Source organism: Sciurus carolinensis, chromosome 18, assembly GCF_902686445.1.
Source record: "Sciurus carolinensis chromosome 18, mSciCar1.2, whole genome shotgun sequence".
Lineage (NCBI taxonomy): Eukaryota > Metazoa > Chordata > Mammalia > Rodentia > Sciuridae > Sciurus > Sciurus carolinensis.
In genome coordinates, this window is record NC_062230.1 from 33,400,864 (window position 1) to 33,545,042 (window position 144,179).

Genomic DNA, 144,179 nt, shown 5'->3' on the forward strand with positions numbered 1-144,179 from the left:
TCCCTATGAAAGAAAACCCTTTCAGCTCTTATTCTGAGCTCCTTGCAAATCTTGTTGTGGCCTTTTCCCTGTTACAGTGAGTATTTTTGAATAAGTTCTCTTCTTACCTGAGGCTAGATTGGTTTTTATGTGACAGAAAACATGGGATTTTATTTTATCAATCCTTCCATTTTCGTATATGTTTGGAAATTTCCATAATGAAAAGTTTTAACGTAATACACGTTGACATTTGAGGAAAGTCACTACAAGAACAGAAAAACAATCAAATTGCTCAGATAAGCAAAATTCTAACAGAAGGAAGGCAAGAGAAAAATGAGCCAACAAAAAGGGTAATAAACACAAAAAGTACAAAACGGTATGGCTCAAATGAGTCTCAATGCACATTCCAGTAACCTCCATAAACAGACGCTCTCGGAATCCATCAGATTGGACTGAAATGAATGAACTGTGAAGCAGACCAGAAGATCACGCTCTGATTCTTCCAACTCTGATATAACTGTTATGTTCTGGAATTTCTGAGGGTCTGAAGGTACTGTCCACAATCTGGTTCTGCTTGGGCCATGGGCTAGGTTGCTGAGAGGCCAAAATGAACACCTGGAGATGGCATGTGAGGTTGTGAGAAATATTCATTGAAAAACATGGCAAGGTCCAGATAGCACCGACTTCCCTCATATGCCAGGAAGTCCAGAGGTGACAGGTTAGACAAATGGCTCCTTTGTCCTCATGGTGAATGCCAGAAAACAGTGCTTCCATCACTGATGGCACCCTGTCCAGTGATGTACAGCTGGACAAGTGTACTTATCCTGTACACAGTGCCCTCAAATCCCTAGTGACCACAGGGGTAGGAGTTTCATAAGCTAGGCTACAGAAGTGACATCATTAATTTGCTTTGTTCCCTGCGTGAGCAGCATTCCAAGGAGCAGCTGTCCTGCTCTGCATGCAAGAAAGCAGCTTTCTGCAGATAACACTAACTTGCCTTCATTCCCAGCACATACTGGAGAGCCAGTCAGTGTCTTTCAAGATAATATTTATCTGGAAATTCCACATCCAGGCTTGCTCTGATCGTTCCCTAGACTTGGCTAGGTTCTTGGGAACAGAGATGGGCATGCTGTTTTACTGTCTTCTTTTTCTCCAGGGATGCCTTACTGAACTAAAAGACTTGGAGATCTAAATTCTCTCATTTTAGTTGAGGACACACATTCAGAAAGGTAAAGCCACCAGCACCAGCAACGTAGCTAGACCCTGTCTCAAAATAAAATATAAAAAGGGCTGGGCATGGGGCTCAGTGGTAAACTGCCCCTGGGTTAGATCCCTGGTAAAAAAAAGAAAAAGGTAATGTCACCTATTTATGGATACATATTAAATGAGTACTAAGAAAACTGGAAACCAGATTTCCCAATCCAAACTTCAACGCCCTGCCATTCCCTTTTGAGTCCCAATTTGTCAACAGCAGGATTTCAGTTTAGCAGGTTGATATTCCATTTGGTCACTCACGTGCAAGCAAAAAAAGTTGATGTCATAGAATAGTAGAACAGTAGTCACTAGAGCTGAAGACAGGAGCAGGGAGGAGGGACAGAGAGAGGTTAGACAGAGTACCAAAATCCTCTGTGGCACAGCAGGGTGACTATTCTCCACCATTCAGCATACATTTTATAAAGAACTAGAAGAGAGGAGTGCAAAGGTTACCATCACAAAGAACTGAAAAATGGTTAAGGAGATGGAAATGTTAATTATCCTGATTTGATCTTTGCACATTGTATGCATGCATCAAATTATCATGCTGAATCCCATAAAGATGCCAATTTTAATTAAAAAAACAAGACAAAACAAAAAGCATCAGTCATGAGAAGACCCACGATTTCTGTCTCCCCTTAAAGACAATTAAATCCAGTGTTGGGAAAGGCTTACTCCATGCTCTGCTAGTGGGTATGTGGGAGGTGGAGCCTTGAGGGCAACGTGTCAGGACCCTACAGACACAAATGCACTATAAACAGAAATACATCAAAGTGCTAAGAGTGATTACCTCCTCTGCAAGGAGGGTGAGTTGGTGGTAAAAAGAGATTTTGGATTTATTAGTGTCTTGTTTATACTTTTCTACTGGGAATATGTTCATATGGTTTTAAAGGATATTTTTATCTCCATGGATATCCCCGAGTGACACAACATCTGGCAAACACCTTGCCACAGTGAATTAGCAGTTAGGAAACAAGGTATTTCTAATCCCTTAGTCACTATTTTCTATTTCTGTGTTTATTGTTATTATTCTGCTTTTGACCATTTCCAATAAGAACTTGCTTCATCCTTGGTATTTCCTATTGTCTCCCTCAAGGGAGAGTGGCTTACCTCTAGACCTGGCCAAAGGGGGCCCCACAGAGGTGCCGAACATTTTTCCGGTGTTCTTTCACTGTAAACTTCTTTATCCTGGTGGACAGTTGATGTCTAAATGTCTGGAATAGTTTTGATCTACAATGTCCCCCAAAGGCTCGAATGTTGAAGGCCCGGTCTCCCCGCTACGTGCTACTGGAAAGTGGTGGAGCCTTTAAGCGATGTGGTCTAAGGGAAAGAAGTAAGGTCACTGGGGATGTGCCTTTGAAGAAGGGGCTCAAGCAATGGTTGGGGAGCAAGAGAGAAAGGAGCTACCAATTAAGAAATCCTCCAGGGAATGTGCTTAGGTAAATGTTCTGGACCCCACTAAAGGCTTTATTCCCTCAGGTCCTTTGCTTTCTTACTCCCCAGACACGGGTTGAGCCCCCTGCGGTCTTTGCATTTCTCACTGGCCCCTTGTAGTCACCTACCTTCTCTTGTGGACCTGAGAGTAATAAAATGCTTATTTCTCCTGTTGCTGTCCTGCCTCCTGTGCCTCACCTGCCAGGTACACCTGAACTGAGCCCTACAGAGCTTGCCTAGAGAGCAGCTCTCAGACAGGTCTGACACCACTGCAATCAGACATGTTGGTCAAGCACAGAGCTGCAGGCACTGAGCCCATTCCTTGGATAGCTGAAGTCTGCTCTGCAGTAGCTACAGGAGCTGCAGGCATCAAAAGGTGTCTCACCCACCTTACACTGAGGACAAAAATGACAAGGTTTGCTTCTCTAGTTTGTCTGGTGTACCTACCTGGGCTTTCCATGCGGAGACCCAAGGCAGCAAGGACAGTGTGCATTCTGTTGTGTCCATCTAGCCCCCCCAGGAAGAGCATGGTAGACAGAGCACGTAACCCAGAACCAAGGAGCTAGATTTGAATTTGGGCCCCACTTACTCTTTGGGTCTCTGTAACCTTGGGCAACACTAATAAACTCCTTGGGTCTATTTCCCCATCTTTAAAATGGGCACAGTATAAAGTATCAGAATGACAAGATTGTTGTGAATCATCCCTCCTCCTCCATTTTCCACGCCCGAATCTCAAGGATTCCTGGTGACTGCGTCAGTCCAGCACGGTCTTTCCTCCACATATTCAATGTGGGCTTGTCAACTTCATCCTGTCTCTTAAGGGAGGCGTAAAGTTTTCCACTGCACTGCAAGCCCAGGTAGCGCCCTGCAGGGTTAGTTCTCTACCACACTCATCTGGCCGCCAGGACTTTGTCTTTAGGCTGGCTCTCCTAGTGTTGCTGGCATGTAACAGTTGAGGTTTTGTCCCTGCCCCTGCAGAAGGCAAGAAACATCAATGCCGCTGAGTCACTCACGTTCAGATGTCTGCTTCCTCATCAGCCTTGCTCGCCCATCCTGAAAGCCTGGCAGCGCTCTGCTGGAGCCCGCATACTTGACTTTCCAGATGGCCTGCTGCGGGGGATGTAGCTTCACTCCGGTGATGGGTGCCAGTCTTGTTCCGATGTCAAGTCTTTGGACGTTACTTATAGAGTGAACACCTATTCTCCAGCTACCTGGGGTAACAACGCGTTCAGGGCGAGCTCCTTGTTCTGGCTACAGGATGCCCTTTGCTGCTCTGAGCTCAAAATGGATCTCTCATTGAGCAGCTCGCCCAGCCAGATGCAGTTCAGAATATGGCTCTCTTTACTGTAATGTTTTGTAAAGACACAGGCAACTGAAAAAAATAACGTTTATTACTGAAGATGTGCAGGCATTCACAAAATGCCAAGGAAACCATAATCTGTTCAGTTTTTGTTTGTTCATTTGTTTAAAATATTAGGGATTGAACCCACAGGCCCTCCACCACCAAGACACATCCCCAGCCATTTCTGAGATGGGGTCTTGCTAATTTGCCCAAGCTGGTCTGGAACTTGCAATTCTCCTGCCTCAGCCTCCTGCCCTGTTCGATTATTGAATCTTACAACTTTCGACTATTTACCAGGAAAGAATGCCTCTCTTTCAAATAATCTTTTATTTTTCTGTTTTCTCAACATCCCTGTTATTAGCTGTCCACAAGGTTTGTCTCCTGAATTCCACTTCTCAAGCCTGTTCCCATGCTTCATTTCTTGGGTGCTCGTACTTCATGTTGGTATGCCCTTAGGGAGAAGTATGACAAGTCCTGTCCAGTAGAGTCCTTGGTGTCACGTCCTCCAAGTAGTGATAGTAGCATTTTGGGAATCAGAAAATTAAAGCCTTAAGTCTATGGTAGACAACTCCACAACTGAAAGTGTGGTCGGACAATAGTTTTTATAAGAGATATTGTATGATTGTGTACACAGCACACAATGTTTAACAAATTATATATATAATTATATATGTTATATAATTATATATATATATATAAAAGTATACAAATAAACTTAGGGAAAACCTCCAGACTATTTCCCCAAATGACTAATATAGTCAATAAAATAAAATAGGAGGGGCAGAAATTCATAGCCCTTAGAATTCAAACAAAATGGGAAGATATTTATTTTTATAAACCTTGGTGCAGATATGCGCTCCAGAGATTATCCGGCCTCAATAAAGAGCCAATTTTTCCTGTCGCTAAATTGGCCCCAAATGAGTCATCAAACGATGATTGTCAATAGAGAAAATGGTGGCCACTTCTATCCCAGGGCTTCTGATAAAAGCAGCAGCTCCAGTCTCCAAAGGAATTGTTCATAACACACCCTAGAAACATGGGTCCACCATAGTGTACGTTGGAGAACACATGCATCAAAAGAACATACTGAATGCAAATCAAAAATTAATGAAGCTACAAGCCACTTACAATATCTTGAAGAGAACTGTCCCCATACAAAAAGGGTGCACAATCTGAAATGTCCCTGTAAAATGGCAAAATAGTGTTAAGAGTAACATTGTAAACCATCAACTTGAATCTGAAAAAAAACAAAAACAAAACAAAACAAAAAACACGTACTACACAACATAAAAATTTTGAAGATTTTTCTTTTAGGTAAGATTTTCAGAAAACCCAGGGATAGATTTTATATCACAAAATGGTCCATATCGCCCAAAAATGTCTTTTGACTGGATAGTAAAATAATATTTGTCGGAAGCCAAAAACTGAGATAAAGTACAGGCCATTGGGAGTGGTAAAGCTTTAATTTCTCCAATTTTCTTCCAAATCAACTTGTTAGTTGAGTTCTCATGGCACAGGAAGAGGTGGTAGCTTTCCACAGGAGCACACCTAGGGTTGATCTTGCTGATGTTCCAAGTCAGGGCGATGCCCATAGGTTTCAGCACACGCTTCACTTTGAGCTCTGGCTTCTGGGGAGGGAGTGTGTCCCCGATTTTGTCCACCAGTTCAGGGAGTAGTGGTGGTGGTTCTGGGAGAGGTGGCAGGTGCTCAAAGGAATCAAAATCCTAAAAGCACATTTGTAAAAAAGTTTAGCAAGCCAGTTTGGTGGGCACTGACTATTTTAAAGTGGTCAACTGAAGCTGTGCAATTATATATTTCCCATTCTTCAATCCTTTTATCAAAATAACAGAACATTTCAAGAATATGTGAGGCTGGATCCGGTCTTTTTAAACATGAGGCTCTTTTGCAGTTAAGATGTCTACACTCTGGAATATCACTAATCCAGAATGGGGTAGGTCTCAGACATTCTGGATAAATATCATATCTTATTTCCAAATTGTTTTCAAACACTGGACTGATTGACATGAAAGTGTCAGTATATGAGAATACCAATTTTCCTCCACCCTCTTCAACAATAGCTATGACAAAACAATTCTTTCTTAATTTGTTGAATGAAAAAAGTATTTTAATTTCTGTAGTTGCTGGAAAATTTAACTGATTTTAATTGAGTAAATAAATAGACTCACAATAGTACATTTTAAAAGCTCACTGAAGTGTTATCTATGTTGAAATGTGAGTCACATGTTTCTTCAAGAGTAAAACAGGTACTTCCCACTCAATCTGGAAGGAATATCCCTGACAGAGCATTTTATATTAGTACCTCGGTTGTATTTCCTGCCACTGGAGTTATGTCTTTTGAACTTAAAACAGTTTTCAAAGGTGACTCCCGGATGGATGCTGGAATTCCTGTGAACAACACAAAGTTTAAAAAAGAAAACATTAGCTCAGTTGGTGTCAAGTCTGCCTAACATGTGAGGCCCAAGGTTCAAGCCTATCAATACTCTCCCCACAGGCACAGTAAAATTCAGAACTGGGGGAGTAGATCAGAGGGAGAGCGTTTGCCTAGCATGTGTGAGGACCGGAGTCTGATCCTCAGCATTACAAGAAAAAAGTAAGTTTACCTGCAATAATTAATTCCATGGCTTTTAAACAGTTTACGTTTTAGGTGGTAAATATGAATTAAAATTATAATACTGTGAAATATGAAAAAAGCTCTTTTGATAAAAGTTCAAGATTCAAAGGCACAAAATACAATTTTCCATTAAGGTAACAACTATTTCCACTTTTTTTTGTGAGGCAGGGTCTTGCTATGTGTGTTGCTCAGGCTGAATGTGAATGTGGGACCCAAGGGCTCCTCCTACCATCAGCCTCCAGAACAGCTGGGATTACTCTCAAACCCAGCTTCAACACTTCCCTCTTAAGATAAACCCATTAGTCACTATGTGACTAGAAAGCAGATACACTTCCACACGGGAGAGGGATAACTGTTAAAGTGATATCTAGACAGATTTCTTTGTTAGACAAGGATGTTTGCAAATACAGAGCTACTTGTAAACACTAAATATGCAAGACACACAAAGCCTGGGAATCCAAATTAAAAGATCTCAGAGGCTAGGTAGGATTAAAGAAATCTCTACCAAAGAGGTCTGTGTTTACCTGAAAGGAATTAGATAAACTGTGGACTAGAGAAAGGGAAAGGAGAGGAAGAGAGGGGGAAGATAGAGGAGATGTGGGTGGAAGGAAGAGAAAGAGGATATAGTAGGTGTGAGAATGGATTGAAAACAACTAGGTAGAGTATCCAAGGGGATGAGGAAGAAAAGGGGTTCTTGCTGAAAGTATTAGAGCTGTGTAATTGAAACCTCAAGAGTTTTAACATATCTAATAAGCAGCAAAAGCACTTAGGTCTATTGTGTGTCCACTGATACAACTGTTTAATATACTTAATGAATCCTCTAAATTAAATTAGTATTTTCTTTTAATTTAAAGAATAAAATTGTATGATACATTTCAAAGTTCATTTATTAGTCACTTCATTTTTATTGGTATTAAAAAACCTATTAGGGACAGGTAATGGCTTCATGATTTTAATTCTAAATGAGTCTGTACAGATTTTTACAGTGACTTAATTAATCAGAACTAGATTTGTGAAATCCTAGTCTGCAGGTTAATCAACATGTAAGAGGTAAAACCACCTCCTTTAAATTTTCAAGGAAACAATTTAACAAAAAAAGAAAATTCTAAGAAACATAATTTCCCATACACAACATCATTTCTTTTATGGAAATGAGGTCCTTAGCAAATTAAAAGAGGCCAAGAGAAACTCCACTTTGTGGGAATAAGGGGCAAACAGGATTTTTATCCCTGCCCAGCTGAAGCCCTATGTGATCCCAATGTTAATGTCTCTAAATACTCTCCGCCTTTTGTGATGGTATCTTCAGGACTTTGTATTCTCAAAGCCGCAGTAGCCAGAAGCCAGTTTCAAGCTTCTTCATTAAACTGCCAGGTGAAAACTGGCCTCTGGTTTCAACAGTGTGCCTGTCAGATCCTTTGCTACATTATATGCACATGTGGATGCACACATCCGTTCATGTTAGTACTTTACTATAAAAATTATTTGTAGGGATAGGGTTGTGGCTCAACGGCAGAGTGTTCGAGTGGCACATGTGAGGTACTGGGTTTGATCCTCAGCACCACATAAACATAAATAAATAAAATAAATGTACTAGGTCAATCTAGAACTAAAAAAACTATTTAAAAAATTAAAAAATAAAGTTGAAGATGCCTTCACATTTAAAAAGAATTATTTTTAAAGCTTCTACTTTTGAAATGACTGATTCAGAAATACAGCTTACAAACAGTAAAATGTATCCATTTTAAGTACAATCCTTTGAGTTTTCACAAATGTATATGCACTTATGAAACCATCACCAAAATTTAAGATACAGAATATTGTTATCGCCCAAAGGTTCTTAAGCATCTCTTCTTTTTTCCATGATCATATAAAAAAAAATTTCTTCATACATGTATGTAGGGCAATAATGTCTGTCTCATTCTACTGTATTTTCCATCCCTACCATCCCACTCCTCCCCGCTGCATAATCCAGAGTTCCTTCATTCTTCCCACCTCAGACTATGGATCAGCATCTGCTTAACAGAGAAAACATTCAAACTTTAGTTTTTTGGGATTGCTTTATTTTGCTTATCATGATATTCTCTAGTTCCATCCATTTACTTGCAAATACCATCCCTTCTTAATCCCTCTTACCTCTAGTCCCATGAAACCACTGGGGTTTGTGTCACTAAAGATTCGGTTAGGGTCAGTCATGGGGGTATACAACTGTAACCCCAACTTTTCAGGAGGCTGAGGCAGGAAGATCACAAGCAAGTTTAAGTCCAGCCTTGGTAACTGAGACCCTGTCTCTAAATAAAATAAAAAAGGCTAAGGCTAGGGATGCAGCCCAGTGGTAGAAGACTTGCCTAGCATGGGTGAGGTCTGGGTTCAACCCCCACCACCAATTAAAAAAAAAAAACAATTAAGGTTGCCTTTTCTAGAATTTCACATAAATTGAATCACCATAGCATGTAGGACTCTTTTACCCAGTCTGGTATTTCTGAAATGTATGCACTGATTCTATATATCAGTATTTTGTTGTTTTTCTGGTTGAGTGTTCAATTGTATGGCTATGTACTCTTATTTGTGCATTCATTTGTTGATGGACATTTAGGCTGATTCTAGTTCTGGACTATATGAATAAAGCTGCTGTGATCACTTGCGTAAGCGTGTGGATGTAGGTTTTTGTTTCTCTCGGGCAAATATGTGTAAGAATGGACCCACAGTGTCATAAAAGAGTGTAGTTGGTATTTTAAGAAACTGCCTAACTACTTCTTCGTTTCATTATTTCACATTCTTACTTGCAAAGTGTAAGAGTCCAAAGCTGTTGCACATCCTCACCAACTTCAGGTGTTCAACTGTTTTCCTTTTGTTATTCCACAGGATGTGTGGTGGTACCTCGCTATGGTCTTCATTTGCTTAAGGAGAATGATGTCTCCTCGTGCTCACTTGCCACCCCTTTATCTTTACTGAAGTATCATATTTGCTTTCCCCCCACCATCTCATAGTGAAAGTTTAGATTGTCCATTTTAGACGTTTATTTTTTCTAATATGAACATTTAATCCTAATTAATTTCCGCTGTAAGCACTGACTCTTTTAGCTGTATTGCATACATTGTAATACGCCATCTTTAAATTTTCATTCAGTTCAGAATATTTTCTAATTTTCCTTTAAGGTTTCTTCTTTTAATCATAGGTTATTGAGAAGTCTGTTTAGTTTCCAAATAATCAGGGATTTTCCAGCTACATTTCCGTTATAGATCACTCATTTAATTCTGTTATATCAAAGAATACATTCTGTATGATCATAATTCTTTTACATACGCTAAGGCTTGTTTTATGGTCCAGAATCTGATCTGTTATTGCATGTTCATGCACTTAACAGAATGAGTATTTGATCATAAATTCTAGACCAGCCTGGGTGACAGAGGTAGCTCTGTGACTGAGCACTGACCTAACATGTGTGAGGCCCTGGGTTCCTGCTATCTAGTACCCCTCCACACATACACAGAATGTGTACTTCTGGTTTGAGTTAAATGTTCTATAAATGTCAGGTATGTTATACTGGTTGACACCTTAGCTTTCTCTAAAGTCTTACTGATCACTTTCTTTCTACATATTAATTACTGAGAAGAGATGTTGAAATCTCTAATTAAAATAGTTTATTTTTCTATTTATCCTTTTGCTCCTGTCAGTTTTTGCATAAGGGACTTGGCAGTTCTGCTGTGAAGTACATACAGGACTTTGTAATGATCAAACAGCCTTCTTTACCAGGGCAATAGTCCTTACCTACTTGCCCAGTAACACAACCACCCCAGTTTTCTTATGAGTAGCATTTGCATGATTTCGTGTTTTATCTTCTTCCATCCTTTACATTTTAAACTATCCATACATTTATATTCAAAGTGCATCTTTCACAAATATCACAAAGAGATGAGTCTTGTTTTGTTAGTTTGGCAGTGTTTGTTTTCTCGTGGAGTGTGTAGACACTTATTATCAACACAGTTGAATTCAAATCTATCATTCTGCCTTCTGTTGTAGATCAATCTTGTATATTCTTTGTATGCTTCTTTGTGGCTTCTCTTATTTTAAGAATTCTATTTCCACAGTTGTTTTATTTCCTCTAATTACTACTCTAGGCATTACCATATGTATCTTAAATCATACTCTATCTTCAAGTAACACCATTCCACTCTCACAGGATGCCAGGCCTTCAAACAGCACACCTGCATGCATCCCTCTGGTCATCTTTTGCACTGTTATCATACATTAACTTCCACATATATTAAAAACTTCACAAGACGATGTTTTATTTCTTAGTATAGATCCTCTTTTCATCTCGTATCATTTTCCTTTTACTTGAATTTTATTTGATAAAATAAACGTATTTTGCTCATCTAAAAAACTTAATTTTCCTTCAATTTTTGAAAGATATTCAAGTAGAATTTCAGGGAGACAGTGATTTTCCTCCCATCCTTTTAAAGAAGCCATTTGATTGTCTTTTGGCTTGCATGGCTCTAGCCAAGAAATCTGTGAACTCTTTGTTCTTCTATGTTGTATTTTCACTTTTTTCATGTGTTTAGGAACTTGAGTATAGAAGAGGCTGGTGTGGTTTTCTTTTCTTTTTTTCTTTCTTTCTTTCTTTTTTTTTTTTTTTTGTGGTGCTGGGGATTAAATCCAGGGCCTTGGGCTTTCAGAGACAAGGACTCTACCAACTGAGATATATCCCCAGTCCAGTACGGTTTTCTTGATGTTTATCTTCCTTGGACTTTATAGAAGTTCCTGGACAGGTGACTCATGCTTATTAAATCTGAAAGGGACCATATCACTAATTCCCAGGACCAGGTGACTCTATTTCACTTTTTCTCTTAAGTTGGAGAAAAAGCGCACTATTGTCACTCTCGCTTTACATGTTCAAAACATGCATGAAGTAAGCCTCTACATTCATTTCCTGCTGTGTTGTATCCTTTCAGTCACTACTGTTATGTGCCATGAGGAGAAAAGATTCATAATAGCCCCAAACTACCCAGATGGCTTTCAAAGGGTGAATGGATAAATAAGTTATGATACATCCGTGGCATGGGCTGTTACTTGGACATAAAAAGGAACACAGCAACATGAACAACCTCAAGAGAATAATGCAAAGTCAAAGTCAATCTCAGAAGGACATATATTCTACCATATTTATGTAACATTTGTGAAAAGACAATTACAGTCATGAAGTGGTTGCCAGGGGTTAGGGACTATGCACAAAAGGAAGATGTGGCTATAAAAAGTGCCATGAGGGCTGGGGATATAGCTCAGTTGGTAGAGTGCCCTGGGTTGAATCCCCAGCACCACAAAAAAATAAAACAAAGATGGCATGAAGAAGCCTTGTGGTGACAATTATACAAATCCACACATGTGATAAACTGTATAAAACTACAAATATATGCACATTAACACATGAAAACAAACTTCATAAATTTCAAAAATGCATTTTGAGTTGTAACCCTTCCCACTTTCTTAAGAAAAACAAAACAAAAAACCTTTACCTGTGTTGCAGTTGGACAGGCCTTCTTTGGTCAAATCAATAACAAAATCAAGTTTCTTCTTCTCTACGCTCTGAAAAGTTATTGTAAAAAAATGAAATTTTGCTTCAACAGCAGAAAATGATTTTAAAAGACGAAACACAAAATTTTAAATTAACTTTTTTTTTTCCGGCTAGGGATGGAACCCAAGCCCTTAAGCATGTTAGCAAGTATTCTACCACCGAGGTACACCCCCAAGATCTAAATTAACATTCACAGGCTAGAAACTGAGCACTCTACGTTTCTTATAGTCTAATTTAACTCTACTATAAAAGAGAAGTCCCTAAAAAATACTGCATCGTTTCTGAGAATATGCTTAAGAATCCAAATGAACTGGTAAATGGGTATGGTCATGAAATATGTTTATCACTAGCTGTCTGTCATTCAGAGTGTACGCTGGACTGGACCCTGACTATGTGAACTAGTTGGATATTAATTTGTGTGCATGTCCATCTTTCTGTCTCTTTCTTTCTCTCTGTCTCACACACATGCATACACAGACAAATGGAGGTATTGTGGGGGAGGGTCCACTGAAGATACCACCCCATTTCCCATGAACTAGCAAAAGACTCAATGACAAAACTAAGGTGTCTAGTGCACAGCAACATTAAAGATCCCAAAACAAAGCATAATTTAAATAAACAATCATAAACAATGATTATTACCCACCCTGACTTCTGCTATAGCATTAGGTGAATTGTTGAAATTTCTTGATGTAATTTTTCTAATATCTGAAATAAAATTATTAAAATGAATGCATTTGATAAGTTTATTGAACTATTAAACATTTATGGTCTTAATTCATTAACATATGAAATAATGGGGGTGCTAATTAACTGTTAATTATGTAACCATAAAAAGTTACATAAAATTTACTGACTTTACCTATTCCCCAAACTGATGATCTAGTGTTAAAAGAATCTTTTCTTTCTGTAAATTTACAACTTTATTAGCTCTGGAAATTATTTCAGCATTTGAAAAAGTAAGCTTGAATATGTAACTCTTTATTGTTTAATACTAGGGATTGAACCCAGGGCCTTACACACAAGTTATTTGAGCACTCTACCACTCTACATCACCAGCCCTTTACAAATTTTAATTTTGTCCACGTTGACCTGGAATTTGCCATCTTCCTGTCTCAGCCTCCCAAGGAGCTGTGATACAGGCATGTGCCACCACACCCAGCAGCAACTATTTTTGAATCCATAATATTGTTGAAATAGATTGCCTGAGATGGATGAGGAGCATTCTTTCTGGAACCAGTTGGAAGCCTCAATTAAATACTTAGCATCTTTTGTAGCTCTTTGATATACAAATTGTGGAGAAAATTAAGTAGCTTCATAAATGGAGGTCAAGTTTTTTGAGATTAACTACTCTAATAAAGTGAAACACGAAGCAAAAACAAGGAATTTTGGGTAGGAAATTATGGGTTGAAAAAGATGGCTATGTTTAGAGAAATTTATCAAGGAAGCCTAAGGTTTTTTACAAAGTATAATAAGACACAAACTCTAAAGAAAAAGAAGTATTACAAAACAAAAAGAAGTTAAAAAATGAAGGTGATAAACTTGAAATGTAGAATAAACTATAAGATAACCTAATAGGTGAAAAGACAGGAAAGAAAACACCAGCAGCAGCAACAGCAACTCAGGCAAACAATGAACAAAATGATATACACGAAAGTAATTTTGTAACTTGTAAGATAAATTAGAAAAACAGTAAAGAAACAAAAGGCTACAATTTGATAAAACATAAGATTAAAAAGAAATATCAATTACATTAGGAATCATATTTAGGTATTATTAATCATACAGATATCAGGACATTTTCAGCAAAGACACAGGTTTTATTTTAGAAAAAGGTTAGTATTCAATTTTTTAAACAAATATTTAAACTTTCTAATTTGATAGATCATATTCTAATCAAGTTGAGATACCTGTTGGATTTGATGTAACTGGAGTTGTCAAATTAGGACTTTCCACAGAAATCAACATAACATCATCATTGTTACTAAAATGATAAAAAAATTAAAAACAAAAATAAAACTAAACATGCATTACCAGACTTAAACGTGCAATTAGTGGTTAGAATTCCTTTATTATTTCATAACATGTTTTAACTGAACCATTGGCAGGGGGGATAAAAGTCAAATACTTAAGGAACCCCAGGATTCCCAATTCATTTATAGGACCAAAAGTACATTGAACTCCAATACAATAGACCCATAAAACTTAGTAGGGATGTAAGCAACTCAGTGAGACCCTGTCTCTAAATAAATACAAAAAAAGGCTGGGAATGTGGCTCAGTGGTTAAATGCCCCTGGGTTCAATCCCCAGTACAAAAAGAGAAAACAAAAAACAAAAAATAGCAGGGATCTATTCCAAATGACTCCAAATGGCTCTGGGGCTGTGGCTCAGTGGTGGAGCACTTGCCTAGCACATGTGAAGCACTGGGTTTGATTCTCAGCACCACATATACATAAATGAATAGAATAAAGGTCTATTGACATCTGAAAAAAATAAAACTTCTTTAAAAAAAGATTCCATATATTACATAAAGATACTATATACATAAATATATAATTATCACTCCAGTACATATACTTTCATAAAAATGAAACACATAACTGAAAGAAACCCATTAAGCCTCATAAAGACACTTCTGACTCTTGAAGATGCAGGACTATAATAAATAAAGTTATTTTAAAAGTAAGAGCAGCTACTCTATATTGTAGTCATAATTTACCAAAAATGTTCTAAACTCAGGCAAGGATGGTGACTGATGATGTTTATGGTTCTGAGCCAGAACATCTTATGCTGACCTTTTGACCCTAACTCTACTTTCATGAGTTCGACATTTTAAACCACAATTTTCTTAAGAAAACTTTGAGGCAAACTGCATTAAGCTAATTAAGATGCTGGAGGGATTTTGCAGCATGATTATACAATTCTCTTGTACATGTCTTATATTTTTAGCATTTGTATTTAGGTCTAGGATTCATTTTAAGTTAATTTTTATATATGGTGTGAAGAGTTGAGGTTTATTTTTTCCCCTCAAGTTATTCCAGCCATATCTGTAGACAGGAAAATCTTTTCCCTATTCGATTACCTTGGCACCTTTCTAGTAAACCAGTAGCTGGAACTGGCATATATCCTCGCCTGTCAGTTGAGCTGCATACTTACCCTTAGACCAATGCCGCTGCCTTCACTGCTGCAGCTTTACAGCAGGTCCTGAACTCAGGTACCGAACTCTGCCAGCTTTGTTCTTTTATAACACTGTTACTCATCTGGGTTTTTGCAGTTTCATGTAAGTTTTTTTTTTTTTTTTTTTGGTTTGCTTTAGTATATTGGACATCTTTCTAATACAAACTATGAGAAAGCAATTCCAATTTAATGGAAGAGATGCCAAGAGATTCAAGATTAATGTTATCCACTATTAGCATGTAAACCTGAGGGAAAGATCAGTGAGTTTCATGTAAGTTTTTTACCAGTTTGTTACTTTGTAGAATGAAGCCTGCTGGGAGTTTGGGATTGCACTCCATGAACAGAACAACTTGGGTGGGGTGTCATATTAATAATGAATTCTCTTGATAATGATTCAGAAGTGTGGCATATCCTCCCACCATTTATTTACAATATTCAGAACTATTTTGGAGCTGGGGATACAGGTCCCAGGGCATAAGGCCCTGGGTTCAATCCACAAAAAAAAAAAAAAAAAAAAAAAAATTTGTAGTCTCTCTTCTATCTATCATTTATTTTTGCAGTGCCAGGAATCAGCCCAGGACCTCACACAAGCTAGGTAAGCACTCTTCCAGCAAGCTGCATTCCCAGCACACTTTGTAGTCTTAAGTTAGGTTTTATACATATTTCGGTTTACCCCAAGTGCACTACATTCTGTGATGGTATTGTAACTTCCAATTGTTAACTGCACACAAAAATACTTCAGAGAAATACATACATAGAAATCAAAAAATACTTCTACTTCCGCATATTTACTATTTCTGGAAGTTTACATTACTTTACATAGACCTAAATTCCTCTCCAGTACTATTTTCCTCCTGCCTGAAGAACTTCCTTTAAAATTCCCTGTAATCCAGGTATGCTCATTATCTATTTTCCCACTTTTTTTTAGTTAAAAAATGTTTTTCCCCTGTACTTTTAAAGATTATTTTCACAGATATAAAATTTAAAATGGAAAATTCACTTTATCTTTTGAGATTTTTAAGATACTTTCCATTTCAATAGTTTGCGTAGCTTACATCAACAAGTCAGTTAATACTCTAAATTTTTGTTCCTTTCTATGTGATGTCTTTTATCCCTGGTTGCATTTAAAGTTTTTCCTTTACAGACTTCTAGCAATCTGAAATGTGGGACAGGATGTCACTGCATGGTTTTATGTTTCTTCTGCTTGGAGTCTGTTAGCTTTTTTTTTGTTTTGTTTTTATGGGTTTAAAGTTTCCATCAGACACTGTATCTCAGAATATCTTTCCTGCTCCTGCCTTAACGATACTCCAAAAACATGTATACAGGTGCCAGATTCTATTTACCTCTGATGCTCTGTTTTTGCTTTTTCTGTCTTTTCCCTCTTCATGCTTTAGTTTGAACAGTTTCCATTCCTACTTCATTGATTTTTAAAACAAAGACTACTTTTCGAGTTACTGTCTTTTTCATTTCTGTAAGTTCAGCTTGTGTTTTTATATCTTCCATTTCTTACATCTCCACGTTTTCCTCTATACTGTTGAACATGGAGAGAAAACTAATAGCTCTTTTATGGCACTGTCTGCTGAATCCATCAAATATATTGTTTCCAAGTCTATCACTCAGTTTTCTCCTTGTTAATAGGTCACATTTTTGCAGCTTTGCATTCCGGGCAATATTTTAATTAGATGTGTGCTGTTGGGTGAGGCACTTTGTTTCATTCCTTCAGTGTTGGATTTTCTTCTAGCATGCAATTAAACTTCTTGGGATTATTTTGAATCTTCTGAAATTTGCCTTTGGTTTTTTTAGTATGAGGTCCTTTGCAGTCTTTAGTCTAGGGATGACTATAACCATCTGTGGACTTTATTTGTTGCTCCTTAGAGTCTCTTCATTTTAGTCAGTGGGAAATCAAAATACTTTCAGAATTGTTCGTTCTTCTTTCCAATGCTTCTTTCTTCTGTCTCATGTTATTTCTTCCTTTATGCATGGAACCGTATTTAGGCAATGATTCAAGAAATCACCTTCACAGATCTTCAGAGCTCCACTGTGCACTTTCTTCTTCACAAATTCTAGCCAACTCAAGACTCTCCAATCTCAAGTAGTCTAAACTCAGAAGGACTACTAAACTCTGATTCTTCCTCCCTGCTCTTTGACCTGGAAAACGCCTCCAGGCAATAAGCCTGTGATAGGGTTCATTTCATTGTTTCCCTCATCTCAAGGAAAAGAAACTTCAGATCCTCATTGAACAGAGTCCTGACATAATTCTTTTTTTCTCTTTTAGACTGCTTTTCAAGTTATTTAATGGCTACAGGAACCAATCTTTTACCATGTTTCATGGGCAGAAACAGAACTTTTCTACATATTTATTTCATCTGTGAAATGAACTGTTTTTATGCAATTTCAAAATGTGGATTTAACAATTTTTATATCAAATTTATCAATGAGAGATTCTAACAATTGCTATTATTTCTAAGAAACAAAATCAATGTTCTTATCTAAATTTCAAGTAGTTCTCAGAGGTTCATTATACTATAGTCAAAATCCCTTATCCATCTCAAAATTCTTCATTAAATTTTTCTTTAATTGCTAATACTATCATGCTATTTAGGAGTGTAAGAAACTATGTGCAGAGAGTTTAAGACACTGTGTGTAGGAGCTAAGTATTCAGTGACACCCATGAAGATCAGGGCATCCTGGTGAGCTTCCAGATGCAATCCATGAAAGACTAAGTCTCAGGAACCACAGTGAATGAGAAGTAGGAAAAGACTCACCAAGATTGCAACAAGTCTCAAGTAGACGAGGTGATTAGACCATATTCTATTTGACAAGCAGAGGAAAGGATGAATGGGTCTACACCAAAATGTTATCATTTAGAGCCTTAACAAATTCAGGAATTATCAAGTATGCCAACAGATAGAATCAAATGACTGGACACTGACGGAAAAAGAAAAGAAACAGATACATAGGTGATTCAATACTAGAGTTATAAAACAAGGGCATTAAAATAACTATGATTAATAGTTTTAAAATACGGAGGGAAGCCAGGTATGGTGCTATATGCTTATAATCCCAGCTACTCAGAGGTTATGGCAGGAAGATTATAAATTCAAGGGCAGCCTAAACAACTTAGTAAAATCCTGTCTCAAGCTGGGGAGATAGCTCAGTTGGTAGAGTGCTTGCCTTTCAAGCATAAGGCCCTGGGTTCAATCCCCAGCACCAACAAAATAAAAAAAAATAAAAAAATAAAATAAATAAAATTTAAAAAAATCCTGTCTCAAAATAAAATAAAAATGTGGGGATATAGGTCAGTGGTAGAGAGCTTACCTAGCATGCAAAAAGCCCTAGGTCCAATCCCCAGTGACATATACCCACGCACTAAAAATATGAAGGAAAAAATGGTGAAGTAATTAAAACAGATACAGCATTCATCAAAAAAAGTAGAATCCATGAACAGAGGGATACACTGAAATTAAGTGCAGTTAGTTTAATACAGACATTATTAAGGAAGGAAAGAGACTTAGGGACTGGAAAGGTATTTGTACTAAATATATCAGAAAATAAACTTGAAAAAAGATAGGTAACTCAAGATGAAATGAAGCAAGTCTTACACTTCATGAAGGATATCCAAGTGACTAACAAATATGAGACTGCGTGCTTAGTTTCGTTATTAGAAGGAAAAACAAAAAACCATTTTGAGGTGTCATTTACTATTATATCTAAAATCAGAGACAGATTATACTGAGTGTGATGGGCTGACAGATCTGGCTTGAGAATGTTACAGGCCAGACTCTAAGGGAAATGACTAAACAGACTCCATTTTGCTGAGATTCCATATTATGCAGGAAATAAGCTTCTCCCATAGGAACACCCCACCTCTGTACCCATCATCACTTACTTAGTGTGACATGTTTAACAATACAGAATGACAATTCCTATGTAAAGAAAGATTGCTCTCTTTTGATTCCTATTGCTCCTAAACAATGTACCATGTGAACACTGATTGTGTGGATGTTAGCAACCATTCTTTGTACCTAGGTAAGGGTCATTTTGACACACTTCTCCCTCTGTCGATCATCTCATGATGTTAGTTTGTAATTTCGAATCATAGCAACAGACATTATGATTGATGTGATTTTTGGTATAAGAACCCCTACAACCCTGTGGTCGGGGCTGTTCTCCCAATAGCCATTTTTTAGGGCATTGTGTGAGACAGTCAGCTGGCCAGCTTAATAAAGACTCTCAAATTTGGACTTCTCAGTGGTGATTGGTCTTTTCTTAAGTTGTGCCCCATAACAAGGAGGGTTGGCAAGGATATGCAATAACAAAAATCTCATGTACTTGCTGTGGGAGTACAACTTAATGCAACTTCTTTGCTTGGCAATATCTATCAAATCTAGAAATACACATAGCCTATGAGGCTCCATGAATATGTCCAATAGAAGTGCATATGTGTATTCATGAAAAGACATGTAAAAGAATGTTCATGCAGCACTACTTATAACATGCAGCACTACTTATAATTTCCCCAACCTGAAAGCAATTCCAGTGCCTGTGGACTGAATGGTTGATTGTGGCATATTCATACAATGGACAGAATACAACAATGAGAATGGGCAAACTACTGCTGCCAAGCAACAGTGGAAGGATCTCATAACACAATGTAGGCAAGAGCAGCAACACTCAAGAGTTTGTTGTCTTGTCTCCACATACATAAGTGTGAAAAGCAAGCAGAAACAATTTAAAATAGAGGGGGTGGATACTTAAGTCCATGTGGGAGTAGGGAGACTGGTCACTGGCAGGGAAGGCACAAAGCAGACAACATGTCCTTGGCATTTCTTGGTTTGTTTACTTTGCAAAAATTCATCAACCTATCTTAACACTTGAGTCTATAGAGCTATTAATGCTTATCCTAAGAAATCCATCTATAAATCTGAAAATGAAAGGACAGTCTAAATGGTATCTCACTACAATTTGCTTAATGATATCTGATTTTCATGTAACTGTTCTACTGACTGATGCTAACAACAGTTCTTTTTTAATAAACCATATTCCAAGGATATGGGTAAACTGATGATCATCACAGTAGTGGAAATGTGCCTAATGTTTCTTCCCCCATGCTGAGGCTCAAACACAGGACCTCATAATTTCTAGGCAAGGACTCTACCATTAAGCTACATCCCTGGCCCTTTTAATTTTTTCTGGAGACAGGTCTCACCAAGTTGTGCAGGCTGGCCTTGAATCTTCTCAGAGTTCTGATAAGTCAGCCTAGCATGATTGCTGCTTAGATTTTATCTTCAAGAAAATTTTTTGCATATAACTAATTTATTCAGACAACGTTATTATATAGTAGTTAAAAATGCGGAGTTCTAGAGACAATGTCTGGATCTAAATTATGGCTATGCCATTTACTAGCTGAGTATTTTGGGGCAAAAACTTTGCTTTGGCTTTAACTAGAAAAAGAAGTAAAAATTTATTATTAAAATTACATGAATTTCAATAAAGAATGAGTTGAAAGGGTTTGGGCTGTAGCTCAGTGGTAGAGTGCTAGCCTCGTGTGAGGCACTGGCTACGATCCTCACCACCACATAAAATAAGTAAAGATACTGCGTCCATCCATAACTAAAAAATATTTTTAAAAAAAGAATGAGTAGGAAGAAGCACATGCAAAACAGTAGGAAATTTCTTAAAATACTGTAGCTGGTAACTTCCCCCCCCCCCTTTGTGTCTCTCTCTGTAAGCACTTACTTGGGTTGGGTCTGGCTTAGTGGCACAGTGCTTGCCTAGCATGTGTGAGGCACTGGGTTCAATTCACAGCACCACATATATATAAATAAAAGAATAAAATAAAGGTTTATCAACATCTAAAAAATTCAAAAAAATTCATATGAAATTCAATTTAAGACTTTTTAGGAAGTATTAACATTTTGTTCAATGAACATTTGTTAAGTGGTCTGTTCTTGGTGCCTTAGACCGTCATGCTTAATCTTCATCTTTGCAAAGGACTACATGTAAAGGCATTCCTATTTTTAATCAAGATTCTTCTTCATCAAATAGGTATTGCAGGTATAATCCTTGTCTTCTACTAGCTTCTGCAGGTCAGTTGTTACTGTCTTTTCAATTTTCTTCATATTCTAAAATGAAAAGTGCTTAAACTTCTAAATCTAACCAATGCTATAGACATAGAAAGCTATTAACAGCACTAATTCCATTCTAGGGCACCAGAGAACAACAATTACAAAACCTCCTGGCTTTCTCCAGCATCAGGATAATAATATGGAGAACCATGCATTTCTTATTTGCTTTCTTTTAATGATTATTTCATGTGTATATAAAGAATATAAACTGATATGTAGAATACCTATGATGGAGCCCTCATGCTTGATCAACTTGAAAAACTGCATTTAGAATAAGTTTTTTAAGGAAAGAAAAAAATTTTTAAAATTATCCTGGTTTCTGTGGGTACATAAGAAGAGAATAATACAGTTTAGGAATTCTGGTTGAGGTTTTCTCTTGAGGATTTTGGCATGAGCTGGTGTCATCTGAAAGTCTGACCAGGGCTGAAGGATTTGCTTCCAATACAGTTTGTTCAGAGTCAGGCAGGGCAGTCAGTACACACCTGTAATCTCAGCAACTCCAGAGGCTGAGGCTGGAGAATCCCAAGTTTGAGTTCAGCCTCAGCAATTAAACAAGGTCTTCAGCAACTTAGTGAGATCAAAATTTTAAAAAAGGACTGGGGATATAGTTCAGGGTTAAGCATCCCTGGGCTCAATCTCTAGCACAAAAAACTCAGCAAACACCACCAACAAAACAACTAATTCACAAAGCTCTTGGCAGGACGCCTCACTATGTGGAACTCTGCTCGATGTCCCTGTGACATGACAGTTAACTTTTCCCAGAGCAAGTAATCAATGAGAAAGTAAGTAGGCTATGATGTCTTTAATGTCTATTATGTCTACAATGTCATTTCCGTCATATTCCATTCACTAAAAGTGAGTCACTAAATATAGCCCAAAATGAAAATAAAGAGGAGAAGTATCAAAACATTTGTGGACATATTTAAAAATTCATCACAGGTGCCAAGCCTCTCTCCTGCCTTCCAAATATAGGGAGAATCCAGTTTGAAGGATTCAGAGCCTCATTATTCATTATTCAGAGCCTTTAAAATTTCCAACACACAATATGCAAGATTAAAAAAAAAAAAAAAAATCAAAGATGTACTAAGAAACAGGACAAAGATGAAAAATGGCAACCAGAAATAGCACTCAAAGTGCCCCAGGAGAGTCATCAGATGTACACCAGAAAACAGACTAAAATAATGAATGCATGGATTGGCAGGATGAAAAATTTCACCAGAAACTTGACTCTATATAAAATAATCCAATGGAAATGGAAGAACTGAAAACACACAAACTGAAAGTAAGATTGATTTTGATTAATTCTTGCAATACTAGGGATTGAAACCAGGGCCTCACACATGCTAGACAAGTACTCTAGTACTGAATTACAGTCCCAGTCCTGAAACTAAGAATTGAATATAGGGTGTTTGAAGAGAGGATGAATAAGCTGGAACATAAGAGAAAATATTCTGAGCGAAGTATGAAAAGCAGAAAAGACAGGATATACAGAAAAACATAACATTGGAACAGCAGACAAAGGAAAGATACAGAAGGTCACAGAATCAATGCCTGATGAGATAATGGCCAAGAATTAGCAAACTAGATGATACCAAGCCACAGACGCAAGAATTATTGAGCCACAATCAGTATAAATTAAAAAACAAAACAAAAACACATACCACCCCACTAGAACATTACCTTCAAAGAAGCAAGAAGGACTGATGTGGAAAACTCAGTAGCAATTATAAAAGTCTGAATTACATGTAATGATCTCTTCAAAGCACTGAAAGAAAATAACTGATCCTAACAATACTATACCCAGGTTAAAATATTCTTTAAAAATAAAGACAAAATGCAAGTTATTTTCAGATAAAATTGACAGAATTTATTCTCAATAGAACAAGAAAGGAAAGATGGAGGGAGGGAGGGAAAAGAGGAAGGAAGGTAGGAAGGAAAAATAAGTGTTCTTCATGGGGAAGAAAAAAATTTAACCCCAGATATAAAGATAGAAATACAGAAAAGAGGGGCTGGGGCTGTGGCTCAGCAGTAGAGCACTCACTCAGTACATGTGAGGCACTGGGTTCGATCCTCAGCACCACATAAAAATAAATAAATAAACTAAAAGAAAAAATAAACTTTAAAAAAATAAAAAAAAAAAAGAAATACAGAAAAGAAATGGAGAGCAGCTCAGGACGGACAGTGTAACTCAGTGTAGAGTGCCTACCTAATAGGTACAAGGCCCCTGGGTTCAATCCCCAACACCATGGGGGAGGGGGGAGGGGATAACACTAAATAAATAACATTATAAAATACTAATAACATCATCTTATGGGATCTAAAATATTGTAAAATTAAAATGCAGGAAGACATAAAAAGATGGGATAGCATTAAACACATTTAGTGTTCAAAGGTCAAGCCAGTGACTACAAAATAATAAATGGACTTCATGTAATACTTCAATGCTAATACTCCATATTAGAGTAGAAAATAAATCAAGCAAGCATCCAATCTTTAAGATAATTAATTTTAAAGAACCGCAAATATGTATAACTGCTAAGGAATGGAGAATAGATTCAAAAGAGGGTTAAAATGAAAAGCCAAACAAACAGGGGGAAAGAACCATAAGAGACAAGACTGACAGAAAACAAGTAGTAAGATGGTAATTATAAATGCCATATATCAGTGAGGTCACATTAAACATAGTTAATGTGACTGTTCTGATTAAAAGATCAGAAAAAAATACGTTATATTTAATAATTAAAGCCTAACATCCATGTAGCCACCAAATAAAATTTAAATTATCAGCCCTTCAGAAACCCATATGCCCCTATCCCATATAATAAAATTCCCCCATAAATAGCACTATAGTACTAATCTGTTTTACACTTTAGATTTACCATCTAGATCTGAATCTTTAAAATGCTTTGGGGTTGGGTTATTTTTGAACTTCATTTACATGGATGGAGACATAAGCTTTGATGTCTGCTTTTCAACAAGGGTTTTGTGGAAGTAACTCATACTGTTCACGTGACTGCTCTTCCTTCATTTTCCTTAATGCACGGCACTTCACTGTCTGGATTTACTGTGATTTCTTTTTAACTATAGAGGGACTTTTTCCTTTCAGTTTTTGGCTATTATGGAAAATGCTTCTAACATGTATCCTATTACATATGTGTACGTGTTTCTAACTGAGTATGTATCAAGGGATGGGACAGCTAGGTAAAAGAACAATCAGCTCTTCAATTAGTTCTAGATAATGCCAATTTTTTTCCCTCGAGTACTATGTAAATTTAAATTCCCAACAAGGTACTAAATAAAAACAATTTCCTTTATTTTAAAATCTCACCAATACCTGGTATTGCCAGGTTTTTAAAACCTGTTTTTTTCTTCCTTACTTGATATAAAATGGTATTACATTATAATTTTAATTTATATATTCCTGATTACAAATCAAGATGAAACCTTCATGTGTTCACTGACCATTTGGAATTCTCTTGGTGAGGTGGACATACAAGTCTTTTGCCCTTTTTTCCTTTGTGTTATCTGGCTTTTACTCGTTGATCTGTTGAAGATCTTCACTGTGTACTAATCTACAAGTTATAGGTGCTGCAAATATTCTCTACCCCTCAGTGGCCTGTCTCCCCACTATCTTTATAATGCCTTTAAAGAATAATTTTATTACAGTATTATCAATTTTTATTTTATGGCAAAAAGTTTTGTGTCTTAAAAAATCTTTCCCTACGTTCATAAAGACATTCTAATTTTGATTGTATATACAATTCCATGTTGGAAGCTGGGCACAGTAGTGCATGCCTATAATCCCAGCGGCTGGAGAGGCTTAGACAGGAGGATCCCAAGTTCAAAACCAGGCACAGCAAAATCAAGTGCTAAAATAGAGCTGGGATGTGGCTTCGTGGTTGAGTGTCCCCGAGTTCAATCCCCAGTACCAAAAATCAAAATCAAAAACAAAACAAAACAAAAAATTCTATGTTGGAATATCTAAGTATCTCAATTTCCTTTAAATATTTAGTTCCTTAATTTACATGGGATTTTTTTTTTTAAAGTCTGATGTAGGGGTCCAGTTTCATATTTCCTCCAACAGGAATAACAAAGAGAGTACCATTTACTGAAAATCACTCATTTCCCAAATGACTGCCATACAAGCTCCATCATGTCATATGTACACACATCATGAGTTTCTGGACTCTTGTTTGTCTGTTATCAATTTGTCTGTTACTTGCCAATATTATATCCTAATTGTTGTAGTTTTGTAATGTCCTGACCCAACATTGGACAGCAAATTCCTTCTTGCTTCTCTAGGATATCTTGTTTTAAAATCATTACATTTACATACACATTTTAGAATCAATCAGTTGAAGTTCCATTAAATTACACACTGAAATACAGACTGAAGTTTTATTGAATAAAATTAATTTAGTGAACTAAAGTGAAAACATTGTATAATACTGCTATATATAAGCCACTAACAGTACATTTATCCATTTAATTCTTCTTTAGTATCTCTCAATATTTTATAATTTTCTTCAGTTATTGCATATCTAATTAAATTCCTAGGTATTCCGAGATATTTGATATTTGATGTTTTGGTATTATATTAATGGTGCCTTATCTTTTAAAGTTTACTTTTAAGATTTATTTGTATTTGGTACACAGGAATACAAATGGTTTCTTACATGAGTTCAGAAACCTTGTGTAACTCTAATTAATCCTAATAATCTATCTGTAGGTTCCTTTGGATTACCTATATACAACGTTAATTATCCAAAAATACTAATAATATTGTTCCTTCTTTACTAATCCTGTTTCTTCTTTGTCTTCTCTTTCTTTTCTGCATTCTTATACTGGTTAAGCCATTTGGTGTATTATATAGAGTGGCTTGACAGCAGCCATCTTCTGTTTTGTATCTCAAAAAACACTTCCAATGATTCACCATCAGATTTGTTTCAGGATTTTTGTAGACTACATTAGGTAAGAAAGTTACCTTCTATTCTGAATTTGCCAAGACTTTAGCATCTGCTTAGCATACATGATGCCCTAGGTTTAATTCCCAGCACCAAAAAAAGGCAAAAAAAAAAAAAAAAAAAAAAAAAAAAGATATCAATTCCTGCATATATTATTAGCTGACTGATTTTTCTCCTGGCAAATTATATTGCTCAATTTTTTTACTATTAAACCAACCTTGCAGCAGTTCCAAGACATAAATTTTTTTTTCTTCTTTTTTTTTTTTTGATACCAGGGATTGAACCCAGAGATGCTAAACCACAGAGCCACATCCTCAGCCCTTCTTAATTTTTGATACAGGGTCTCACAAAGTTGCTTAGGGTCTTGCTAAATTGCTGAGGCTGGCTTTGAACTTTGAATCCTCCTGCCTCAGCTACCCAGAACTGCTGGGATTACAGGTGTGTACCAGAATGTCTGGTCATACGTAAAACTTTAATAGTTTGTTGAATTTGGTTTACTGGTATCTTGTTCAGGATGTCTGAATAGATTGTGTGAGTTAAACTGGGTTGTACCAAACCAGGCATGGTGGCCTACACCCATAATCCTAGATACTCAGGCAGGAGGATCAAAAGTTTAATGCTAGCCTGGGGAACTTAGGGACACCCTATCTTAAAAAGTCAAGGGTGAGGGTATAACTGGGGGTCTGTAATTTCCATTTCTAAAAAATATTTGAATTAATTTTATCATCAGGGTTATGGTAGCCACATAAGAAATGAAGAATGTTCTGATTAGAAACAACTTAAGAATGTTCCCTTTATTCTATTCCTTGAAGAGTGTGTTTAAAACTTCTATGATTTCTTCCTTAAATGTCTTATAAAACCCACACTGAAGACATCAAGGTCACATCACATTTGTTACAGCTATTTGCACACTCACTGTGAGCTCACAGTGCCTCCTGCCTGAAAGAGTTGCAGGTTCTTCTTTCAGTATTGAACAAGAAGGATTTGTTCATGCAACAGATATAAGCCACTGCTAAATGGGACATATTTGCCTAGAAAGTGCTATTTCACTTTTTACTTCCATGATCAGCACTGTTTTCCCCTTTTTGTGTCACTTTATTAGTTTCAACACACGCATCCACAAGTAAAAACCAAGACTTAGGGCTGGGACATAACTGAGCAATAGAACGTTTGCTTAGCATACACAAGGCCCTGGGTTCGATCCCCAACACCACAAAGCAAACAAAAACCAACATATAAATAAATACCTTTCTCATATACCAATACTAAAACTAGTGAGAAAGAAATCCAGAAAATAACCCCATTCACAATAGCATCAAAAAAATAAAACACCTGGAAATGGATCTACCCAAGGAAGTGAAAGAGTTCTACGATGAAAACTAGAACGCTGGAGAAAGGAACTGAAGAAGATACAGAGATGAAAAGACCTCCCATGTTCATGAATAGGCAGAATTGTTAAAATGCTCATGTTATAAAAGTAATACACAGATTCAATGCAATCCCTATCAAAATATCAATGACATTCTTCAAAGAACTAGAAAAAAAGTCTTAAAATTCATTTGGAAGAATAAAAGACACAGAATAGCCAAAGTAGTTCTAAGTAGTTCCTCAAAAGACTAAGAATGGGCTGGGGATATAGCTCAGTTGGTAGAGTGCTTGCCTTGCATGCACAAGGCCCTGGGTTCAATCCCCAGCACCGCAAAAAAAAAGAAAAAAGACTAAGAATGGAACCACCCTATGGTCCAGTTATACCACTCCTCAGTATTTATCCTGAAGAATTAGTCAGCAAACTACAGTAACACATGAATATCCAAGTTTTTAGCAGCACATTTCACAATAGCCAAACTATGGAATCAGTCCAGGTGTCCCACAGTGAATGAATAGATTAAAAATACATATATGGTATATATACACAAATGGAGTTTTACTTGGCCATAAAGAATGAAATTATTTCATTTACAGGAAGACAGATGGAACTTGAGAACATTAGCTTAAGTGAAACAGGCCAAATTCAGAAAGGTAAGGGTGATCTGTTTTCTCTAATATGGGGAAGCTAGATAAAGGAAAATGAAGCGGGTAGCTGGTGGGGGGTCTCCTGAAAACTGAAGGGAAATCAGTAGAGCAGAGGAAAAGGACCAGAAGAAAGGAGGATGGGAGGGAAAAGTGAAATAATGGGGAATGATATTGGTCAAATTATGTTGTTACAGTGTATGCATGTAAGAACCTGTAGTGATGAATCCCACCATTATACATAATTATGACGAACCACGAAAAAATAGGGGAGAAAAAGTAAAACTACAGAACACATAAGGAGTAATGCTAAGGAAGCCGCTATTATAAAAAAAAGTTTCAAAACTGTTGACAGTTACCAGTGATAAGAAAGAAATTATTAATATGCCTCCACTCACTCCTCCCTTTGAACATCAATCCAGGTCAGGACCACCAAGCATATTCCTTCATTGAACTAAACTTATTCCCTATTTGCCCCAAATCTTTTAGATTAGATTAGAAAATAAATTTCTCAGTTGTTTATGACCCAATTAGAAAAATAAGTTAATCTGTTCACTCTGATTTGAAGTTACCATGATATGACTTTCAATATGAAGGGAACTAACTTTAGGTATTTCTTTCCTAATCCTAACAACTCTTTGGCATAATTTTTTCAACACTGTTTCATAGGGCCTTGATTTTCTCACGTGTAGAACTGGAAACAATATTGGGGTGATTCATTAAACATTAACTTGGTCACCTCTCCATTTAAAAATCTTAGTACTATTATTAAAACAAAAATAAAGCCTTTAGAGAACTAATTCAATGACTTTGTAACAGACTAAACAGTGTTCACGTGAATACAAAGTTTTAAGTTATTTTATGCTTAATGGAGAAATGGATACATATTTACAAAATATTTGTTTAGAAAAGTAATTTTGCATTTGTGTAGAAATACTTACCTTTCAGAAACAAACTCAACACAATCTGGTGACAAATTCATCTTTTCACTTGTTTTCTTGATGGTGTTAGAAGATTCGCAGTTCATAGAAGTCACTCTATCATCACTAACTGATTCTTGACTCCTACACAAATTCATGGTCTCTGAATTTGCAATCTGTTAAATGGGGGAGGAAAAAGCAGTTGAGGAGTGGGTAAAATTTATGTCAGGCAAAATTTCACTTGAAAAATATTCTCAAAATATCCTCACATATGACAAAACATATTAGATAATCTGTATTTCAACAATTAATGACCACGATTGTGATATCTCTGCCAAAAGACTCTTTACTGCAAGGAAATGAAAATGATGGTACCATTCAACATTCAACTTCCTACGGTAGGTGAATAGGAGGAAAAGTAAATACCTAGGTACTTTAGACAACATTTCATTTCTACTAGCTCAACTTTAAGGAACTAATAAAACATAAAACTTTTTACTACTAGTATATTTTTAATAAAGACCAGAAATAGATCAGATTGCAAACTCACTTTTCCAACTGGTGAATCTGTTTAAAACATTCATCTATTTAAACATTCAGTAGCATTTACAGTATATCTGCACATTAGTCAATTGGAAAGGATCAACTAATTGTCTAACTCAGGAACCCTGACTATGGGGACAGTATGCACAAAAAATGCACATACATTAAGGCAGAATTCTGCAATATTATTATATTAAATGAACAGAGTTTATGTAAAGAGTAGTTTTAAATGACATTGGAAATCAATAGCTAAAACAGTTGGTATTCTTCCAGTTTCAGGAAAAGGTAGAGGAATCCACTTCAATGTCTGGATGGCCATTGTCCCATATAAGGGACAGCTGTAGGGCCTGCACTACTCAAACATCAACAGCACCCCTGCTCCACACCAGGGCAACAGCAAGCCCAGTCCACTGCCTGGCAGTGTCCTTGGACCAACATTTCCTGAACTTCCCATCTATCAGCACTGGGAACCATGGAGGCACCTGCAGGAACTGAATGGGAGGCCCAGTGGAGCCAGAAGAATGAAGGCAACCCAAATAGCCCACAAAACCTCTGGAAGAAAACATAGCTATTGGAAATACAGTTTACAAGAGCAAAGTAGGACCTACATACTAAACCTACCTAGGAACTGCCTACTGAAGTTACATGCCACATCACTTGAAAGAACTGTCACATTTTGACCCTCTCAAGGGACTATCAAAAGGCTGTCCAACCATATCCCTCATTTTCTCTTCAAAGTATGTGTTTTGGACAATGAACTTCCTAATTTTAGAAGAAATACTCCTTCGACATTCCAAACATTCCTTCAATACTGCTCAGAAATCTTGTCAGCCTAATAAAAATCCAAGCCCACTGCTTACAAGTTTTGTTTTCCATGACAACTGTAGGACTATTCAGCTATACACTCTGACCCTATGTATAAAAAAGGAATCCCCTGAGCAGGGTACAGAGGTGCACATTCACCACCCTAGCCACTCAAGAGGCTGAAAGGAGAAGGATAGAAAGTTCAAGGCCAGCCTCAGAAACTTAGTGAGATCCTGACTCGAAATTAAAATGTAAAAAATGGCTGGGATGTGGCTCAGTGGTAGAGCGCCTCTGGGTTCAATTCCAGGACCAGACATACACACACAAAAAAGGGCAAAAATCTGAAGTATGTAAAGAAAAAATGAAGAACAGAAACCAATGAGAAAAAAGAATAAAACTTCAAAGGCTCTAGACTGATCAAGAAAAAAAGCAGATTAACCGTATCATAAATGAAGTATGGTATATCACTATAGCTCTACAAATATTTATAAGGGAATTTTATGACTAGCTTTACATCAACAAACTAAACAATTTAGACAAAAAGAACAAATTTCTTGCAGAGACAACTTACAAGATGGAACAGAAAAATCTGAATTGCTCTACACCTACTACATTTGATTTGCTACAAAAGCAAGCTCCTTGCTCAGTTTTCAGAGGTAGTCCACAAACATTTGAGAAATAAAATTCTTATGCAAACTTTCAGATAACAGGAAATGCTAATCAATCCATTTATTGAGTTAACATAAATTTGATGCCAAATACTAACATACATTGTAAGAAAAAGTTACTTAGTGAACATGCACAGATTATAAGTTGTATATAAAAATATAAACAGCCAGCTGGGCACAATGGTGCACACCTGTTGGGAGGCTAAAGCTAGCCTCAGTACTTCGTGAGGCTCTAAGAAACTTAGTGAGCCCTGCCTCCAAATAAAAATTGGAAAAGCTAGAGATGTGGCTCCATGGTAAAGCCCTTTTGGAGTCAATTCCCAGTATTCCCCTGGCCGTCCATACATCTTATACACAAAAACAGCCACTCAAATGTACTTGATCAATTTATATGTAACATTTTGAATGTATGTTTCAAAGTTTATTTTGATACAATATATTGACATTCTGAATGTACAAAATATACATGGCTTACAGGGAATGAATTGATACAGACAAAAATAAGTTAGCAAAGAATTAAAAGTAAAATCTAGGTGCTAAGTATATGAATACTCATTGTAAAAATTCTTTCAACTTTGCTGTATATGTTTCACACTTTTCTTTTTTTTTTTTTTTTGCGGTGCTGGGGATCAAACCCAGGGCCTTGTGCTTGCAAGGCAAGCACGCTACCAACTGAGCTATCTCCCCAGCCCTGTTTCACACTTTTCAAACTAAAGAAATGCAAGTGGTACATAAGCATATCTTTTCCAGAGAGATTCATTCATAAGAACATTCTAAGTATAAATTAATTCATGTCCTAATTTGGAAATAAATTCATTTCTGATAATTCTACTACTTATTATTGGATCAACTAGGTTATTAAAACTCCTGGGTGTTTATACCAACCTTACAGCCTATGTTATTAGGTAATGTGTTTGGTTCCAAACAATTCCTTTGAGATAATAATACTGTTCTAATACGTCTTTGAAGTCTTGCTATTTTTGCCTGGAAGAAAGAAAAATAAGTAAACACAAACCAAAGGACTAAAATATTATATAGAGGTAGTAGAAAAATTATTAGCCGAAGTAGTCTTGTGAGACTTAGGCATACATTCAAATAAATAAGAAATTCTTATTTAGTCACCCTAGGGTATCCACAGGATTGGTCCCAGATCAAGTACTTAATGGCATAATATTTGCATATAACCCAAACAAATCATATGTACTTTAACTTGCCTTTAGATTGCTTATAATACCTAATACAATGTCAAGGTTATGTAACACATTGTTACTACTATACAATTTAAGGAATTACAAGGAAAAGGACTATGTATTCACTAGACACATTTTTTTCTGAATATTTTCAATCCATGGTTAACTGAATACATGCATCCACAAAACCCAAGGTTGTATAAGCAAAAGATTTAAGGCAAATTTTATGCTTTTATGATATTCCAGAACAGAAGATGAAAAACATTAATCTCTCAGCTGGGTGCGGTGGCACACACCTGTAATTCCAGTGACTCTGGAGGCTCAGGCAGGAGGATCACAAGTTGAAAGTCAGCCTCAGCAACTTAGCAAAGTCCTAAGCAACTCAATGAGACCCTGTCTCTAATAAAACATAAAAAAGGGCTGGGGATGCACATGGCTAAGTGTTTAAGCAACCCTGGGTTCAATCTTCAGTCTCAAGGAAAAAAAAAAATTAATCTTTCAGTTGGTCCACAATAAAACTAATGCTGATAAAAACACCAATCAAAAAAACCAAAGGCCGAATGTTTTCTCTGATAAGAGCATGACAATATGTAACGATGGGGGGTGGCGGGGGGGAAGAAAAGAATGAAGGAACTTCGGATGGTGTAGAGGAAAAAGGGGTGGGAGGGGGTGGAAACAGAAAAACAGTAGAATGAAACAGACAGTATTACCCTATGTATATGTATGATTACATGAATGGCGTCAATATACATCGTGTACAACCATAGAAATGAAAAGTTGTACCCCATTTGTGTACAATGAATCAAAATGTGTCTGTAAAAATAAAAAAATATTTTAATTAAAAAAAATAACACCAATCAACAAGTGAGTCTAGAAAACAAAAAATTCAGGAGCTTGAAATAAGAGGAACGGCTGTAGTTGGAATGAAAAGAGACTGCCTAAAGTATTAAGCCTGTCAACCCACACAGGCCGTTGATAGTTCTGAGTACTTCTCAAGAGACAATATTGCTGAAAAATAGTAAGTTCTATCGTCTGTGCTATAGTCTTAAATAAACTTGTGGCCAGAAATCAAATTCAGGTCTTCCTTTACTGTTTGCCTTTCCTAACACATAAGATCACCAAATTTCACTTTTTTAAGAGGACTCAAATGAAATCAGAAACTTACAAAGAGTTCATCAGCTGTTGCTTCATGTTTATTCCTGCACTGTGTCTTCCCAATGCGTTCATTCAATTCTTTCAGTTTTTTATCAAATAGTTTGTAATTTATCCTATAGATCTCATGTCGAATCAAATGTCTGACCTAGAATTTTAAAATAAAAACGAAAACATCCCAGATTTCAAATTTCAAGCAATTCTATTTTTTACTTTTTAAACATAGCTTTGCTTTATTTCTGGATTTACTATGACAAGATATACTTTATTTGTATGTTTATATTACTGTAGCAGTAAGTTATATAAAACTTGAATATTAAACTCAATACAATATATCCAGCATTCTACTATCAGGTACAACTAGAATTTTAAAAAAGAACACATCTAATATGTAAATATAAAGACATGTTAGAAATTAAATTTATTCTCAAATTACTAATTTTAGTTTCTTATGATTCCAGTTGATTATTATTCCATAATATACATTGTAGAAACAATTACAAGGCTATATTCCACTTATATTTTCAATTATCAAAACTTACAAGTTCATAGTCCATAAAAAGTAGCTCTATTTATCTTAAAACCAGAGCCTGGTGAAAATGTTTGGTGGTCTATAGTAGATATGGAACAAACTGTCCAAGTTTGAGACTTGACCCTGCCATTAACAAGCTATATGGCCTTTGACAAGTCATACCACCTCTGGGCTTTGTTATCTCTGTCCACAATGGGTAGAGGACATAGTAAAATGATTGCTGAATGAAGGATACTTACAGGATTTTATAAGAACAAAATAAGGTAACGTGAAAGACTTCTATAAGATGTAAAACACATAATTGATATGAGAGAAATATCCAAGACAATTACTATTATTTGCATAACATTTTAGGGGATAGATTTGTTATGTTAAAATTGAAAAAAGCCAGGGACAAATATGCAGTGACTAACACTATCTGGGGCAAAATGAATGCTATTCTAACAGATTGTAGTAGCTATTACATGAGATTAATGCACTTCATTATCTGCACATTAAAAAAAAAAAAAAGACTGGCCCATTTTCAGGAAACACAATTAATCTCAGTGCCCACTGATCTGCACAGCTCTGCTGAGCCATACATACAGAAACACTATTTTTCAGTGTATATTCTGTAAACAAATTTTATAACAAAGTATATAATCTCTCTTAATAAAGACACTAGTCATGATACATTTAGAGTGCTTATTAGTGATAATTATATCTTGCCCCCAATATCTTGCTACATGGTGCTCAAAATTGGAACACACAGTTCCCATGTTGAACTCTTTTATATTGATATCACCTGATGATTAGTTACAGCCTATAATTTTATTTGATTATTTCCAAGGCTTTTCCTTTTTGTTTCCAATTGTTATTAGTCAACACTGTCTATATCTACTTAGTCTTTTCTGTAGTGCTTATTTAACACACACACACACATTTATACACACACATATACACATATATATGTATGTCTATACACACATATATCACTCAAAATATTGTTAAAAAAATTATTATTTAAAAAATGCTCAGAAACACATACTATTTTTACGGACAGCCTTTACCTGCTACCCATGTGTGGGTTTTATGGATCACTGTGTGCTTGCCAGTTCACTTGCTGGGGTAATATATGAAGCTCATGCTCAGATAAATGTTGGAGAAACACATCTAAATGCTTTGAATATGTGTTTCTCAAAAACTTCCTTGGAAAGGAAGAATCAAATGGAATACATGTTAAAATCACAAACTACTCGGCCTCATCCTGGATCCAACAAACAGAATCTCCAGGAAAGGGGCCTGCAAAGTTGTACATTAACAGGCACCAGCAACGATTCTTAATGGTTAAGTCTAAGAAAACAGTAGACTAAAACAATAATCTTCAACTATTATTGAGCTCAAAAAACTATAAATAAATACTCCTGATGATTCAGATAGAGGTAGACCCTTAAACTTGAGTATTTTGGACTAAGTGCCAACCAAGGGGTGATTCCATTTGTCCTCACTTAGTGATAATGTTTATTATACAGAAGAAAGGCACAACAGATTCCATAAAAAAACCTCTTAAATATCTTTTCCCAATGGTAATGTACCGAACATTATGGAATATGATGGAAGTCCCAGCTTTGATTTGCAGAAGACAGCCAAATTGGTCTCAAGTTTGTAGAAACTATAAACTGATAATCTGCTCCAGCTTTCTAAGATGGTAGGTAGGTACAGTGAATAATCTGGACTTTGGAGGAAAAACCCTTCCCAATCACTAACCTAACTCGAGTTAGCTAGGTTAAGATCCTTCTGGAATCTCAAGAGATAATAGCACTAGGACTCTCTCAATAGGGAAGAAGAATGTCAGAATGGGAGGGACTTACATTTGAAATGCAAACAAGGTAGAGAGATATTGTTTACAAAGAGAAATGTTTGGATAGGAATTACACATGAGGGAAAAGCTAGCTGTTTAGATATAGGAAAAAAGAATTAGCTAATATTCAAGTTGTCTCTGGAGAATGTACAAGAAACTATTCCTTAAACTCACTGCAAAGAACTATTTTGGATTATTTTGTGAGGCAGACAATAGTACTGAAAACCCTGATTTTTCTATGTCAGCAAAATTAAAATGTTCAAAGTCTAGGGTAAATTTTGTGCATTTATGTCCATATCATACCTTGTTTCTGAATGCAGCCACTACTCACTGGGAATCCTCAACCTTTTTCTTGATAACATGGTTCTTGGGCTTGACTGCCCCTTCCCTGCCAGCAATAGAATAATTACTTTTTTTCTTTTTCTTTTGGTGATACTGGGGCTTGAACACAAAAGTGCTTTAACACTAAGGTATATTCATGGGTTGTTGGGTTTTGTTTTGGTTTTTTTTGTTGTTGTTTGTTTTTATTTATTTGCTTTTTTGAGATGGTCTTGCTACATTGTCCACACTGGCCTCAAACTTGTGATCCTCCTGCCTCAGACTCCTAAGTAGCTGAGATTATAGGAGTGGGCCACCTCACCCAGCTATTATGTATTTTTTATTAGTGTCTACTTTGGTCTTCTTGAAAGAAAACAGGAGGTAGAAAGAGGAAAACTGTTGACTTACCTTTGAAGATGACTCTGCATGAATCTTTTAAAGAAGTTTTCCTTTAATAGGTAATACAAGTTCATGGGACATATAACTATATAATTGTAATTGTCTGTTTTAGAACACAGTAGTGCTTATGGTTTTTGTTTTTTCCTGAAACATATACGATCATTTGGTGTGGGAAATTCTGGTCCATTGTGGCTAAGAGACATCTGCTCTACCATACACTTTCTTATCATGATGGGATGCAGTGATGGTGAAACAGCAAAGCCAGATCTGATTATAGCCTTTCTACTAGAATTAAAGCTCAATGAACTTCATTTCAGAGTTGATCATACATGTATGAAGGCTACAGAACAATGGGATGAAATGGGGCAAAAATGAAAAGCAAGAAGTATATTTAATGACACTATTAAGCAAAACGTCAGATATTGCAGCATACCCATGTTACTTTGGAAATTTGGGTAAGTAGACCTGAATTCAGAAGAACTTTGCAATGAACTTCTGGACTATGTGAATCTATAAAACTGAACAACTACGATGAGGTCTATAAACAACTACCTGTACTCCAAAGAACCCCATAACCAGCAGTAAAGAGACTGTATCATTTAGCAAAGTTCAAAACTGTCCAATATCTAACTCAAACGGATCTAATTGTAAGGTTGAAAATTTTTTTTTCTTTCTACAGCAAGACTACCTACACATGATTCCCCCATTTTCAAGAACCTAGAGATATTTTGGTAATGTAAATAATTAATCTGTTTGCTAATTTGATTTTCATTTATCAGCTTTGCATCAAGTGAAAATCATCTGTATGATTTCACTGTAGAAACAAGTTAATTAACTTTTAACATTTTTTAACTAATCAAAAGTATACGTTTTTGAGGCAAATATTTAAACCCCAATATTTTACCTGTTCCAGTACTGCTGTTTGCTTTTCCAGAGCTACACAAATATTTTCATTAATTGGCTCTGAAGTTTTCATGCGTTTAACATTTTCTTTGTTTTCTGAAAGCATTCTCTTCTTTTGATTATGGCCTTGAGGAAACGGAAAGATTAGAAATAAAAATATTCTTCCTTGAGAAGGAAATGGGAATTCCCTAATTTAAGGACACACTAAGCAAATGGAAAAACTAAAACGTGACAAGGTTTTTAAGGAAAATTTGATTGCATAAAAATGTTCCCATAAACTTGTTTTAAAAAACACACTATTTTGATAAAGTAGGGTTCTGATCTCAGATGCGCTGCTGATCCAGTCTTACGTAATACACATATACCAACAAAAACAACCACACACTACAGTATTTAATTCTCTACTTAGTTACTTCAGTGGTCCTACATTACTTTTATAGACAGTTATTTAAGGCAACATATTTTTAACAGGTGAAAATTGGTCATTTTTAACCAATTTTAAATTAATCCTGCTAAATTTTTACTCTATAATCTAGATAAAACCCCAAAATTCTGTAAGTATTTTCTTCTATTTCAATAACCAACATAAATATTCAAATTTACTTTTACTATTTGAATAATTTTATAACCTAGAACTTCATTTGTTAATTATTTGGTATTTCTCTTCTCTCTCCACAGACACAAGCATATATGTTTGTGTATATAATGTTATCTATCATCTTATGCCTACCAGGTGATTTATAGGCCAAGTTCATGGAAATAAATGGGTTTACCAACAATTTTGAAAATCCACTCTTTCTAATAAACAAAACTTTAAAATAACAAATGAACCAAACAACTCCCATAAGTCACCTTTTGAGATTGTTTGCTCTCTTAGGAAAGTGATTAATTCCTTCTTTGTCAGAAATAACTTCCTTCTTGATGTGGTATATACAGTTAAAATGAATCGAGTCTGGTCTAGAGCCACTCGCATATTTCAAGCATAGCCTGAACATTTTTGGATGTGCAGTGAACTACAACCTAACTTGTATGTTGAATACAACCTACACTTATAAAAAGTAACTGTAAGAAAATCAGAAGTGGCCACCAGATCAAAACTGGAAGTGAGCTATAACCAATTAGATCGGGTTGTCCCTATACCTCACACTTCCTTTTCTGAATATCACTTCCTTTTCTTTGGCTATAAATATGTGCCATGTAGTGGGAAAGAGTTTTCTAGAAACATTTTTGGTTCTGACTGCTGCTCAATTGAAAAACTGCAAATAAAACCAGTTACCAACTGCAGTGCTAGATTTGTTGCAATATTCTCTTTTAGCAAAACCCATCCTCCTCCCTACCAAAAATAGTTCCTAAACAAGATACTCTGAAATAATTATGGTCATCATTTGTTTTTTCAGTTTATAAAAAACTCACTGTATATTTGAAGTTTTAAAATTCCCCAAAGAAAAGTGATTTAATTTTTATAAAAGATGCAAAAATAGGGGCTGGGGAGATAGCTCAGTTGTAGAGTGCTTGCCTTGTAAGCATAAGGCCCTGGGTTCGATCCCCAGCACCCAAAAAAAAAAAAAAAAAAAAGATGCAAAAATATATACTTACTGTTATTAGCATCAGTGTTGAGTAATGACTGCCACTTTGAGTCTGTACTTTCACAATTTGAAATGCTGAAATGACAGGTTCTACAGGATTCTTCTGTTTTCAAACTGTTAGCAGTATAGCAGGAGGAATTAACTAAATTCACCAAACTAGATGTTTTCTCAACAGGCACAAAATGTGAGTTTGGGTTTAAAATGTCATTTTGCCTTCCATCAAGTGACTCTGAATTGGAGTTTGCTTCTAAATTGGAAACCATCTCATCGATTCTCTTACCATTCAAGGTATTCTGAACTATATCACTCAATATGATGGGTGTGCAATAAATGGGTTTTAGATTACAATTCTCTTCGTGTTCAAAAAAGGATTCTTTTACTTTTGTCTGATATTCCAGATGAGTTTCAGAAGTGTTCTGGGAATCTTCTGCCCTTTGTATAAACAATTTGCTGGGAGAATCTAATGTTTTTCTTGGCTTTTGGTAACGACACACAACTTGTTCATCAATGTATTCCAATCTTGTATCTGAATCAACAATTTCTTCTACTGGTTTTATTAAATTCTTAGTAACCACTATACTCTTCTGTGAGAATACTGAATTTTTGTTAGAATTGAATGAGGAATCAACATTTTCAGAATGTTTACACTTGCTAGTTATGAGCTCAGTACTTAAATTCTGACTACCACTTGGAACTTTACTCCCAATTGCTGCTGTTCTCAGAGCTTCAACATTCTTAGACTTATTCAGGATCTCTACTTGCTTCCGGCAACTTGAAGGCATTGTTTTTTTGGCTTTTAATATTTTCCGTTTACTTCTATCTGGACTTGCCATCTTTCATATCCTAGAATTTAAGATATCATATTTAAATGCATTTCACCACTAAATTAATTTACAATATTAAAATAATGTTAAGACTATCTTTCAGATTTAAATAATTATATTCATTTTCATCTGTCAATGAAAACAAAAAATAATTTCAATATTTTCCTACTGTCCAAAAAATAAGTGCAAGAATTTTCTTTGGCAACATTATATCATCCCATAAGTAGAAAGAATCCACATGTCAATCAGTAGTAGACTGGAATAATAAAGTACAGGATAGCTGCACAAGGAAATACAATCAACAACAATTGATTTTTCATTATATACAACAGTATGAGTTTCAAAAGCCCAGAGTTTAAATAAACTAGACCAGAATATTAGTTTGTTTTATCTGTTGAATATACTGTTACTTTTTACCTTTTAACATTTTTGTATCAGTTTGCTTTGTCTTTTGTAAAACAATAAGAATGCTTTAACCATGATTAAAGTTCAATTCCATTTTAACCAAGATCAAAACCAACTACTATACTGTGTTAAAGATCAAAGTGAATATCAACTAGAAAAAGAACCAGCTAGATTTCTGTGAGTTTTGGGCATATCTGTTTGTTGATATAGGTGCTGGTTATGAATGTGTTCAGTTCGTGAAAATTATCAAAATATACAATGAGAATTTGTGCACTTTGTTATGTACAACATTTCAGAAAAAGAAAAGAAAATCTGACAGTTTGCTCTGAAGCCACTTAAAACATACATCAAAATAATTGTAGACTTGGCTCTACAGCAGAATTAAATATAAGTCAGTTATTCTTAAATGTGTATGTAATATAAAAGTAAGGTAAAATCTGGGGCAGAAAATTCCAAATTAAATGAACAAAGATGCTAAAAAGGATAAAGTTGGAAGTAAGGAAAAGGTAGCTTTCTTTTTTTCATATAAGGATATAGTCATATGATACTGTTTTGCTCTTGACCCCAATCATTAGTAAAATGTTGACAAAGAATGCTTTTAGTGGACTGACCCTAGGGACACTCTATCACTGAGTTATACCACAGGTCCTTTTTATTTTTTATTTTGAGACAGGGTTTATATTTTCCAGATTACAAATTCCACATTAAGAGGATGGCTACCTAAGAATTCCAATCCCTTCACACAGTTGAGACCAATGTCTACCTCCTTTAGATAAGTCAGGATGAGACTTTTGATCTCTAACTAGGCAGGGTCATTGTCCCATGCCAGTCTGAAACACCACAGTAGATGAATCTTCACCCCTCACCAACCCTTAAGACTAAGGGATAAAAGTCATAGAGGTACAAATGGAATAGGAATTTGGGAATAAAGAAAAAGATACTGAGTCTTAAAGACATACTCACGAACCACTGAGATACAAAAAGAACCGAGGAACAAATGCCAACTCCTGATCCACATGCCCTTTGCCCAGACCCTTTTAACATGAGGGCAATGCTCAAGCCCAAGAAAAACTGGCATGATACTGTATAGCTCCCCCTGCATCCAACTTCTAGTCCAGACTCTAAAACAACTGTCTCTCGATAATATTGAGGCCCCACACCATGGGGGCTGCTAACTCTTCCTTTGGAGAGAGCAAGCATTCCTAGTTTTATCCTAAAGGCATCTCCTGGGATTGCCCCCATTCTCCCATGAACAGAGAGATCAACTTTCCTAAAAAAACTGTTGTCTATGCCTTCATAAAACAAATAAATGAATAAATAAATAGTACTATTGTATTAAATAATATAGAGAAAATAATGGCACTATTGTATTAAATAATATAGAGAAAATAATGTAATAACAATTGAAAAAACTCACAAGTCATAAAAATCAAAGATAAATTAAGACTTATTTCTAATAAATGTAAATGGATTAAATTTTACTTAAAATCATGGTTAAAGTATTCTTATTGTTTTACAAAATACAGCTTAAAACAAGCAAACTGATACAAAAATGCTAAAAGGTAAAAATAACAGTATATTCAGCAGATAAAACAATTAATATTACTTCATGTTTTTAAAATTTTAAATGAATGGTGAAGCTGAATCAGTGGCACACATCTGTAATCCCAGCAACTCAGAAGGTTGAGGCAGGAGGATCACAAGTTTGCAGCCAGACTCAGGAACTCTGAGGCAGGACAAATGAGGCCGGACACCCAAGGATTTTCAGGAAGTGGGTTTAATTATGCTACAGTGGTCCAGAGAGGCTACTTCTGAAAAATCTTTGGACTCTGAGTCTGGATATTCTTTGACATCTATACTCAGTGGGTGGTTACATAACAGTTACTTTTTGTTCCATATTCTTGGCTGGACAGAGGTTTCACAAGTTTCTACCAAGGAAAACAAATAGTAATTTTTACCCAGCAACAAGCTTGATTGCAAACTGAGCTTTTACAAGAAAGGGGAAGCTTCAATTCACAATGAGCTATCTGCAAAAATCCCGTTGACATTCTTTATAACAATCTTGCTAACAAGGAGGAAAGCTTGTTAGGATTATGGTAGGGGTCTCTGGATTGCATTAATTTAGCAAGTTCTTCAGCAACTTAGTGAGATACTATCTCAAAATAAAGAACGGTTGGGATGTAGCTCAGTGGTAAAACACAGATTCCTAATTCCCAATTTCAAAACAAAAACAAAAAACCAGGATACAGTCAAACAATTACACATCTAAGGGGGGGAAAATGAAACTATATCCTTTCCTCCTTCTACATGCTACAATGAATTGTTAGATGATTAAGGATTTAAACTATAAGAGACAAACCTTTTAAACTTGAGGAAAAAATATGGAAAATATATCTTTTACACCAAGTACCACAGGAAGTATCCTAATTCTAAAGATCTCTGTGAAAATGTGGCTTATGTGACAGCAAGGGATTCGACCTGGCTAAAAAGAATCAGAAACTCTGGTGATGCCCAATTAGACCAAGTAGCTGCTTCTTATTCTCCCAGCAATAAACTGACTTTACTAAACTGTTATATAATAGGTAAAATATCCATTCTGGCAGTTACCAATATTTAACTTCACTGAGCCTTTTATTACTGGCAGTTTTACTTGTCTTCCATGAGCATTCTCATGCACAAAATTTTCCAAGTAAATTACCTCTCCCCAGTGCCCTAAATTTGATCAACTATCAAGTAAAAACATATTAATGATTATTTCATGATGTTTATGAACTTTGATCTACTTATAACTTAAGCAGATATTCTGCATTACTACTGTATATTTTTGTCATTGCACAGCCATGGTATATAGGAATATATCCTCAGATAAACTAGATCAGTAAAATGCTTCTGTACCAATAGCAGGCCTCAATATCTCACATGTCATCACGAGGTAAGAAAAGCAATTAAGGTTTGAGAGAGAGAGAGAGATTTGATAATAATACTGAAGTTAGGAAGAGCAAAGAGAAACCAAAAAATGAGCAAAGATACCTGTACTTCCTGTTCATAATATTAAGTACTCTTTAAAAATAAATGAGAGGGCTGTGGGTGGATAGTTGCTCAGTACGAGAGCAGTTGCCTAATGAGTGAGGCCCTGGGTGGGGTTGTGGGGTAGATAAAAATGAATGACAACCAGTGTGTTGGTGCATACCTGTAATCGTGGCAACACAGTAGGTTGAGATAGGAGGATCACAAACTTGAGGCCAGACTTAGCAACTTAGCAAGACCCTGTCTCAAAATAAAATAAAAGGGTAGGGATATAGTTCAAGATTTTTCTAGCATGTGCTAGGCCCTGGGCTTATTTGTTTGCTAAACAAACAAATAATAAGTGACAAAAGACAACTCAAGATAAAATGAGCAAGACACAGCAGGAAGTTTTATAGAAATACATACATATATAGACAAAAACAAATGAAGACATGCCACTAACTAGGGAAAGGCAAATTAAGACTGATAAGATTTTATATCCAAATAGATAAACTGGTAAAACCCAATATGGTTAATACCCAAAGCTCAAGAGGGTAGGAGGAGTAGTAACTCTTACACATTGTTTATAAATTGGAAAGAAAAAAAAAAAAACTACTTCAGAAAATGATTCAGCTATCCATTCTGGCAGTTACCAATATTTAACTTCACTGAGTCTTGAAAAGATGAGCATTTTATTCCTTATTGATACCCACACAACAAATGCTTCTACTTATGTACTTTAACACAAAAATGTTCAGTTGGGTGTGGTTTGCACACCTGTGATCCCAGCAACTCAGGAAGCTGAGGCAGGAGAATCATGAGTTGGAGGTCAGCCTGGGCAACTTAGCAAGACCCAGTCTCAAAATAAAAAATAAAAAGAAGTAGGGGAGTAGTTCAGTTGTAGAACACCTCTAGGTTCAATCCCTGGTACTATAAGGGGCAAAAAAAAAAAAAAAAAATAGCAACAGCAGCAACAGTAAGAACAACAACAAAAACTGTAAATTATGCAATCAAACTTTAGACACGACCAGATAAACTTTGGTACATTAATCCAATGGATTAGTACAATGTCATGAAAAATGAATCAATTATTACTATACACAACCACACAGATGAGTTTTGGAAATAATTATGAAAAACAATTATTAGAAAACTATACTCAACTCTAAATTAAAAGTAACAATATATTTGTTTATATGTGATATTTATAATGAAATTACTCTTCATAAAAGATCAATACAATACACCTAAAACTTAGATATGTGTCGGGATGGCGAAGAGGTATAGGAAGCATGGTATGGAGAAACAAGAAGGCAAATTCAAGTGATTGGCAGTATTCAGCTGGTTTGGTTCAAAGATTTTTTAGTGTATTATTATACTTTATAATTTATATATTCTCTTAGTTCTATTTTCTGCTGATAACAACAACAAACCACAGACTGCACAAACAATAATCAAGTTTATTTTGGCTCAGAGTTATGATACAAGGTCAAGAGTCCTTGTACTGGGGCTGGGGAGATAGCTCAGTTGGTAAAGTGCTTGCCTTGCAGGCACAGAGTGGGTTCGATCCCCAGCACCACAAAAAAAAAAAAAAAAAAAAAAGTCCTTATACTGGCAAAATCCCAAGATGCTGCAGGTCATTAAATGACAAGAGACAGGGAGCACAGGGAGACCTAGCCAGACAGGCTTTTATAGCAGACCCAATCCTGCGATAACTTATTAACCACTTACCTACTAATGGTTGAACTGTTCAATCCATTGTACCTCTACATTTAGCCTTTTGAGAACTGCAAGACTGTTTTTCCAAGCACTTGGATCAATTTACAGTTACAACAGCAGTGAACGGTTTCCAGCTTCAACATCTCTTCACCCAAAATTATCTTTTTTAGTATAGCCATCCTAGTAAAAGTGATGTGGGATCTCGTTGTCATTATGACTTGCATTTCTCTAAAGGCTACTGATGATGTTAGCTTTCTGTCTTTGAGACAAAATACCTCACATAAACAACTTAAAAGGAAAAAAGGTTTTATCTTGGCTCACGGTTTCAGTGGTTCCAGTTCATGGCTGTTTGGCTCCACTGTTTTTGAGCTGGTACCAAGGCAGAACATCACGGCAGGGAGTACATGGTGGAGCAAAGTGCTCACCTCATGACATCAAGGAAGGAAAAAGACAGGAAGAGGGTAAGGTCCCAATATCCCTTTCAGTGGCACATGCTAATGACTTAAATTCCTTCCTCTAAACCCCACTAGACCCTAAAAGTTCCACCATCTCCGGATAGCACCACAGGCCGGAGACCAAGACTTTTGCAATATGGTCATTGTTGGATGTTTAAGATCCAAACCATAACAGATGTTGAGCATTTCTTCACATAGTTCTTGCTGACTTGTATATCTTTTTTAGATAAACAACTACTCAGATTCTTTTGCACATTTACAAATTGTGTTATTTGCCCTTTTAATTATTGACTTGTAGGAGTGTTTTATATGTTACCATCTCAGATGATTTATAAACTTTCCCTCCCATTCTTCCCATTCTATCAGTTTCCTTTTCAATTCTTTGATGGTATCCTTCGAAGAACTAAATTCTGAAACTTTAATAGAAGTTCATCTTTTTTTGGTGTCATATCTAAAAAAATCAGTTTAATCCAAGATCATAATAATTTACCCATTTTAAAGGTTTTTTCTTTTTTTTTTTTTTTGTAGTTGTAGATGGACACAATACCTTGATTTATGTGGTGCTGAGGATCGAACCCAGTGCCCCACACATGCAAGGCAAGCACTCTATCACTGAGCCACAACCCCAGCCCCTAAAGGTTTTAATACTTTTAGTTCTTATGTACAGATCTGTTATGCATTTTGAGTTAATTTTGTATATGGTGTGAGGTAGTGGTCCACATTCATTCTTTTGCAAAGTGACCATCAGGTTGTTTCAGCACAATTGGGAAAGGGCTTTCCTTCCCCAATTGAACTGTTTTGATACTCTTGCACAAAGACCAATTGTCCATAAATGTGCAAATTTGTTTCTGAATTCTCAAATCTATCCCATAAGCTATCTAACCAAGTTAGTATAAGGTCAGTCTTGGTTTCTGAAGCTGTGCAGTAAGTTTTGAGTTCAGGATGTCTGTGACCTCTAACTTCTTATTCTTTTTAAAAATTGTTTTGAGATCCATGAGTTCCCATAAGAAATTTGAAACCAGATTATCAATTTCCACAAAGACAGCTGGGATTTTGATAATAAGTGTACTAAGGTCAGGTGCATAGCTGTAATCCCAGCTACTTGGGAGGGTGAGGCAGGCAGATGGAAATTTAAAAGCCAGACCCAGCAATTTGGTGAGACCCTGTCTCAAAAAGAAAGTAAAAAGTTTAGTTATATAGAGCTTGCTTATTTAGCATGTTTGGGGCCCAGGGTTCAATCCTCAGAACTACAAAAGGGAAAAGAACAAAGAACTATATTAAATTTGTAGATCAATTTAGGGAGTATTATATTTTTATTTCCATTTTTTGCTATTTGTGAATTCTAATATTAACTGTCTTTGTTTAATTTTTTTCCAAGCATACATTGTTTTTAACTGTATACCATCATGTTATACAACACATCTTGAAATTCCTTTCTTTCTTTCTTTCTTTCTTGAGACATTGTCTAGCCATGTTTCCCAGACTAGTCTCAAACTGTAAGTGAATTCCTGCCTTAGACTCCAAAGAAGCTGGGACTACATTTGCATGCCCCTGTACCTAGCCTTTGAACTTATTCCTCCTACATTTAATGATACTATCTTTTCACCCATATCATCTAACTTTCTCCTACCCCTCATAACCTGGCTCTTCATTCTTATGAGTCAGACACTTCGAGTCCACATGTAAGTTAGATCATGCAATATTTGTCTATGTCTGGCTTATTTCACTTAACAAAAGATCCTACAGGTTCATACATATTGTCACAAATAACAAGATTTCCTTCTACAACTCTTATATGTGTGTGTGTGTGTGTGTGTGTGTGTGTACATGCATTATATTTGTTTATATATCTTTATATGATAAATATAATACACAGATATCACCCAAATTTTCTTTCTTTCTCTGTCTCTTTTCTTCCAGTACTTAGCATTGAACCTAGAGGTTCTCTAACATTGAGCAATATTTCCAGTCCTTTTTATTTTCTGAGATGGGTTCTAAATTACCAGCACTGGCCTCAAACTTGTGATCCTATTTCAGCCTCCCAAGTAGCTGAATTACAGCATTTACCACCACAGCTGGCTCAAATTTTCTTTATCCATTCATCTATTGATGGACACTTAAGTTGATTCCACATTTTGTCTATTGTTAATGCTGTAATGGACACAGAAGTACGGTTATTTCTTTTGACATTAGGATTTCATATCCTTTGGATGTATACCAATTACTGGTATTATAGAGATAATATAGTAGTTCTACTTTTGATTTTTTTTGAGGAAATTTCATATTTCTTTCTATAATGGCTAAACCAATTTATAGTCTCACCAATGGGGTTCAAGGGTCCCCTGTTGTCACATCCTCCCCAACATTTTCCTTATAAATTCTGGGAATAACAAATGTTAAAATTATCATCCAAAGTGATCTACTGATTCAATGCAAGCCTTTTAAAAGTTCCACTGACATTTTTTTCATGGAAATATTTTTTAAATCCTAAAATGCATCATTCATGTGCAATACTTGAATACTCAAAACAATCCTATACAAAAAAAAAAAACAAAAGCTGAAGGCATCACAATAATTTCAAAATATACTACAAAGCTATAGTAATCAAACCAGTATGGCACTGAAATAAAGAAGACATACAGACCAATGAAATGGAATAAAAACACCAAAATAAATCTGCACAGACAGAAAACTGATTGACAAAATGCCAATAACACACAATGAGGAAAGTGCAATCTCTTCAAGAAGCATTGACAAAAGTAGACATCCACATACAGAAAAATTATACTACCTTCTCATACCATATAGATAAATCAATGTACAACAGATTTATTAAAGAGTTAAATGTGTCAAGTGTGATGGCAAATCCCTGTAATCCCAGCTATTTGTGAGGCTGAAGAAGGAGAATCACAAGTTCAAGGTCAGTGTGGGAAAGTTATCAAGACCTCTTCAAGAAACAAAGGAGTGACTACAGCTGTGGTAGAGAGACTCTGCTGTCAACCCAGCACGGGTGTGGGGCCTTAAGATCTCAAACTGTAAAGCTACTTGGGGGAAAAAAACGGGGAAACTCCATGGCATTGGTCCAAGCAATGATTTTTTAAAACTATGATCCCAAACACAGGCAACAAAAGCACAAAGAGACAAAAGGCATTACATCAATCGAAAAGCTTCAAAGAAGCAAACCACCAACAGTCATGTGACAAGATATGGAATGGGCGAAAATATTCACAAACTAAGAATCTGATAAGGATTAATGTTCAATACATATAAGGGAATATAGTTATCTCAGTACTATCTAGTCTGCTGATCTATCAATATGGGATATCATTCATTTTTTCTTATTTTAATATGTAACATTTTATAGTATTCAGAATGCTTTATATTTCCTTTTAATAGTTTTATAAATTTAACTGTTTTAATGTCATTTATTCATTGTACAGATGGTCCTGATTCAAAATGTGATATTCTGATAAACCACTTAAATACAAAACACATTTCACACCTTCATAAACCCACTATATAAGCTGAAAAACTTATATAACAATGTAATATTCCAACCATATAAGTTGAAAAACTGAAGATAGATGCTTCTTCACTTTCGATGTAGTCCTTTCCAATAAACAATGAAGTCAAAAAATCATTATTGGATTCCTGTAAGTAGAATACGAGTATATGCTTAGTATATGCAATAATGATAGATTTTTTAACTCTGATTTTCTTGTCCAGCAACTTTGCTTAACTTGCTCTATCCCCAGGAGTATTTTATGGACTCATTGAGATTTTTTACATATCTGTGTAGACAAAGTTTAATCTCCTCCTTTCCAATGCTTGTATTAAATTTTCATAACTGCGGGGCATGGTGGCAGCTCAGGAGGCTAAGGCAGGAGGATCACAAGTTCAAAGCCACCCTTGGCAAAAAGCAAGGTGCTAAGCAACTCAGTAAGACCCTGTCTCTAAATAAAATACAGAACAGGGCTGGGGATGTGGTTCAGTGATTGAATGCCCGAATTCAATCCCCAGTTCACCCGCTTTCCCACCAGAAAAAAACTCATGATTAACTGTTCTATCTGGTACAATATTGAAAACAAGTGGCAAGAGTGGTTACTTTGCTCCTAATTTAGAAGAAAACCTTTTGTCCTTTATCATAAAGTAGATTATCTGTGGTTTTTTCAGAGACACCTTTTAAAAAAGTTCAGGAAATTTCAAACACATTCACTCCCTTTCTTATCCTTGGACTGAAGATTTTAAATGGAAAATTTCGTAAAATTAACCTTACGTTGTACCTGGCAATAATCTACTGTGTGTGTGTGGTGCCACTAGGGACTGAACTCAGGGGTGCTCCCCCAATGAACAGCTCTTGCTTTTTTATTTTTTTGACTGGGAGTCACTAAGTTGCCAAGACTGGTCTGGAACTCGGTGATTTTCTTGCATTAGCCAGAGTCACTGGGATTACAGGATGCATCACGATGCCTGGCTATTGTTTTTCTTCATCAGGTTTTGGTATCAAAGTTATGCTGGCCCTCACAAAACAAACTAGAAAGTCTTTTTCTGTTCTCTGAACAGTTTGTTGTTAAATTTAATTAATTAAATTCTTCCTTAAATGTTAATAATAATTCAGCTCTAAGTGCCATATAGACTAGAGTTAACTTAGAGATAAAGGATTTCAATTTTTTTTTTCCTTTGGTGGTGCTGGAAATTGAACCAGGGCCTTGTGCATGTTAGGCAAGCACTCTACCAACTGAGCTACATCCCCAGTCCCCTCAGTTTTTAAAATAGATATAGGACATTCAAATTTTCTATATCCCTCTGTGTTAATTTTAGTTTTTTTTTTCCATTTCAAATTTATCAGAATAAAATTCTTTGTGATATTCTCATTACATTTGCAAACTGTTGTACCATCTCTCTTCTCATTCTTGATACTGGTGATACTCTTCTTTTTTCTTGATTATTCTTATTAAAATTTAGCAATTTCATCTAGATTTTCAAAGCGCTTACCTCTGTCTGTTAGCCTGCTATTGCACATAACAGTGTTTCACTTCACCATTACTTGGTATTATTATCATTTCCTTTCACATCATCTTTCTGTGTTTGATTTGCTATTTTTATTCCAGTTTGAAATGAAAATCATTATCTTTTCCCTTTTTTTTTTGAAATATGTATTTAAAGCTGTCAATTTTCCTCCAAGCTCATACATTTTGATGAATCCTATTCTCAATCATTTTTTTTTCAAAATATTTCCTAATTTGCATTATAATTTCTTCTTTGATCTGTGGACTATTTGGAAAACTACTGATTAATTTCCAAGCAATTGCATAGTTCCTAGTGAAATTTTTGTCACTGAAAGTTACCTTACTTGACTGTGATAAAAGAATAAATCACCTGTGAAATAATATGAATTTTGCAATATTTGTTCAGGCTAGTTTCATGGTCGATTTTTATGCAAGCTGCATGTGTACAAAACAGAAAGTATATGCATAGGTTACAACTAGATCAAACTTCTTAATTGTGCTTTTCACAAATATCCAGCTATTAACACCTGAGTATTAAGAGTAGAACATTATGATTCTGGGTTTGTTTACTTTTTTTTAGTCATTTCCTTTTTTTCCTTATATACTTGGAAACTGTAGTACTTACAATGGAATTGGGTTTCCCCATCATTCCTTCTGGATTTTTTCATATAAAACATTTTTTTCTCTAGAAATGCTTCTTAAGTAGTTGATACTTTAATACATCACTTATAACAAAGGGCAAATATTCTCCAAATTTTTAAAAATCTACTGAATCAAATTTTCACCTTTTTGAAAAGTAAAAGTTTAAAAAACCAAACTAATCTAACTACAGAAGGTATTATTAAGAGATAGGACTACATTAATAGGTATGTGATAGACAACGAAATGACAAAGCTCCTTTTAGGGGTCAACTTGGGCCAGGAGGCATTCACGAGCGTGACCTATTCCTATTCTCACGAGCATAGGTCATTTCGTTCTACACCGAGTGTGGTCTACAGAGCAGCAGCATCAGTGTGACCTGAACACTAGCAGAACTGTGCCTTTTCTTTTGCTAAGTTTTATCAATGTAATAGTACAAAATGAATCAGTATAAAATGCTTATAACAAAGTAAAGCATTTGTAGGCTGGGCACGGTGGTGCACAGTCGCACATACCTGTGATCCCAGTGGTTCAGGAGGCTGAGGCAAGAGGGTTGCAAGTTGAAAAATCAGCCTCAGCAACTTAGAGAAGCCCCAAGAAACTCAGTAAGACCCTGTCTCTAAATAAAATACAAAAACAGGGCTGGCGATGTGGTTTAGTGCCCCTGCGTTCAATCCAGGTACTAAAAAATAAAGCATTTATTTGCTAGCACACCTTAACAGCCAATGACAACCATTTTTAATTAATTTTAACTTATTTTTTAAATATGTTCACATTCATATTTCTTAAGTTACAAATTTTAGCTCCATCTAAATACAGTCAGTCCTCCATATCTGTAGGTTCTACATCCATAGTTTCAACAAATCATGGAAAGATAGAAATAAAATTGATGTGTGTAGAATGTGAGCAGACAACTATATATCCAGCATTTACATAGTATTAAATAAAAAATCTGGAGGTGATTTAAAGTACAGGAAGATGTAAGTTATATGCAAATACTTGAGCATTTGCAGACTGCATCTTTGTATCCTCAGTGAAATGCTTTTCACAAAGATTTTAGGGGTGGGACAGACACTGGGGATTGAACCCAGGGTGCATTACCACTAAGCTATATTCCAGGAGCTTTAATTTTTAGAGACAGAGTCTAACTAAGTTGATGAGGCTGACCTCAAACTTCTGATCCTCCTGCCTTGGATTCCTGTAACTGGGACTATAAGTGTATACCAAAGCACCAGGTCCACAAACTTTAAAAATGGTATTTAATAAGTATTCACTTATAAACATGAACCTGTGGAAAACAACCTAGTTATTGCTTTTTCATTTTATTCCCCCAGTACTTGGGGTTGAAACCAGGACTTCAAATATGCAAGGCAAGTGCACAACTACTCAACTATACACCCAGCCCCTATTTTCTCCTTCATAAAGATCACCAGATTAGACCTTATCAACTTTTGCCTTTTTTTTATTCACATAACCTTTTTCACATCAACAGCACTACACAGTAAAGCCTCAGTATTATATTAAGAGAGTCCTCCGATCCAAGATGGCAGACCAGAGGGAGGCTGCATTTCTCGTGGCTCCTTAACTTGGGTTTCAAGCACAGGATATCTGTTTCTTGGTGAGGTGGTCTTTGCTGCTTATCCATCCCCTGCTGTTTACCTCATTTGTCCACTGCGATCACCTGTTGGCTGACAGCATATAGACTACTTTTTGAGTGCAGAATGCTCAATGACTGGCACCTATCACCCGCCATTTGCCTGCCTATTGCCTGCCCATTGCCTGCCTTTCACCTACCCATCACCCACTTCCCGAGGTCCACCTGCTGATCGTCCAGAAGTAGCCAGCAGATTGACCACAGACCACCAGTGGATCGCTAGCTGCCTGCTGTTGCCTGGAAGTCCACTGTCAGGGAACCTGCAGGTTTGGTTACATGTGCCTGCCACCATGTTGAGACAACAGCCAGGACCTGAAGGAACCTGGGGCAGACTGACTGAGACCCGCTTTCAGGACCCCTCAGCCCGACTGACCACTCCCTGCCTTCAGGACCCCTGCCCAACCAACACACCACAAGTCCAGACTTGCGGCCAACCACACCCACACCCTGAGCTCCAGCTCCCCATTTGCTAACACATTTGGAAGCCAGAACGGCCATCCTGGATTATCCTGGAAGCGGTAGCTCCCACCTTTAGGTGGGGCAAATACCATCCTGAGACGCCTGCTGGAGACTGGAAGCTTATTGTCGGGTACCTCTCATGCATCAGGCTACTGAAGACTGGGAGGTTTGAATGCTATATGACTGTTATAGTGTAGACTTTCTTTTTCTTTTTTCCTCCTTTTTGAAAAATTTTAAGTCTTTATTTCTTTACTTCTCTTGCTCTATTTTCCTCAGAGTCTCTTTCTCCCTTTCCTCATGCTAACAATCAACTTCTTTTGATTACACTTTCACTCTTTCTATGATCTAGAATTTCCATACACTGTTTTCTTATTCCATTAACAGCTACATCCTACACCTCTCCCCATCCTCCTTGTCCTCCATTAGAAACTGCAGACCTTATTGCAAATCTGCTTGTTATACTGTAGATAATATTAAACTCATTCTGTTTATTATGACAATATTGTTAATGTCTTCATAGGGGCTATTTGGTTTAGGGCTGCATACTGTCTGTACTGGGCACTAGTACTGAACTCTTCCTTAAAGAAGTTTTGAAAACCTGTAGTGTCTCTATAAGCCTGTAGGGGGGAAACTGCAATACCCCAGATCACACTACTAAGAGGGGAAGATACGTGAACAACATGAAAAATCAATGAAGAAAATGTTCCAAACAAACCTATAGTCCATATTAATAGAAACCAGTGGCAGTATGGTAGAAGAAATGTCAGAAAAGGAGTTCAGAATATACATAATTAAAATAACTCGTGAAGCAAAGGATGACATAAGAGAGCAGATGAAGGCAATGAATGATCACTTCAATAAGCAGTTGAAAGAGCAACCACAGGAAGCAAAAGATCATTTCAACAAAGAGATTCTCAAAAAAAAAAAATCCAAAAAAACCCAAATCTTTGAAATGAAGCAAACAATAAACCAAACAAAAAACTCAATGGAAAGTATCACCAACAGACCACTTGGAAGACAAAACCTCAGACAATGAAGACAAAATATTTAATCTTGAAAATAAAGTTGACCAAACAGAGCAAATGATAAGAAAACCTCCAAGAACTATGGAACATCATAAAAATACCAAATTTAAGAATTATCGGGGGTTGGGGAATGTAGCTTAGTTGGTAGAGTGCTTGCCTTACATGCACAAAGCCCTGGGTTCAATCACCAGCACCACAAAAAAAATAAAAAGGAATTATCGGGATTGATGAAGGTACAGAGATACCAACCAAAGGAATGAACAACCTATTCAATGAAATAATATCAGAAAATTTCCCAAATGTGAAGAAAGAAATTGAAAATCAAATACAAGAGGCTTACAGAACACCAAAGGCACAAAATCACAACAGATTCGCACCAAGGCACATTCTAATGAAAACGCCTAACATACAAAATAAAGATAGGATTTTGAAGGCTGCGAGAGAAAAGCAGCACTTTACATATAGGGGGAAACCAATACAGATATCAGCAGATTTCTCAGCCCAGACCCTAAAAGCTAGTAGGGCCTGGAAAACCTATTTCAAGCTCTGAAAGAACATGGTTGCCAACCAAGAATTCTATACCCAGCAGAACTAACCTTTAGATTTGAACACAAAATAAAATCCTTCCATGATAAACAAAAGTTAAAAGAATTTACAAACAGAAAGCATAAACTACAGAACATTCTCAGCAAATATTCCATAGGAGGAAATGAAAAACAACAATGTAGGTCAGCAGAGGAAGAAACTACCTTTTGTTGCAATAGCAACAAAAACAGCAAGGTATTGGCACCAAAATAGATAGGTAGACCAATGGTACAGGATAGAAGACACGGAGACATACCCACATAAGAATAGTTATACCACATTAGAGAAAGGTGCCAAAAATTTACAATGGAGAAAAGATAGCCTCTTCAACAAATGGTGCTGGGAAAACTGGAAATCCATATGCAGTAAAATGAAATTAAACCCCCATCTCTCACCCTGCACAAAACTCAACTCAAAATGGATCAAGGATCTAAGAATTAGACCTGAGACCTTCACCAAACCAAAGAAAAAGTAGGCCCAAAACTCCATCATGTTGGCTTAGGACCAGACTTCCTTAACAAGACCTCCCCATAGCACAAGAAAAAAAAAGCAAGGATCAATAAATGGGATAGATTCAAACTAAAAAGCTTTTTCTCAACAAAGAAAACAATCAATAATGTGAAAAGGCCTACAGTGTGGGAGAAAATCTTTTGCACACACACTTCAGACAGAGCACTAATCTCCAAAGTTTATAAAGAACTTAAAAAACTTTACACCGAAAATACAAATAAATGGGCTAAGGAACTGGGCAGACACGTCACAGAAGATATACAGGTGATCAACAAATATATGAAAAAGTGATCATCCCTACTAATTAGAGAAATACTAATTAAAACCACCCTAATATTTCTTCTAAGTCCAATTAGAATGGCTATTATCAAGAACACAAGCAATAAGTGTTGACATGGATGTGGGAAAAAGGTACACACTCATACATTGCTGGTGGAGTTGCAAATTGGTGCAGCCACTCTGGAAAGCAGTATAGAGATTCCTCAGAAGATTTGGAATGGAACCACCATTTGACCCAGCTATCCCACTCCTCCGCTCCGTTTATACCCAAAGGACTTAAAAACAGCATACTATCTTGATGCAGCCTCATCAGTGTTCATAGCAGCTCAATTCACAATAGCTAGATTGTGGAACTAACCTAGATGCCCTTCAATTGATGAATGGATAAAGACATTTTGGTATGTATACACGATGGAATATTACTCAGTCATAAAGAAGAATAAAATTAGTGCATTTGCTGGTAAATGGATGGAGTTGGAGAATATCTTGGCAAGTGAAGTAGGCCAAGCCCCAAAAACCAAAGACTGAATGTTTCTCTGATAAGTGGATGATGATACATAATGGGGGTGGGGGTTGGGGGGAGAAGAATGAAGAAACTTTGGATGGTGTAGAGGAAAAAGGAGTGGGAGATGGGGGACGGAAAGATAGTAGAATGAAGCAGTATTACCCTACGTATACATATGATTACACGAATGATGTGAATCTACATTGTGTACAACCATAGAAAAGTTGTACCCCATTGGTGTACAATGAATCAAAATGCAGTCTATAAATTTTTTTTTAATTTTAATTTTAAAAAATGGCCATTTTTTAAAAAAAGTATATTAAGAGAAATTGACACATTTAGTAGATATACTGCCTTTATATCCTTAATGGCTAAATTTAGTAATACTCAAACATCTCTTATGGGCATAAATGCTTGATCAGAATTTCAGCAACTAAAGTTTTATCTGATTACCTTCCCTCACTCTCAAGAATTCATGGCTATTTCTCTCTAGATACCACAATCTGTCCTACCAAATGCAGTGCAGCATGCTTGTAATCCCAAAGACTTGGGAGGCTATGGCAGGGAAAGGACTGCAAGTTCAAGACTGGTCAACCTTGCAACCCTGTCTCAAAATAAAAAATAAAAGAGGTTAGGATGTAGCTCAGTGGTAAAGCACCCCCCGGATTCAATAACTAGTACTGAGAAGAAAAGAAAAGAGAGAGAGAAAATATGAGACTGATGAGATCTTTATACTTTGTATTATCTCAACCTCATGAGGACTAATCTAATATACACATAAAATGAGGAAGTTCTTATCTTTTTCCAATACATCAAAATTTTATTACATCAAATCATATACATCTGAAGAGCTAGATATGTAGCTAGGTGATAAGAGCACTTGCCTAGCACATGCAAGGCCCTGGGTTTGATCCCCAGTACTGCTTCCACACCCCAAAAGACAGAAACAAACTCCAATACATGCAGGAAAACAAAACAATTGTCATGATACTTACACAACAAACTTCAAAATATTAACAAGAAAATATGGTGGGATTGAAGACTGAGATGAAGCAGAGGGTCAATGAGGTAAGTAAAGCAGAAATTTCAAGATTGTACCAAGACTGTAGCAGAACAATCTTGAATTAAAGCACACTCAACATTTGCAGTGGGGCACTGCTCAGGCACTTCACTGAGGCAAGTCAACCTTAAGATGTGATCTGAATATTACCTGCAGATGAGACTGGGGGAGTAGTAACTGGTCAGATTCAACAGTTCTAAAAAGGAATTGAGGAATAAACAAGCTAAGATGAAAGGCACACTTCACAAGAGCTGAAATCAGTTCAGTCCTTCATTCTCATGCTTCAATTCTGCATTTTCAACAGCTTTCTTGTTATATATATTTCTCTTCAATATTTTCCCCCGTCTGTTTTGCAAACCTTTATGTCACAGGTCATTTACCAGCTAAAGAAGATGTGAAAAAAATCATGAGAATAGTCTTAGCTAATTCTGTTCCATTGTCCCAGATGTGGAACACTTATATAAAAACTTAAAAATGGCACATAGTTACAAAATATATAATATAGTTGTATTACACTATAATAATAATAAGCTTATACCCAGTTATCCCACTCCTATACCCAAAGGACTTAAAATCAGCATACTACAGTTACACAGTCAAATCAATGTTCACAGCAGCTCAGTTGGCAATAACTAGATTGTGGAACCAACCTAGATGCCCTTCAATAGATGAATGGATAAGAAACTGTGGTATATATACACAATGGAATATTATTCAGCCATAAAGAATAAAATTATGGCACATGCAGGTTAATGGTTGGAGCTGAAGAATATCATGCTAAGAGAAGTCAATCCCCAAAAACCAAAGGCTGAATGTCTTCACTGATAAGTGGATGATGATACATAACTGGGAGGAGAGGGATGTAAGAGAATGGAGGAACTTTGGATTGTGTAGAGGGAGATGAGGGGGGGAGGGGGGAGGGAAGGAAAGATAATGGAATGAGACAGATGACATTATCCTATGTTATGTGTATGAATACACGAATGGCATGAATCTACATCATGCACAACCATAGAAACAAAAAGTTGTGTACAGTGAATCAAAATGCAGTCTGTAAAAATTAAAATAAAATTATAAGATAAACTCTAAATTATGACTTCCAACCTATTTCATTTATTTGGGATACTTGGGATTGAACCCAGGGACTTTTAACCACTGAGTTACATCCCTACCCTTTTTAACTTTTTTTAAATTTTAAGACAGGGTCTCACTAAACTGCTGAGTCTGATTTTGAACTCACAATCCTGAGGCCTCAGTCTCCCAAACCGTTGGGATTACAGGCAAGTGCCGCCGGGCACGTCTGTCCCGTGTTTTGTTTTTTTAGTTAATGTTGAGGGTGCTGCCAAATTGCCCAGGCTGGCCGGGATCTTGAGATCCTTCCTCTTTTGACTCCCGAACCGCTGGGATTATGGAAGTGACCACCATGCCCAACTTCAACCGATTTTAATGCGCCTGTTGTCAATGTTGTTGAAATATTAGAATTGAAAATTTGGGAGTTAATGGATTAAGTTCCAATCCGAAATAAGTCCATTTAAGCGGATACGACAATTTCCGTGATATGAATTATTTAATAAAATCGTCTTTCTCTAGATATTAACAATGCAAAAAAAAACCCTTTTTTCCCCTCCATGGATTGATCCCAGGGGCACTTAACCACTGAGCCACATTCACAGATCTTTTTTTTTTTTTAATTTTTGCAGACAAGGTGTTGTGAACTTGCTTAGGGCCTCGCTTAACTGCAGAGGCTGACTGAACGGGCCATCCTCCGGCCTCAGCCTCTGGCGCCCCTGCGACTACAGGCGTGCGCCCGCCGCGGGAAACAAGGTGGACCTTAGGAGCGGGAAGTCCTGTCCTCCTGGAACCAGCCGGAGTGTTATTTCACAACGTTACGAGGATCCTCTCCGACCAAAAGGCAGAGGCGGTCCCCCGAGGATCTTAGGAGGACAGAAGCGCGGCTTTGCTGGGTGGACGCGTCCCTGGCTTGCGTGCCGCGGCGGTGCACAGCGAGGGGGCCGCTGAGAACGCGGTTTCCTCTTCTTTTCCGTCGTGCTGAGGCCTGAGCGCTGTCACGCGTGCCTGCGCTGCTCCGCTCCGCCGGCGGCCAGGACCCTCCCGTCACCGGAGCACCGCCGCCGGTCCGCTCCACCCGCCACCGCCGCCTCCGGTGCCCCGCGCGGCGCCCGCGACGCCCGTCCGACCCCGGAGGCGCGCCGGGCGGGTCGGCTGTGCCGGCGGACTCGGAAAAGCACTCGGGCGGGACGCAAGCGCTTACTTACTGGTCCGGAATCCCGCGGGGCCGCTTCCCCGCGCCCCGCTCGCCGGCCGTGCGAACGCGCCGGCCCCTCGCGGCCCGAATGGCCGGGGGCCACAGCGCCGCCGCGGACGCCTTGCGGCCCAGGGGCCCCGCGGCAACCGCCCTTCGCGCGGCGCTCCGAGTCTCGCGACCCGCCCTTCGCGGGGCCCGGGCCGCCGCCGCCGCCGCCGCCGCGCCAACAGCCACTCGCGCGGGGCTCTAGCTCGGCCCCAACGTACCTAGAGCGGCGCCGCGTCCACTTCGGACCTCCCCAACCTCCGCGACCGCAACCGCCGAGCCAAGTGACTCTGTGGAGCGGCCGGCCGAGGTGAATCTCCCTCCGCCCGCCCACGCCTGACTCTTGGCCAATGGCAGCGCGAGCCGGCGGCAGCTCCGCCAATCAGAGGCGACCTGGCGGGGTGGGCGGGGCAAAGAGGCGCGGCGGGAACTGGAAGTCCGCTGAAGGGCGCCGGTGCTCCGCACCTGCGCGCCGCTTCCCGGCAGCCCCCGGGGTGGGCGCCAGGCCCGGGGATCTGCGCCTGGAGGGAGTCTCCGCTACCAAACCCTGATGGCAGCAGCCGCCGCCTCACAGAGTCTGTGCTGTACAGACCAGAATGCTTTAAACTGCGCTCTAAAATATCGTTTACCTAAACCTGCAGTGTAGTACACACCTGTAATCACAGCGACTCGGGAGGCTGAGGCAAAAGGATCACAAGTTCAAGGCCAGCCTCAGCGATTTAGCAAAACCCTGTCTCAAAATTAAAAAAAAAAAAAAAGGACTGTTGATATGGCTTAGCGGCAAAGCTCTGGGCCTGCATGCGTAAGGCCCTGCGGTGCAATTCCCAGGATGCAAAATAAACAAAAAACTTTTTTAAATATTTGTTTTTTCTTTACTGAGAGTTAAGCAGGCCCCTTACCGTCTGGACAGAGTGGACAATGGCTTGTACTAGTCAGTGGGAGATGCAGGAGAAATGAGGCAAGGTCGGACCATCGTTCTTAGAACATACTCTAAACCAATAGGTTCCCAAATATAGTCCGGCGTTGTAGGGGGCTTTCTCATTTTCATAGTTATATGGAGATGCTATACGGTCAGGTGGGGAATTTCCCAGGAGTTTCTGGAAAAGTGTGGTATTACAACAAATTGAATGCAGAAACAGGTAAGAGAATCAGTCGCCTTAAACCAGTCACTGACCAAATTCTCAAAAATATAAAACAGTGCTAAATTTCATACGGTTGTAGTGGGATGTGGATAAATTGCCACCATTTGGTGAGCATGTTAGAAATAGTGTCAGGCCAGCCTAGTGCGAGGCCAGAGCAGGCTTATCTTATCTGCTTCTATGTGGACACCGAGGACAAGGTCAAGCCGAGGCTGGGCCCAGCTTATCCGACCTGCCAGATGGGTGTAACCATGGAGTGGAAACCCACAACCAGAACTTATAGACTGCGCTGCACCCCAAAGCCTTTGGAGTAGCAGAACTGGAGGACAACAGAGAGGACGCCTGCGCTGCCCCGCGCTGCCCTGCGCTGCCCGACAGGCCTCCCAGGAACTGGACACAGCTCCTCCCTAAGACACGTGGCAGTAGGTATGCTCTGGGTTCAACAGTAGGAGAGATAGGTCAGGATTAGGATAGGTTTGAGGTGATGTGTGATACCTGTGTGATGCATAATAAAATGAGTTAACTCCCCAAACCACTCCTAATCCATCAGATGCTCAGACATGCCATATAATTTGGAATTTGGACTTAATTAAGAAGTATTATGTCTATTTAGGGTAAAAGAATATCTTGAGTGTCCTGTTATTTATTTTTGTGGTATTGAGGATTGAACCCAGGGCCTCACACATGCTGGGCCCGCACTCTACCATGGAGCTACACCCCCAGCCTAGTCATTTCTATTATCATTATTATTATTTAGTGGACATTGTATCAGTCGAGTCTATGTATGCAGTGTTTTTCCTTTGTTTCTGTCTTTGGACAATCCGCATTCAAAGCCATGAGGAATCTCTTATTAACAACGTGTCTTGAGCAAGTTAGATGACTTTCCAGAGTCACATTCATCTTTTTAAATTGGGAATAACCACAACAGTAATCAATGATTTATTGTTCTTAATTATTTCAGACAGTCCGGTAAGCACTTATCTATTATTATTTAAACTAATTCTCATAACACAAACCATGAAGTACTATAAGTTCGCTCAATTTGCTTTTGTTGTTCTGGAGATCAAACCCAGGGCTTCACGCATGCTAACCAAGTACTCTACAACCGAGCTACGTCCTCTTCTAAAAAAGTAACACACGGAAAGAGTTGTGGTGGGGCACACCTGTAATCCCTGCTATTCAGGAAGCTGAGGCCAGAGGAACACAAGTTGAAGGTCACCTGGGCAACTTAGAAAGATCCTATCTCAGGAAAAAAAATAAAAAGGGAAGAAGATGTAGCTCAATGGTAGGGCCCTTGCCTAGTCTGTGGGAAACCCTGGCTTCAGTCCTACAAAAAGGACCATAAAAATAAGCCCAGCTGAATAATTAAATACGTGGGATAATGGAGACACGGCTTCTTATACATTTCTTAACTTGCCACTAGACATTTGAAGATAACAATTAGTGTTAAAATGTATAAAACTTGGCTGGGATTTAGCTCAGTTGGTAGAGTGCTTGCCTTGCAAGCACAAGGCCCTGGGTTCAATCCCCAGCACCACAAAAAAAAAAAAAAAAGTACAAAACTGAGTGCATAAGGGATCTTGAGCCAATCTTATAGCTAGTTGAATTGCTTTCCTTCATGAGAACTAGATAGGCAGAATTTGGACTACCTTGGTCTTTGTACCCTAGTATGCCTCTTAAGCTTGCTAAATTACACAGTAAATGCAACTTTGTAAATGTAATTAAGGTTATTAATCTGCTCTCTTTAAAATGGAGGGATTAGTCTGGATTTTGCAGGTGACTACAGTGTGTAATCCCTGGAACCCCTCAAGGCAGCAGAGAGGAAATAGATTGAAATACATTCCAAGCATAAGAAAGACTCATCCCAGGGCTCAAAGATGGAAGGGACCACGGAGAATCCAGGAGGAACTGAATTCCGCCAACAACCTGCATGAAGCTGGAAGCAAATCCTTCCCCAAGCTTTGTCTGGCTAACGCCTTGATTTCAGTTTCCTGAGACCCTGACCAGAGCTCCCAGCTGAGCCCACTGCACTTCTGGCACCAGAACTGTGAAATCATAAGTGGGTGTTTTCCTAAAGGACTCAGTTTCTGGTTATTTTTTTTATGGCAGCAACAGAAAACTAATAGAAGCATTTGTCTCTGTACAGTTGGTGTAATCCTAGGAACTACCTTTCCCACAAATTCTTGCTCCCAGGATTTTGGATTCATTTACATTTTGCTGAAGGAGATGCACTTCTGAGTTCTGGAAAGTAGAGGAAAATCATGTTGCTGTGAGAGGTTTGTTGTTGTTTGTTTTTGTTTTGTTTGATTTTCTTCCTCGCCAGTGCTTGTCGCAGTGACATTAGGTAATGGTGAGTATCAGGAGTGGTTTTTCTGAACTTTTTAGGGCTTTGGGTGGCAGCAGCAGCAGCAGCAGCTTGTTTTCTTGACCACAGATGTGGTGGTACACATCTGAAAACCAGGGTGTAAGGAGCAAAACGAAATGTGTGACATCTTGTGTGCTGTGTAACTTGCAAGAAGTAACTTGAGTGCTGTGTGCTGTGGTGAGGTAATGATGTGGTGTTGCCCCAAGACTGACGCTGCCCCAAGCTGGAGACGTGTGCAACTGACCCCGAGTAAGATAACTGACTTCCCCTGACCGAGACCGGCTGCAGGGTCTGATAAAAGGACTTATAAGGACTCATGTGGAGCCCAGCCCCAGTCTCCGTTTTACACCAATGGCGCCAGTGCTGCGCCAAGCCTGGAGGGGACTCACTGACTTGGTCGTGGCTTGCTGGAACATCGGTCATCCTGACCGTGACTGAGACGTTCCTGTGGAGGTGACCGTGGAGCTGCCTCGTCTTCCACGACAGCGGAGCTGCCCCGTGTGCCTCCCGCCTAACACGTGTTCGCCTGGTCTGCAGACTGTGACCTCCCCACCCTCCTTGCCTTCGACCGTCCTTGCCATCAGGACTGTGGCCGCAGGGAGTTCCCCAGCGAGATCTCCTGAGCTGTCTTCCTGACTGACCTCTGGGAGTCACATAGGAGTGGACCTTAGGAATGGGTCTCAGTAAGGAGTGAGTCTTGCTTATTCGGGGCTTATATAATGTAGTGATTAAGTAATGTGTGATATTGGTGTGACTAGAGTTAAGATGACTCTAATACTTGTGTGATTAGCATCAAATAAAAGCCAATTGACTTTGGACCAAATTTATTCTCATTGACTCCTCCTTGCTGCTCATGACACAAGGTAAAAATAGCTTCTCCAGCCCTCCCTTCCAAAGGCTTGTGAGTACTGAATTCTCTGTGCTTAGTACCACGACGCCTGAGATCTCCCGTGGTTTTTTATGTCTGAACCTTGACTGATAGACTTCCCCAGTTCTGTTTCCTCACCTATGAAGTAAAATTACTAGTGATGCACGAAACAGTAAAAAGTAACTCCTTAGAACTATTGCATGGGTTGAATCATAAGGACTAAATCCACATAAAGCGCTCAATAGAGTATTGAACACACAGTAGGCGCCCAATGTTTACTTTCTTTTTTTAAAGGGCTATTCACAAGATTACCAAATTGGCACTACCAACTCCCAAGTTCATTCTACCTTTTCCCTAACGTGTGATCAATATTTCTCCCTTGAAAATACACGCACATGAGAGATGCTGTATTGGTGAGAGTGAGTGCCGATCGCTACTGAAGACCTGAAGAGAACTTGGCTGCCGAGAAGGACATTTTGAAGGTTTTGTTGGCTGGAAGAGGTGTCTCTGGAATTCCATCCCTAGATCTTTCTTCGGGATTTGAAGAAAACTAAATTAGGACCATGGGGACACAGAAGGTGACCCCATCTCTGATCTTCGCGATCTCTGTTGCTACCATCGGCTCTTTCCAGTTTGGCTACAACACTGGAGTCATCAACGCTCCTGAGACTATCAAAAAAGACTTTCTCAACTACACTTTGGAAGAGAGGTTAGAAGACCTTCCCAGTACGACATTGCTCACAAGCCTTTGGTCCTTGTCTGTGGCCATCTTCTCTGTTGGTGGTATGATGGGCTCCTTTTCAGTTGGACTCTTTGTCAACCGCTTTGGCAGGCGCAATTCAATGCTTATTGTCAACCTGTTGGCCATTGCTGGTGGCTGCCTCATGGGGTTCTGGAAGATTGCTGAGTCAGTTGAGATGTTAATCCTGGGTCGCCTGATTATTGGCCTTTTCTGCGGACTCTGCACAGGTTTTGTGCCCACGTACATTGGAGAAGTGTCACCCACTGCTCTGCGGGGTGCCTTTGGCACTCTCAACCAGCTGGGGATCGTCATTGGGATTCTGGTGGCTCAGATCTTTGGTCTGGAATTTATCCTGGGCTCTGAAGAACGGTGGCCTGTGCTGCTGGGCTTAACAATCATTCCAACTATCCTACAAAGTATAGCCCTTCCATTTTGCCCTGAAAGTCCTAGATTCTTGCTCATTAACAGAAAAGAAGAGGAGAATGCTAAGAGGATCCTCCAACGGTTGTGGGGCACACAGGATGTGAACCAAGATATTCTGGAGATGAAAGAAGAGAGGGTTAGAATGTCACAAGAAAAGCAAGTCTCTGTGCTGCAGCTCTCTAGATTGTCCAGCTACCAACAGCCCATCCTCATTTCCGTCGCGCTCCAGCGCTCCCAGCAGCTCTCTGGGATCGATGCTATGTTCTGTTACTCAACAGGAATCTTCAAGGACGCAGGTGTTGAGGAGTCAATGTATGCCACCATTGGAGCGGGTGTGGTTAACACTATTTTCACTGTAGTTTCTCTGTTTCTGGTGGAAAGGGCAGGAAGAAGGACTTTACATATGATAGGCCTTGGAGGGATGGCTGTGTGTTCCATCACCATGACTATTTCTTTGTTATTGAAGGATGAGTATGATTCAATGAGCTTTGTCTGTATCACAGCTATCTTGGTCTATGTGGCCTTCTTTGAGATTGGACCAGGCCCCGTTCCGTGGTTTATTGTGGCTGAACTCTTTGGACAGGGACCACGCCCAGCTGCCATGGCAGTGGCTGGCTGTTCTCACTGGACCTCCAACTTTTTAGTTGGACTGCTCTTTCCCTCAGCTGCAGTCTATTTGGGAGCCTATGTTTTTCTTGTCTTTGCACTTTCCTCATTATGTTCCTGATCTTCACCTTCTTCAAAGTCCCTGAGACCCGAGGCAGGACTTTTGAGGATATCACCCGGGCCTTTGAAGGGCAGGTTAATGAGTCCAATAGATCTGGGAAAGGCTCCGTGGTGGAGATGAACAGCATCCCACCTATTAAAGAGAACACCACCAATGTCTAGTCAGACCTCCTTCCACCTCCCTCCCAACATAGAAAGCAACCGCTCCCTGAATAGGGAGAGAAGCTTCATCAGGATGAACCCAGGACTGCTTCTGAATGCTGCTACTTGATTCCCTACTCATCCCACACACTCCTGAACACTCAGATGAACCCAGTGCTGGGGTTAGTCAGAACTTCAATGCTTTTTAAATACTTCATTTCTTGGACATTCTCTCCTGTTTAGGAGAGACCAAGTGAAACTACCTTCATTTCAGGAGGGATTGGCTGCTGGCATATGACAACTTTGCCAGTTCTTCTTCCCTTAGGTTCTGAGAATCGCCTCACTGGGACACATAGGGGTGCAGTTCCCCCAACATCAGACTTGTCAGGAAGCAGATATACATAGAATGTGGAGGGTTGTGGGGAATTTAACAAGAGCACCTTCCTCGTTTTCATACAGCTCTGAACAGCAAAGTCACTTGAGTTTTATTTATTTTATCTTCTGGTTTTATTGCATAAATATTTATTTTCTTAAGTATAAAGAAATTTTACCAAATAATGAAAACATAAGGAAATAAAGGTTAGAGGGAGGTGTTTAAAGAGAGGTTATAGGGCAAAGAAGAGAGGTTCTTATTAGAGAGGTTAAGGTACAAGAAGGAAGAATGGAGGAAGAAATGTTTGTTGGCGGAGGGTATGTGATATGGTGCCTTGAAGTCTGCATGTTGTCTAATGACAATGTGTTTCAGGTGGAAACTTAGTTTAATTTCTCAGAAGAGTCATGTGCCTGTATAAAAAAAGCTACTGGTTTCCTTTGGGACTCTTCTTTAAGATTGTAGTTTATAGTATTACTTGAAATCTAATGGTTACTAAGATGGGTATTATAGTTAATGGCGGTTGATGCGTTTTAATTTTGGATGGAGTCCAGAGAAGGGAGGGGTATTTGCAGAAAGCTTTCTTCCATTCCCAACCACTTCCTCAATCCAAACAACTCCTTCTCCTGATAGTGGACTCATGTTTTAAGTAACTCCATTACGGGGCTGGGGATACAGCTCAGTTGGTAGAGTGCTTGCCTTGTAAGCACAAGGCCCTGGGTTCAACCCCCAGCACCCCAAAAAAAAAAAAAAAAAAGTAACTCCATTACCTATCTGGTGGCAGAGCCCTCCAAATGAAAAACCTAAAAAAATTGGTTCCTGCTAGATGTTTAGTATTTCTCCATTTTGTTAAGGTTTTCTATGTTTTAACTTTTTTTAAAGGGATTCAAAGGAAAATGTTTATAGCTAACTTGGAATTTGTAACCTCAGCTCTGGGAAAGGTTTTTTTTTTTTTTTTTAAATGATTATCATCTAGTTTCAGTATGTTGTTGCTCTAAGGTCATGGCATGCCTGTCTGTGTCTGTTACATGTCAAATTACCCTTATTACCATGTTACCCTGACACGATATCAGGTACCCTTAGGGGACTTGAATCTTTCTGATAGACACATTTGAAATAGTATGAGTAAATGTGCAGTGTAGCCCACACTTGAGAATATCAATGTATGTGCACTGTCACTTTGCTCTGGTTGAAAGTAGTTTATTGTTTGTTCCTATAGCCTTCTTTGAATACATTGTATTAAAACTCATCCCTATGTACATAGGTAACACTGCCTCAGCTGGGTGGAACTTTAGATGCAGGTTCATCTGGCTATCTTTCCCTGTTGGAGTTGGGGAGAACTTCTACATCTTGAGATTGAGGATGTAGGGCTCAGCCTCACTACACATGGGAGGGACAATGGGAATAGGAAAGAGTGTAAGATCAGGGCATTTGACTCTTGGGGACGTTGGATATGGGGAGAAGCAGGCATTGTTTTAAGAGAAACAAAGGAGGACTTGATCCTAACTGGAGTGTTTCAGAGGGTTATACATGGTGAGATTTACTCCTGCCCCATACAGGTCCTGGACACCTCCACAACCATCTCCTAATTCCCCAGTGCATTTCTAAGTGGAGATTGACCCTGAGGACACACCCTCTTTTCCCTTTTCCATACGTTGCCTGATCCCCCCCTTGTCCCACGTTGGTGCTTACACGTCAGATCCTTTAGCCAAACCCTTGCGTATAACAGTATTTTATTCCCCAGTTCTCATCAGTCCCTCTGGTCATTGAACCTTTGGATGCAAACTCACATAACTATGGAGTAGCCCTTTGTTGGAAAAGGGGACTTCTCAGACTTCTGGCTCCTCTGTGAGTTGGCAGTTATGCAGAGTAGAACTTTTCCCACTTTTCAGTGACCAGGTTGTGAATATTTCCATATGGATTTTCTATGAATGTTATTGTGGTTCTTTGTTTTGAAATAAAAATTCTGAATGTACATATGATATCACAGGCTCATTTTCTTCGTTGTCTTTCTATTTGTAATATTAAAATCAGCTTTAAATCCTGAAAAAAAAAATACACACATAGCTAGGTAAGGTGGAACATGCCTGTAATCCCAGTGACCCAGGAGGCTGAGGCAGGAGCATCCCAAGTTCCCAGTCCCAACAACTTAGTGAGCACCTTGACAACTTAGCAAGATCCTGTCACAAAATAAAAAATAAAAAGGGCTGGTAAAGCACCAAGGGTTTAATCACCAGTGCCAAACACACACACACACACACACACACACACACACACACACACACAGCCACTGCTTTATCTATTGAGGAGTTCCAGCAGCCACAAGATGCTCTGTATCAAAAGAAATCAGGATTGCACAGAGTTCTCAGCACTGTGAACTATGAAAAACAACGCTGGGCTTAGGTTATTTATTGGTTTATTTGGGGGGTGGTGGGTAACTGGGGATTGAACTCAGGGACACATGGCCACTGACCCACATCCGCAGCCCTATTTTGTATTTTATTTAGAGACAGGGTCCCCCTGAGTTGCTTAGTGTCTCACTTTTGCTGAGGCTGGATTTGAACTCACAATCCTCCTGCCTCAGCCTCCCAAGCCACTGGGATTACAGGTGTGTGCCACCATGCCCGGCTGAGGCTTAGGTAATTTATTTTATATCTGTCTTTACTGGATATCTTTCAAAAGTCATGTGAAAAGTCTGGAAATACAGCAGTTGCAGAGAACAACAACTCCTGTGTGGACTTGTGGACCGTTGCCTCTGCTGGCCGACCCTTCTCATCTCTAGCCTCTCCAGAAGATGCCCTGTCATTTTAAGACTTTGGTAGTTGGTATTTGTGGATCCAACTATTTGGAAGAGCATTTCCCCCCTTCATTACCTGGTTAATACGTCTTAAATTCGAATCACTCCACCCTTACCCCCCTAGGAACGCTTATTATACTGTTGTTTCTTCCTTTTGCTCTTGAGCATCTTGAGCTGTGACTTGTCTGAGGTTGTGTGTGAAATAATATGGGTACTTAAAAGAGCGCCTATTCCATAGTACGTGCTTAGTAAAAATGTACAACTATTATAATCTGCACTGTGATGGAAAATTCAGACCTGGTTATAAAATGAAATTATAAGAACATTATGAAGAACCAATGCCTGGGAAAGGGTTCGTTCCCCTCCCCTTCTGTCAGCCTTTCTTCAGGAAACCTAATTAACCGTGGATCCCTACCTATTCGGTTGTAACTAACTGTCTCCAGGAGTCCCACTACTTCCTTTTGAAATGTAAACACCCCTGTGCCAGGTTTTCAAGGCCAGATTTCACAGATGCCTGTAAAAAGAGTGGTTCTTCTTATACTTTGTAACTTTCTGAACTCTGATATGTAGCCGCATCATTTAATTGGGAGGCCAATTAACCGCTGTCTAAACTCATAGGCTTAGTCCTTAGAGATATAGCCCGTGAGGAGGTGAACTCAAGTCATCGTGAGCTACTGCTGCCTGTGGTAAAGGTCACTTCATGATGCACTTGCAAGTCTTTGTTCTGCACTTGTGAACTACTTATCCTAAAATATCTATACATGTCTGTGGTTGTAGATCAAGAATTCAAAACCATCAATGTTGTAATGGTTAAGGAATAATGTCAGATTTCCTACAGAGTCTCCTGTAACCTCAGCTCGGGGGCCCAGAATTTGAGAGCACTAGCTCATCTGGTCCTCTGGTGAAATAAACCTGAGTTCTCCAACCCCGGGTGGTGCTTGGTCTCTTGCTCTGCGCAATATCCGTACCACCACAGCCCTCTTATGATCATTATAAATTCATTTTCATTATCTGATGCATAAGAGATGCCCAATAAAAGAAATTCATAAAAATAAATGCATCCAGAAAGTTTTTCAACATGTTATTTATTGTATCATATCCGCTAGCATACAAATTTTATTTCAAGATAAATTACGGATGGCAAAACAATCACTAATTGTGAATCCAACATTATAGAACATAAAGTTATTTTTTTTTATTGTAAACAAATGGGATACATGTTGTTTCTCTGTACATGGCGTAAAGGCATACCATTTGTGTAATCATAAATATACATAGGGTAATGTTGTTTGATTCATTCTGTTATTTTTTCCCTTCCCTCCCACCCCTCCCACCCCTCTTTTCTCTTTATACAGTCCTTCCTTCCTCCATTCTTGCCACCCTCCCTAACCCTAACTCTAATCCTAACACTAACCCCTCCCACCCCCCATTATGTGTCATCATCCACTTATTAGCGATATCATTCGTCCATTGGTTTTTTGAGATTGGCTTATCTCACTTAGCATGATATTCTCCAATTTCGTCCATTTGCCTGCAAATGCCATAATTTTATCATTCTTTATGGCTGAGTAATATTCCATTGTATATATATACCAGAGTTTCTTTATCCATTCATCAATTGAAGGACATCTAGGTTGGTTCCACAATCTGGCTATTGTGAACTGAGCAGCTATGAACATTGATGTGGCTGTATCTCTGTAATATGCTGATTTTAAGTCCTTTGGGTATAGGCCAAGGAGTGGGATAGCTGGGTCAAATGGTGGTTCCATTCCAAGTTTTCTAAGGAGTCTCCACACTGCTTTCCAGAGTGGCTGCACTAATTTGCAGCCCCACCAGCAATGTATGAGTGTACCTTTCTCCCCACATCCTCGCCAACACCTGTTGTTGCTTGTATTCTTGATAATCGCCATTCTAATTGGGGTGAGATAGAATCTTAGGGTGGTTTTGATTTGCATTTCTCTTCTCAACTAGAGATGTTGAACATTTTTCCATATGTTTGTTGATTGCTTGTACATCTTCTTCTGTGAAGTGTCTATTCATTTCCTTAGCCCATTTGTCGATTGGATTATTTGCATTCTTGGTGTAGAGTTTTTTGAGTTCTTTATAGATTCTGGAGATTAGTGCTCTATCTGAAGTATGATTGGCAAAGATTTTCTCCCACTCTGTAGGCTCTTTCTTCGCATTGCTGATAGTTTCCTTTGCTGAGAGAAAGCTTTTTAGTTTGAATCTATCCCAGTTATTGATTCTTGCTTTTATTTCTTGTGTTATGGGAGTCCTGTTGACGAAGTCTGGTCCTAAGCCGACATGTTGAAGCTCTGGACCTACTTTTTCTTCTATAAGATGCAAGGTCTCTGGTCTGATTCCGAGGTCCTTAATCCATTTTGAGTTGAGTTTCGTGCATGGTGAGAGATATGGGTTTAGTTTCATTCTGTTGCATATGGATTTCCAATTCTCCCAGCACTATTTGTTGAAGAGGCTATCTTTTTTCCATTGCATATTTTTTGCCCCTTTGTCTAGTATGAGAAAATTGTATTTATTTGGGTTTGTGTCCGTGTCCTCTATTCTGTACCATTGATCCACCTTTCTATTTTGGTACCAATACCATGCCATTTTTGTTACTATTGCTTTGTAGTAGAGTTGAAGATCTGGTATTGCGATACCCCCTGCTTCACTCTTTCTGCCAAGGATTGCTTTAGTTATTCTGGGTTTTTTATTCTTCCAGATGAATTTCATAATTGCTTGCTCTATTTCTGTAAGGTACATCATTGGGATTTTAATTGGAATTGCATTGAATCTGTATAGCACTTTTGGTAGTATGGCCATTTTGACAATATTAATTCTTCCTATCCAAGAACATGGGAGATCTTTCCATCTTCTAAGGTTTTCTTTAATTTCTTTCTTTAGTGTTCTGTAGTTCTCATTGTAGAGGTCTTTCACCTCTTTTGTGAGATTGATTCCCAAGTATTTTATTTTTTTCGATGCTATTGTGAATGGGGTAGTTTTCCTAATTTCTCTTTCTGAAGATTCATCACTTATGTATAAAAATGCCTTAGATTTATGTGCATTGATCTTATATCCTGCTACTTTACTGAATTCACTTATGAGATCTAAAAGTTTTCTGGTGGAATTTCCTGGTTCCTCTAAGTATATAATCATATCATCAGCAAATAGGGATAGTTTGAGTTCTTCTTTTCCTATTCATATCCCTTTAATTTCTTTGGTCTGTCTAATTGCTCTGGCTAGAGTTTCAAGGACAATATTGAAAAGAAGTGGTGAAAAAGGGCATCCCTGCCTTGTTCCAGTTTTTAGGGGGAATGCTTTCAGTTTTTCACCATTTAGAATGATATTAGCCATGGGCTTAGCATAGATGGCCTTTACAATGTTAAGGAATGTTCCCACTATCCCTATTTTTTCTAGTGTTTTGAGCATGAAGGGGTGCTGTATTTTATCAAATGCTTTTTCTGCATCTATTGAAATAATCATGTGATTCTTGACTTTAAGTCTATTGATATGGTGAATTACATTTACTGATTTCCTGAATTTGAACCAACCTTGCATCCCTGGGATGAAACCCACTTGATCGTGGTGCACTCTTTTTAATATGTTTTTGTATGCAATTTGCTAAAATTTTGTTTAGAATTTTTGCGTCAATGTTCATTAAGGATATTGGTCTGAAATTTTCTTTCCTCGATGTGTCTCTGTCTGGTTTAGGTATCAGGGTAATATTGGCTTCATAGAATGAGTTTGAGAGGGTTCCCTCCTCTTCTATTTCATGTAATACTTTAAGAAGTATTGGAATGAGTACTTCTTTAAAGGTTTTGTAGAACTCGGCTGAGAACCCATCTGGTCCTAGACTTTTCTTTGTTGGTAGGCTTTTGATGACTTCTTCTATTTCATTGCTTGAAATTGGTCTATTTAAATTGTGTATGTCCTCCTCATTCAGTTTAGGCAATTCATATGTCTCTAGAAACCTGTTGATGTCTTCGAAATTTTCTATTTTGTTGGAGTATAGATTTTCAAAATAGCTTCTAATTATGTTTTGTATCTCAGTCATGTCTGTTGTGATATTTCCTTGTTCATTCCGAATTTTAGTGATTTGGGTTTTCTCTCGTCTTCTCTTTGTTAGTGTGGCTAAAGGTTTGTCAATTTTGTTTATTTTTTCGAAGAACCAACTATTTATTTTGTCAATTTTTTGTATTGTTTCTTTTGTTTCAATTTCATTGATTTCAGCTCTCAGTTTAACTATTTCCTGTCTTCTACTACTTTTGGTGTTGGTCTGTTCTTCTTTTTCTAGGGCTTTGAGCTGTAGTGTTAGATCGTTAACTTGTTGAGTTTTACTTCTTTTATTAAATGCGCTCCATGAAATAAATTTTCCTCTAAGTACTGCTTTCATAGTGTCCCAGAGATTTTGATATGATGTTTCTTTGTTCTCATTTACCTCTAAGAATTTTTTAATTTCCTTCCTAATATCTTCTGTTATTCATTCATCATATAATAGCATATTGTTTAATCTCCAGGTGTTGGAGTAGTTTGTGTTTTTTACTCTTTCATTTATTTCTAACTTCAATCCATTATGATCTGATAGAAAACAAGGTAGTGTTTCTATCTTCTTGTATTTGCTAACATTAGCTTTGTGGCATAATATATGGTCTATTTTAGAGAAGGATCCATGTGCTGCTGAGAAGAAAGTGTATTCGCTCTTGGTTGGATGGTATATTCTATAAATGTCTGTTAAGTCTAAATTATTGATTGTGTTATTGAGATCTATGGTTTCTTTGTTCAATTTTTGTTTGGAAGATCTGTCCAGTGGTGAGAGAGGCGTGTTAAAATCACCTAGTATTATTGTGTTACAGTCTATTTGGTTTCTAAAATTGAGAAGGATTTGTTTGACATACATGGATGAGCCACTGTTTGGGGCATAGATGTTTATGATTGTTATATCTTGCTGATTTATGCTTCCCTTAAGCAGTATGAAATGTCCTTCTTTATCCCTTCTGACTAACTTTGGCTTGAAGTCCACATTATCTGAAATGAGGATGGATACTCCAGCTTTTTTGCTGAGTCCATGTGCATGGTATGTTTTTCCCCATCCTTTCACCTTTAGTCTATGGGTATCTCTTTCTATGAGGTGAGTCTCTTGCAGGCAACATATTGTTGGATCTTTCTTTTTAATCCAATCTGCCAGTCTATGTCTTTTGATTGATGAATTCAGGCCATTAACATTCAGGGTTATTATTGAGATATGATTTGTATTCCCGGTCATTTGGTTCATTTTTAAAATTTTATTTATTTATTTATTTATTTTTTATTTTTACACACCTTGGTTCCTCCTTTATTTGACAGTTCCTTTAGGATAATTCCTCCCTTTGCTGATTTGCTTCTTTGTTTTTTATTTCTTCCTCATGGAATATTTTGCTGAGAATGTTCTGTAATGCTGGCTTTCTTTTTGTAAATTCTTTTAGCTTTTTTTTTTATCATGGAATGATTTTATTTCATCGTCAAATTTGAAGGTAAGTTTTGCTGTGTATAAGATTCTTGGTTGGCATCCATTTTCTTTCAGAGCTTGAAAAATGTTGTTCCAGGCCCTTCTAGCTTTTAGGGTCTGGATTGAAAAATCTGCTGATATCCGTATTGGTTTCCCCCTGAATGTAATTTGGTTCTTTTCTCTCACAGCCTTTAAAATTCTGTCTTTATTTTGTATGTTAGGTATTTTCATTAAAATGTGCCTTGGTGTGGGTCTGTTGTAATTTTGTGTATTTGGAGTCCTATAAGCCTCTTGAACTTGATTTTCCATTTCATTCTTCAGATTTGGGAAATTTTCTATATTATTTCATTGAATAGATTGTTCATTCCTTTGGTTTGTTTCTCTAAGCCTTCCTCAATCCCAATAATTCTCAAATTTGGCCTTTTCATGATATCCCATAGTTCCTTGAGATTCTGTTCATGATTTCTTACCATCTTCTCTGTTTGCTCAACTTTTTTTCAAGGTTAAATATTTTGTCTTCAATATCTGAGGTTCTGTCTTGCAGGTGTTCTATCCTATTGGTTATGCTTTCTATGGAGTTCTTAATTTGGTTTATTGTTTCCTTCATTTTCATTTCTGTTTGTTTTTTTTTCAATATCTCTAACTCTTTATTGAAATGATCTTCTGCTTCCTGTATTTGCTCTTTTAACTGTCGATTGGTGCTATCATTCAATGCCTGCATTTGCTCTTTCATCTCCTCCTTCAATGCCTACATTTGCTCTTTCATCTCATCGTTTGCTTCCCTGATCATTTTAATTATGTACATTCTGAACTCCCTTTCTGTCATTCCTTCTGCCATGCTGTCATTGGATTTTATTGATATAACATCTAGATTTGTTTGGGGCATTTTCTTCCCTTGTTTTCTCATATTGTTCAGGAATCAGTGGGTCATTAAGATATTGCAGATTTCCTCTATTGACTTATAGTGTCCCTGAAGATTGCTAGTATATCCCCTCTTATCCTTCAGTAGCCTGCAGTCTTGGAGGAAGTTGATAATGCGGTGCTCCACAAGGAAGCTGCCTCTCTAGGGTTGGTGACCCTCAGGTGGGGTACATTCCCTGATAGTGGGCAGAGGTGCTCCACTTGTTGACCAATGGTCATCCAAAGGGGAACTAGGCTGCGGGCTGAGGCAAGGCCTGTTTGAGCCTGTGTCTCTGGTTTTACTGTCCTTGTGGGAAAACCTCACCTGGCAGGGAAGACTCACCTGGTGGGGAGGTCTCGCTGGGAACCTCCTAGAGGTTCCCCTCAATCTACAACTATCGCCTGGGCTGGGCTGTCTTCCTTTGCAACGTTCCCAGGGGCCCGGACCTACCTCCTGGGCCTGGGAGCCTCACCCTTCGCAGACGAGTCTCCTTAGGCTGCCTCTCCTCAGAGAATCTGCCCGCAGTCCTGGAAACTTCACTCCGCCCCAGGCATGTCTCTGTGCAGCTCTTCCACCAAGAAGCGGGTCCTGGGACCCTGCTCTGCACCTAATCGCCTGGCTATGCGGCCCCTCCTCTGAGCCGCCACCTGGAGCCGCGTACAATAGCTCCGAGTCCCAGAGCCCCACCACACACCTCTTCCTCCAGACAGCCCCCCGGTTTCTGACGCAGTCACTAGGAGTCCAAGCAACTCACTTCACGTCTCCTCCTCCCGCCAACTGCCCGTAGCCCTAGGCAGTCACTCTGAGTCCAAGTGACCCGCCCTGTTCCTCCTCCTCCGCGGGGGGTACCCCTCAGGTGTTCAGGAGCGGTCACTCGGAGACCAAGCGACCCACCGCACTCCTCCTCCAGGCAGGCCACCGGTATTCAGGAGCGGTCGCTTTGAGTCCAAACAACTCACCACTCGCCTCCTCCTCTGGCAACCACCTGTGGCTCTGATGCAGTCACTCCTAGACCAAGCGACCCGCCGCGCTTCTCCTCTTCCTCCGGGCAACCCCCCGGTGTTCGGAAGCGATCGCTCTGAGTCCAAACAGCTCGCCACGCAGCTCCTCCTCAGGCAGCCGCCCGGAGCCCCAGTGGTTGCTCGGAGTCCAAGCGCTGTGCTGAGCAGCCACCTTTACGATGATCCCAGTGGTCCGTGTTTACCGCTCCAGCGGGGGGGGGGGGGGGGGTCTTGCCGGGCAACTCTACTTCACAAAGTTCCCTGCGCTCCGGGGCTACTGCCCCATCCGGGACGCCTCCCCAACAGGAGAGACTCAACCGGCGGCTTTGAGTTGGTCCCAAGTCTTTCACTATCTCCTCTTTTGAATCCTGAGTCCTGGAGCAACATGAAATGCAGTCGTCCTCTAGTCTGCCATCTTGAAAAACCTCTAAAGTTATTTTTAATACTATATATTTTAATACTATACATTTTTAAAGTATGGTCATTGTGATGGTTACATTTTATGTGTTAATGTGGCCACAATATTGTACCCAATTTTTTTGTCAAATCTAAGTCTAGAAGTTTCTGTGCAGGTATTTTGTAGAAGCTGTTAATGAAGAGTATGGAAATAATACCCCCCACAAGACAGTGTGTGACCTTGGAGGAGGGAGGGAGGGGCTAATGAAGGTATGGAAATGATGAACACCACTCCCCCCAGTGTGTGACCTGGGAGGTGAGGGAGAAGCCAAACTTTGATCCTTCCAATAAATCATTTCTTATTGACAAAACAATGAAAAGGAGACTTACTTATCAATCTTGTCCCTGTGACAATACAATGACCCCTGGAGGTCAAGATGAGCGCTGGACTCTGAATTCTGAACCCTCCTCATCCCTGCCCTGTAAATACACTGCCTAATAAAAACCATGCCCAGTAAAAACAAGTTCCAGAGGTGCGTCCTTTTGACCACAGCCTGTTAAAGTCTTCAAGGACTAAGCTACCTCCCAGTGTGACCTATATAAACCCATACCTCTCCTGTAATTGGGGCCATTTTCTAACCAGAAAGTGTGCCCATCGGATGCCTGACTCTGCTGCTGAATAAAGGCTTTGCTGAATTTGTGGGGTCTGCGCCTGTCTTGGTCATTTTGTGCTTACAGTTAATATCCATTATCAACTGACTTTAATAAAGGAGATTAGCCTCAATAATGCGGGTGAGACTTATCCAATTACTTTAAAGCCCTTAGAAGAAAACCAGGTTTTCCAGAGTGGAAGGAATTATCTCAAAACTTTAATGACCAAGCCTGTAATTCCAGTGAGTCAGGAGGCTGAGACAGAAGGATGGCAACTTGAAGGCCAGCTTAGGCAACTAAACAGAATCCTGTCTCAAAATAAAAAATAAAAAAGGGCTTGGGATGTAGCTCAGTGATGGATCACTTGCCTAACATGTACCAGGTCCTGGAATCAATCACCAGTACCACCAAAACAAACAAAAATGTATTTTTTTTTGGGGGGGGGTTCATTTTCTCAGTAAAACTTCTTTGATATACTTAGGAATTGATATAAAAAAAATTGGGCTAGAGATGGTATAGCTCAACGGTATAATGCTTGCCTAGTATTCATGAGGCTCTAGGTTCAGTCCCAACATTGCAAAAAACACACACGTATACATAGGAGAAAGTCTCAGTTTTATAATTTGACCTAGTACTACAGAAGGGTTAGTACTGGTCTGAACCATTACCCTAGATAAATTCTGGTACACCTGGAAATATAAACCTGGATTTCCCATCTTGACATACTGATCTCTAGAATGTAGTAAATTAAGATGTTTAATGTTAACTATTTCATGTACCAAGCAGATGGTAACTGGCTCTCAGAATTGCTTGTTATAAAATGCTTAATTGAAGGCCAGCAGCTATACCATAAAACCATATGGTCTAAAAGGTATTGCCAGCAGGGGCAGAAAGATTGGTAAGGAATTTCATGTAGATGATCGGGGCTGACCAACTGTTGGTAAACAATGCTTTATTGGCAGTCATGATGTTTGTGCATGTATTGTCTACAGCAGCTTTTCAGCTGTAGTTAACAGTTGAGTGGTTGCAACAGAGACCTCAGACCCCAGAAGCCTTTAAAGAACAAATGGGCCAACACTTCCATTGACGATGATGAAAAAAACCCATGTTACAAAAATTGCAGTGACATTAGAAAGCAGTGAATGCAATTAAGACCAAGCTTAATATTTACAGAGAAGGGAAAACAATGCAGAAGCTTCAGCTGATTGAGAGCCATTTTAAAAAATCATTTGTTAACTGGGAACATAAATGAAGGATCAGAGGGCCATTACTGGAGAAAAGGAAATCAATGGATTTTAGCAGTCATGCGGAAATGTTCTGACAAAGAAAAGACTTGAATGTCTTCAAATTGACACAAGGGTTTCTTCTGAACACATTTGTTATGGGAGGGAAATGCGCTCAGTGGTACAACACTTCCATAGCATGCCCAGGGTATGATTCCCAGCACCACAAAACAAACCAGTCACAATAACAAACACTCGTTAAATTCTGGAATACATACAGAACAATTCTTTAATTTTCAAACACAATGGGTTTTTTTTTTCAAATTTATTATTAAACCAATCTATTAGTGCAGAGAATAGAAACAAAGAGAAAAGTTATATTCCTAATAAACATGCACAATTATTTAGACACTAGTAACATTTTCAGCTTGACATGGCAAGCTGACAAGGACCTGCACACATCATAGATATGGATGCTGTCTCACATGCAATTCTTTATAAACCCAGCTTGGTTCGTCGCCAATGTCTCCTCTTGGAGTTGTACCTGATTTTATTACCAGTTTTCATCTGAACCCACTGGGGAATGGGACGATTTTGCTTTTGTTTCTTGGCGAGGAATCGCTTGATCCTGAAAGTCTTGTGAGAAGACATGGTGAGGAATGGAGTCAACTGCACCTACCACGATGTCAGGGAGGAAAAAGCCCAAAATTTCTAAATATTAAGGAAAAAAAAAGAAAAAGGGAAAAGGTGATCAAAAGGACACACAGAAGTGAATTGTGGCAACAAATGAAATAAATTAGAGTTAAAGACATTAAAATGACTGTAACTAATGAGGTGAAATGGCAAATAGGATATATAAAATAATAGAGACTATTCCTCAGAATTAGAATGTGTTAATCAATAAATGAACTGCTAGGCTGGGGATGTAGCTGAGGTTGAGGCATGAGAATCACTTGGACTCTGGAGTTTGAGGCCAGCCTAGGCAACACAGCTTGGCCCTATCTCAAAAACAACAAACCAGGCTGGGGAGATAATTCAGTTGGTAAAGTGCTTCCCTTGCAAGCATAGGGCCCCAGGATCGATCCCCAGCACCGCAAAAAAAAAAAATAAAAAAAAAAAAAAAAAAAAAAAAAAATAACAACAACAAACCAACAATTGTGTTAGACATTAAGAACATGGTAATAGATGGGTTTACCTACAAAATGGACACAGAAGACTAATAAATTGAAAGAGCAATAGGAAAGGTTCAAAATGAAGTATACAGAGAAAATATAAATTGTAAAAGACCATGTACAAAAATGTCCCAGAATAAGGAGATAACAATGGCACAAATTCATGAAGCAAGATGAATTCCAACAGGGATGAATACAAAGAAAATCATCCCTGGAACATGATCTTAAAGACTCTTGAACAACTGGCACATTTGATTTAAACTGATGAAATAAAGACAAAAATTCCTTTGTATTTATTTTTGTACAAGGGATTGAACCCAGAGGCACTTAACCACTGAGTCACATCCCAAGCCCTTTTTATTTTTTATTTTGAGACAAGGTCTTGCTAAGTTGCTGAGGCTGGCTTTGAACTCATGATCCTCCTACCTCAGCCTATCAATCTGCTGTACTCAGTTCACTAGACATTTTCAACAGCTGATCTGAGCAGTCAGAAGAACTTCAATGTAGGTCAATTGAGATTACAAAGTCAGAAGAGTAGAGACAGAACAGTCCCAGGAAATAAAGGGGCAGAAAGAATACTTGAAAAAATAAAGGCTGAAAACTTCCCAAATTTGGTCAAACATATAAATTTATGCACTCAAGATTCTCTAAGAACTCTGATAAAGATAAAAACAAAAGTCACACACTGACATATAATAATCAAAGTGTCAAAAACCAAAGACATGAAGAGGTTCTTGAAAGCAGCAAGAGAAAAGCACCTCATCAGGTACAAGGTATAAGAAACCCACGAAAACCACACTGGACACGGGAAATCACATAAGGGAGTTTATTAAGCAAACAAAGTGTTTCCCTGTAGGGTAAGAGAGAAAATGACAGAAAAAGAGAAAGGGCACGCGCTAGAGAGAGTGGAAAAGCGAGGAGGAGAGAGAAAGAAAGTGAGTAGGAGAAAGAAAGCAGGAGAAAAGATGGCAGGGAAGCTATCCTTAAGCAGTTGAATTCTGCCGGGCTAACGGGAGCAATAACAAAGGATACTTGCAAGCTGACTGATGAACCAATAGCTAGCTAGGATGTTCACAGACTGACAAGTAGTTGGGAGGCGGGGAAATGGCTGCAGTGGAAAGGGCGGGGAGACCGGCTTTGTATTACATTACACAAGGGATCCTCCCAGAGGTAAATGGCCAATTTCTCAGCTGAAACCAAAGCAGTCAGAAAGCAATGGTATTATGCCAGGTGTGGTGGTGCATGCCTATAATTCCAGAGGCTCAGGAGGCTGAGGCAGGAAGATCTCAAGTTCAAGTCCTGCCTTAGCAATTTAATGAGGCCCTGTCTCAAAATAAAAAATTAAAACAGCTGGGATGTGGCTCAGTGGTTAAGTGCCCCTGGGTTCAATTCCAGGTAAAAAGAATAAAAAAAAGAAAAAAAAAGGGCAATGGGATTTTTACAGTTGGGGAATCCAGTTGCAGTCCAGGTCTCTGGTGTCCGGAACAAAGAATTGAGCAAGTCATGCAGAAGGAGCAGGTAAAGAACAGATTTACTAAAGGTGAAGTTGAGAGAGTACCCAGTAAGGTACAGCAGAGTGGGCAAAGCCAGAGAGACTCAAGGCCCTGGTGTCTGGAAACTCTTGTCTTAATATGTTGGGCTGTGAGTCATTCTTCCCTGTGCAGAGCTGACAGAGACCTCCCCCCATTTGCTCTCATTGGTTATTTTAGAATTCTGAGCCTGTGGTATGAGTTATCATGGGCACAAAACCCTCAGTGGCAAGAGTTGTTACAGTTATGGAACATTATTAACAGGGATGTGATGACTATCTCCCTGTCCCCTCCTCCAGCAGCGTTTTTCTCGCACCCTGCCTCCACCATCTTGGCATCCCTGAACTCCTATTTAATAGAATGACATATTTAAGGTGCTGAAAGAGCCAGACATGGTGGCACATGCTTGTAATCCCAACAACTTGGGAGGCTGAGGCAGGAGGATTGAAAGTTAGAGGCCGCCTCAGCAATTTAATGAAGAAATAGGGTGTTGTGGTACTTGCTTATGATTCCAGCTACTCAAGAGGCTGAAAGTTTAAGGCAAGCCTGAGCAACCTAGTTAAGACCCCATGTTGAAAGAAAAATTTTAAGTCTAGGCATATACTTCAGTGGTAGAGCACTTTGCTAGCATGCGCCAGGTTCTGCATTCAATACCAGCATTGGGAAAAAAAGAGAGAAAAAAAAATCTGTGATAACAGTGAGATAGGTAAAGGTCAGGCAGTCAGTGAAGGTAATGAATGATGGGGGTCAAGAGGGTAAAGATTGGTTATCCAAGAGAGAACAAAGTGTTGCTAAGAACCTCCACACTCAAGCTCCTTGGCACTTAATAAGGGGAAGAAAAAAAGAGAATGATAAATAAAAGAGGGGCATTCTGAGGACTATAAGAAAGACAAGCCCGCCCCCTCCCACGGATACCCAGCTCTGGGGCCCCTTCTCTTTGGAAAAGTCTGTCTCTATCACTTTCTTAAATAAAATTTGCTTGCTAGATGTGTCTCAGCTGTTCTGTGTTCATTCTTCATCTCTGGGGAACACAGACCCCATCTCCACAAGATTGGTATCTATAGGACTATGGACATTGTAGGGGGAAGTGTGGAAGGAAAGAAATGTATAAGAGCATAGTCCCTGCATATTATTGAAGCTAAGGTGTACCTCAGCAGGAGAGTGCTTGCCTAACATGTGCAAAGCCCTAGGTTCACTGCCAGTATTGGGGGAAAAAAAAAAGTTTGTTATAATCTTAAGAGTCTAGTTGTGATCCCTGTGTAACCACTAAAAAAATAAACCACAAATTTTTCACAGAAAAGGAAATGAGAAAGGAATAAAAAGAGGCACACTATAAAAGAAATATGGTATAGTTCAGTGTCCAAGCACTTGCCTAGTAGTATGCAGCACAAAAACATCAATACTACTGAAACAAATATGCTAAATTGGTGTATTAATTATCTCAAGCTAATATTACTTAAGCAAAGGGATACTTAGCCTATCTTTTCCTCATGCAGCAAGTCATGAGGATTCTCTTGGAAGGAATGTCCTTCACATACCAATGCTGGAAAACAGCAGTCTATTAATTGGGGCTGCAATGAACCTGAATAAATTCTTAACCCTCACCTTCCGCTAATTTCTACACTCACACACGTATTTCTTAGTAACATCCCTAGAATTTACGACCCTAGTCCAGATATCTATTTATCCTATGATTCCTTTCCAAATACACTGTTATTTGCCTAAAAGGTACATAACATAATCATCATGCTTTGGTCATTTCTTCAGACTTCATTCTGTTATGAATGTCACCACATAAATGTAAAACTAATTCTTAAAAACTTTTATGATTTTCTTGTTAATCAGCTTTTATATTAATGGGGCACCTAGATTCAGTCAAAGGGCTCACAAAACAACTAACAAGGAAGTAGAAGAGAACCCTCCCTCCCTTACTAAAAGGAAGGTGGAGGCACAACAAACTTGAGAACAAAGACCTTATTATTCAAGCCAAATGGCATACAAAGGATCTGGTTTTAAAGATAAAAAACAAGAAGAGAATTACAGCAACTTGGTTCTTACAATTATACCAGTCAACAAGAATAGCACAGGTTGTTGAATGGTCACTGCTCAGGTTATTCATTTTAGGGAAGAGGTTCAAGTGAGGAAAAGCTTTTACAAGGACTACTCATCTCCATATGTGAGGGAGTTGGCCATGATAGGTCAGAATGACCTGGTGACTCTCAGGTTTCAAGTTTCCCCTGGGTTAAAGAATTTCATGACCTCAGTCTTACATTTTAAATCCTCTCTCAAACAGTATTACTTTTCCTATATATATATAGAATGTTTGTTAAATACTTTAACAGTAATTGTCTGAGTGCTAGAATTTTATTCTATTTTTTTTTTTTTTTGCTTTTCTGAATCAAAATTATTTTTAAAATATTTAACTAGACCAAAAAAAGATACTAATTTTGATCATGCAAAGGTTCAATTTAATTTGAACGATTCAGAGACAAGTAACTATATTAGAAAAAGGATAATTGTCTTTTTTGTTCCAATATAAATAAGAGATTCATGATCAAAAGAAAAAATTATTTAATGGTATGTGCTTGACAACTAAACTTTTAAAAAGGTAACTGAAAAAAGGAGAATGGGGAACTGCACATTCATCTACATCACAAAGGTACCTCCATCCAAAGAACTCTTTCCCCATATCCTGGGAACTTATGAACTATATTAGCTTTTTAAACAAAGAAATACTTATTTCCTACCTTTCCCCACTGAAAAAGGCAGGAAACAATGACAAACTATTAACAATAATCTGCCCCAAGTGTTTCATTTAAATATTACTTCCTACTGCAAGAACACAGAGCTACTTGGAGAAATGACTGATTCTAGATCTGAGAAAGGAGAGTACAAATTGATCGGAAACATCCCACATTCAAGAGGAAGGGATTTAAGTTTTACCTTTTTTTTCTCTTTTGGTACTGGGGATTGAACTCAGGGGTACTTAACCACTGAGCCACATACCCAGTCCTTTTAATTTCTTTTTTCCATGTGGTGCTGGGATTTAACCCAGGACCTTGTGCATGTGAAACAAGTACTCTACCAACTGAGTTTTATCCCCCATACCCAGTCCTTTTTAGTTTTATTTTGAGACAGGGTCTTGCTAAATTTCTTAAAGCCTTGCTAAATTGCTGTGGTTGGCTTTGAACTTTTGATCCTCCTGTCTCAGCCTCCTGAGCTGCTGAGATTACAGGCATGCACCACCATACCCTGCTACCCCATAACTCTTAAGGCCTGAGGCAAGAAGATAGAAAGTTTGAGGCCAACCTCAACAAATTAGTGAGAGCCTGGGGATAAGGCTCAGTGGTTAAGCAATGAGTTCAATTCCTGGTACCCCCGCAAAAAAAAATCTTAATAGTAATTCCTAGTTGGCAGATAAAGGTGAAATTGCTATAAAACACATGATCTGGAAGTAGAAAGGGCAGACTTTTATCGGTTAGGATGTTTGTCAAGTAACTGAAAACAACTGAAAGTAGCTCATAAGGCACAGAAGATATTTATTCAAAGAGAAAGGAATACAGCTAGGCTTCTGTGATGTAAAAAAAACCCGTGGGTTCCAAAAGCCATCAGGGGCTAGTGTTGGATCGGTGGTAGAGTGCTTGTCTAGCACATTCAAGTTCCTGGGTTAGGTCCCCAGCAAGACAAGGAAAAAAAGCCACCAGGATTCTGTCATTTGCCTCTGCTTCTTTACAATTTTCTCTACTTCTCCATCTACACAATAAATAGAATGACTACCTCCAAAGCACCTACATTTATATCTTTGTCCCAAAGGTCCACTCAGACTAATTCGAACTCCAGATTTCAATAAAAAGAGGGGCTTCTAGGTTCAGAGGGTCTGGTGAGTGGTCCCAGGGAAGGGTCCTGCATTTCCAGAACGATCCTTCCAGTGTTTACAAAACACGAGGGTTGGGGTTAAGTCGGGCAGGGTGGTGGCCACCTGCAATCTCTGGTGCTAGTGCAGCTGAGTCGGGAGGGTGACTTGAGTTCAGAGGTTTGTGGCCGGCAAGGCCACACAGCAAGGGACTATCTATCTAAAAAAATAAATAAAGCGATAAAAATAAATAAATAAATAACCTCAGCGATTCTGGAGGCTAAGGAGGGAGGATTGCAAGTCTCAAAATTAAAAAGTGATTTTACAACCAGGGCTGGGGCATCTTTCAGCAGCAGAGCGTCAGGGTTCAGGGCCCAATAAGGTGGACGCGGAGGCAGCAGCGGCCCACTCTCCCGAGGCGAAGGCGGAACAGGTGTAGGTGGCGCGGGGCGGAAGCTGCGGGGCTCGGGGCGCGGCGCTCGGCCGCTGCAAGGCCGCTGGCTCTTACCTCCAGGCGCGGCTGGGACCCGAGCGCTGGGGGGACTCCAGAGGGTGGGGCGCACACGCAAGGGTTATCTGGTGCCGGCAGGCCAGCCCGTCTGTCAGTTCTGCTACAACTGTAAAAAAGAAGAGGCCGCGCCATGGCGCTTCCACAGGCCGCGCAGGTGGACGCCCGGGACGCCAGGACCTCTGCCTGTCGAGGCCCGAGCAGCCCGCCCCCCGCCCGCACCCGAGGACTAACACCCCGGTTGCCCCCAGCCGAGCCCACCCACCTGTGCAGCTCCGCTGCTGCGAACCCCGGTCCGGCTGAGAGCCTCAAGGTTGCGGCCTCCAAACCTGTGGGACGCAGGAACAGTGAGAGGGAGCAATGGCGGCCACCGGAAGGGGCGCCGGGCCTTGCCGGAAGGTGGCACAAGGAGAGGGCTCCCGCCAGGGTTACACGTGCTCCCGGAACCTGGGTGGGCGGCGGCATGATCACACCCGGATGATTCCGCAGCACCTTTAGGCCGGAAGCCCATCACCCTTAGAACTGCTGGCGGCCACAGGGCTGCGGGTCTTGACCTGGGAGGCCGGAAGCGGAAGAAGAACTTCTGCACGTGCCTACAATGTGCCCGCGGACCTTGGGGACGGTGCGACGCAGGTAGAGGGTGAACAAAACCCCCACAGGCTGGCCATTCCTACCTGCGCTCCTTTTAAAAGAAGACTTGAACTTGGGCATGGTGGCGTATGTCCGCATCCCAGCGACTCGGGAGGCTGAGGCAGGAGGGCCCCAAGTTTGAGACCAGCTTCAGCAACTGAGCGAGGTCCTAGGCAACTTGCACCCTGTCTCAAAATTAAAAAAATAAAAGGACTGGGTATGTGGCTCAGTGGCTAAGTGGCTCTGGGTTCAATCCAAGGTATCCAAAATTTAAACCTAAAATTAAAAATAAGTTAGTAAAAAGTGCCATGATGTGGCTCAGCGGTAGGACCCTTGCCCAGCTGGCATGGGAGAGGTGCTGGGTTCCATCCCCAGCCCTGCAAAAAAAGAAAGAAAAAAAAATTGTGGAAAAGAAGTGTGTTCTAGAAATGATTTTTGGAGATGGAGTTGTTAGACAGCCTCTAGGAGATGCCAAGAAGGATGCATTTGGTTGAGGAGGCCTGGAGCAGAAGGCCACCAGGAAAAGAAGGCAGCTCCTGCCAGGGCTCCTGTTTAGAAGGCATCGCAAGGTAACCATTGTTCTCTGTGTGCATTGTATTCCTCATTGTAGTCCTGGTTGACAATATTAAAAACTTCCTGGAAATACACAGTCTTTTCAGTTACCCTGAAGTGCCTGGTGTGTTAAATGTAGAAGTGATAAAATAACACATTTTGGAAGTATCTTTTTTTGTTAAAATTCATGAGAAATGTTTGTTTTGGAATGGCCGAGCCACTTCTCTGAGCAGTACATACTGTGTTTGTGCACTGGTTCCAGAAGAGAGGAGGCTAAATGCAAAGAGCTCCCTGCCTGTGTGTTTAGCCTTAGGTGTTGGGTTAAACACTAATCAGTGCCTAGGGAAGCCTGCAGAGAGATAAGGACTCTAAAGAATGTGATAACAAAGGAAATGGAGAAGGGAGCTGGCCTCTTACTTTATCTCCAATCTTTAGGTGAGAATCAAAGCAGAGTGACCTTGGTTGTAAAGTAAAAGAATGTACTCATAAAAACCCCTGAAGAAGTCCACCTTAGTGTGCAGGGGTCATGCAACCTAGCCCATATAGTCCCCCTGCTCCTAGGCCCAGTGTGGTCCTCCATTTCATCCTGGCCTGCTGCTGCATGTTGAGCCTCCAGATTCTTTCTTTGGAATTGGTAAACACTACACTTGGGGTATTTGCAGCCCTGAGGCTGAACCATCCATCACCCCTTGTGTTCATTCATTGCAGTTACTGTGTATTTAGTAATGCATAGAGTGGACAAGTAGTTCCTGTTTTTCAACATCTAGTCTTTCTAGAGAGTAAAGAAGTTGCCGGTGTAAGAACCCAGAAAATCACGCCAGACATGGGAATTGACATAAGAGGGTTTATTAAGCAAACAGAGCATCTCCCTACAGGGTAAGAGAGAAAATGAGAGGAAAAGAGAAAGGGCATGCATAAGAGAGAGTGTGAAAAGCTTGGAGGAGAGAGAAAGAGAGTGAGTAGGAGAGAGAAAGCATGAGAAAAGAGATGGGGGGAGCTATCCTTAAGCAGTTGAATTCCACTGGGCTAACAGGGGACCAATAACGGAGAAGGATACTTGCAAGCTGACTGATGAACCAATAGCTAGCTAGGATGTTCACAGACTGACAAGTAGTTGGGAGGCGGGGAAATGACCCCAGGGGAAAGGGCGGGGAGCAACTTTATATTATATTACAGCCAGTGTATGACCAAAGTATAGATGTTAAGATAATGTTTTGTATATTTTGCATTAAAAATTCCTAGTAAAGGCTGTCTCCTGAAAATTTGAGCAATATTATAAACTACAAAGAAAAGGCAAAGGGGTGGTAGGCCAGAATTAAAAAAAAATTTTTTTTTAATTTTTCTTTGATGCTGGAGATTGAACTCATGCTTGCTAGTCAAGCACTCTACAACTGAGATATACCCCTAGCCTCTGCTGGTATTTAGAAGGGAGATTGAACTTAAGAAATTCCAAGTGTTTTGCTAATGTGTATTATAGGATTTCAACTTGCCCATTTCCAAGAATGTTATGTGATATTCATTTCATTTAACTTTGTTTTACTGTATGTAAACCCAGGAATGTTTTTCTTAAGGACTTGAGAGCCATCTCTTTGAAAGGATCATCAAAGGAGAGAACACCTCGGTCTTCCACCATGAGTGACAGTTTTGAAGCCTTACTTGGGTGAGTGCCTTGTTCCAAATGGCAAAACTGCCTCCTTCTATAACAATATGAGAAATTTGTTTTTTCTTTGAATAAAGCTGACCAACAATCACAGAAATTCACCACAATTAACTGGTGAATTTGGAATGGTCTATGTGTGACAAATGGTGCTGTACAGTCCTCTCACTTGGGGACAAGTCATCATTTTTAGCACATGCATTTACATGGTGGGAGGGAGGATGCTCAGAAGAAAAGGTATGATTTTTTTTCCTGTCTTTACAGTCTCTTAAATTGCCAGTGATGTGAATCATCTGGTTTAATGCATTCATTAATAACACTGTTTTTTTTTTTTTTTCCCTACCATTTTGTGGAAAGGATCTCTGGGTTGGAACATTATTTTGTTTTTAATTCTGTTTCTCCAACAATGACAAAAGTAGCTGGGAATGTAACTGTTAGGGGCAGTTTTGGTTCGTCCATAATTCCCAGAAAAACGCTCCGCAGACACAGGTCCCACACAAGGAACTTTTTTTTATGTGGACGATTTGCGTCCGCTCGGGGAAAAGGGAAGAAGGAAAAGAAGAAGATGGCGCAGGGTTTCTCCTCAGATATCGGAATTTGGCGGGCTGGGAGGAACCAATCACAGAGGAGAATTATTACAGACTGACTGATGGACCAATGACATATTAGAACGGTAATGTGGGAGGCAGGAAGATTATGGCAACGTAAGCCGGAAATTCCTGTAACGGGAGAGGCGGGCTTAACGCAGATTGACAGGTGGTTAGGAGGCCGAGAATTCCTGTAGCGGGAGAGAAAGGTGGCTTTATACCTTACAGTAACTTAGTGGTAGAGCGCTTGCCTAGCATGCCCAAGGCACTAGGTTCAATCCCTGGTACTGCAAGGGGGAAAAAAAAGAAACAAAAAAGAAAGAAACAATGAGAAAAGTAAAGGTAATAAACTAATACATGCTGTTTGTTCATTGTTATGGTTTAGATGTGGTGTACCCTGAAACTCATGTGTGAGAAATGCAAGAAGGTTTGGAGGAGAAATGATTGGGCCATAGCTTTAACTCAATCAGTGAATTAATCCCTGATGGGATTAACTGAGTGGTTACTGGAGGCAGGTGGGGCGTGGCTATGGGTATATATTTTGTGTCTGGAGAGTGGAGTCTCTCAGCTTTCCGATCATCATGTGAGCTGCTTTTCCTCTGCCACACTCTCCTGCCATGATGTTCAGCCTCACCTTGGCTGTCCATGGATGGAGACCTCTGGGACTACGAGCTCTTACAAAACTTTTCCTCCTCTACAATTGTGCTGGTTGGGTCTTTTAGTCACAGAAGCAGAAAAACTGACTAAACATGCACCTTATGTTGAAGTTCTTAGAAAGGCAGTCTAGGGACTGTCAGCCCATAACATGGCACTGGGCACTGATTAACTCAACCAAAAGAATTTAGAGTAGCGAATGCTACCTGCTGGATATCTCCTCGTCTGCTTAAAGTCTGCATCTTGGGAAGAAAACAGTTAGCTCTATCTTCTGAAAATGACTTTTGGAAATGAAGGAAAACTACATATCATCCACTTGGTTTTGGAGAGAATAAATTGGAAGAAATGAAGGATTATAGCCCAGACTATTTCTAATTAGAAGTCTTTTCAGATATAACACTGGCATGTATGTGTAGTTTATTCAATACTACTATAAGAATAGTGGGCAGACTTACAGCCTTACTTGAAGCATTTAGCCTTTCTAGATCTTCAGGAATGCACATATTATATTGAATAGCGGTGTAGCCTGACACTGTATCACTTACCTGTAATCCCAGCAACTCTGGAGGCAGAGGCAGGTGGATCACAAGTTTGAGGTCAGCATAGCAACTTAGAGAAACTTTGTCTCGAAAAATAAAAAGAACTGGGATGGGGATATAACTCAGTTGGTAGAGTGCCTGCCTCGCATGCATAAGGCCCTGGGTTTAATCCCCAGCACCACAAAAAAAAAAAACAAAACTGAATATGGCTTTGTGATAATGTGCCCCTGGGTTCAATCACCAATACAAAAGAAAAAACTAGGGGTAGTAGAAGAACACATTTTATAAGTATTCTGTGTTAAAAAATCACATGAGGGGCTGGGGCATAGCTTCATGGGTTCAATCAATGACACCACAGGGGGGAAAAAAGGGAAATAGTGCTATTTGGAAATGGAATAGTCAGATCACTTCTCTGAGCAGTTCACATTGTTTTTATGCCTGTTTGGGAAGAAAGAAAAGGGAAGCAGGCTCTATGCAGGTGTGTTATAGTCAGGTGGATTTCACCATTGTCCCCTTATATGCTGTGGGTTTTGTTTTATTTTGCTGTGTATATAAAGAACAAGGGAGTCCAATTCTGCGTTGTCTTTCTAGATCTTAGTGAAGTTGCTTGGATATAAAGGGGCATTGAATAACGGGTACCAAAACACAAACAAGAGGAGCAAGTTCTGTTCTGCATGGTAGGGTTGTCATTAGTAGGTGTTCCAGGAGCTTTCCAGAGACAGGGGAGACCTTTTTGTGTGATCTCCAGGTTCTTGATCGCGTGGTAGAAAAAAGATTCCTCTGAAAAAAATTCCTCGGAGTTGGTGGTAGAGAACAGGTTCCTGCAGGGACCCCTGTGTATGCATGTTTTTGCTCTTGTGGAGCTGATACAGCAGAATCTTTCATACATGAGAATGCTCAAAACTTGCAAGGTGCCCTCTGCTGCCCCTAGCATTGGGGTTATCCCAGGGCAAACATGATTTACATAATCACATGCCCTGGAAGCGTGGTTGCTACACCCATTGGTTGCAGTCACCATTTAATTATGTAGATTTGTGCTTTTGTCCAGGCTGATGCTTGAAGGATATCTGTAGTTAGGTGGGAGCAGCCCCATAGTTGCCTTCATGAACTGCCTGACAATACCTACTTCTCCTGCTCCCTAATTCACAATGGCCTACTATATATTTTGTGAAGGTTTTTGTGTCTTCTTTTGATACTGGGAATTGAACTGAGAACTTTGCACAAGCTAGGAAGATACATGCACTGAGATACATACCCAGCCCTCTTTATTTTATTTTGAAACAGGGTTAATTGATCTACCTGTTAACAGTAGATGAATTTCAGTTACTTGGTCAGGTACTTAGTTGAAATGGTGGATGAAGGCGATGGTGAACGAGGGGAAGGATCTTTGAAGACAGTTTGGGTAATGTCCTTAGTTCTATATTTGTGTCTTTAAAGAGGCACCTGTGATTATTGTGAACAAAGCGCATTCACTTATAACACCTAAGCTTTTTGGAGTCTTATAATGTCAAGAGTGTGAAAAAGTAAAGGTATGGGACCTGGGATGTGGCCCAGTGGTAGGGTGCTTGCCTAGCATGTGCAAGGCCTTGGGTTCCATCCCTGGCACTAAAAAAAAAAAAAAAAAAAAAAAAAAAAGAAGGTGTGGGTAGTGAACTAATCAATTTATAAATATATTCTAATTTGTGTGTGTGTGTGCGCGTGCACACAGTGCTGGGGATTGAACCCAGGGCCTTGTGCTTGCAAGGCAAGCACTCTACCTACTGAGCTATACCCCCAGCCCAATAAATATATTCTTCATTAATTAATTTATTTAGGGTACTGGGGATTTAACCCAGAGACGGTTTTCCACTGTGCTAGATCCTCAGCCCTTTTTTGAGACAGGGTCTCATCAAGTTCCTGAGGGCCTTGCTAATTGCTGAGGCTGACCTCAGACTTGTGGCCCTCCTGGCTCAGCCTCCCAAGTCACTGGGATTATAGGTATGTGCCACTGTGCCCAGCCATAAATATGTTTTTAGAATCATAGGCACGATGCATCTTGGATGTGAATTGTTAAACCACCTCTGAGTAGTGACAGTCAGAACTTGCACATTGGGAACTTGCACATTGTGACTCAGTGGTAGAGTGCTTGCCTAGCACATGGGCAACACTGGGTTTGATCCTCAGCATGACATAAAAAAAAAAAAAAGATATTGTGACCATCTACAACTAAAAAAAAATTGAAAAAAGAAAAAGAACTTGCACATTGGATTGGTGGTGGGAAGGGGCGTATGCAGATGCCTTCATGTTTACGTGTGTGATGATAGCCGTTGATGTTATGTGCATCCCTTCAGGCTGGAGTGTAGGAATACATTATTAATTATCTCAACAGAAACATACCTTTTTGTTAATCTTTTAACAATAGAGATTAGATCATGACTTTTCAAGCATTCTGCTTACTGTGCTCTATTGTATTATGTCTTATTTAGTATTGATCATGGGGAATGTAGTCTTTTAGTTGTGATTCTGCCAATATATTTACCTAGAGCTCTGTTGCCATTTTCATCTTTCTTCCTCTTTCTTTCTCTCTCTCTTCTTTTCTTTCTCTTTCTTTTTTTTCTTTCTCTCTCTCTCTCTCTCTCTCTTTCTCTCTCTCCTTCCTTCCTTCCTTCCTTCCTTCCTTCCTCCCTTCCCATGGAACCTAGGGGTACCAAACCACTGAGCCATATCCTCAGCCCTTTTTATGTTTTATTTTGAGACAGAGTCTCACTAAGTTGCTCCGGGCCCTAGCTAAGTTGCTGAGTCTGGCTTTGAACTTGAAATCCTCGTGCCTCAACCTCCCTAGCTGCTGGGAGTACAGGTATGTTCCACCATGACCAGTTCACTATTTTCGTCTTTTATGTCTTTTTTTGTGTATGTGTGTGTCAGAGAAAGATGGGATTACAATCTGTCTCCCCAGTAGAGTTGATGCAGTGTATTCTTAGTTATCAAAATACTCATGGTTTTGGGACTTTGAATCAGTAAATATTCATGGTCAAGATGTATGAAAAACATAATATATTATATGATTCCAGTCACAGGACCTAGAAGGACCTAGCAAACTATAAAGTACTTTTGATTGTAAATTATGTTTGTGTTCTTTGCTTTTTGTGGTCTTTAGTTTTCTATAATGATAAAAAGTTAGCACCCCACTGCCCGCTGCTGCCCTAGTACTGAGGATTGAATCCATGACCTCACTCATGCTAGACAAGTGCACTGCCATTAAACCACATTCTCAGCCCTCTTTCTTTTATTTTGAGACACGATGTTCCCCAGACTGGCCTCCTGCTCGCAAACCTCCTGCTCAGCCTCCTAAGTAGCTGGGATTACGGGCATGACCACCATGCCTGTGCCTGGCACTATGATGCCATCTCATCATAGTGATCTAGGGATGGCTCTAGAACGAAGCAAATCAAAAAGACTGACAGTGCTGTGTGTTGGTGGAGATGTGTAGCAGCTGGTGGGAACACAAAATGGTGCAACCACTTTGAAAAACAGGCAGCTTTTGTCTTGTTATGGTTAATAAAATTAAATACATGTCTACTACAGCACTTAGTAATTTCATATCTAGGTCTCTATTCAAGAGACCCATACCCACAAAAATTATATGGACCAGTATTCTTAGCAGACTTATCCTGGAAACAGTTCTAAAGTCTGAAAGATATGGAAAGTGACAGCGCCCCAAGACAGTGTGACTCAGGAGGAGGGAGGGAGGAAGAAGGCAAAACACTGATCCTTCTCCAGTAAGTCCTTTCTCAGTGACAAGGCTATCCCAGGGATGGAGTGAGCACAATCCTAAAACCACAGTCCCTGGGAAGAGGACAATTATTGATCCTTTCCCAGTAAATTCTTTCCCAGTGACAATGAAGCCACACATTAATCCTGTTCCAGTGACAATACAATGACCCCCAGAAGACAAGACAAGCACTGGGCATGAGCTCCAGACCCTCCATCCTTGCCCAGTGAAAACAAGTTTCACATTTTTACAACCTTTTCCCTTAATACCCAAACTGGCATGTTCTGTTGAAGCAATTCAGTCTCCTCTCAGTGTAACCTGTAAAAACCCAGACCCCTTTTGTAACCCAGGGCCATTTTCTACCCAGAAGGTGAGCCCCCTCCAATGCCTGACTCCGCTGCTGAGTGAAAGGCATTGCTGATCCACGAAGTCTGCTCCCGTCCTGGTTCTTTGTGCTTTCGTTATGGTGTGGAAACCATTTTGGTTATTTTTGCTTACAAAGCCTACAACACAGGATTGGATAAATGATACTGAAGTGTCAGGGACTAAAAGGAAATTCTTCTTTTAAGAACAACCTGACCTTTACAGAGAAATAGTCTGAAGGAACATCTTGTGATTGGCTAGTTTCATATGGCGCACCCCCTCTCCGCTCCCGGCTAATAGTTCTGACGATATGGCGCCATCCCTGCTTCTCTTCCAGGATTTTACCTTCCCGCCGGTGCGAACTTGCACCCTATCAGGAGCCCAATAGCAGAACACAGCCAACCAGCCTGCGCCTCGTCACACCCCTCATTCCCTCAGCATATAAATACCCCTGTGTGAACAATAAAAATTTGCAGCTTGATCAGAACTCCTGTCTTGCTGTCAGTCCTTGTGTCTCTTGTCCCTTCATTCCTTCTCTCTTAGGTTCGCCGCCCTCGTTAATGTCCTGCAGGTCGGGACACTGAAGGAGCAAAGGACCTGCTATCTCAAAATGTGCTGAGTTCATATATTGATGATGTTGAGCTGAAATCACCTGAGGAATTGTAACCACAGAAAGAGCCATTTGGCCTGTCTTTTCCTACAGGTAACTGTTGAGAACGGGGTGCCATCCGTGAAGCCCTCTTGTATAAACAAGCTATTTTGTGAACTGGGCCCCCAGGAAAAGGGCGTGCAAGCACCGAGGATCCAGCAGCTGCAGCGGCGCCTTCGAGGGCCAACACAGGTCAAATGGGATGTGTGGGCCCCAGGTTTATCAAGGCTGTTCAGAGATATCTATCTGAGGAATGTGCAACTGTCTGGAGACCCCATCTATCAAGGACAGGGGAACCTAGCCCTGACCCCTCTTCCTCCTAATTCACTCCTTCCCTCCTCCCTGCTCCCTCCAGGACCGTTCAGTTTTGGCGGTACCCAGTAAGATTCAAATAAAGTGGAGGGACCAAACCAAAAGAGGACAAATATTTAGCTATCTGAATGTTAACCAATAATGTAGAGGTCCTTGTGTATGAATGCTGAAAAAGCTCTTAAATAGAGCGCTTTCTCACCACTCGGGACCGTTCCCCCCAGCCATTGTATCGGTCTGAGGGGCTGGTTGCAGTCCAGGCTCGAGCTTGCTTTAATAAAAACCTCGTTGTGTGATTTGCATTACTGTGTGTTCACTTTGACTCTCCAGGGATTAGTCAGAACAGGACCCTAACAGTAACAAACCATAGAGATACTAAAAGGCTAAGGGAACTATTGAAGATCTTCCCTGTTCGTCTGCCTGTTGTGACCTTCGCACGCCCTTGATGAAACGGGTGAAGCAGGCTGCCTTCTGGCTGGGTTTGTCTCACTCAGCAGAACTCAGAGTCATTTGCTATCTCAAGGCCATCACTCCCTCCCTTGTGGGATCTGGCCAGTCCTTGGGGGATGAAGTGTCCTTGAGGGGATCACTGTCACAAACAGGTCGAGACACTTGCGGCCTGTGCTGGATCGGGAACCAGGTAGGGATAAAGTAACACTCACGTAGTTCGTCGTTGGTCCTCAGGTGAGATTTTATTAATGCTCAGTTCACAGCAAACGGCAATCAGCAATCGAGGTAATAGCATGCAGCAACTGGGAGCCTCGAGCTGGGGAGCACTATCATGTCACTAGTCAGCAGGACATAGTGACAGACTCTGTCGATGGAGTAGTGCCCGATTGCTCCTGATCGGTCTGCAGTTTATATAGTCACATCAAAACAAGTTCACGCATTACATAATTTGTTTTTCAAATCCTAGATTCTGGGGCTGGGGAGATAGCTCAGTTGGTAGAGTGCTCGCCTTGCAAGCACAAGGCCCTGAGTTCGATCCCCAGCACCCAAAAAAAAAAAAATCGTCACAAATCCTAGATTCTGCAAACTCATCTAGTAAATATTTTTACCAGTTTTACCATTAAAACTAATGTAAATTTGGTATAAACAAACTACCAAATGTTTTTCTCAGTGACTGCATAGTCACTATGTGTGTCACCGCACATCACTCTACTTATCTTAACACTACACACACATTTGTTTTGATCTAGCACAGCAAGCAACATGTTTTTCATAAGTTTCACAAAATGGAGTCAGAAAGCAAAATGGAAGTTGTTTGGTTCACTTCAATAATGTTCCATACAGTCACTAAGTCACATAGATCGTTAGGACGAGTTTTATTCATCCTAACTTGAATTTAAGGAGCCCCACTGGGAATAGACTTTGGAGTTTCACCCATGGAGAGGATGCTCTGTTGGGGACTTCCCAGTCAGGACCCTGGAAAACTGCCCCGGGACTCCCCAGCTAGATGACTTCAGGTGTTGGTATCTGGTGATATAGTTTCTTTTCTTTCTCTCTCACCTCTCACTTGTGCTTTTGCTCTTGCTTCCATAGTATTACTAAAATAAACTCAATCTTGTGTGAAGAGAACATCTTTATTGTCTGTCTGACCGACCAAATTTAGCAGCTACACACACATATCATTTTAAGATTACAGGTACTTTGGGGAGGGGTCTCCTTCTCATACCAGGGTGAGAATGTTACCCAAAGCTCAGACCTTAACCCTGATGCCAATCCAATAATGAGGACATGATTTTGAGAAAAAAGAAAAAGAAGTTTTATTGTTTCACGAGCAAAGGAGAAACATGGGGGACTTCTGTCCCAGAGGCAGACAAGGGAAAGAGAGGGCTTATAAAGAGGTGATTCAAAGGCTGCATTCCAGGTGTGGCCTTGTAGATTTGAGGGCTAGCCATTTCAGGTCTTCTGGCACCATCCCTTAAGTCTGAATTACTTCACTCCTGTGGCATGTTGGCTCAAGGACAGATAACTCAGCCTCGGATGAGAAGAAGGTAATCTTGCTTTCACCAAGGTTAAGGAGGGGGAGAGGGAGAAGAGAAAGAAAAACAATGTTATTTAAAAAGAAGCCACAGTGGCAGAGCAGAAAGGATTACGTTCAAAGCATGAAGTGGCCCCAGTTACAAAATGGACTTCCTCACAAGGACTGACATTCGTGGCTGTGATAAACCTGAGTAAACTTGTTCTCATAGCCTTGTCTTCCACCAGCTTTACCCATGAATCCCTGAGCAGCATCCCCAGGATTGACCACCCTACGTTTGTCTGATGTTTTTTCCCTCAGATTTATCATTTTTTGTGTAAAACACGTAAACACATCAGTTCTTTGGACTTCACTGTTTTGTGAAGATCTTTGTGTACATGTAAAATTAATAAAAACTTGTGCGCTTTTATTGTGACTGTGCTGTGTATTCATTTTATTCCTAGACTGAGCTGGAGAACCCACATGAAAGTTAAGGCTCTGTAGGTCTCTCCTTCCCTGTCAAGGTGCGTTCAGAACTGAAATCCTGATCCACAACCAAGAGGAGCTGCAGCAACATGGACGAAAAGCATTGTGTTTAACCAAAAAATGCCGGACACAAAAGAATACTTACTGGATAAGTGGATGACATTAAAAAATGCCAAAAGTAGCTGAGCGTGGTGGCACACACTTGTGATCCCAGGCACGTGTGAGGCTGAGGCAGGAGGATCACAAGTTTGAGGCTGGCCTGGACAACTTAGACCCTGTCTTGAAATAAGAAAATAAAAAGGATGAGAGGCGTGACTCAGTGGTAGAGTGTCCCTGAGTTCAATCTCTAGTACCTTAAAAAAACCAAAAACTACAGGAACTGGGGTTGTGGCTCAGTGGCACTTGCCTAGTGTGTGTGAGGAACTGAGTTCAATTCTCAGCATTGCATAAAAATAAATAAAATAAAGATCCATTGGAAACTAAAAATTATTTTTAAAAAAGACAAAGGGAAAAAAGAAAAAGGCAAAACTAACCTTTGGTGGCAGAAATCTCAGGATTGGTTTCCTTTGGGTGGTGGGGGGCAGGATTGACTGAGAAGGACCCAGGAAACTTTCAGGGGGGATGGAGAAATTCTGTGTCTGGGTTAGAGTAGTGGATCTACAAACATATACATCTGTAAAAACTCATTTCTGTCCATGTCGGTATATATAAATATACACAAATTCTACTTCACTTGAAAGAAAAAAAAAAAGAAATTGAATTATTTAAGTAAAAACTGTCACTGAGGAGGCCTTTGTAGGTTACCAGGTAAGGATAAATAACCCAAGAAGTGCTGGGGCTCATGATGCTGGCCAGTGCTGCATGCCTGCTTTCATCTCTGGGGACCCGTGAAGGAACTGAAACAGTGCTGGTGGCTCCAACCAGGAGAGAGCAGCGGGGTCTCACCCTTCAGGGCAACTCCCAGTCCAGCTGTTGTGCCCAAAGGCTCGAGACCCCACAAAGACCACCAGAGACCATGATCAATGCAAGCACAAAGAGTCTTTTATTAGCAAGCTCGAGCCTGGTCCTCCGCGCACTTGGTAACCGGTGACGCTAAGAGGCCCCGAGCCCTTGTTTAGCAGGGTTTTTATAATGAAAGGCAAGCAGTTATACAGTGTTCTTTTTAATTGGTTAACATATAAAATTGTATACAAAGCATGTTATTTTAAGTTCTGGGTCACCCTGACCTCCGAGAGGAGGGTTGTCATTATCTTTAAGTTTGTTTTTGTGCCAGCAAAGTTTGCTTTTGGGTCAGCCACCTGGCCTTTACAAATAAGATAAGAGACGAAAATTCTTTGTGGCTTTTATGAGGGGTTGAGGGCAGTTTGGGAAAAGCCTCATATTTACACAAGTGCAGGCTTTTTCTATCTTTTCACAACCTTCTCCTCTGAGACGCTCCAGCTGCAGGCATTGAGTTACTTCAGAGTAACTGCTCTTGGACTACTTTTCACAAGGGCAACTCTCAGAACTGAATGGTCTATATTTTATTGTAAATGAACGTCAGTTGTCACTGACCTGTTGGCTCAATGTGCCTCCTTCGGCTCCTGCAGAATAGAAATCCAACATGGCTAACACAAAAAACTAGAAGGGAGTATCTACTATATTGGTCACACAGCAGACAGACTACCCTGGTTGTGAGTGAGCTCTGCCATTAACATAGGCCGAGGAAGCGTGTGTCCTTCCACAACGTCACCAAGTTACTCATGGTTCGCTAGGTGTCACAACTGAGGCGAACACTAGTCCTTTTATTCCAGTCCCCTCATAATTACTGTTACCTGTAGCACGCACACTTTGTCACAGTAGGTGTTCCACAGCACACTTTGCACATTGGTACAGGTTTCAGAAAGCTAAGAAAGGTTTCAGAATGTTGCTGAAAACTTGGTCCTGGTCCCTGATGCAAATTCAATAAAGAGGGTGCAGTCTTGAGAAAAAGGAAAAAGGTTTACTGCTTTGCTAGCAATGGAGAAACACAGGGGACTCCTGTCCCAGAGGCCGTGATTCTGCCCATCAGCAGGAGCAGGGGGCTTTTAAAGAGGTGACTCAAAGGCTACGTTCCACGTGTAATATGTAAGCAAAAGTAACTGCCACGGTTTCGGGACCTTTATGAAGACACAAATGACTAGGACGGAAGCAGACCTCAAATGGATCAGCAAGCTTTCCTTTATTCTGCAGTGGAGTCAATCAGTCAGGCACTGAAAGGGCTCATTCTGTGCGTAGGAAAATGGCTGCCAGTTACAGAAGGAGTTTTGTAGTTTACAGTCGGGGTGGTTTAATCATTGGAGACTGAGGCGGAACGTGTTGGTTTGGAAACCAACCAAGAAAAAAGTTGTAAAAAGTCTGATACTCATTGTCATTGGGAAGAGCCCAGAACTGGGTGTTCACTGCTTATCTCCTTCCTCTGGGACCCATTGTTACCTAGAGCTTCGCTATTTGCTTTTCTCCTTCCAGGACTCATTTGCAATGGGAAAGGGTAAGAGTCCAGGGTCCAACCTTTCTGTATCCTCCTCCTCCCTGGGGACCCATTGTGGTTGGGAGGGATGAAAGTTTGCTTTTGCTGGGGATGAACCTGGGAAGGGAAAAACATTTGCTCTTTTTTGTCAGGGGTTGGTGGCCAGCATTGTTACCAGGAAAGGATTCACTGGAAGAGGATTAGTGATTCCTTTCCTCCTCCCTCTTCCTTTGGGTCAGGGGCCAGACAGTTTTGGGGGCTTGTCATTTCTCTGTCCTTGAGGTTGTCATTTTCCATATCCTTCATAATTCACTTGTTAGTTTGGGATATTGTCATTTCTGAGATCTGGTGCCATCCCCAAAGACTGGATGACTTGTTCCTGTGGTGGGCGTGCCCTCCAGGACAGATAACTCTGCCTAAAATGGGGGAAAAAGGTCATCCTGCTTCCCCTGAGATTAGGTAGGAGCAGGGAAGAGGAAGAGACAGAAATGTGTCCATTTAAAGAATCAGTTGCAGTAGCCAAGCAGCCAGGGCTACATTCAAAGCATAAAGTGGACTGCTGTTACAGGAGTGCTAGGAAAGGGTTAAGCTGGCCTTAGGATTTCAGAAAGCTTTGCCCAGAGCAAAGGCAGAGAGCAGATACAAATGCAGGTTGTCACAGCAGGTAGTCAGAGAAGGGTTTGAGTAACTAATTAGAGTCAAGGGTGGAAAGACCGGATGGCAGGAAATTCAGACCATCAGCTTGCAGTGTTAGTCTGGCAGGGGCAACTGGCTGAGCTGAAGCTGGGGGCAGAGTGGCAGAAGTTTGTCACTGTGGTGGCTTTCCTGTGCAAGGTTTGTGGTGGGGTCCGTGTGCTGTTGTGCCCAATTGTTGCTCCTCACTTTGGGGTCATTGAAGAGGGGATTCCATCTGGTGAGATTGATAAGCCCCCATGTCTGGTGTTTCTGATATAATTTCCATGTGCTCCCAATTTAATTTGATAAGTTGGCATGAATAAATTATTAATTTCTGCCTTACAGTTGGACTGAGCAGATGGATGTTGTTTAGTTACACAAACAAGATGTAGAGTCCTTGTACTGGGCACCTATACTCGAAATGGAGTAATTCGAGGCAAACCTCTGCTTTATTTAATATATTTATTTATTTTGTGGGTTTTTCTTTTTCTTTTTTGTTGGTATGGGCATATATCCCAGGGTTGCTTTACCACTGAACTACATCCTGGGACCTTTTTATTTATTTATTTTTTGAGACAGGGTCTCAGTAAATTGCTTAAGGCCTTGCTAAATTGCTGAGGCTGACCTTGAATTTAGAACCGATCCTCCTTCCTCCTGCAAGTCTGGGATTTTTATAGAGCTGAGACCTTCCCAGAAACTGTAGCAATGCAAAAATGGCCTCTTTAAACCCCCGTTCTGTGATCAAGTCTTAAGATTTCAGACATGTTGCTCAGAGTAACAGGAAGGCGTTTTATTGAAGGGATAGGAAAGGGGAAGGGGACATTGTCAAGGGAGAAATGGTCCTGTCAGAGAGGAGAGGGACAGTGTACCTCTCCTGCACTCCAGTTTTATTGGGGATCTCAGAGATGTTTCCAAAGAGTACAGCCCAGATCCACCTCTTGACTGACAGCAAGATCACATCAGGCTATCAAGTCCCCACTGCCATGACAACTCTGTCACCTTGGCCCATGCTGAGCCATTCTACTTGGATTCTTAATCATGTTTGCAGGTTTTATGGTTAGGAGGAATTATACTTATCTTTCAGGTTCTGGCCTGGGAAGAGGGTCACAGATGTCTCTCCCTTCAAAGGAACTTAGGTTCTTATCAATGTTATTTCCTGCCTGCATTTACTTGCAGATAACAGGTATTTTGCTGAGGAATGTGACATATCCTGTCCACTTTAGTCGGAAGGGGCTGTAGGTAAATTGCTTTTTGATAAAGGAAGCATGTGGGGGTCAGCACTATGGACCCATTTTATAGAATGATTCCTTTAACCTCGCACTCCCTCCATCCACATCTGTCCCCAGCAGGATGACAGTCATGCATGGCCACACCCAGTTTATTCTGGGTAATGGGGATTAAAAGCAGAGTTTTCACACGGGAGACAAGCACTTGACCACTGAGCCACATCCCCCAGGCTTTTTTTTTTTTTAAAGGCAGGGTCTCACTAAATGTTGAGACTGGCCTTGAATTTTGAATACTGCTGCCTCAGCCTCCCAAATACCTGGGGTTATAGGTGTGCACTACTGAGCCTGGCCCAAACTACTACTTTCTAAAATGGAGTAGCTCGGGCTAGGTACAACCTGAAAGCTGTCATTCTATACATCTTGGAGGACACTCCGCCCTCCACAGCATGTAACAGTGGTGCACTTCACCTTTTGAATATAACTCTCACTGCTTATTTTAAAACGAATGTGTTTTTCTTTTCCTCTTTTCCCTCTTCCCTCCCTGCCCTGTGCTTCTCCTTTGCTGGCAAAGCAATAAACCTTTCCCCTTTTTCTCAAAACTGGGTTCTCCTTATTAAATTGGCATTGGGTTGGGCATGGTGGTGCATGTAATCCCAGTGGCTCAGGAGGCTGAGGCAGGAGGATCACAAGTTTAAAACCAGCTTCAGCAAATTAATGAGGGCCTATGCAACTCAGTGAGACTCTGCCTCTAAATAAAATACAAAAAAGGGTTGGGGCTCAGTGGTTGAGTGCCCCTGAGTTCAATCCCCAGTACAAAAATAAATAAATAAATAAATAACATCAGGGACAATGACCAAGCTTTCAGAAACAAGCAGAGTAGCAAGGAATAGCAAAGTGGCTGCTTCATAGGCAGAGTGGCAGGAAACTCAGGGGTGAATTGCATACCTAAGTTTTGAATCAGGGATCAACATATTTATAATCTACATAACAATCTTATTGCCTTGTACCTAAAATTGTGTTGACTCTCCCTTGGGCATGTCTTTCAGCTTGTAAATGCATTTGAATGAAGGTCTCCTGTTACTTTTGGAGTGCAGAGATCAGATCTACTTGCACCAGTTCTAAGCTTTCTTATTGTTTGTGGTAAGCTAAGGATGTGGTTGGGGAGGCTTTCCTGTCATTTTTCTTAGACATAGAGCATGCAGTTCTTTTTTGTCATCTGCCACCAACTTAAACTTTAACCCTGCCTCAAAAGGCATTTTGGTGTTTTTGGTTTTCCAATTCTGTGATTTCCTCTGCCTTACATAATGTGATAATGTGCCTTTCTTGTTTTTTCTTTTTTTTTTTTTTGGTACCTGGGATTGAACTGTGGGGGACTTAACCACTTGACCACAGCCCCAGTCCTTTTTTTTTTTTTTTTTTTTTTTTGTATTTCATTTAGAGACAGGGCCTCACTGAGTTGCTTAGGGTCTTGCTAAATTGCCAAGGCTGGCTTTGAACTTGTGATCCTCCTGCCCCAGGCTCCTGAGCCATTGGGATTACAGGCTTATGCCACCATGCCTGGCTCATAATGTCCCTTCTAGGAGTCCAAATAAGAAACAAGACAAACTGGGTGTGGTGGTACATGCCCGTAATCCCAGCTACTTAGGAGGCTAATGCAGAAGGATCCCGACCGAGTTCTAGGCCAGCCTCAGTTATTTATCAAGACCCCGTTTCAAAATGAAATAGAAAGAACTGGGAATGTAGTTCAGAAGTAGAATGTTCCTGGGTTTAATCCCCAGTACTAGGGGGCGGGGGGAGATAATTTAGCTGGGGATGTAGTTAAGTAGTACAGCACTGTCAAGGATCCTCAGTCCAAGATGCAACGTTCACTGTCAAAATCATACTGAAAGTTCGGTCCTTGTCTCCACTGTGCATACAAGTAATGAGGACTAGGTTTTGAGAAAAAGGAGAACCAAATTTCATGGATTTGCTAGCAAATGAGGAAGGTAGCAGACTGGTGTCTCAGGAGTTACTATCCCCCTTACAAGGGGAAACAAAGGGTTTTTTTATTTTCTTTTAGTTGTCTGTGGACACGATATCTTTATTTATTTATATGTGGTGCTGAGGATCGAATCCAGTGCCTCACATGTGCCAGGCAAGTACTCCACCACTGAGCTATAGCCCCAGCCCACAAAGGGCTTTTAAAAGGGAAATTAATGAATTAGGCTTAGGCATATGTGTCAGGAAACATAATTCATGTCCAGATGGTGGCCTTGAGATTGCCTTTGCTCACCTGCTACACCAGTTCCCAGGTCTGCAAGTCCTGCTGATACACATTCCTTTATTCTTCTGGTTAGCAAGTCAAAAGGTGTGATAACCCACCTTGGCTCAGGAAGAAAGTTAATCTTGCTTCCCTTGAACCTGAGGAGCAGGGAAGAAAAAGAAGAAGAAAAAGAATGGGGAGGGAATGCAGAAGCATGTCAATTTAAAAATAAGCCAACAGGTTATTTGCTTAATTTATTTATTGCTGCTCCAGTATAAGTTAGCCATGTTCATGGGGACCCCATTACAGACACTGTAGCTGGCGTTCCCAGTTTAGCTGTGGAGTCTTTTGCTTAATATCGATACTTTGAGATACATAGCAATATATTTGTTTGGGGGGGGGATTTGTTTGCTTCCTTTTTAAATTTTGAGACAGGGTGTTGCTAAGTTGCCCAGGCTGGCCTCAAACTTGGGATCCTCCTGTCTCAGACTCTGCTGTCACTGGGATTACAGGCACCACCACACCCAGCACAAAGGAATATATCTGGATTGGGAAATCAGGGACAGCTTCTCCATGGAGAAAACATTTAAGTTAATATTTGATTGGCAAGAAGGCAACTAGCTACTGCAAAGGCAGGGCAGGAGGAACACAGCAAGCGCTGGAGGACCTGGAGGAAGGTCATGAGACAATAGCAGAGCAGACATCAGAGGCCAGACCACAGTTAGCGCTGTGATCTGGGGTATGGAGGTTGGATTTTATTGGAAGGGCAGTGGGACACCATTGGAGGTACTCGGGCAGGTTGGATCTGATTTAGCTCATGACTCCAGAAGTAGGAACGCGATCTTTTATCTAACTTCCTTAGAGAGGCAAAGCAAGCAATGCTCAGACTACCAGACAAGAGTTACCAACAGCTGACAAATGCACAGGTATAGCTGCTCCCTTAATTCAGAAGCATGGACTGATGCATGTTTCTTAACTCTCATTTCCCCTCTTCCTAGCTAAAAAACAAAAACAAAACCAAACCAATGACAAACAAATAGGAATCCTCCTCAGAGGTCAGATGTATAAACCTGTAACTTTTATTGTTGTTCGTGGAGCTGGGTATTAAACCCAGGGCCACAAATGAATGAATCAACAAATGAAAGAAATTTAAAAACTCAGGGCCTTGCACATGCCAGGCAAGATAAGCCTCTAACTTGAAAATTTGACTTCTTTTCCTGCCTCCTGTATTTGAAGTAGGATAGAAGACATAAGGACAGGGCAGGCATGGTGGCACATGCCTATAATCTCAGTGGCTTGGGAGGCTGAGGCAGGAGGATCACAAGTTCAGGGCCAACCTTAGCAACTTAGTGAGATCTCAAAAAATATATACTAAAAATGAAAGATTGGGATAAATATATATACTAAATATATATATATATACTAATATATATACTAAAAATGAAAGATTGGGATAAATCTAAGTGATAAATATATAATATATATACTAATATACTAATATATATACTAAAAATGAAAGATTGGGATAAATCTAAGTGATAAAATGTCCCTTTGTTCAACCCCAAGGACTCCTCAAAAAATCCAGATATAAATTGCACTCTGACCTATACTGGTTATAAACAACACTATTAAATCAATTATCAGGTCTTTTCCACAAGTTCATAAGTAACCTATTACCTGATCTAAAGAAAAATAGTTCCAAGGATGCTTTTGCTCAACAGATAGATTTTTTTGTGATTTATATTTTTAGGAAATTATTACTTCATTTAGTTTACAAAGCAGAATGTTGACCATCTCCTCCCACCCCTTAAAGATGGGGAAATTAATAAAATTTTTCATCAAAAACAAGGAGGAAAGAAAGCAACCTGTTATGGATTGGATATGAGGTGTCCCCCAAAAGCTCTTATGTTAACGTGGGAATGATCAGAGTCAAATGATTGGATTATGACAACCGTAACCTGATCAGTCCATCCTATTTGAATGGACTGACGGGGTAGTAGCTGTAGGCAGGTGGGGTGTGGCTGGAGGTGTGGGTCCCGGGGGTGCTCTAGAAGGGTGCCTCTTCCCTGCAGCCCCTCCGCCTTCCCTCCCTCTGCTTCCTGACTGCCCTGAGGTGAGCAGTGTTCCTCCACCACACCCTCTGTCCTGATGTGCTGCCTTGCCTGGGCCCAGAGCTGTGGAGTTGGCCCACCTGTATTAGACCTCTGAACCGTGAGTCAAAATAAACTTTCTCTCCTCTACGCTGTTCTCGTTAGGTGCTTTGGTCATAGAGACACAAACATACAACCCCTACTGGGTAATGACCAACACAGTGGAGAACTAGACATGCTCTCCGAGCCCATCTCTGGGCTACAGATTCTATACATACGGCCATTCCTTGATAAGGTGAAGCCTGAGCATTCCTCTCCACATCTGTTGTCTCCCGTCTCTCAGTGTATGTACGTCTGCTTTCTCTTAATAGAAGCAATCTGTGCTTCATGGTGATTCATCCTTAAGTTCCTTTGTGTGACAATGTCAGGACCCTCATGGCTTGAGTCAAGGTCCCCTTCTCTTTGGGGCCTCCTTAGGTGACATATTCCTATGTATAAGCCTTTTTTCTGTTAATTTATCTTTTGCCAGTAAGTCTGCCTTTGCTACCAAATGAATCACTGAAGAAGAAAAAGAATATTTTGAGTTTGTAAAACTGTTTTGAATTTGGACTTTGGGAGTGCCATTGAGGGATGATCATCTGGTCTGGTGGCCTGCCCAGGAGGTAGGGAGGAGGTGGATGTGAGGAGGGAAGATGGAGGAAAGGTGTTCTGCTTTGGATATGAGGTTCCCCCAAAGCTCGTGTGTTAATGCAGGAATGTTTGGAGGCAACGTGATTAGATCATTAGGTCTTCTTCCTAATCAGTGCATCCTGGTTGGAATGGACTAACTGGGTGGCAGCTGTAACAGGTGGGCTGTGACTGGAGGAGGTGGGTCACTGGGGGCATGCCCCATAAGGGCACATCCTCCCTGGAGTCCCTTTGCCTTTCTCTCTTTGCTTCCCAGAGGGCATGTTCTGAGCAGCGTCCCTCTGCCATGCCTTTCCACATGATGTGCTGCCTTGTTCTGGACAGGGAGCAATGGGGTCATCCCACTACTAATTAAATCACTGAAACTGAAGTACATTTTCCCTCCTCTGGATCACTCTTGTCAGGTGTTCTGGTCACAGAGATGCCAGGCTGACTGACGTAGAAGGTGAGGGCATAGAGGAGAGTCTTGAGTTCTGGTTCATCCTCTGTGAGCTTGAAAGTTTTTGTTTTTCTGTCCTGGGTATGGAACCCAGGGCCTTACCCATGGTATACAAGTGCCCTCTCACTGAACATCATCCCCAACATTGAACTTGAGGCTTACCCTGAGCAGGGAAGACTTTTGGCTCCAGTATGGAGTGTAGGGTGGACAGGTGAGCTGAAGGCTGAGCAGTGGGACACAGCAGATGGTCAACACTGACCACCATCACAATGGCAATGCAGGTGTACAGGTGCCAATTCTCCGGGGTTTCCATGTGGCAGAACACTTGTGATCACAAAAAGGCGGTAATACTTGACCTACACACTGGAGGGCAGGGGAAAATAACAGTCCTCACAAATGCATAGTTCTTAAGGATGCTTTTACAAAAGGACAAATGAGCAAGAGAAAGACAAGCAAGTTTATTGACGTGATAGGACATACCCAGAGTTTGAGGAGTTCTCAAAGAGGGGGCTTTGAATCCCGACTCAGCATTTTCAGCAAAGAACAGGACAAGTTTAGAGAAGGGATAAGATGAAATGCTACCAGGGTCCTAGGCCAGGGGCCTGACTCTGGTGGACCCAAGTAACCAGGTCTGGACCCTCCACCCCCCACCCCCACCCCAAAACAGAAAGAAAGCAAAATTTGTGAGGGGCTGACAGGTTTGGCTCCATGGAAATGTTACAGGCCAGGCTATATGGGCAATGACTAAACAGACTCCATTTTGCTCTGAGACTCCATGTTATTTAGGAAATGAGCTTCTCCATGGGAGCACCCCGCCTCTGTACCCATTATCAGTTACTTAGCTTGACATGTTTAACAATACAGAATGATAATTCTTATGTGATGAAAAATTGTTCTCTTTTTGATTCCTATTTCTCCTAAACAATGCACCTTGTAAATGGTGATGTCAACAATGATTGTGTGGCTATTAGTAATCATTCTTTGTACCTTAGGATCGTTTTGACCCACTTCCCCCTCTGCTGATGATTTCATGATATTATTTTGTAATTTCAAATCATAGCAACAGACACTTATTGTTAGACCAGATGTTAGGGGCAATTTTGGTTCGTCGATAACTCCCAGAAAAACGCTCCGCAGACACAGGACCCACACGAGGAACTTTTTATTTTATGCGGACGAATCGTGCCCGCTCGGGGGAAAGGGGAAAGGAAAAGAAGAAGATGGCGCAGGGTTTCTTTTTAGTTATGGAAATTTCGCGGGCTGGGAGGATCCAATCGCGGAGGAGAATTATTACAGACTGACTGATGGACCAATGACATATTAGAATGTAATGTGGGAGGCAGGAAGGTTACGGCAAGGTAAGCCGGAGATTCCTGTAACGGGAGAGGCGGGTGTAACGCAGATTGATGGGTGGTTGGGAGGCCAGATTCCTTACACTTATGATTGATGTGATTTTTGGTATAAGAACCCCTGCAACCTTATGGTTGGGGCTGTTCTCCCAATAGCCATTTTTGAGGCATTGTGTGAGACAATCAGCTGGCCAGCTTAATAAAGGCTCAAATCTGGACTTCTCAGTGGTGATCTGTCTGTTCTTAAGTTGTACCCCATAGTAAGTTCATGGTGAAACACAGTAAAGAAAGCTTTAATAAATGTGGTCATACTGGGAAGGCAAAGTGGGATCCAGATAGGAACTGGAGGTAGAAATTTGGGAATAAAGGGAAAGATACTGAATTTCAAAGGAAGTCCCCTTAAACCATTGAGATGCAGGAAACACCCCTGAGTCATTGAAATGCAGAAGACACTCAGGAACAATTGCAACTCCTGAAGGACCTACCCTTGGCCCTTGCCAAGGGAAAACTGGCTTTAAATTACATAGCTGCAACATGGCTCTGTCTCTAGTCCAGAACCATCCCTCTATAAATATCAAAACCCACGCCAGTGGGTGGCAGACTCTCCCCCTAGAGGCAGCTTGCATTCAAGAGAGAACACATGTTCCTTGATTTACCCCAAAGGCATCTCTGAGATCACCCCCATTCTCCCTTGAATATGTATCTACTTTCCTAAATAAACCTCTGCCTGTTCCTTTGGCACATGCTTAGTTATTTTTCTTCATGTATGTCAAGAACTGGCAGGGTATGGTTGTGTACACCTGTAATCCCAGCCACCCAGAAACTGAAATGAGGATCCCAAGTTCAAAGCCAGCCTCAGCAACTTAGTGAGCCCCTGTCTCAAAATAAAAAGAAATAAAATGGGCCAGGGATGTGGCTCAGCAGTTAAGCACCCCTGGGTTCAATCCCTGGTAAGTAAGTAAGTAAGTAAATAAGTAAATAAATAAATTAAATAATATATATTAAGAATGTAACATAAAGCTGCTTCCCCGCCCTTTAAGCTGTAGTCATTTCTCTGCTTCCCAACTTCTTGTCAGTCTGTGAATATCCTAGCTAGCTATTGGTTCATCAGTCAGCTTGCAAGTATCCTTCTCTGTTATTGGTCCTGTTAACCTGTGGAATTCGACTGCTTAAGGATAGCTCCCCCGCCATTTTTTCATGCTCTCTTCTCCTCACTTTTCACTCTCTCTCTTTTCCTCTCATTTTCTCTCTTACCCTGCAGGGAGACTCTCTGTCTGTTTGCTTAATAAACTCTCTTATGTGAGTTCCTGTGTCCGGAGTGGTTTCTGGGTTCTTACAAAGAACCTCTCTGGTCCTGAGTCAAGTTCCCCCTTCTGTCTGGGAACTCCTTGTGTTACTGAAAGCTCCGTTCTTGTCCCCAATGCCAATCCAGTAACTAGGACATGGTTTGAGGAAAAGGAAAAAAGAAGATTTATTGCTTTGCTATCTAAGGTGAAACACAGGGCTGTGATTCTGCCTATGAGCAGGAACAGGGTGCTTGTAAAGATTTTTTGGTTGGTTTGTTTTTGGGTACCAGGGATTGAACCCAGGGGCACTTAACCACTGAGCCATATCTCCACCCCCCCCCTTTTTTTTTTTTTAAATATTTTATTTAGAGACAGGGTCTTGCTGAATTGCTTAGGGACTCACTATGTTGCTGAGGCTGACCTTGAACTCAAGATCCTCCTGATTCAGCTTCCTGAGTCACTGGGATTACAGGCAGGTGCAACTGTGCCCAGCAATAGGGGATTTTTAAAGAGATGACTCAAAAGCTGCATTCCAAGTGTTCTTTGTTGAAGTTGTAATTTACTTGTTAATTTGGGAGATGGTTGTAAGGAATCCCACGGAAACCACGCCGGATACGGGAAATCACATAAGGGAGTTTATTAAGCAAACAGAGTGTCTCCCTGCAGGGTAAGAGAGAAAATGAGAGGAAAAGAAAGAGACTGAGAAAGGGCGCGAGCTAGAGAGAGTGTGAAAGCCAGGAGGATAGAGAAAGTGAGGAGGAGAGACAGAAGGATAAGAAAAGATGGCAGGGTAGCTACAGTAAAGCAACTGAATGGCGCCGGGCTAACAGGGGACCAATATTGGAGAAGGATACTTGCAAGCTGACTGATGAACCAATGGCTAGCTAGGATGTTCACAGACTGACAAGTGGTTGGGAGGCGGGCAAAATGGCTGCAACAGAAAGGGTGGGGAGCAGCTTTATACATTACAATGGTCATTTCTGAGATCATCAGGTATCATCTCCAAAGTCTGGATGACTTCCTCCTATGGTGGGTGTGTACTCAGGGACAAATAACTCTGCCTAGGATGGGGAAGAAAGGTAATCCTGTTTCCCTGAGATTAGGTAGGGAGAGAGATTAGGGTGAAGCAGGGAGAGAGGAAGAGAAAGAAACACATCTACTTTAAAAATCAGTTGCAGTGGCCGAGCAGCAAGGGCTAATTCAAAGTATAAAGTGGACCCCTATTACACTGAGATCCTTCTCCAGAGACATTTCTTCTTCTGTGTCAATCACAGACCAGTCTTTGGAGTGCCAATAGGAGCTTTAGGCTTAAATAGAGGAAGAAGTAAGCAAACTTGGTCAAACTGCAGTCTGGTTGATGATTCTTTCCGTTGTGGTTCCACAGTGGTTCTTGAGAAGACCTTATTGCTGAAGCGGGCAATTTCCACTGGATTCTCTGGGTGTTTGTCTATCAGACCTGTAATCCTGGAATTGGGTGATGACTGGAGACTTCCAGGTCTTGGAAATAGGGCGCTGCAAATCTTGCCTCCATCTTTAAAGGGCATGAGATGGGTTAGGTAAATTTAGGACTAATAAACCTAGTATTGTTCATTTTTAGGTCAACACTTGTGGTAGAGCAAAATAAAAACCTCAGAAAGCTTTGCATTTAACCGTAGAGGCTTGCAGAGCGGGTGACAGGTAATTGTAACAAGATAAGGGCAGTAGTAGAAGCAGGAAACAAGGTAGCAAGGACAGAACAATCCCCCTTTGGGCTTCATGTAGTCAGAGTCCTTAAACTGAATTGAGGTAAGAGTCCCTAGGCTGTTGAAAGCTTCTACTTATGTAAAGAATGTGTAGAATGCACCCTCCAATAGAATTGCACCAACCCCCTTGCCTTGAGGCACCCCAGACTTGCATATGTATAAAAGTAAAAGTCCTGCTGGTACTGGAGATTCAGACTGTGGGAATTATCCTTCTCTGTGGTGTCACTAATAAAGTGGTGCTTCCAGATCTCTGTGTCCTGACCTCATTTACCACTACACACTGCTTAAATGATTAACGTGCCTGTGTGCAGGACTAAGAGGGGACATGGCCTAAAGTTTAAGTAATAAAGAGAAAGAGACAAAACGAAGTCAGAGATGCCAAGCTTTATCCTGCTTTTAGTTACCTTTAGGGCATCTGCAGGCCCAAGAGTCACTGCCTTTAGAGAAGGCATCCTCTCTAAATCCCTGTTACTGAAGGAAAAAAAGATCTTTTGAATTCCTAGAGGTGCAATTTGAACAAAGGCAGTCCCTGGCAGGTACAGGCTAGTTGCTAAGGCTAGACCTCCCCTGCCCTCCTCTCCAGCCTAAGAAGCATCCAAAGACCTTCCTTAAGGGCCAGCAGTTAACCTTTGCTCTCCCTGGTGGGGGTGGGACAGAATGCCTGTTTATTTTGCAAATCTGTGTCCTGCCTTTAGGCAAATAAAAGGAGGGTGGAGAGCTTTCCAGCATCTGCTTCTTTTGAATGTCTTTAGATGAAAAGTTAAGGATGCCATTCAGGTTTCTGTGTGAACAATAAGGTGGATGGTGGCCTCAGGTATGCTAAGACACAGGGAATGCTCTTAGCTATGGAACTGGATCCCAGGCAGGGCAGCTGAGCAGCCTTATCTGGAAGATGTCAGTGGAAGCCCTGGAGGAATGCTGCAAGTGAGGGGGGTTGGGGAAGGAGCAGTGGGGAAGTGGTGGGGGAGGGGCGATATCTGTCCCTGCCTCTAGGGCATTGAGGCAGATGTCAATCTTTGAGATGCAAAAGACCCAGGGAACAGGTCATTGTTTCTTATATGCATTACAAAAGGCAAAGGTCAGATCACTTCTGTAGGGTGTGGGGGGAGGGAGGGTGGGCCACGGACGGATTTTGGAAAAAGTTTAAAAGGAATATATTCCTATGTTACTTCTCGGAATTTATGAAAATATAAGTACTCTTATATTTTGCCCCATAGTGTGAGTAATAATCATTGCTATTGCAATAATTACTGAATATTTGGACTCAGAGCTCTGATGGCGTGGACAGGCCCCCTCAGTTCCTCCTGACCTTCTACTCCTACACTTGCCCTGGGTAACTTTCTTGATTAAGGTCTGAGGTGGGGTGTTTGGAGACACTGGGAGAAGATGGCCTGGGAGTGCCACATAGCGAGGGTACACTGAGCAAGGGTTCTGTTTAGCACAGAGGAGGGAGGTGATGACCCCTCCACTCTTTCCTCCTGGGGTGTCTCCTTGAAAATGTGGCTTGGGGGCGGGTGCCAGTGGCACCCAGCTGGATTCTGAATTACTTGGGAGGTTGAGGCAGGAGGATTGGAAGTTCAGAGCCACCTTGCTAAGTCAGAGGCCAGCCTGGGCAACTGAGTGAGACCCTGTCTCAAAATAAAAAGGACTGGCATTTGGCTCAGTGCTAGAGTGCCCCTCGGTTGCATCCTCAGTCCTGAAGAAAAAAAAAAAAGTCTGGTCTTTTGATCATACAATGCAACTTGTGGCCTTTTTATTCTTATAACTCTAAACACATCCTTCCAAGGCAATCCTAGAACTCTCCTGGGAGGCAGTCACAGAGGTAAGAGATGTATTAATTATTTTTTTTTCTATCTTTCTATGTAGAATTCTGTTCAGGCTTTGCAGGCACTTTCCTGCTTCCTTACAGGCATGTAAAATAACAATGTTTTCATATTGATATGGAAGGTCTTATGCTGGCAGAGTTATTTCCCCAAATACCTGCTAGATAAACTATAAAATAAGCTACTTCAACAGAAGCGAGCCTGTCAGGAAAAGTCACATGAAGAATATTCGATTTAAGTGAACTGGGTCTGGAAGAAACAGAATACTGTATCTGTGACCCATGACTGTGCCACCTTTCATTCACTGACCGGTGACATTCTCTCCTGGAGCAACGAACTCAGGCTCCTTGAACCTTTATTCAAGTTAAAAGGGAAATATTACCTTGTAGTTTTGGTCTTTGTAAGAGTGTTACTTAATAACTAGTCTCAGGAGTGCTGTTTAAATATTTACTTATTTATTTTATTAATTTTTGAATTTTATTTGTTCTAATTAGTTGTACATGGTAGTGAAGCCAGAATTAAGGACAGGTAGTTAGTGTAGAAATAGGAAATCGGGTCAATTCGAGGAAATGAAGCCATGAAGCCATCTGCCTCTGGAAGTTGGAGATTGTTCCTGGAAGAATGGAATGTCAAGGAGCTCCAGAGCCCATTGATTACCAAATTTACCTGCCTTTATCAAGGACTGCAAGCATGGAGCTGCTAATTAATGCCCCCAGGGCCCTTGCCTGCCTGAATCACCTTGGCCCTCCCCCTGCCCATGGCTTCTCACTTAATGCAAAACCAGGCCTAGTCACTAGGCAGGAAGGAGAGAGAGATAAGGGGGGAGAAAACTGGAGAACCAAAGAGACTTTAACCTATAAAAGATGTAGGGTGCTCTCACTTCTTGGGACTTTAGAACATCAGCCATGGCCCCCTTCTTCCTGCCGGGAGAAGTCTGTATTATTCCCTTTAAATAAACCTGCTTAATATGCTTGCCTTGGCGTGCTTCTCTAGTGTTCAATCTTCAACATTAGAAGGAGCAGAACTCGTCACCGGTAAACGGCGGTATCAGTAGTAGAATGCATTTATACATTTTGATAGCTCATACATAAATGGAGTGTAATCTCTCATTTTTCTGATTGTACACATTGTAAGATCACATCAGTCATGCAGTCATACATGTACATGAGGTAATGTCTCTTTTATTCTATCATTCCTTCCCCCACACCCCTTCCTCCTCCCTTCACTCCCCTCTATCTAATATAAAGTAACTCCCTATCCCCACCTCCCATTGTGAATTAGCTTCCACATATCGAGAAAACATTTGGCCTTTGGTTTTTTTGGGTTTGTCTTAGCATGATATTCTCCAGCTGCGTCCATTTACCAGCAAATGCCAGAATTTCACTCTTTAAAGTTGAATAGTATTCTATCATATATATATATATATATATATATATATATATACACACCACACTTTCTTTATCCATTTACCTGTTGAAGGGCATCTAGGTTAGTTCCATAGTTTAACTATTGTGAATTGAGCTGCTATTTTAAATTGTAACATTTCTATGCTAGGTTTGAATTATAGCTCTTAGGAGTGTAAGCTCGCAATTATCTTGAGAAACTGCTGCCTGTGATAAAAACCACTTCCGTATATCACTTGCAGATAGTCCTCTGCCTTCGTTCTGCTTGGGAAATCTGCTTATCCCAAGAATTCCCCCACCAGTCCTCTCTGTCATTCCCTCTTGAGCAACCCCCAATTTCAAACCCACCTATGAGCAACCTGATCTCCTGCTCTGTCCTATAAAAACCCTGCAACTGCACTGCTCAGGTCCCAGAATTTCAGAGTGTAACAGGGGTCCACTTTATGCTTTGAATGTAGCCCTGGCTGCTCAGCCACTGCAACTTATTTTTATTTTATTTTATTTTTTAATTTTTTTTTTAGTTACAGATGGACACAATTCCTTTGTTTTATTTATTCATTTTTATGTGGTGCTGAGGATTCAACCCAGTGCCTCACATGCGCTAGGCAAGCACATTACCACTGAGCCACAACCCCAGCCCCTCCAACTGATTTTTAAAATGGACATGTTTCTGTCTCTTCCTCTCTCCTGCTCCTCCCTAATCTCTCCCCTTACCTAATCTCAGGGGAAACAGGATGACCTTTCTTCCCCTCCTAGGCAAAGTTATCTGTCCCTGAGTACACACCCACCCTAGGAACAAAGTAATGCAGACTTTGTTGATGCTACCAGAAGATCTCAGAAATAACCTTCTGTCACGAGCGACAAGGAGGAGTCAATGAGAGTAAATTTGGTCCAAAATCAATTGGCTTTTATTTGATACCGATCACACAATTATTTGTAGTTATTCTAACTTTTAGTCACACTAATATCACACACAACTTAATCACTAAATTATTATAAGCCCCGGATAAACAAGACTCCATACTGAGACCCGTTCCTGAGGTCCACTCCTGTGTGACGTGTCTTGAGTCAAAGGGCAGCGACTCCCAGAGGTCAGTCAGAAGACAGCTCAGGAGATCTCACTAGGGAACTCCTGTGGCCAGAGTCCTGATGGGTGAGGACGGTTGGACGGTGAAGGAGGGCGGTGAGGTCACGGCAGGCAGGCCAGGCAGAGACGTCTTGGACAGGGTGCACACGGGCAGCTCTGCTGTCACTTCCACAGGAACATCTTGGTCACGGTCAGGATGATGGATGGTCCATCAAGCAGCAAGCAAGTCAGTGAGTCCCCTTCAGGCTTGACGCAATACCACCTCATTACAGCACACAGCACTCAAGTTATTTTTTTGCAAGTTACACAGCACAAGTTGTGTTTTGTAAGTTACACAGCACAGAGTAAACAAGTTGTTTTTTTGCAAGTTACACAGCACACAGAATGTCACACATTTAACTTTGCTCCTTACACCTTCTCCCAAATTAGCAAGTGAACTCCAACAGAGAACAGGAATGTAGCCTTTGAGTCAGCTCTTTAAAAGTCCCCCATTGGACTGGGGATAGAGCTCATTTGGTAAGGTACTTGTCTTGTATGCATAAGGCTCTGCATTCAATCCCCAGCACCTCTCCCCCCAAAGAAGTCCCCTGTACCTGCTGATGGACAGAATCACGGCCTTTGGTACTTGAGTCTCCTTTGTTTCTTCTTTGCTAGTGTTAGGGTCCCATTCTGACTAATCCCCGGAGAGTCAAAGTGAACACTCGGTAATGCAAATCACACAACGAGGTTTTATTAAAGCAAGCTCGAGCCTGGACTGCAACCAGCCCCTCAGACCGTTACAATGGCTTGGGGTGGGGGCAACCCCGAGTGGCGAGAAAGCGCTCTATTTAAGAGCTTTTTCAGCATTTATACACAAGGACCTCTACATTATTGGTTAACATTTGGACAGCTAAATATTTGTCCTCTTTTGGTTTGGTCCCTCCACTTTATTTGAATCTTATTGGGTCCTGCCAAAACTGAACGGTCCTGGAGGGAGCAGGGAGGAGGGAAGGAGTGAATTAGGAGGGAGAGGGGTCAGGGCTAGGTTCCCCTGTCCTTGATAGATGGGGTCTCCTCCGGACAGCTGCACATTCCTCAGATAGATATCTCTGAACAGCCTTGATAGACCTGGGGCCCACACATCCCATTTGACCTGTATTGGCCCTCGAAGGCGCCGCTGCGACTGCTGGCATCCTCCGTGCTTGCACGCCCTTTTCCTGGGGGCCGAGTTCACGAAATAGCTTGTTTATACAAGAGGGCTGCATGGATGGCACCCTGTTCTCAACATTCCCCCCTTTAGTTGTTCATAATGAGGAATCATACTCTTTGGCGCATCCCGCATATCCATCCTCTGGGGTTGGTACTCTCTCGTATTGTTGCCTTAGCACCATCAGTTGGACCGTGCTTACACGGTCCTTAACAAAAGCCATCAACTTATTCAAAATGTAGGGACCAAAGGTTAGGAGCAAGAATAAAATAATAAGCAGCCCCAGCAAGGTAGAAATTAAAGTGATCAACCAAGGAGAGGAGTTAAACAATGACTGAAACCAGCCCTGCTGTGCTTCCCGTTCCTTCCTTCGTTTTGCTAGTGTTGTGCCCAAAGGCTCCAGACCCCGCAAAGACCACCAGAGACCATGATCAATGCAAGCAACAAAGAGTCATTTATTAGCAAGCTCGAGCCTGGTCCTCTGCGTCCTCAACCGGTGATGCTAGGAGGCCCCGAGCCCTCGTTACCAGGGTTTATATAATGAAAGGCAAGCAGTTATACAGTGTTCTTCCTAATTAGTTAACATATATAATTGTAAAGCATGTTATCTTAAGTCCTGAGTCACCCTGACCTCCGAGAGGAGGGTTGTCGTTAGCAAGGTTCGTTCTCGGGTCAGCCCCCCTGGCCTTCACAGATAAGATGAGAGAGGTCTGTGTTTATACATTCTTTACTACTTTTACGACCGGGGCTGAGGGCAATTTGGGGAAGTCTGTGTTTAGGCAGGTGCGGGCTCCCTCTATCTTTCACTAGCCCTTCCCTAACCTTAGCCATAGATTCTTTACTCCTGAATGGTGGACATAAAAGCAACACTCTTTGCCTAGGGCCACGCATAATCCTCCTTGCTGCAGGAGAATCAAATCTAATCCCCTCCTGTTTTGCATCACTACTTCTGCTAGGGAAGTGAGGGACTCTTGAAGGTGTGAGATGGAGGTTTCCAGTCTCTCAATATCCAAATCAATAGCCACTCTTAAACTAGAGTAATGTTGGCTCTGAGTTATTAAGGAAGTTGTTTCTGTCCCGGCTCCAATGAGTCCCATACCTAGAACCATACTTAGGGTTAGGGCCATCAGAGGTTCCCTCTTGGCCCTCAGGGGGTCCCCTCTTAGTTGCTGATAGAAGTCCTCATCTGAATGGTACAACAGCCTGGGAACTAGCCTAATGAGAATGCAAAATCCCTGGGAGTTACTGATTACCTCTGTGTGGGCACACGACGTGAGTCCTGTAGAACAGGCCCACCAAGTGTCCTGCTGGGGAATTAGGTATAGCCTCGAGTTGCCCAGCGGCATCGTTAAATTGCATAAGGGCTGGTGAGATTCGGGGATATGGCCTACACAGAGCCCTTGTCCAGTGACGTGTTGTAAGGTTAAGGTACCCTTTGATTGCCATAGACATTCAGCAGAGCTGTGGGAAGGGGTGTAGTTCCCTAGGGTTGCTATGCCTTCATAACACGGTGGGGCTGCTTCATAGCACAGCCAACAGGATGTAGTCATATTGGGCTTAGAACTGTTTAGGACTAAGTAGGATTGTTTCAGAAGCGCTAACAGGGGGTCCTTGAGGGTCTCTGCTGGGAAAGTGACAGATCCTGGTGGTGAGGTCTCGGCGTCAGGGAATGTGGTTGAAACCTGCATTAAGCGTGGCTTTGGGGTGCTGGTAGGTTGAACAGATCGTCTACTTGGGTTAAGTACCTGGTTAGGACCCAATGCTGTTATGCTCAGGGGTCTCTGGACTAGCTTGATAGTGAAAATTAGTCCAGGATTATACCCACGGCGGTATAGCCTTAGCCCCTAGGTCTTTCCCGTCTCCCAGTTTGCCTTCTTCCCCGAGGGGGTAAACTTTATGACCAGTGGGTTGCAGCGTCCCCCTGGGGTAGCTAATGGGAAGGCAGAATATCCCGATTGGTCTTTGTTATAGCATGGCTCACAGCCCACCCTTTTACCGTTCTGTTGGCAGTAACCTCGTCCACTTCTTGCATGTTACCACCCCTCTTCACTGAGATTAGGTCTACAGTGATGGGGGGGGTCCACGTGATCCACCCAGTAGATTCACACCCCCATGCTCTACAGGAGGCACTTTCGGGACCTCCACACTTGGCAATACACTCTCTGTCTCACGAGTGAGCAGGGCAGACGTAAAACCCTAGGTTTCTGGTATTACTACGACCTCCGGTGGTCCTACACCCATACCCGGGGAAAGGTTCCTGATCCGAGGGGTCCCATGCATCCCCCACAAGGTCACATAAGTCCAGGAGATCAGGAGATCAGGGAACCAAGTTCCCTGGGGGGTGAGGTCTGAGGATGTGGCATTGGCTACTTCGCCGGTTTCCGCATTAATGATCATCCAAGTTTGGTTCCAAGGGAGGTGGGGGTTCCCTCGAACCAGCACAATGCTTACAGTTAGAAAGCAAAGGGCTACCGCTTGAATCAGTTTCCAAGTTATTTTGAACGAGGTGTGTGGATTGTCTTTTATGCAAGCGGGGAGCCAGACGATCGCTCGGAACAGTCGGGTGTTCCACATCCTTCCTCCGGAAGCTCAACTTCAAGGGGTTGTCTGGGTGCCGCCGCGCTGTCCACTCCTCTGCCTCTTTCTGTTCCTCAATGCTGGCCCGGCGTAGGTGTGAGTGATGAACCCAGGGTCCGATGCCGTCAACCTTAATAGCAGTGGGGGTAACCAAGACAACCACCTAAGGCCCTTTCCAACGTCCCTCCAAGGTGCGGCCTCGGTGTCTCTTTACCCATACCCAGTCTCCTGGGACAATGCCATGTTCCAGACTCGGGGGGTCATGGGCCTCATAAAGTGAGTGTACCAAGGGCCAGATTTCACGCTGCACCTCATATAAAGCCTTCAAACTAGCTAAATAATTTGGAGCCACACCAGTACCTCGGTCAGATAATGTATGGACAACTATGGGGGGTGGAGCTCCATACAGAATTTCGAAGGGCGTCAATCCATGCACATAGGGTGAGTTCCGAGCCCGGAAGATGGCATAAGGCAGGAGGGTCACCCAGTCCCCTCCAGTCTCGATGGCCAATTTGGACAAAGTCTCCTTCAAGGTTCGATTCATCCTTTCTACCTGCCCTGAGCTCTGGGGATTGTATTCACAATGCAACTTCCAATTGGTCCCCACAGCCTGAGCTAGCCCCTGCAGGACTTTGCTGATGAAAGCTGGTCCGTTATCCGACCCTAATGTCTCAGGAACCCCGTACCTGGGTCTGATCTCTTCGAGTAAGGCCTTGGCTACCAGTTGAGCTGTTTCCTTCTTAGTGGGGAAAGGCTCAACCCACCCAAGAAGGTGTCCACCATTACCAACAAGTATTTGTAGCCATCCATACCTCCCGGGCTTGACTTCAGTGAAATCCACTTCCCAGCTCCGTCTCGGTGCCCTCCCCCGTACCCTGGTACCTGTATGAAAGAGTCCCTTCCTACTGGGTTTCATAGCCTGGCACCCAGCACACTGGTCCACGATTCACCGGATCTGTGCTGTCTGATGCGGGAAACTGAGGTGGGCCGTTTCCAGGAAGGTCAGGAGCTTCCTTTTTCCCAGATGGCTGGCTAGATGCAGGTTGGTGAGGAGAAACTGTCCTAATTCTGATGGCAGGATAAGTTGCCCTTCGGGGTCACTATACCAGCCTTGTGGACCCGGTCCTGCACTCTGGTGGTGGTGAATCCATTTTAGGTCTTCTGGGGTGTAATCGGGTTTCGGTGGTAGTCGCCGGAGCTCAGGCACTGGCAGGGCTAGGGCCAGAGTCGCAGTAGCTCCGGCCGCCTGTCTAGCTGCTTCATCGGCTCCCCGATTCCCTTCAGCTTCTGGGGTCCTGGCAGACTGGTGACCAGGGATGTGAACGACCGCTACTGCCTGGGGCTTTTGCACTGCTGCCAACAGCCTCTGGATCTCATTCAAGTTGTGCAGCCCTCTCCCTTTGGCGGTAATGAAACCTCGCTCCCGGTAAATGGCCCCATGAACATGCACAGTGCCAAAGGCATAGCGGCTATCAGTATAGACAGTCACGTGCTTCCCTTCTGCCCTTTCAAGGGCTTCAGCTAGCATGACCAATTCAGTCCTTTGAGCCAAGGTTCCCGGTGGCAGGGAGGCACTCCAAATAACAGTTCCTTGTTGATCCACTACTGCCGCTCCCGCCCGGCGCACCCCGTTCTGCACAAAGTTACTTCCATCTGTGTACCAGATCAACTCACTGTCAGGGAGAGCAGAGTCGCGCAGGTCAGGGCGCACCTGGGCCACTTCAGCCACGATCTCTTGGCAGGCATGTAGAGGGGCTTCCAGATCTGGGGTTGGCAACAGGGTGGCTGGATTCAAGGAGGCTGGCTCAGAGATGGTGATCCAAGAGGAGTCTAGCAGGAGCCCCTGGTAGTAAGTCAGTCTGGCATTTGTCATCCACCTACCAGGGGGTACCTCAAGACCCCGTCAATGGCGTGAGGGGTCACTATCTTCAAATGCTGACCAAAGGTAAGCTTGTCAACATCCTTTACCATCAAGGCCACTGCTGTTATGATTCACAAACATGGGGGCCAACCTGCCGCAACAGGGTCCAGCCTTTTGGACAAGTAGGCCACGGGGCGCTTCCACGGCCCTAAGCGCTACATCAGCACTCCCTTCGCTATTCCTCTCCTCTCATCTGCGAAGAGGTGGAAGGGCTTCAAAGGGTCTGGCAGCACCAATGCCGGGGCCTCTAGGAGGGTGGTCTTAAGCCCCTTGAATGCTTGCTGTTGTTCCGGCCCCCAGACCCAGGGGTCCTGTCCTTAGTGGCCTCCTACAACTCCGCATACCCTAAGATCCACAAGCAGCAATAACCAGTGGTTCCCAGAAATTCTCGGATTTCTCAAACTGAGGTGGGGACTGGGAGCCTTAGGATGGTTTCCTTCGTGGCCTCCGTCAACCACCTGGTTGCTTCCTTTAGCTTGTACCCTAGGTAAGTAACAGTCTGCCTGCATATCTGCGCTTTCCTTGCACTGGCCCGATAGCCGAGCCTCCCAAGTTCTCAGAGGAGGTCCTCTGTTGCCCTTCGGCACTCAGTCTCGGAGGGGGCCGCCAGGAGCAGATCATCAACATACTGCAGTAGGGTGACGGAGCTGTGGTTCTGCAGGAAGGTGCCCAAGTCCTCACTCAAAGCTTCGTTGAAAAGGGTGGGGGAATTCTTAAAGCCCTGGGGAAGTCTGGTTCAAGTAAGCTGCCCAGGGGTTCCCGCATCTTCATCTTGCCACTCAAAAGCAAAGATGAGTTGGCTGCTGGGTGCCAGGGCTATGCTAACAAAAGCATCCTTTAAATCTAGGGTGGTGTACCAAACGTGTCGGAGGCAGGTGGCTCAGCAGGGTGTAAGGACAGCAGGGTGGATGTCCACAACATTTTCATTCACCTTTCTCAGATCCTGAACCGGCCTATAATCTCTTCCTCCTGGCTTTCTGACAGGAAGGAGCAGGGTGTTCCAAGCTGAGTGGCAGGGCCACAATATTCCGGCCCCCCCGAGTCGGCGGATGTGTGGCACAATCCCTCTACGGGCCTCGGCAGATATCGGCACTGCCGGACCTGGACTGGCTGTGCAGTGGTCTTAAGTTGCACTATCAGTGGGGGTTGGTGCGCTGCCAGCCCTACTCCACCACCTCCGTCCATGCCTGCGGGAAGGTCTCCACCCAATAGCTCATCTCGGGGGGCCACTCAGCCTGAAGGGGGAGTTCCCTGGGGGAGAACAGATGAAATTCACCTGCAACAGACATGGTCAGAACATGGAGGGGCTGCCCTTGGCCATCTGTAACCTTAATGCCACCTGGCTCAAAGTGAATACGGGCCTGCACTTTGGTTAGCAGGTCCCATTCCCAAAGAGGAGCCGGACACTCGGGGATAACCAGGAAAGAATGGGTTACCTGGTGTTGACCCAGGTCTACCCGTCGCTTGCTAGTCCAATGATAGGCTTTGGATCCAGTGGCTCCTTGAACCAGACTAATCCTCTGGGACAAGGGCCCCGTGGACTTGTTGAGAACCGAATACTGTGCCCCAGTATCCACCATAAGTCCCACTGTCTTCTCCTCCACAAATATGGTTACCCAAGACTCAGGGAGGGGTTCCGAGCCCCGTCCCCCCTAGTCGCTGTCCATCCCTGCCAGGAGGACTCGGGCGTCACCACCCATTTTATCTCCTGGCTTCTGCTTCCATAATTTGGGACACTCCCGCCTCCAGTGCCCGTGCTCCTTGCAGTACCAGCACTGTTCCCGATACAGCTCCGCCCGGTCCTGCCGAGGGTGGCTAGAGCCACTCCTCCCAAAACCTTGTTTCCCATCCCCTCTCACCCCAGCCAACAGTATCTTTGCCATCTCCCTCTGTTGTCTCCTGTTCTCCTTACTCTGGTGCTCTCTATCTTCCTTCCTCATTCTTTCCTGTAATTCCTTTCCTAATTCTGTCCTCCCGCTCCTCAGGGGTCTCTGAGTATTGAACACTCATTCTGCTACCTTCATAAGATCCCGAATAGCCATTCCTCCTAGTCCCTCTTGTTTATACAGTTTTTTCCTAGTATCCGGGGCAGCCTGATTTATAAAAGACATGATTAGAGTGGATTGATTCTCCTCTGCCATAGGATCTAAGGGAGTATACTGTCTAAAGGCATCATACAATCGTTCAAGGAAAACGGCCGGGCTTTCATTTCCCCCTGCATTACAGCTTTTACCTTAGCCAAATTGTTAGGGTGGCAAGCTGCTGCTTGGAGACCAGCCATAAGAGTCTGGCGGTAGGCTCAGTGATGCTCCCTACCTGCAGGTGTCCCAAAACCCCACTCAGGTCTGTTCAAGGGAAAGTGATCAATCAGGTTCGGTAGGGTGGTCGGTCTCCCATCGTCCCCAAGGACGTTCTTCCTTGCTTCTGTGACGATTCTCTCACGCTCTTCTGTTGTGAATAGAGTTCTGAGGAGCTGCTGACAGTCATCCCAGGTGGGACTGTGGGTATGCAAAATGGACTCAAACACCTCAGTTAAACCCCTGGGGTCCTCAGAAAAAGGGGGGTTCTGGGCCTTCCAGTTATACAAATCACTGGAGGAGAAGGACCAGTACTGATAGGTGTGTTCCCCTCCTTCCCCTCCCCTGCCTAAGGTCTGGACAGGTAAAATCGGGGCTCCCATCCATGGGGATACACATGGAATGACGAGGAACCCTCGTCATTGTTCTCCTCCAGGTGTCTCTGAGGATGTAGTCCCCTCAAAGGTCCTACAACCCTAGGTCGGGGTGTTGGTGGGGATGTGGAAGAATCAGCCCCCTGTGGTAGAACCTGGGGCTGCTGTTGGGCGTAAGGTGGAGGACTTTCCTCCAAATCCAGATCTAAAAGGGATGGGTAGGGACCAGACCCTTCTTGGAGGTTTCTCAGTGGAAGGGGCAGGAGTCTCAGGAGAGGCTGGGGGTGGCGATGGTGCCTGGGTAGTCATTGCCAAAGCTTTGACTGGAGCTTTTAGCGACCCGTGGAGAAAAGGACTAAGCAATGAGGGGGGTCTTCCACCAGAGCCTGCCATACTAATATGTAGGAATACTGGTCCGGGTGCCCCTTCAAGCCGGGCCTATTGATAACATCCCGGACTCTTTTGATGACTTCCGATGAGAAAGTGCCCTCAGGTGGCCAGCCAACATTGAAGGTTGGCCATTCTGTGGAGCAGAGTGTCACAAACTTACCTTTCTTCAGGTGGTCCACACCAAAGTTCCGTCCTTTGGCGCGGACCTCAGAGAAATGACTCAGGAGGAAAGTCTTAGGATTTACCTGAGCCTGTCCCACAGTAAGGAGAAACAGACCAAGCAGACCGAAGAGAACAAGGGAGGCAATACACGCAGTAAAACAAATTCTCACAGGACTCTCCAACATCCACCGGCCGGTCAGCCACACCACTCTCACAGGCGCAATGCCCTTCTCATTCACACTGCCAGAGTCCAACCAAGGATCCTTATCAAACAACCACCCAACCGGCGTCCACTGGGGACGTCGGCGTGACTCCTGATCGTCAGGGACGTCTCCCACGACTTTCAAAAGTGGAACCTCCAGGGTAACTCGCAACCCTTTCCTTCCACCTGTCGCGAGCATCAGAGAGGCGAGTGACCAGAATTTTTAGTTCCAAACAAGTTGGCTTTTATTGATACACTCGGGACAACACAATCCGTATCTTAACCTTAATATTCCCAATATCACACTTCAATAAAATCATATGTCAAACCCAACACACCTCAATCAAATTGTCCAAAGTCCTCTCTGTCGTGTTGGTTCCGACGACCTCGAATGCGACGTGTCTTAGTCGGAGAGAAGACGACGACTGGTCTCAGAACTTCCTCTGGCTGATGGTCCGCGGATTGAGGACAGGCAGACTCCGCTGGCTGTGAAGCCGTCAGAGCAGCGAAGCCTTGACAATCTCGGCGGGTGGATGATGGGTGGGACTCACGAACCTGGCTGGCGTGGAGTCGTCAGGAGATCCGGACTGAGTCAAGTTGCTGTCTAAGAAGGGAGTTTGTATACTCTTTTTCTTGGCTTGTTTCCAGTTCTGGTCCAGATGGTGTCTTATCTCCTTGGTGCAGTGCTCTCGTGACATTTTTTGGCTTGCTGTCCACTAAGGGCTTGCCATTTTTTGTCAGACATTCAAGTCTGCTCCTTTCACCACCAAATGAGAATTCTCACCCAAACTCTAGCAGGACTTATGTCCTATCAGGAGGTGGCCAATCCTCTTTCCCCGGCAAATTTCCTTAGAAACCTCGGTACTGTGGGCCGTTTGTCTCTCCTGGGCCGGAGTCGGATGAGTCTATCCCAGGCGAGCCCCCAAATGTTAAGGTCATGGTCCAACTAATCCCCAGAGAGTCAAAGTGAACACTCGGTAATGCAAATCACACAACGAGGTTTTATTAAAGCAAGCTCGAGCCTGGACCGCAACCAGCCCCTCAGACCAATACAATGGCTGGGGGGGAACGGCCCCGAGTGGCGAGAAAGCGCTCTATTTAAGAGCTTTTTCAGCATTCATACACAAGGACCTCTATATTATTGGTTAACATTCAGACAGCTAAATATTTGTCCTCTTTTGGTTTGGTCCCTCCACTTTATTTGAATCTTACTGGGTACCGCCAAAACTGAACGGTCCTGGAGGGAGCAGGGAGGAGGGAAGGAGTGAATTAGGAGGAAGAGGGGTCAGGGCTAGGTTCCCCTGTCCTTGATAGATGGGGTCTCCTCCGGACAGCTGCACATTCCTCAGATAGATATCTCTGAACAGCCTTGATAAACCTGGGGCCCACACATCCCATTTGACCTGTATTGGCCCTCGAAGGCGCCGCTGCAGCTGCTGGATCCTCGGTGCTTGCACGCCCTTTTCCTGGGGGCCCAGTTCACAAAATAGCTTGTTTATACAAGAGGGCTGCACAGATGGCACCCTGTTCTCAACACTAGCAAAGCAATAAACCTTCTTTTTCCTCTTTCTCAAAACTGTGTCCTCTTTATTGGGTTGGCATCGGGGACAAGGACTGAGCATTTGGTGACAAGAGCACTAACCCTACACTTTTGGACTTCTTTGTTCATTGCTGCATTCTCCAATTTTAGCAAGACTCCTGCTAAGTCAATTTAGTCATGTTCAGTAGTAGGAATGAGCAGTGGAATGCTGACCAATATCATGACCTGGTTACAAGGTTTCTTTAAGTTGCCTTTAAGAGTAATGAATAATTCAGTAACTTGTAGAAAAATAATTGGTGGTGATAACCCTGAAAATAAGCAGTTAGAAACAAAGGTAGCCACTTATGAAATACTTCAAGAAGAAAAGATTGATGGGGCTCACTCCTGACAGGGTCCACTGGGGTTATTGTTAAGTTAGAATTCATGACCACAGACTCCTCAGTGTAAATCAGAAGGGAAATTTCATTAGTAATACAAGCACAATAAGATAAAGTTTGCTCAGTTTAACATAGTATTGGCTTATAGATGAAGCTATGTTCAATGAGATTGTTAGCACAATGCGACGGGGTAGGATGCAAACCTCACGTGTCATCTCAGCTCTTTTTCAGGGGGATGAATTCAGGGGTGGTCTAGTGAACGTATGTCAGTTTTGTTTACACAGTCAGGAATGTGGGCCCTGTAAGGAGCAAAATGAAATGTGTGACATCTTGTGTGCTGTGTAACTTGCAAGAAGTAACTTGAGTGCTGTGTGCTGTGGTGAGGTAATGATGTGGTGTTGCCCCAAGACTGACGCTGCCCCAAGCTGGAGACGTGTGCAACTGACCCCGAGTAAGATAACTGACTTCCCCTGACCGAGACCGGCTGCAGGGTCTGATAAAAGGACTTATAAGGACTCATGTGGAGCCCAGCCCCAGTCTCCGTTTTACACCAATGGCGCCAGTGCTGCGCCAAGCCTGGAGGGGACTCACTGACTTGGTCGTGGCTTGCTGGAACATCGGTGATCCTGACCGTGACTGAGACATTCCTGTGGAAGTGACCGTGGAGCTGCCTCGTCTTCCATGACAGCGGAGCTGCCCCGTGTGCCTGCAGACTGTGACCTCCCCGCCCTCCTTGCCTTCGACCGTCCTTGCCATCAGGACTCTGGCCTCAGGGAGTTCCCCAGCGAGATCTCCTGAGCTGTCTTCCTGACTGACCTCTGGGAGTCACATAGGCGTGCACTGTTGAGAGCAGGGTGATATCTGTGCTGCTAACTGTCTCAATCACCCAGATGCAGGCAATACAGGACAAACAGGACTGCTGGGCCCCTGTGCTTACCAAGGTTGTTAAGAGATATTTGTCCGAGGAATGTGCGGTTGCCTGGAGACCTTATCTGTCAAGGACGGGAGCGGGGCTTAGCCCCGACTCATCTCCTGCATAGTTCACCCCTTCCCTCCTCCCTTCTTCCACTAGGACCGTTCAGTTCTGGCGGGACCCAACGAGAATCAAATAGATTGGCAGGACCCAACCAGAGGAGGACTAATGTTTAGCTGTTCAAACGTTAACCAATTAAAAGAACACTGTAAAACTGCTTGCCTTTCATTATAAAAACCCTGCTAACAAGGGCTCGGGGCCTCTCTTAGCGTCACCGGTTAAGGACGCAGAGGACCAGGCTCGAGCTTGCTAATAAATGACTCTTCGTTGCTTGCATTGATCGTGGTCTCTGGTGGTCTTTGTGGGGTCTCGAGCCTTTGGGCACAACAGCACCTTAGGAACAGGTCTCAGTAAGGAGTGAGTCTTGCTTATTCGGGGTTTATATAATTTAGTGATTAAGTAATGTGTGATATTGGTGTGACTAGAGTTAAGATGACTCTAATACTTGTGTGATTAGCATCAAATAAAAGCCAGTTGATTTTGGACCAAATTTATTCTCATTGACTCCTCCTTGCTGCTCATGCCAGGCCCTTTTGGTCAAGGTCTGTGGACAGTGCCTAAAAAGGATTTTGCTTTGGAGGAGAGAACACCCCCTAGAAACTGTTTTCCTTTGAGGATGATAAAGCATCCTCTTTGCCTACAACCAGCATCTGGGAAAAATTCGTCTTGGGAGATGAAAGTTGTCAATGTATGGCCTTCATTTGTACTCCCTTTTCTTTTTCTCAGGCCTCATTATTTTGGGAATTTGTTATTCTCCATATCCATTAGTGATGGTTGCCAGGATAGTTCCAGAAAGGACGAGTTTGGGTCAAAACTCCCCTTCCCACAGTGAAGGAGGAGTTCAATATCAGTTGTTGAAGATGGCAGAAGTTGGACGCCAGTTCTCCTGGCAAACGTCTCACAGTAATAGATTTGGAAGGGACATTAAATTTGCCTTGCCATTCTCTGGAGACTACCCACTCTCTTTCTCTCTTGAGAGTGTCCTTTCTTGAGTCTTAATTTCATTTTTAATAAAATTTTCTTACTTGGCTTTTCTTTCTTCCTTTCTTCCTGTCTTTCTTGCTTAGAGGGAACTGAAGCCAAGGGCTCTTAACCACTGAGCTACATCCCCAGCCCTTTTCATTTTATTTTGAGGCAGGGTCTTGCTATGTTTCCAGGGCTGGCCTCCAACTTGGGATCCTCCTGAGTAGCTGGGTTCCCAGGCAGTGCTCCATACCCAACTAAGAATCCCCCACCTTGATGTCTGACCACACGGAATTTCTGATTTGTTGTGAAACGCAGTCACGTGACAGAGTGACATTTTGCTAAAGGATATTCAAGGGTTGTTTGCATAAGATTATTGATGGAGCTGAAAAACTCCTCCAGTCCCGTGACAGCAGAGTCATCTCAATGCCAATATGCCTACTCCATTTCCAGTGTATGAAAGAATAATGGTGTGGTTAAAAACAAAAGGGAGTAGTGTGGTGAGATGAAAGGGAGGAACAGAAGGGAACATAGAGAAGGCCAGTCGAACACTTAGTATCTATATGCGCATGCACACTGTGGCAACTCTGCAACCTGTCACAACTCTGTTGCCACTTTATAATAAAGAATTCTCACTCAGAATATATGTTACCATGTAGGGGAGACCAAGGGGCTAACACGGAAAGGGGAAGCTAACAGGGTATGTAAGCATCGCTCCACTGGGCTGGCGGGGCTCAGCCTTTGGATGCTAATTCACTGGGTCAGTACCGGCACTGTAACAAACACTGCTTCCCAGCTGGAAGCCTCAGTGTCACCTCTGAGACTCCCGCAACAATACATGCAATGAGGCATAGTATGTGGTATGTGATGATGATAAAAAATAACTGTGTTCCTGGCTTATGTGTAACCACTTTGTTTTTGTTTCTTTGTGTAGGTACTGGGGATTGAACTCCGTGCACTTGACCACTGAACCATGCCCCCAGCCCTACTTTGTATTTTTTATTTGGAGACAGGGTCTCACTGAGTTGCTTTAGTACCTTCCTTTTACTGAGGCTGGTTTGAACTTTTGATCCTCCTGCCTCAGCCTCCCGAGTTGCTGGGATTATAGGTGTGGGCCACTGTGCCTGTCTGCTTTGTTATTATTTTAAAGCATAATCATATTTACAAAAATATGTTGACTGTAAAACAATATGTTATGTTAGCAGCTTCATCTCTTTCTCTTTCTTTTCCTTTTTTTGGTATGTGTGATTGAACCCAGGGGTGCTTAACCACTGGGTCACATCCCCAGCCATTTTTAAAAAATTTTTGGACAGGGTCTCCCCAAGTCGCTTAGGGCTTTGCTAAGTTGCTGAGGCTGGCCTTGAACTTGTGAACCTCCTGCCTCAGCCTCCCAAGCTACTGTGATTATAGGCTGCACCACTGCACCTAGCCACATATATATCTTGTTTCCCCTCTCTTAACTGCATTGTTTTCTCTTATTCCTGATTTCTTCTTGTTTTGTTCAGTGTGAATCTACTTGCAACAGGCTGCACTATACACTCTAAGTATAATGTTCATATGATGACAAAATTACCTAATTATACATATTTTTAGACACTAAATAATGGATGTGGAGAATAAGAAATTCCCGATAATGAGGCGTGAGAAAAGGGAGTGAAGATGAATGCCATGCACGGACAGCCTTCATCTCCCAAGACAGGTGTTTTCCAGGTGCCTGCTGCAGACAGGGAGGAGGTGTCTTAGGTCACCCCTAAACTAACAGTCTCTAAGAGGCGTTAATCTCCTTCAAAATAAATCCTCCCCAGACACTGCCCACAGACCCCTGACCCAAAAAGCTCCAATTCCTGAGTGCCCAAGGAAACCCATAGGCTCACCTCTCAAAATAACCCATATAAACCCAGTTCCTTTCTTTGTCCAGTGGCTCATTTGCCACCATTTCATCCCTGCATCCCCTGTTTGGGTGTGAAACTGTTCCTGAATAAAGAGCTGAGATGACTTGTGAGGTTTGCGTCCTGCCCGGTTTTGTGAGGCAGGGATCTTTAGGGGTAAACGCTTACACTTCATCCCGTGCCCCTTTAAAAGATTGTCAATGTGCATTGGATATTGTTCTTCTAGGCAGGTGCGGTGGTGCGTGTAAGCTCGAGGGCGGGCGGCCAAACAGGAGTTGGACAAAAGCGGCTGAAGCAAGCTTTATTGGATTTTGGGTCCTAGGGGACATTCCCAGCCCTCCGGTGTACAGGTCAGGGTGGAGAGCTGGAGAAAATCGTGTGTGGCCCCGGCTGCCCAGGGTCTTTATAGGTCGGAATAGATGGGGGAAGGCTTGAGGGTTTAATGTCCCCCTGGAGTTGGCTGGGGACTCTGGCTAAGGTTTATCTGCCGGCATCTGATTGGTTGTTCTTCATCGTGGCTGCCTGATGCCCTGCTCTGTGCTTGCAGTGGGTCGCCAGTTGTCCTGCCCCCTCCCATGCAGCCGCTTAAATCCGACCAAACAGTGCACACCTGTAATCCCAGTGGCTCAGGAGGCCTTCTGTGGCAGACTCTCCAGTGCTCACTCCAGCTCATTTCCCGCTGTGGATAAGAGTGCTGCAGGGCTCAGAAGGCAGAGGTTGGCTTGTGTGGGCTGAGAGCCAGCATTTCCAGGGGAAAGGCTCCTGGGGTGGAGACACATCTCAGGGCCAGTCATCCTCTGGAGGCAGCCTGATCAGGTCAAAGATTTTGCCCAACTGGTCAGCTTCAGAGTTTCCAAGAAGAGAGGCTTCCTGTGAAACATTTCTGCAAAGATACAGGCAGCGCTCCACATGTCCACTATGTAGACCGCAGAAGCACTTTGGGAGCGGGATACCAGAGCGTAACGACCACAGGTGTGAAGGCATCTGGTAGCTGTATATTCTGGCCAGGCCAAAGTCAGTCAGCTTGACTATCCCACCACTTGTCACCAGAATATTTTCTGGCTTCAGGTCCTGATAAACGATGCAATTGGCATGAAGAAAATCCAGGCCTCTTAGAAACTGGCACATCGGATTCTTGATGGTCTCAGTTGGCAAGCCAGGTGGGGTGCCTCGTCCAGATAGGACCTTAGGTCTTGGTCAACATGTTCACACCCTAGGGTCACCTTGGTTTCCTGGTCAGTCCAGGAAGGGGCACAAACATCTGTCAGCCGGGCAACATTGGGATGTTCAAAAGCCTCCAGGAGCCTCAGTAAGGCCACCTCATGAACTGTGCTGATGGGAAGGTCCCCTCCAGCTCTTCCTCACTGGGGACTCTCACACTCTTGAGGCCACAAAGTGGCCACTGTGGGGATCATGGGCTTTGTACGCTGTCCCATAGGCACTGACACCAATTTCAGCCACTGACTCATATCGTGAGGTAGCCATTCTCAGATCAGGGGAGACCTTCACACCAGCTGAGAGCTGAGGGGACAGGCCCGTTGTCAGGACTCCGGAGCCGGGTCCTTTGGCACCATACACTCGAGCATGGTCCTGCGCAGCTGGACGTTACCCATTTTTTCCTTCTAAGGAAGTTCTTTGTTTTTCTAAACATGATGAATCCTTAAATTCTTTCCTCAACATGCCAAGAACCTGGAAGTTCTGAGTGAAGGTCTTTTGGAGAGACCACCTCAAACCTCTTATAGTGACAGGCCAGCCCAAGGTGCCAAGTCCCTCCAACATTCCTATAAGGCCCATACCCTGATGGAGACACTGACACTCCAACTCTGGATTCCTTTAGACAGCCTAGACTACACTTGGCTTATCACTATTCTCAGCCGAGCACACCGAGGAGTGTTCGTGTCTGCCATCTTTTCTTTGTTCCTTCCTTCCTTTTTTCTTTCTTCAGTGTTGAGGATCAGAGCCAGGGCCTTGGACACAAGTGCATTACCACTGAGCCACACCAGCGGCCCTGCCGTCTTTCACTTCTGAGTATGTGCTCTAGCACCTAGACCTGAGCATGATCAGAAGTTTCAGTGGTTGCCATGTTTGTTTTAAAGAGTGATCTGTGACACCAGCACTGCGAGGAAGAGGAGGAGGAGGAGGAGGAGGAGGAGGAGGAGGAGGAGGGGGATGTAGAAGGGTATAGGCAGCTAGGCAAGATGGCCAGTGAGGAGGTCTGGGGCAGAGCCAGACCAAAGGAGGAGAGGGTCTTCCAATGAGGTCAACTTCCTAGTTGGTGCAAGTGTTTGTGGACACAAGTGGGAGACCCAGTCAGACAGGCACTTCAGTATTCATGCTCCTAAGCAGGGGATGCAATAGAAAAACTAAATAGATGCATGAACAGAGGTGGTACCGATGAACAATAGTGAGGAGAGCATGGACAGGGGAGGAGACAAGGAAAGGAGGGAATTCCAGGGACCATAAAAAGAACAGGCTGAGACTTCCCCACCAGACTCCCAATCCAGGGCCCCTGTTATTTGGAGATGATCATTACTGTCGCTTTTGCAATAAACCTACTGCTTGCTTGCTATCTTTGGGTCCTGTTCTTCAATTCTTTGCCAAGTGGAGATAATGAACCCAAGATCCCTATGCAGTAACGGGACAAGAGGGTAGAGAGGAAGAGGAAGAGGAGGAGGAAGAAGAGAAGTAAAAGGAAGAAGACAAGGGAGGAAGAAGAGGAAGAGAAGGAAAAGGAAGAAGAGGAAGAGGAAGAAGAAAAGGAAGAGGAGTAAAAGAGGGAGAAGAAGCTCAGAAATGTGTCCAGTGTAGCTAACCTAGTGGTGCAAAGGGAGGCTGAGGCAGAAGAATTGCAAGATTGAGGTCAGCCTCATCTATTTAGCAAGACCTTTTCTCAAAATAAAAAATGAAAACAATGGGATTAATCCCCAGTAGTGTGGGGGAAAAGAAGGAAGAAGTGTCTATCATCTTTCCTTTTGTAACATGTGATCTGTGACTTTACACGGTGTTCAAAAAAGCACACCTTCAATGAGATGTTCAGAAATGTGCCCACCCCTTCCTGTGCTCTCTTAGGGATGTGGATAGGCTCCCCTAATGAAATTCCCATGCTTCCTTTGTCCATGGAGAGCATTGCCTTGCAAAAAATCCCAGTATTACTGAACAAAATAGAATAGATAGTAAAATGGTTAGGCTCTCAGAGTGATGGGCCCCAATTAAGGTCTTATTCAAATGTAGAGACCACACCATGGGCTAACTGTTGGGAATATTTAAGCCGCTCCTTTGTCCCAGAGTGGCAGGAAAATGGAAAATGGGAGTTGCAGGAAGGAGTCAAACTCAAAGGCGACAGGATGCAGCCAGGAGCATTGAAACCTTTTCATCGCCTGTTTAACATAGATTTTGGTGAATGCTCATACTCCAGAACTATATAAGCCCCTATGCTGGCAGTCCCCTCCTGCCTCACTAGCGGTTCTGTCTCTTCTCTCCTCACTTAAATAAACCCTACTCCATTCACTCTTGCTTTCTGTTGTTGGCTGTGGTTTTATTCTTCAAATTTGCAGACAAGAACCCAAAATGAAATGGGCAGTGAGTTTCTGGGGTTTGCTATGACACTAAGAGCTGTAGTTCATAGTGGAGAGGAATCCAGCTTTGCCCACTGTGACCCTCCGGGCTGGTAGCAGAAGGCATCACCTGCTGTGTTAGCTGCTAACACTAAAATGGGCTTTCTTGCTTTCTCGGCCGCAGAGGCCTGCAGCCTGCACAAACCCTATCCGCCAACAGAAGCAAGGACTCTAGTTTCAGTGCACTCTGGTTTCATTACCTTTACTTGCTACAAGTATGAAATTCTTGTCCATTCCTTTATTTTCTGGTTGTGCTTATTGGCTTCACTGACCAGGAGGAGAGTACATTGTACTCGGAAATGATATCTCAGACCACTTACCCATAATTAAGTGATGCCTGACAGCATAGGAGAAGTTCTTTGTTATTCCAGTATTTTCAAGATTTCTGATTGTGTTCTTTATCCTACATTATTCCTGAGGCGATGTCTGATTACCTGGCCTTCCTTCAGCAAGAATCCTGTTAGGTTTAAAAAAAGGGAATTAGGGAAGGCTTTAGGTGGGAGTAGAGGTTTTGGAGCCGGAAGTGTCAATAGTGAATCGCAGGTCTCGGTTTTGGGTGTGAGGAGCTGGTAGTCTTGAAGGAGAAACACTCAATTGGCGAATTGGTTGGTGAACTTGTGTGAGTCCACCAGCTCTGGAACTTGTGTGTCTTGTAGAAACTTCTGTAGGCAATTTAACAAGCATGGTCCTGTTTAGGAAGATCTGTAGACCTTAAAACGAACCAAAATTTCTTGAGTCTGGCAGTTTCTCTTGATGGTTATCAGGCACTCCTGCCTAAGAATCTCTTTAGTAGCTTCCAGTCTTACTTATTCTCGGAGCTAACATAAGTGTACATTTTAAGTTACGTGTAACTATTGTTTCTTCTTTTAAATGCCAGGAATGGCTATGTTTTGGTTTTAACTGTTTTGCTAGGTATTCAAGGCCAAGCTGGTCAAATTGACTTTGTTCTTATCTGTTGTTAAGGGTCAGCTGAGTTCCCACAGGGGTTACTCGTGGAGAACTTGAGAGCAGCTTCTTAGCTCCTTTAGTGTCATTTGCTAGGTAGGTTCTCCTTGATGAGGTGGCTTCCTTTGGAAGCATCAGGGATGTCTCCCTTTTTCAGTGACCCTCCTCTGCAGCAGGTGCACTGCAGAGATTGGATTCTCATCCTCTAGTGATCCAGAGGTTGTGTGGCCCAGAGTTGCAAAGTTCCTTAGAGAAGCTCTTCTAGTTCTTTGGTTCAGGCTGACTCAGAGGGAAAGAGCCAAATACTGTTTTTTGTTTGTTTGTTTGTTTGTTTGCAGTACTGGAAATTGAACCCAGGGCCTTGTGCTTGCCAGGCAAGCACTCTACCAACTGAGCTATACCCCTAGCCCCAAATACTGTTTTTTTTTTTTTTTTTTGGTCCGCTTGTGTTAATCTTGATCTTAAACTTGATCTTAAACATCCAGCAAGCCAGTCTCACCAGTCATAAGGTAAGAGTACTGGGCTTTAACTCTAATGTTTATGACTTTACAGTCATTTACCCTCCTTTGTTTAATTGGGGTCTATATAATCTGTCCTATAGGTGATGGCTTATTATTTCAAATTAATTTAGGTTGTTTGTCCTTGAAGTAGTACTTCTGCAAAACATTAATCAGGCAACAATTATAGATTACAAGGAAAATACAAAATGGAATTAACAACAGTAAAACATTTAGTTGTATAATAACTATTTTGAATTTTGGCTAAGCTATACATTATACCCCCTGTTAGAGATCACAGTCATTTTATAACAAAAACCAATCTTTTGAATATAACTTTAAATAAGCTGAAGTTTGGCTTATTTTGGAACTATTCTGACATGTAGCAGGGTGGGAGGCAGAGCCTTATCTCAAGTAAGGTGGGGCTTTTTACAAACCGTAGGTAAAGTGTCCTAGTTCTGAAGCTAATCTTTGCCTCTTTCTTAAATGTCATTTTAAGAAGCTTACATATATTGTTTTCTGAGTCTATATGAATATTGGTTAACACAATGTAACATTATATCTAAAACATGAATCAAAGGAAGGCTGAGAGAACCTTTTTAACTTTCCTTTTGTGTGGCAAAGTGGCAAAATGCTTTCATGTTTCAAGATATTAACCTTTAAACAAACCAGGCTCTAAGGGTCTTATTATAGAAGATTAAATTATATAAATAAATCCCAATACTATTCTTATTAACACAAAGAGAGGTGAGAGTAAAGAGAAGGTTTGAATATAGGGTATCTCTACTGGCTTGCTGCTACGGTGACAGAAGTTGCATAAGTCCCATTCTCTGGCCAAGAGGAGTCATTATCTAACTTATATTGGGGTCAGACTGTGTTGCATTAGAAAACGAGCCTTCAAGGTTTGAGATCTGGAGTCAAATGGAGAGGCAGAATATTTTTGAGGAGACAGCCAAGTGGGTGGGGGTCACAGAGAATTTTAGATTGGGCAGAGCCCATGGCTAAGAATTCTCAGGAGCCCAGAGAAGGGAAGTAGGAGAGGAAGGGGTGTCCCCACAACCTCTCTGATTTCCTACCCATCAGTGAGGGTTGTCACTGTCCCTGACAGGTCTGCAGCTGAAGGTGAGGGACACCCTGACCTAGTACTGGGGTTTTTAGAGAGAGGGAGAGAGAGAGAGAAGAGAGAAGAGAGAGAGAGAGAGAGAGAGAGTGTGTGTGTGTTCAGGGCTGCCATATAAGAGCTCTAAGGACTCACCGCCAGTAGAGGCAAGACTGTCCAGAGTCTAATTCTGTGGTGACAAAGGAGGTCGGCAATGGGAAGAGGCGGAAACACCCCATGGTGGATCAGGGAGGAGGGACGTGATCAGGGCAGCTGGAATCCCCGTGAGGGGAGAGCCAGCAGGAAGGACCGTGGATCCCATCCCAAGTGTCATCACAGAAAGACATTCCTACCCAGAAACATTTTCTTCTCCCTTTTACTAAATATATTTTTGTACCTAGAACCTTTTCATTTTCTTTTCTATATGTTGACCCCTTTTGTTCACATTCTGAAACAACTCTTATGAAATTTCTGAATTTAGATAAATTACTCCATTTTCATATGATGTAATATTTTGTTATGTACAGTACTCTAATTGAAACACAGTTGAAATTTTTGGATCCCTTTGTATATAGAATTATATCTGTTATAACTTAAGTCTTAGTAACCTTGTTTTTAGTGATGACACAAAGCAATTTTACCAATCTATGAAAACACCAATAATGTTTATTTATGTTACTCCATGGAATTTAAGGAGTTAAGAGTACATGATTTATTTAATGGTCAGCATTTTAACTTTGTAAATTAATCAGATGTCTCTAACAAACACATTTGAATAATCCCATACCTGTCAAATTCACTGATTTTACTGTAAAAACCAAGATATCAGCAAGTTTATTGGATAGTATTTACTCTCTCTTTCCTGTGGAAGAAAAGTTTTAGAAACAATTCATATTAGACATTTTATAGATATTAACATTTTATGAATTTGACCACCTAGAGACTTGTGAGGTAATTTAAAAGACATTTTACTTTCATTTGTTTACCCAATTTAAATTGAACCTTTTAAATCATGTGAATTAAGGTATCTGGATCCATTTTTTTAATTTTAATTTCATGAGCCCTTGCTATTTATGTCAATTTTGTTTATCATGCACATACATAGATGACATGACATTAGACAACACAATACACACATAACACAATAGCAAAGGCCTTGTAACCTTTTATAGGTGAATCTCCATTGCAATGTAACAGATATTCAAAAATAACTCTAGAGTTAAATAAAAATAGAACTGATCAAAAAACCATTAACCTAGGTATGTAGGATCAAAACTGTGAGCTCGAATAATAGAGTATTTAAGAAAAATAAAACAAGAGTCCTAGAAGAAAACATGATAATGGCCATTCATTGGCTATTTTAGTAAAATAGCATGAGAGGATGAGAAAGAGAAAGGCAGAGGAGGGAGGGAGGGAGAGGGAGAGTGCGGTTTGCAGGAAGAGCAGAGATAATGTAGGGAATCTCTTTCCACCCCCCTGCGTGCTCTCAGGAATTCAAAAGATCCCTGAAAATGCTGGCATCCAAAGTGCGTTGGTGTGAGGTCCAGGGTGAGGCAGTCCATGGCAGCGAGGAATCGGTGAACACAGAAGCGAGGTGGCCCTCGCCCCAGGGAGTTCTCCAGGGAGCCTCACTACACTAGGCGAAGCTCGTAGGGGCGCCGGGGCTTTGGTAGAGACAGAAACGCCCTAGGGAGGACCCAGGACCGGGGCAGGTCTGGCAAGAGGCGGACCTCTCAGGAAGAGCCCGCCGGTCGAGCGCCCCTAGGGGTCCGAGCGGCCGTAGTTGCAGGAACCGCCGCCGGTTCCCGAGAGCCTTGGGGTGCCGGCGCTCAGCGGTCACTTCCCAGGAACCAAACGCGGGGGCGGGGGGCGCTTACCGAATGAGGCCCGTGTCTGGGAGTGGAAGAGAGCGTCTGGGGAAAGGAAGGCGACAGCGTCTCGGGGGTCTGGGCGACACATGGGGTTCCACCCCCCTAAGTGGCAGTAGAAGAGCCCATCCGACACCACCCCGCACGCAGGAACTCACGCAAGGGATTTTATTGAGGGGACAGGCAGAGTGTCTACCCGCAGGGCGTGAGAGAGAAAATGAGAAAGAGCAAGCGAGCAAGAGTGAGGAGGAGAGAGAGAATGGCGGGGAGCTATTAGTAGTGTAATTTTGCGGGCTGATAACAATGGACCAATGGCTGGCAATCTGGGTCGTAAAGTGGTGTCGGGGAGGCAGAAGAATGGTGGCAGCAAAATAGCAGATCTGATGCCAATAGCTACTTTAAAAGCACATTCTATGGAAACATTAAAATGGAAGGATATTCATCAACTTGAATTTTTAAAAATACTGAAAGTACCTTCCTTACTCCCTCACTCCCTCTCTCTCTCTCCTCTTTCTTACTTTTTTTTTTTTTTTTTTTTTTTTTTTTTTTTTTTGGTGCTGGGTAAGCCCTTTTCCACTGAGTTATGTCCTCAGCCCAAAAATGGTTTTTCAATACCAGGGACAGAAGGACAAACCAGATTAGCTTAAGCATTAAACAGAAATTTTGACCCAAACAATTGGAAAGTTCAGAGGCATGGAATTCATGCACAGTAGATCTAAGTGTTCAGATAATATGATCAAATATCTCTTTCTCCCTTCTTTCTTCCTTCCATTCATTTCTTGGATGGCCACTCATATTTGCTAGCTTCTCAGGCAATTTCTGCATCTATTGACCCCTGGCAACCGTGTTTATAGTCTGACAGTTATCAGCTCCTGGAAGGAGATCTCCCACTTGCTGAATAGTTCTCATAAGTCCTGAATTTGGATCTTGTTGCCATGGCTTTAGTCATGTGTCCATCACTTTGTGGCATGGGGCACAAGGGCTAGGAGTCCAGTTGTTCTGGATGGCTGGGCCTCATTCACATGTCCATCCCAGAGATGGGTTGGGTGACATGGTGTTGCTCTCCACCTCACTGCATGATCCAGGAGTAGCGGGATGATGGGTCATTGTCTGGAGAAAATTCCCATCTATTAGGGGATGCAAGGCATGTTCATGTAAAAATACAATTATGAATGGAAATGTACTCAGTATCTTGAGAAAGGAAAGGCCAAGTTAAGGATATAGGAATTCATAGGAGGGTGTACTTATGTGTGATTGGGATCACAAAAATGAATACTTTACCTTTGAGAGGACCCTGGAGTTAGCTAGAGATTTTCCTTAGGGATATTTTCCTTTTCTTATCTTTTACATCAGTAAAGTGGAACATAATAAACACGTGTAGATAATTCAGATAAGCCATGAATTGGGAACCTAATGACCTTTATCATCCATGTAGTCTATGAATATCTACTGAATGTAGATGTGTTGGGCTCTAGGGATATTATAATGGGTAAGACTGACAGCATCCCCAATTTCGTGGGAACCCAGTTCTATTAGGAACAAAGGACAAATCCCGTGAATGGAGAGATACAGAAAATAGCTACAGTTTGCTCTGGTCATACGTTGAAAACAAATGAGAGGCTGGCAGTTGAAAGGGGTATGGACTGGAAGAAGACCTATGGTATTTCCATTGGCAGGGAAGGTTTCTCTGTGAAAGTGAGATTTCTTGCCACTTGAGGGAGGAGTAAAAGTCAGACATGGGAGGATCTGGAGGAGGAGCATTCCAGACAGGGAAAGTTACACAGTGAGATACAAACTCCTCCAATGATAAGAAAGTGGTTTGGGGAGACTGGGACAAGGTAAAACTGGCAAGAGGAACAAAGGCCAGGTTATATAGCTAAGGCTAATAGAGCTGGATAGCATTAATGGGGTTTGGTGAGCAGATGTGCGACATAGATATGATATAGACAGATGGCCTTAGTAGCTAAGTGAGAAATACAGTGGAGCAAGAGAGAACCAAAGTCACTACTGATTAATTATATCACAAAAGGAGGCTGATTTCCATCTACCTGAGCTCCTCACAAAGTTGACTGAACTCAACAGATCACAGAACAGTTGTCTGTCCTACAAAGGGAAATTTTTGTCGTAGCAACAAAGCAAATGCTCCCTGTGTGTAGGAATTGGTTTGGCATGGCTGCTGCCATCTTGACCACACTGCCATCTTGGCTGCCAGATGACCCGCTACACATTCCAAACTCAGAAGATCAGGGCTGGGGGTTGGGAGTAGCTCAGTTGTAGAGTGTGTTTTTAAAAACTCTTGAGACCCTGGCTTAATCCCAGCACCAAAAATAAAACTTGAAAAAAGAGGGACAATAAATCCTTTATTTATTGTATAAACAAAGTCATTAAGATTGTGAACTGGGTGTTTCATGCTGGCCACAGATAGATGCCTGGACTGTTTCTTAACTGACATTTGACATGCTAATAGGTTTTCAGAAAGCCTAGGTACATTTGGGGGAGCACCTTTGTCTAGCTTAGCATATAAAACCCTCCTCCTCCTTTGGAATGTGAAAGTCTCCCTATCTTGTTGCCACCAAAGACACCCTTTGTCCATTCGTCCCTAATAAATCAAGTCTTGTGCAATCCTGGACTTAATGCCTCTTTCTTCTGACTCTCTTGGCAGCCTGTTCTTATGTGCCAGGTTTTCCTGAAGCACAGTCCATCATCATACCCCTGTCAATAGACAACAAAAAGCATGTCCCTTTATACAACCCTCTGCTCACAGAGTTCCTTTTCACATTTATTGACTTGGTACAATATGGCCATTTTTCAAAATGTCAGGGGCCATTATCTTAAGAGTTCAGGGTCCTAGGAAAGCTACTTATCCTTGTGAGCTGAGTATGGAGGCTCTTTCTAATTATAGCCCTTCTGAATTCCTTGTCCTTTCCTTTAAATAAAGCGTCTAGCCATATGTTCAATGAGTAGTATTCTAAGTTTCATATCTTGCCTCATTTTCTTTGGAATCTGTCAATGTCAGAGCTTTTTACAGTGTTACCGTAAAAATGTACTGAACTTTGGTTGAGAAAACTGGCTTTTCTGAAGATAAAGTGATTTTTAAAAGAGGTTGTGTGGGAGTCTGTCCTGTTTGCAAAAATAGCAAAATCAGGCGTTTCAACTAATTCCCTACTTAGAATTTAGCCAGCTCTTCAGTGCTACCTTGACTCTATTGCCTGGGTTCAAACCCACTTTGATTCAGTTCAAGCTCATCTTGTACCTTTTTTTTCTTTTTCCTGGGTGCTGGGGATTGAACTCAGGGACACTCAACCACTAAGTCACATCCCCAGCCCTATTTTGTATTTTATTTAGAGACAGGGTCTCACTGAGTTGGTTAGTACCTTGCTTTTTGTGAGGCTGGCTTTGAACTCATGATCCTCCTGCCTCAGCCTCCAAAGCTGCTGGGATTACAGGTGTGCGCCACCACACCTGGCTCATCTCATACTTTTAAGAAGTTCAAGGACTGTCTCACCACAGACAGCAGGAGTTGGACAAAAGTAGGGACAAATTCAATGATGGAATTTATATGAAAATGGAAATGGACATAGTTTCCTGTGTCTGAGATTAAACAGCACTGGGGCCAAGAATGAGATTCAACATTCTTATATCAAATAATACAGGAACCAGACTTGAAAAACTTGGCTGCTTTTTTCCAGGGAATGCTTGCTTCTAGAAGGCAAAACTGTGAAACCACTCAGATAGGTTCCCATTAAGATTTGCTCCAAGATTCAGGAATGGTAGCACATGCCTGTAATCCCAGCATCTAGGGATGCTGAGGCAGGAGGATCACAATTCAAGGACAACTTCAGCAATTTATTGAGCAACTTAGCAGCCCTGGGTTCAATCCCCAGTACCTAATAAATAATAATAATAATTAATAATAATAATAATTCACATAAATATAACTTACTTCAATAGCCCTCTTCCTCCTCCTCCTTTATATTTCTTTTTGGTGGGGGGGATGCTGGGGATTGAATTCATGGCCTTGCACATGTTAGGCAAGTATTCTAGCAGTGGGCTATATTCCAGCCCTTTTTATTTAATTTTGAGACAAGGTCTTGCTAAGTTGCTCAGGCTGGTCTCAAACTTGGAGAATTTCTGCCTCATTCTCCCGAGTCATTGGGATCATCAGTGTGTGCCCCTGCACCTGGCAATAGCCCTTACCTTCTACTAGTTCATACTACGTCTTCTAGTCTCCTCCCCACAAATTATTTTCCTTTGAAACTCAGATCTTTACTTTGTTACAAGGGAATATAAGCCCCTGAGTCTAACTCTTGGAGTTTTTGCCTTTTTCTGTGAACACCGTGCACATAAGTATTAGTAAAATCGGAGTGCCTTTTTTCCCCCTGTTTACCCCCTTTCGATTACTGCAACCTGCAGGCTCCATTTGTGAAATCTAAGAGGGTGGAAGGAATTTTCCTCCTTGACACTCATTTCCCCGTTTTGAGATATG

At 41.3% G+C, this 144,179-nt stretch overlaps 2 protein-coding genes, 1 non-coding gene and 2 pseudogenes across 7 annotated transcripts; 2 read left to right on the forward strand and 3 right to left on the reverse strand.

Annotated features, from left to right (window-relative positions):
• Window positions 1-5,319: 5,319 nt before the first annotated feature.
• Window positions 5,320-60,065, reverse strand: Atf7ip2 (activating transcription factor 7 interacting protein 2). Of its 5 annotated transcripts, none has more exons than XM_047532732.1 (11): window positions 60,014-60,056; window positions 39,358-40,190; window positions 37,763-37,887; window positions 33,783-33,917; window positions 32,313-32,411; window positions 29,434-29,588; window positions 14,124-14,197; window positions 12,860-12,921; window positions 12,155-12,224; window positions 6,330-6,415; window positions 5,320-5,733 (listed from the first exon to the last, which is right to left on the reverse strand). In XM_047532732.1, the coding sequence occupies exons 2-11, from the start codon at window positions 40,178-40,180 to the stop codon at window positions 5,320-5,322; spliced, it is 2,043 nt and encodes a 680-aa protein (XP_047388688.1). In that variant the 5' UTR covers window positions 40,181-40,190; window positions 60,014-60,056. The 5 variants fall into 5 exon arrangements, with proteins under 5 accessions (XP_047388688.1, XP_047388689.1, XP_047388690.1 ...); XM_047532733.1 differs by lacking the exon at window positions 60,014-60,056 and adding an exon at window positions 59,758-59,885; XM_047532734.1 differs by lacking the exons at window positions 37,763-37,887; window positions 39,358-40,190 and having other exon boundaries at window positions 60,014-60,065.
• On the forward strand, window positions 18,531-18,606 carry Trnae-uuc (transfer RNA glutamic acid (anticodon UUC)). The gene has a single exon. It is a non-coding gene; the product is annotated as a tRNA-Glu (tRNA).
• Window positions 60,066-64,606: 4,541 nt separating the features above from the next.
• On the forward strand, window positions 64,607-66,251 carry LOC124970596 (solute carrier family 2, facilitated glucose transporter member 3-like; annotated as a pseudogene).
• Window positions 66,252-79,515: 13,264 nt separating this feature from the next.
• On the reverse strand, window positions 79,516-79,671 carry LOC124969773 (60S ribosomal protein L39-like). The gene has a single exon (XM_047532688.1). It carries the CDS (start codon window positions 79,669-79,671, stop codon window positions 79,516-79,518), a length of 156 nt encoding a protein of 51 aa, XP_047388644.1.
• A 52,668-nt stretch (window positions 79,672-132,339) lies between these two features.
• Window positions 132,340-133,155, reverse strand: LOC124969953 (cyclin-dependent kinase 4-like; annotated as a pseudogene).
• Between the last annotated feature and the right edge of the window lie 11,024 nt (window positions 133,156-144,179).

Bases quoted from the DNA above. Each gene is read 5' to 3' on its own strand.
- LOC124969773 (XM_047532688.1), bottom strand. From the start codon at position 79,671: ATGTCTTCTCACAAGACTTTCAGGATCAAGCGATTCCTCGCCAAGAAA.
- Atf7ip2 (XM_047532732.1), bottom strand. From the start codon at position 40,180: ATGGCAAGTCCAGATAGAAGTAAACGGAAAATATTAAAAGCCAAAAAA. The intron at 37,888-39,357 runs GTAAGTATATAT...CGTTTCCTCAAG, and splicing joins CAACACTGATGCTAATAACA to GCCATAATCAAAAGAAGAGA. The intron at 32,412-33,782 runs GTAAGTTTCTGA...TCTTTCTTCCAG, and splicing joins CAACAGCTGATGAACTCTTT to GCAAAAATAGCAAGACTTCA.